Source organism: Rhinatrema bivittatum, chromosome 11 (assembly GCF_901001135.1).
Source record: "Rhinatrema bivittatum chromosome 11, aRhiBiv1.1, whole genome shotgun sequence".
Taxonomy (NCBI): Eukaryota; Metazoa; Chordata; class Amphibia; order Gymnophiona; family Rhinatrematidae; genus Rhinatrema; species Rhinatrema bivittatum.
The window spans coordinates 71,960,479-72,065,010 of NC_042625.1; the positions used below are offsets into that span (position 1 = coordinate 71,960,479).

A 104,532-nucleotide genomic window follows, 5' to 3' on the forward strand; every position below is an offset into this window, starting at 1 on the left:
GTAAGAGTGAACTGAATCACAGGAACTGACTGGAGCTGCTTGGAGGTAAGAGTGAAGTAGAACACAGGAATAGACTGGAGCTGGTTGGAGGTAAGAGTGAACTGGAACTCAGGAACAGACGAGCTGCTTGGAGGTACTTGTGAACTGGAACACTGAACAGACCGGAGCTGCTTGGAGGTAAGTGTGAACTGGAACTCAGGAACAGACTGGAGCTGCATGGAGGTAAGTATGAACTGGATCACAGGAACAGACTGGAGCTGGATGGAGGTAAGGGTCAACTGGATCACAGGAACAGAATGGAGCTGATCAGAGGTAAGAGTGAAGTGGAACACAGGAACAGACTGGAGCTGCTTGGAGGTAAGAGTGAACTGGAACAGATTAACAGACGGGAGCTGCTTGGAGGTAAGTGTACTGGAACACAGGAACAGACTGGAGCTGCATGGAGGTAAGAGTGATCTTGATCACAGGAACAGACTGGAGCTGCATAGAGGTAAGAGTGAACTGGATCACAGGAACAGAATGGAGCTGGATGGAGGTAAGGGTCAACTGGATCACAGGAACAGAATGGAGCTGATCAGAGGTAAGAGTGAAGTGGAACACAGGAACAGACTGGAGCTGCTTGGAGGTAAGAGTGAAGTAGAACACAGGAACAGACTGGAGCTGCTTGGAGGTAAGAGTGAACCTGAACACAGGAACAGACTGGAGCTGCTTGGAGGTATGAGTGAACTGGAACTCAGGAACAGATGGGAGCTGCATGGAGGTAAGGGTCAACTGGATCACAGGAACAGAATGGATCTGCATGGAGGTAAGAGTGAACTGGAACACAGGAACAGACTGGTGCTGCTTGGAGGTAAGAGTGAACTGGATCACAGGAACAGACTGGAGCTGATCAGAGGTAAGAGTGAACTGGAACTCAGGAACAGACTGGAGCTGCATAGAGGTAAGAGTGAAGTTGAAGACAGGAACAGACTGGGGCTGCATGGAGGTAAGAGTCAACTGGATCACAGGAACAGAATGGAGCTGCATGGAGGTAAGAGTGAACTGGTTGACAGGAACAGACGAGCTGCTTGGACGTAAGAGTGAACTGGATCACAGGAACAGACTGGAGCTGCTTTGAGGTAAGTGTGAAGTAGAACACAGGAATAGACTGGAGCTGGTTGGAGGTAAGAGTGAACTGGAACACAGCAACAGACTGGAGCTGCTTGGAGGTAAGAGTGAACTGGATCACAGGAACAGACTGGAGCTGCTTGGAGGTAAGAGTGAACTGGATCACAGGAACAGACTGGAGCTGCTTGGAGGTAAGAGTGAACTGGAACATAGACGGGAGCTGCTTGGAGGTAAGAGTGAACTGGATCACAGGAACAGACTGGAGCTGCTTTGAGGTAAGTGTGAAGTAGAACACAGGAACAGACTGGAGTTGCTTGGAGGTAAGAGTGAACTGGATCACAGGAACAGACTGGAGCTGCTTGGAAGTAAGAGTGAACTGGATCGCAGGAACAGACTGGAGCTGCTTTGAGGTAAGAGTGAACTGGATCACAGGAACAGACTGGAGCTGATCAGAGGTAATAGTGAACTGGAACTCAGGAATTGACTGGAGCTGCATAGAGGTAAGAGTGAAGTTGAACACAGGAACGGACTGGGGCTGCATGGAGGTAGGAGTCAACTGGATTCCAGGAACAGAATGGAGCTGCATGGAGGTAAGAGTCAACTGGATCACAGGAACAGACTGGAGCTGCTTGGATGTAAGAGGGAACTGGAACATAGGAACAGACGGGAGCTGCATGGAGGTAAGAGTGAACTGGATCTCAGGAACAGACTGGAGCTGCTTGGAGGTAAGAGTGAACTGGAACCCAGGAACAGACGGGAGCTGCTTGGAGGTAAGTGTGAACTGGATCACAGGAACAGACTGGAGCTGCTTGGAGGTAAGTGTGAACTAGAACACAGGAACAGAATGGAGCTGCATGGAGGTAAGGGTCAACTGGATCACAGGAACAGACTGGAGCTGATCAGAGGTAAGAGTGAACTGGAACTCAAGAACAGACTGGAGCTGCATAGAGGTAAGAGTGAAGTGGAACACAGGAACAGACTGGAGCTGCTTGGAGGTAAGAGTGAAGTAGAACACAGGAACAGACTGGAGCTGCTTGGAGGTAAGAGTGAACTGGATCACAGGAACAGACTGGAGCTGCTTGAAGGTAAGTGTGAACTAGAACACAGGAACAGAATGGAGCTGCATGGAGGTAAGGGTCAACTGGATCACAGGAACAGACTGGAGCTGATCAGAGGTAAGAGTGAACTGGAACTCAAGAACAGACTGGAGCTGCATAGAGGTAAGAGTGAAGTGGAACACAGGAACAGACTGGAGCTGCTTTGAGGTAAGTGTGAACTAGAAAACAGGAACAGACTAGAGCTGCATGGAGGTAAGGGTCAACTGGATCAGAGGAAGATACTGGAGCTGCATGGAGGTAAGAGTGAACTGGAACCCAGGAACAGAAGAGCCGAGAGAACAGATGAGCTGAGAGAACAATTATGTATAATTAGCACATCAAAAAGTACATTTATACATTTTTTATAAGATTCTTTATACATTCTTTAATCAGTGATACAAATAGCAAAGATACACAGGTGATAAATACAAATATATTGAAAGTTACTCAATAAGAAAATTATCACACAAATTATTGAGAAATAATGTCCAATGGATACACAACTCCACACAAAAATATATCAATAACCAAAACACATGCAATCCACATGCAATCCACACATTCAACCCCAACCCACTACAGCTCTCATACAAAGCACACTGCTCTTGTCACAGCTAATCAATATTATCAATAAGAGGCAGTCTAAAACAACGGTAGGATGCTCCTTGTCAGGTCTTCAACTGATGATATCGATGGCGGACTAATACAATCATCTTTTCTAAGGACAACTCTGTCGTCAGTGATGTGACAATCACCAATGCTCATAGGGGAAACGGAAATTCAGCTGCTTCATGTACTTGCCTTCATAACCCCAACAAGGTGACGGGCTTCTTCAGGGGGAAAATATTGATTTGATGTGCCCCTCATAGAACATCTATGTCCAAGGGTTCAAGGTCTGAAAAACCAGAGATGTGTGAACTAACCCGAAGGGAACACGATAAATCAAAATAACCTTAAGACACACACTGCGTCAACATTTTAAAGCGATATCACCCTTATACCTGTATAATTCACGTCAACGGATAATTCACGTCAACAGACAATGAAATCCAAAGACCTGAATTCCTGTATATAGAAGAGAACAGATATGCTTCTATATTTTACACACCTCGGGCAGTATTTAAGCTCTGTTGGCTCAAATAGTCCTCTAGGTGTGTGCATGCATGTGTGAGTATATGTGTTGTATGCTTGGGTGTGCATGTGTGTGCAAGTGAGAGTGCATGTGTGAGTGCAAGATTTGAAGGCACCTACTCCCCCGGCAGGGTGTCGCTACAGAGAAGGTGCATTCACTACCACTGTCCTCTACCTGAGTAAGGTGAAGGGAGGAGAAAGTGCCTTCAGGTGTGAATGGGTGTGAATGGCCAACAGACAGGGGAATGGACCTTGACGTGGTTCTGTTGCTCACATTTGAGGACAAATGTGCTAACGCATTCCCTATGGGTGTATAGGATGTTTGTGTGACCCGGAAATAGATGTTACCATGGCAGTAAGACTGTCAGAGCTGGAAACCTGGCCTCATCATTGGCATTGTCTTGACGCCTTCAAATGACGCATTCCTTACCCGGAAACTGGAGGAGTTTAAATAAAGCTGCATGCATCGGGGGCATGGCTAGGTCCTGGCATATGGGGCCTTTGTTCCGGTTCTATCTGACAGTGCCCTGAATCTATTTGGTGCCCGATCCAGGTCCATGCACATGACTGTCCAGCTGCTGAGACCTCCTCCCCCTCCTCTGCCTCTTTACCTGCTAATAGAAATCAGAGGTCTCCCTCCCCTAGCCCACTTCTCCTATCACCACTGACAAATCACCCAAGCTCAACTCCCACCCGGCCCAGACCTCCGATGTTTATCCTCACTCCCCTGCCCTATGGACCTCTGATGTCTGACCCCCCTTCCCCATGGATACCCTCAAAATGAGAGCTCCAGCCATGCTGTAAACAAATGGCACTTGGTAAGCAGAGAAAGTCAACCAGTGGCTGCATGTTCACTAGCCCAATCCGCACCAAGGACCTGTGAGCATGCAGCCATAGGCCAACTTGTTCTACCCAAAGGATGGCACTGGTCCATTTACAGTGCAGCCAGAGCCCTCATGTTCACAAGGTTGGTGGGGAGAGGGCCTGTCAGGGAATTGCTATTGGAGTGGGAATTGCTATTGGAGTTTCTATGGGCAGGGGGAATGGGGATGAACGGACTGAACTTGGGAGGCGGGGGGAATACAACCTGGCACCGATGGTAAATGCCTCCTCAAATTAAAGTACTTGGCGATCTTTTCGGTATGCGCACTTTCTAAGGGCTTTCCCAGCTGGGCATCTGACTTCTGCAATACTTTTATTAGAGATGTGCACAGAAACAGTTTTCGGTTAGGTTTGTTATGGTTCAATTACCATTTTTTAATTTGTTTCACCCATTTTGCTTCCTAAGTTCATTTGTTTACTTTGTTGTTGTTATTATTTATTAACTAACAGGATGGCTTTCCTGGGAACATAGAACAGAGATCATTTGTGTCATTCCAATCTTTTGTTACTCTTGTTTTGTATTTTGGTGGTGCTGGCGGAATTGTGGATGAACATTTTCTATCGCAAACATTTAACATAATGTTAACTGCTGTATTCTGCTAGGTGCATGGTCTCTCAGCTGTGGTAGGAGTATAAATCAGTGATTCTTAATTGGCGTGTTGTGTTGTGGGCCAGCTGCAATTCACTCCCTGCTGAGAATCTGAGCAGGACACAGTGGCTGACACAGTCCTTCCTCCTTCCCTTGACTGGCGGTGCATACCTTGTGCAACATGCTGGCGTAACCATGGGTGGATCAGGGTGGGCCTTGGCCCATTCAGTCAGTGCTGTCCAACACTGGAAAAAGGCCTGAAAATGACTGCTGTGGGATCCTATACCCGTGGCAGTTGAAGGAGGAGACGGCTGCTATGGACCAAATCCCTGCAGCTGCCAAAGGAAGAGAAGGCTGCCGTGGCGGATGAAGGAGTCTGGCAGTGACTGAAAAGGTTATGTGTGTGTGTGTGTGTGTGTGTATGAGAGCATATGAGAGTGAGAGAGCATGTGTGTGTATGGATGTGTGTGAGAGAGAGCCCGCATGTATGTGAGCCTTTGTGTGTGTGAGTCTGTTAGTGTATGAGAGTGACAGCCTGCATGTGTATGAGAGAGTGAGACAAAGAGCCTGTGTGTGTGTGTGTGTATGAGACAGAGGCTAAAATTTGTGCCATCTTCCTACCACCAATCCACAAAAATCTAACATGAATAATGTTTTATACTAATAAAAAGAATATCTCTTGATTTTATTGCTTGATGTTCTGTGAGAAATTATGATGTTTCTCTTTTTCCATTGTTTCACTGCAAAGTACAGTCAGGCTTGTTGTGGTTTCCAGTTCAATTTTTGTCAGCAGGTTTCTAGTTATTCTTTATGGTCTCTCTGTTCTGTATTTGGTGAGGGTCTGTCTGTATTTTAAAAGTCCAGCTCTTGTATTACTTTAATGTTTGCTGTGACAGAGACTGGTTTCAGGGGAGGAGGGGGACTGGTGTTTGTGTGTTTGTGAGAGAGAGAGACTGGTTGGGGGCTAACTGTGTGTGTTTGTGTGTGAGAGATACTGGTCGGGGGAGGTGACTGGTATGTGAGCGAGACTGGTTGGGGGCTAACTGCGTGTGTTTGTGTGTGAGAGATACTGGTCGGGGGAGGTGACTGGTATGTGAGAGAGACTGGTTGGGGGCTATCTGCGTGTGTTTGTGTGTGAGAGATACTGGTCGGGGGAGGTGACTGGTATGTGAGAGAGACTGGTTGGGGGCTATCTGCGTGTGTTTGTGTGTGAGAGATACTGGTCGGGGGAGGTGACTAGTATGTGAGAGAGACTGGTTGGGGGCTAACTGCGTGTGTTTGTGTGTGAGAGATACTGGTCGGGGGAGGTGACTGGTATGTGAGAGAGACTGGTTGGGGGCTAACTGCGTGTGTTTGTGTGTGAGAGATACTGGTCGGGGGAGGTGACTGGTATGTGAGAGAGACTGGTTGGGAATGTGATGTGTGTGTGTGTGTGTGTGCGCAGGAAGGGGGTACACGGGGTAAGGTAGGTGAGCAGGGAGGGGACAGAGGAGGAAAAGGCTAGGGAGAGTTGAGCAGGGGAAGGAAGGGGCACAGGGAAGAGGGTGCAAGGTGGGAGGGTTGGGAATGCTGGGCAGGGATGTGAGTGCAAGAGGATGACTGAAGAGGAGTAATTGGGAGACGTGAAGGATGATGGAGAAATGGAAGGGGAGTGAGGGTGCAAGATTCATATGTCAGTTTTGGCAACGTGCATTTCTTCTATCTTTGAATTGTGCTTGTTGCAGGAGAAAATGTATTTCTGTTTCTATTTCCCCAGTTATGCACTGCATGCAGAGTGGCTTTTTGGGGTTTTGTAATTTGTGGTCTTTTATTCTGTATGTGGTGAAGGTCGGTTCTGTGTTTGTGACTGAGGTGAGGTATTTTACTGGCATATAGGCATTTGTATCGGTCTTATTTGCTATCTTTTCATAAGTAGGGCTATTGCTATTGCTGTTTGAGTCTTTGAAATCAGTGCTGTTATGGTGTGGCAGGTTTGCTACACATGTGCTGAGTGGCTTTTCTTTTCCAGATTTGGTGATGGTGTTACTGAGATGACACCAGAATCAGAATCTCTTTTTGGTATGGTATGTTATGCAGAGAAATATCCTAGTTCTGCTCTGCACCCCATTTCTGCACCCCTATTCTGGCAAGCTTTCCCAGAATAAAAGGCCACCACTCCGTCTTAAAAAAAAAAAAAAAGACCACCTTTGCGTCTACTCTCTTCTCCTCATATTGAGGAACCATATTCTGTTATCCTCTCTTCTCACATTGAGGAACCATGTTATTGTTATTATTTCTACTCTTTATTTTTCTTGTTACCCCCCTCCCAGTTTTGATTTCCCTGTTAAATTGTAATTTCCAAGCTTAACCCGTTTACTGTAAACCGGCATGATGTCCACAACTAATGCCGGTATATAAAAATGTTTAAATAAATAAATAAAGTATTGGGGTTCAGGGGTTTCCTGTGGATGCAGAGCGTATGTTTACTTTTAACCCCGTGATGGTCATGTGTTCAGTGTGTCACACATGTGAGCATCATCTGTCAGGTGTGTCCTGACAGAAAAAAGGGTGAGAACCACTGGTATAAACTGTGATTTCTGCTGTGTCAACCTCTAACATATCGATGATTGTGTATTTAAAAGAAAAATCTATATTACTTTAATGAGAAACCTCATATTCTGATATCCTGCTGCTTCTATAGTTAGCTCCCACTAGGGGGCGAGATGCCCTAAGTTTGCAAGAAAAATGCTTAAAAAGCAGATCCTTCAAATATTACATTGTCCCAGTGTGTCAATGACACTGCTGCGCTGGAGAGTGGTACGTCGGCTGCATCGACAGTGCCGAGGCTTGGTGCTTTTTCAACGCATCCCATAGCTTTTCCTGTTTGCTCGACTCCTAGGACTCGGGGAGATATTTTGGAAGAGCTCCTACTCAACCCCTTAACCTGGTGAGATGGCAAGACTGCGCTCCAGGAAGAAGATTGATTGCGGCTTCTCAGAGACTTGCACATCCTCCATTTTCCAGTACCTCAATTTTTGGGAACGTGAGGACATTCGGCCACAGTGGTGACAGTTGGCCTGGCCGCGGTTCGGTCTGAGGCAGTGGTAACAAACGTCATATCCATCCATAATGGGCATTTTCTTACCGCATAGACAATCTTTAAAGCTGCTTACAGTGGGCTTTTTCTTGCTGGGTATCCTGAAGAAAACAATTTTTTTTTCAACATAAAAGGACTGAAAAGTGCTGTTTGGGGGCTACTGAGGCAGCAAAGCAATTTTGAAAAAATACTTTATAATTTTTTTCTTCATTACTTTAATTAAAATTCTGAGAGATAGGGTGCAGGTCCATACTAGTGCTTGGATGAAAAAAGACTGAAGGGGCTCATAAGATAATGCACGGACAGGATTTCCTGCACATGCTCAGTAGAGGAACAGCTCTGAGCTTGGAGAGAAGGGTAGATTCATGTGTCTCCCACATGTCATGCCTAACTCAGCCCTGCTTGTCAACGGAGAAAATACTTGTGCACTGAGAGAGTGAAAAGGGCTTCCAGCAGAGGGTATAGGAGGCAAAAACCATGAAAGAATTCAAGCTTGCATGGGATACACACAATGAAAATCTACCCCTTTGTTGCTGGAGGATGTGGCCCTTTGGGCCAGATTTTATAACATGCGCATGGGCAGAGATTTGTTCGCACAACCCGGTGCGAACAAATGCACACCCGATTTTATAACATGTGCGCGCATGTTATAAAATCCAGGATCGGCGCGCGCAGGGGGGGTGCACAATTGTGCAACTTGCGCGCGCTGAGCCACACAGCCTGCCTCCATTCCCGGAGGGAACTTTCCTTCCACCCCCCCCCCCCCCCGCACCTTCCCCTCCCTTCCCTTCTCCTATCTAACCCGCCCCCCCAGCCCTAACTATCCCCCCCCCCTGACCTTTATTGTGCGCGCCGGCTCTCCATCCCCCAGCCCGGTGGCTGTTCCGGAGGTCTCGGTCCCGCCCCCGGGCAAGCAAGATAGGCTCAGCGTGCGCAGGGGGAGGTTTTCGGGGGTTGCGCGTGTATCTTACGTAACGCCGGGTTGCGCGAACAAATCTCTGCCCATGCGCATATTATAAAATCTGGCCCAAAGGGTTCAATTTTAGAGTTAGATACCTAAATTGGCACCTTTGAAAACTGACTAGAGCTGAGCCCATTTTCACTAAGCATCAAAATTTCCTTTACAGAAAAAAAGTGCGTAACTCTGGAGGAAGTTAGCATGGAGGAAAATGTTAGGTGCTTAGTTAGCCCTGCTCTTCAGTTCTAGGAACCTAATTTCAGAGCACCTAAATCTAGACAAATGAACCGCAGGCCTTCATTTTGGTTTCTAAATGTAGAAAAACTTTCAGCTGAAAATGTGGGTACCTATATTCGGCCAAAAAGTCATCTAATTTAGGGACTGAGCATTTTTTAAAAATTGACCATTAAGGGATCCTAGTGTCAGAGGGAGAGAGGAGACCTGTGACAGCATAGCAGGAGGTACAAAAGGGCAATCTGGGGTCACCAAGTGGTCCTCTCCTGGCAACATCTTCTAACTTTCTATGTTCCTTAAAAGGCCACATTATACCAAAAAGGTTATTCAATAAACCACATAGATGCCGTCTTTTTCTTTCCTCCATGAACAGGTTAGAAGTACTTTGCTGGGACAGGCCAAGGGTTCATTGAGCATAGCATCCTGTAGCCAATCCGGATCTCTAGGAAGTAGCAGGATCCTAAAGACCAGATCCATTTCTTGTTCCTCACTCCTAGGGATGAGCAGCGGCTTCCCCAAGTCTACCTGGCTAATAATTGTTTATGGACTTTACTTCTTTGAAACCTAGATGCCTTCACCGCATCCTCCAGCAACAAATTCCTTAGCTTGATTAACATAGAAATGACGGCAGAAACGGACCAAACGGTCCAGCCAGTCTGCCCAGCAAGCTTATGGTAGAATCTGCCACCCATAAAGGTCACCCCCATACTTACCAGTTTCTCAGACCATAAAGGTCAGGGCCCTTGTTTATTGCTGTTTGGGCACTGAATGAAAAATTACTTTCTCCAAATTGTTTTAAACTTACTCCTGGAAACTAACAGGTAGCGTCTTCCCCTCCCCCAGTCCTTGTATTACCTGAAAGAGAAATAATCCATTTAGCCATTCTTCATCCCCTTTAAAAATTTTTGTGTTTCCATTCTGCCTTTCAAGAATGAATTTGATCTTAACTTCTGTACTAGTAGGGTTTTTTTTTTTTCCAGACAAAGGCATTTCAGAGTTACAATGTGCTAATTCTAATGGGTGGCATTGCAAGCCATTGCCACCAGTGATTCTTAAGACAGCCTTACGAGCAGAGGCTTACCCTGAGATAAGGAAGACCTCCTCATAGCCTGCAAATGTCCATCCTCCTCCCTTCTCTGTATTTTTATCCCCTGTACTTTCTGCATTGTGCCAGCCTCTCCTCTCTCTGCACTTTACCTCAGGTATTTTTAGACCTTGTGCTCTCTGCATTATGCTACTGTAATTAGCATTTTTAGCACCAAACGGTATTTGAGTCTGTAGCAAAATCAGCGAAAGTTCCTGAAAATCTCAGCAGAAGCTCTTGAAGCCCTCAGGGCTGTTTTTCTGCCTTGGCCGACGGCCACTCTAGATCTTCTGCTCCTGCATACTGTGACCCTGTGGCTCTGTTCATCTTGGCATCTTGTTGCCAGTTACCCAAGCTGATAAACGACAGCCGAGGAGCACCATGTTACAAAACCTGCTCCGAGCCTGGAAGTAACTTGAGTATTTCTTCTCACTGCAGAAGTCACCATGTAAGGTACTGTCTGAAGAAAAGTATTTCCCTGATATTGCTTGGGAAAAATCCTAGTTATGCTTGGAGAAACCTCATCCTTGTCACTTGATGGAAATGTCCCTTTTTAAAATGATGAGTACTTTGCTGGTGCTAACTATTAGTAGTGCTTCAGGATGAGTGCTATAATGCAGACTAGCTGAAAGGTGAAGCTTAGATCAGGCCTGTTGCATCTTTACTGGCCGTGGGCTATCAGCTGAGACATTAGCACAGAACAGAACTCATCAGGATTCTGGTCTTTTCCAGAGAAGGCCCTGCTGCCTTTCAGAAACATTTCCCAGGACTCTAGGATCTTCAGCCTCACTGGGCCATTGATAGCATGCATCCTTACAGCTTTAGGACCCTCCAGTCTTTGGCCCAATACCACATGGGGCCAGATCTGCCAGCATGAGAAATCCTGCCATGAATGCTTATAACTCAGAGCTATCTGGGGAAGATACTAGCCATCGGGGCAGATTGGCCTATCGAGGCTTCAGGCATGCCCCAGTAGGTGGGTTGGGTTCAGTCACATGGTTGTTGGTTGCAGTATCCCACACCAGGCCCTGCAGCAACTCTTCTTAATAGTGAAAGCCTCCCCTGAGGTTGACCGTGGCAGTATGTCCTGGGTCTGCTCTTTTCAAGCCCTACTTCCCCCTATTACAATCACTGTGCTAGCTCTTGGCCTCTCTGTTCCTTGGGCTGTTCCTCCCTCCCTACACCCACTACAATATCACTAGGCGGAGCATTTGCTGAACAGCTTGTATTCTGTCATTTGTAAGAGATCTTGTTCCCTTTGCTGTTTTAAAGCCCAAGTATGAAACTTTCAACTGAGAGCTTTACTTTGTGTGCCAAAATTTGCAAGAGACAGAGACAGTGAGTATGCGAGGCTCTCTGTGTCTGAGAGAATGCACATGCATAAGTGTGCCAATAAAGTTTCCTTAATCTGAAAATCTGTGTTAGTAAGCATTTGTGTCTATGTCTGACACTGGCTGGCAGTGTGATTGTCTCATTACCTGATTGGTTGGGAAGAAATTTCACCACTAGGTCAGGAATCCAGGAGATAGAGATCAATATATCTATATGTGAGAGATGTAACTAAACTGATTGCATGGATGGATGGAAGGGGGACTGCAGTTCTGAGCTAAGGTATGCTCTACTACTTAGTTATTTATGAAAATTGAAATTTATGTTGGAGATCTTTTAACTCATGTGTGCCAGGCTCCAAGACCCATGATGCACCTCTCAAGGATTTTGGGAGCTGTTGAAGAATATGCTGTATAGAAAGAACACGTGGAGTCACATACCATGTGGGCCGATTTTGAAAAATCCCTGGGCTGATATTTTCCTGCAATCTGCCTCTGCTAGCCATTGCCATTGGTTTTTTTTAGCATATTGTCACCCTATATCATTTTGTGATTGCTTGACTTACATTTTCTACAAGATACAAGTTTTCTCTATCTTGAGTGGCTATTGTTTAAATGTTTCTGAACTTCTTACTGGATCTGTTCCTGATTCCTTGCTCTCTCCTCTCTCTCTCTCCTCTTCCTTATTGGTCTCCTGACCAAAAGTGGTCTGGGACAGTTAGCTTGCCAAGAGCCTTGTTTCAACTGAAAGTCCTTCCAGTAAGTAAACAGCTCATGCTGTTCACATTGACGTCATTGAGTCCATGGATACTTCTAGCTTCATAAATGTCCTCCAAAGGTTCTTCTCTATCAAGAAACTTGCCAAACAGCTCAGTTCTGACTATGGAACCAACTTCTTTGGAGCCTGCAGAACATTGAGAATCAATTCAGAAGATTTGTTGATAATAGGTACCTGTCAGAACAAAAATGTACATGGATATTCAATTCTCCTCATTCTTTGTACATGGGTTGAGTCTGGGAATGTATGATTGGGGTCATTTGGCACATCTTGGACTCTGCTCTCCTAGATAGGATTTCATGGGTAAGGCACAGAGATCCAAACAGTGCTTCTGACTGAGGTCTCTACTATAATCAATGCAAGACCTTTAGTCCCAGTTTCCATTGATCCTGAGGCACCAATCTTCTTGAAACCACCTTGCTTCTCACTTAAAAAACTGGTCTGACTCCAGCACCACTTGGGGACTTTGACACCAAGGATCTTTGTACTTGTCTCTTGTAAAGTCTCGCCAATACTTTCTGGAACCTGCTGGCAGTGTATCTCACAACTCTGCCATTTGTAGCAGCTCTGCAATCTAGCAAACCAGATTTCCAGAAAGGTGACCTTGTTCTACTCAAAGATGGATAGGCTCAACAGAATGAATTGCTGATAGCTCTCATTGTGAAAACCTCTCAGTAGTGACGGAAAGGTCCACAAGATTGAAATTAAAACAGCAAAACAAGGAACGGAAAAGGCATTCATCAGCCCTGTTGCCGAGACAGTGCTCCTTATGTCGCATGAAAACACTTGAACATTATGGACCATTGCATATTTTTAATAGTTTTTTGATTTACATTAGGTTTAAAAATAGTGGTATCTGCAATATCAAATGGGGAGTGTTCTGTCTTCACAGTGTTTTTGTATGTTTTTTTAGTATATTGCCAACCTATGTCATCTTGTGAGATTGCTTGGCTTAGATAAAGATTGTACCCTGTAAAAAGGAAATCTATCTTTACTGAATATTGTTTGAATGTTTCTGAATTTATTGGCTCTGTTCCCACTTGCGCTCTCTCTCTCTCTCTCTCTCTCTGTGACCCTCTCCTCTTCCTCTTGGTCTTCTGACCAAAATCAGCCTGGAGCAGTTTTCTTCCACTGAAAATCCCTCCAGTAAGTAAGCTCTTGGCAAGCTGATAATTCATCTTCATCCACTTACAAGCTCTAAAAAGCATCATCTTTTCACCATCCACTATTAACCCATAGCTTCAGAGAAAACTTACTACTGCTGTATCAGTTTCTTCAATCTGTGCTGCTACTCTTGGTACCATCTTATCCACAGTGAGGATTGAATTGTTTCTCATTCAGATAAATTCAGTTCTCAGTTAGAACGTTCCTCAGCAAAAACATTTATCTGATATCTGAAGCTAACTCTCTAGGAGGCTCAAGCTAGAGATTGAATGCCAAGGGTAGGACAGCCATTGAGGGCCTTAGCTACTCTCTACTAGTCTTAATGTTGGGCATTTTAAATTATTTGGTATGTGGCACACCAGTCTTTACTACTGAGGGCTGATAGTATACATTAATATGCTATTATTCAAGGAATACATAAGGGATATATGCTAGCCACTTTTTCTAAATGTTTAGATCAGGAGTTCTCAACCTTTTTTCTATTGGGACACCCCTGGCAGATAATGCTTATAGGTATGACACATTGAACACTTGACCATCACAGGGTTAAATGTAAACACATATTCTGCATCTACAGGAACCCACCCCCGTCCCTGAACAATGGATGCAGAGCAGAACTAGGATATTTAAAATACAACTCGCTATATAAAAAAGATAACATCAGAATCAGAATATCTCAGTAACAGAAACACAAACTCCCTTACTACCAGGCACATTGTAAAATACAAAACCTGAAAAAAAAACCCCCACAGCACATGTGTGGGAAACCTTCCATACCATTGCAACACTAATTCCAAGAACTCAAACACCAATAGCCCTTCCTATGAAAAGTCAGCAGTGCAGCACCAATGCATGTCCTATTGAGAGTGAGAAAATGAAACAAAGATTGATATAAATCCCTTCCTACTAGTAAAATACCTCACCTCAGCCACACATACAGATCCGACCTTCACCAAATACAGAATAAAAGGCCACATATTACAAATGTGGAGACAAAAACTGGAATGGAAACCTCAAAAAGCCACTCTGCTTAGTGTGGGAGGATATGTATTTCTGTTAGCTCTGCATGCAAAGTACAAAGATAGTTTAGGGAATGTGCATTTCTTCTGACAACCCATCATCCTTCACTTTTCCCAATTACTCTCCTTCAATCATCCGTTCACACTCTCATCCCTGCCCAGCATTCCTGACCCTCTTCCCTGTGCTCCCTCTCCCCCTGCTTGACTCTCTCTCTACCCCCCTTCATCCCATCTCCCTGCCTGCCCAGCTACCCCCGACCCCTCTGTTCAGCAGCCTCCACACTCCATCTCCGTTTCACCTCTATCTTCCCAGCATCCCCAACCTCCTTTCCCCCCACCCTCCACAGAATGATGAGTTCAGCAGCAGCAGCATCACTCCCAGACAGGGGCGGATTCACGATGTCGGCCCGGCCCGGGGATTCGCCGCCCAGGCCAGCCCAGGAGATACCACGTGGTCTGCCGAGCGCGGCTCTGTCACGGCCATGCTCGGCAGACCACGTGACTGGAGCGACCGGCCCAACGGGGGATGCCCGATTCCCCCGATAGGCCAATCCGCCCCCTGCTCCCAGACTCAGCACAGGAAGATAAAGTTTGTGTCCCATCAGGCCCAGAGCAGCAGGAGCTGGCAATGTCTCGCTCTGATCTGGGTGAAGGAGGAAACAGACTTCCTTCTCTTCTTTCTGGCCCAGAGGAAGTGAGAGCAGCCTCCCATCAGGCCCAATGTAAGAGAAGTCAACCAACTCCCACCCAGGTTAATGAGGAGAGAGCAGCCTCCCTCTGGCCCTGCGACACACCTTCCAGGACCTCGCGACAGGGTTAAAGAAAAATAAGTGAACAACTCAATGGCACCAAATCTTACAGAGATGCCCAAGATAAATCAATAAAGCTTATGAATAGCAGTGTTGCGTCCGTTGGTCTCAGACGGCTTTGACCTCTGTGCCTCACCTTTCTTCCTTCTCTCTCTCCTCAAGCCTTGGGAAGATGGCTGCTGCCGCGTCTTCATGCCGCTCTCTCCGGCGTCCCCGGAACAGCAACGGCGACGGTGTTCGCCATGATTCTCCTGAGGGCCTCCTAGGGTGCGCACGTGCACGCCACCCCCGTCTTTATCCACAACATGGTGGGATCCTCAGGGGCGTCCCCTCCGAGTGACGTCACGACCTCCTGGTATTTAGCCTGCCCTTCGTTTGCTAACAAACCGAGTTAGCAAGGATTGGACTGCCTCCGGTCTAAGCTGCTCTGCCGCAGGAAGCTCTCTCTCTACCCTTCGGGGTAATTCATCGCTAACTTGGGTACTCGCTCCTTGAGGGCCTGCTCTTCCTACTCTGGTGCCTTACTGATCTACTTCTGCCTGCCAGGATCTTCATCAATACAGCTATCTACCTCAGTCATGGCCGGAGGAACCACTAGGCAAGCTAGTGCCCTTTCAAAATTCTGCCAGCCCTCGCCTCACCGTGCCATCCTCCCGATGCCCCCATGTGGTCCAGCGGAGGGCCCGGGAGCGATCTACCCCTCCCGGGGCCTCAGCTGCCACTAAGAAAAATGGCACCGGTGCCATTGGTTGGCCCCTGTCACATGGTAGGGGCTAAAGGCCACCGGCGCCATTTTGGTTAGTGGCAGCCAAGGCCCCGGGAGCGGCAGATTGTTCCCGGGCCCCCACCTGGACCACCAGGTATTTTGCAAGTTTTCTTTTAGGGGGGGGAGGAGGCTGTGGCTGGGGGCAGCACAAGGCTGAAGGTGCCTAGGGCGCCCAATCCCCTTGCACCGGCCCTGACTTCAGTGAGTAACTAACCTTGTCAGTCTGTCTCACCTTCAGGTTCAGCTCCTGGGATGTTCCTCTACTATCCTGCGCTGCCTACCATCTACTCGAGCGTGGGACTGGTCTCCTCTGCTGAGGACCCCTGGACTACTTCTACTGGGTTACCTCACTGCTGCCGCTCCCTGGGCAGTACCACCAAGCTGTATATACACGCAGACACAGAGAATATGTATTTATTAGAGTCTAGCCTAGTCCTGCGGTTCCTCATGGAGCTCCTCCCTGTGGGAGTGGCCATCACCACAGTACCCAAGAATCCACTCCAACACCTCAAAACCATAACAAGCAGATATGACAGGAATGCTTATTTGGAAGCTGCCATTTTGGGGAATGATAGTGTGAGCAGTTGGTGTGCGGAGAGGAAATAGTAAAACACCTACAATCAGTCTGTCTCCACTGAATGACTTTCAGCTTCCTCCTCACCACAGCAGCTACATCACATTTAATTTTAGTCATCTCCATCAATAACTTTTTTCTCCTTCTCCATTTGTTGTGGCTTCATTCTCAGAATGGTAGAACAACTGAAGCAGACTGGCAAAACTTCATATCCTTTGGTGGCAACTATTGGACTTGAGAAAAACATTGCTGAGAAAAGGCCCCAGGGCAAGGAATGCAGGTTTAATATCAGAGTGATGCCTGCTGTGGGGGTCTGCAAACCAGTCCCAGAGGTGACAAGACTCTGTATTTATGTGCTATTGTGTACCAAGGCTATAGTATCAAAAATGAATACAGTCCCTTAGTATTCTATATTCTGGTATTAAGATGGGGCTAGCGAGGGGCAAGAGGCAACTGAGGTAAATTAGTGGGAATAACTTCCCAAGCGCTTACAGTCTAAGTTTGAATGCAGGGAGGTTAAGTGATATTTCGGGCTCATTCAGTGATTAGAGAACTGTGAACCATTCCACTGCTATGTGAGGATTTGACCCCAGCTGATGGTTTGGGGTAGGCACAAGAAACCGGATTCCCACAATATCCTTGAAAGTGGTAAAAGCTGCAGCTTGGCCCTGGAGCCCACACTAGGGCCAGCCTTCGGCAGCACAGGGACTATAAATGGAGAAGACGCTGAGACTGGTCTTTGACAGGAAAACCTCAATTTATCTGGGAAAAAATTCCTTATACCAAACTGTGCAGCAAAGGTTCAGGCAGAATTCTGGGTTCTGTATCTAGGAAATCATATGCTCTAAGTCCAAAGAGTGAAAGCAAGCGAAAAGGAGAGAGAACACTGCTAGGACCAGAAATCATTTATTGAAGGGATGACTTTTCCCCTCAGCTGCTTATATGGCAGACTGACACCTGTAGCTTGTGTTTTGTGTTGCTGCTTTAGTTGTTCCAAAGTATTTAACTTAGAGTTAAGACACAAAGTCCTAGTTTTCTTCCCTTTTGTCCCTGAAACTAGTTTGTCGTCATTTTATGCATTTTTTTCCTCTCTTACCCTGTTTCACTCTTCAGCTCTCCATGCTGTATTCATGTTTTACATATAGGGAGCGTGATGTCTGAATGGAGCTCTCTCAGTTGTATATAAAGCAGGAATACAGCATAGACAACAGTGTGAAACTCATCAAAATCCCATGACAAGCAGCACAGTCGCAGGCCCCATTTTAGATCAATGGATTTTGAAAGCTCCTGCTCCCATTATAAAAGTTGACATATTCTGAATTTTATTTTACAACTGGGCATAATATTTAATATCCTATTTTTGCACTAGTATAAATCAGGGATGTAGATTTGCATATTCAGCTTCGTGGAGGGGGCCACTGTTTCTCCTTTCAACTCACCAACATAGTTCAGAATCCCCCACATAATGGCCTGGCTGATGGTTTTAGAGAAGCTGTCTCTGCCTTACACAAGAGGAACAAGCTTGCCTTTGTACCAGTGAAAAGCTGTGACAAAAGGACAAAAAGTCCTGAATGATTTAATGTGTTACTCGCTCGTGTCTCTGCACGGTACAGACAGCAGCAGCAAAGTACACTCCTCCCTTGAGGGAAGCAAGGAAAGAGTAGCTATTTACCAGAAATTCACCATTTATTATGTTTGGCACCTCTCATACAGAGAAGGGAGACAAGGTGGACCACTGCAATAACGTGTGCAATAGCACTAGGTGCAGAATGTGTCAAGTGCCTACCCCAATGAGCTTCCACACAAAACTCTTATGAAGCAGTCATGACGGGTAGTATTTTTTTAGTAAAAGGTAAAGAAGGAGTTTAGCATACCAGTGGAGGGGATGCGTGTAGGAGGGGCTGTTTCTGATGACAATCAGCACAGCAGCCCCACTTTTCTTAGCTAGAGGTGGTGTCAGTAGTAGATCAAAGTTTGAAAATTCCTAAATACTAATGAAAATTCAGCTTGAAAAATAGAGCTGCATGGTTATGTTTAGCTGGCTTTCAGTTGCCAGTTTAACATAACCATAAGCCATACTTATAAACAAGGCTTTTTATGCCAGAGCCCAGCTTGGGTTCTGACAAAGGAGATTAGAATTTTGATTGTTTGCTCAATAGTTCTTGACTTTTGAAAAGCGTTACTTTCCTGTGGTTTGTTGCTCATCCTTTAAAGTGTATGCGGCTCAGGCTCCAGCCCACTCTGCTTAGCCCTGGCGCAGACCTCCGTAAAGGAAACCCTTCCCACCACCCCTGTCCCTCCCCTTGTGAAGAGGTGGCAGGAGGCAGCACCCCACACTATACCATGAGAGATGCCTAACTTCCTTCCCCACCCTGAAAAAAAAATCAGATTCTTAAATGCTAAACACATCAGGGGAAAGGGGAAGCATAGCAAACAAAAGCATGAGAATTTATTACACAATTCCACGAAACAAAGCTAAAAATAACACTCCCACGCCTCCTAGTGAAACACAGCCATTATTCGTAACTGCGGCTGCCAGTGTGACACCATTGGTTGTGGTTTCTACTGTGCTCCCCTAAAGCTCATTGGAAAATGAATAACAATGAGGAGAGAGGGAAAAATTGCAAACTTCTGGAATTTACTGGGAAATAGCAGCCGACCCATATATCCAGGCAACATTAGTCAATGAGGAAAGTGAAATAAAACATCCTGTGAAAAAAATGATTGCCAGAAATTGCTGTAAATAATTTCTGCCAAACGTTCCCTATCTGAGGGCTCGTGGTAGAACATCAATTCTCCAGTTCCTCGCCCCTGCAGTTCTCAAACTGGCCATATCCAGGGAACCCCTACACAATAGTAAAAAGCTTAAAAAAAGAAAAAAAAATACATTGCTTTAAAAAAGGAAAAAACACGAGGACATTCCTGACCACCAAAAAAAAAAAACAAAACAGGCAGCTGAATTGTTTCAATGTGACTTCGTGTTAAAGATTCCACCCCAACACCCTTCTCAAAGCTTATGGCATCTTTATCCATTTTACTGACACAAATAAGGCTTGTTTACCAGGAGTACCTAAACAGGCTAAGAGAGAATTTGAAAAGAAGTTGGCTTCAGAGGCAAAAATTCAGAATAAAAACTTTAAAAAAAAAAATCTGAAGTTGTTTGGACGGTTAGATGATCGAGGGGTTAAAGGGTCACTAAGGGAAGATAAGGCCATTGCAGAGAGACTCGATGAAATCTTTGCTTCGGTGTTTACTGAATCAAAACACAGTGAACTTGGAAGATGTAGTAGGCCAGTTGGATGGACTGTCTATGGGCTTCTGTCTGCTCCAGACTGGATTGCATGAGAGCCTTAACCTTCAAACTGTGCAGTGCTCGTTTGCCTTGGTGCGACTGGGGCCTGGGGAAGAATGTTGGCAGGACAATTGACTGGTTAAGATTTATTTAATCTGAGTGCTTTATATACCATCATTGCATGTGAGAAATGGAAATATGTCACCATCTTAGGAAGGAACTTAGGGTGGTCTTGAATATGCACCCTTTCATAAAACTTGGTATAAGGTGGATAAGTCAGCCTGGAGCTTGCTGACCTTGCGTACTGAAGTGACTGCCGCCAAAAATATGACCTGAAGTACCTGACCTAGAAGTTCATATGTACGCAGCAGCTCAAAAGGAGCTTTCATCAGCTGAGCTAACACCATGTTGAGGTCAAGACACAGCAGGAGGCCTTAGGGGAGGCTTCAATTTAAGCAGGCCCCGCTTGAAGCATACAACTACAGGCTGTACAGAGATGGTACACCAATCTACACCTTGGTGGTATGTGCCAAATTACACTGAGATGAACTTTGCTTCATTAACAAAGCTGTTTTTAAGCCAGCCTCCAATAGGTGCAGAAGATAGTCTTTGAGTGGGTCAGAAGAATGGATCTAAGAGCCTTCTGCTCACACCACATGGGAAAACCTCCTCCACTTCAGTCCATAGAACTTTCTAGTGGAAGGCTTTCTAGAAACCACCAGGACCCGAGACACATCTTCCAAAAGATCAAGAGGCTGCAGAATCAGCCTCTCAACATCCAAGGTGTGAGCGAGAGGGCCTTGAGGTTGGGATGCCACAGTCGGCCTTGATCTTGCGTGATGAGATCTGGGGAAGTCACCAGACTGATTGGGAGTTGTCCTTCAGGAAACCAAAGGTGGTGAAACCAAATTTGTTTTGGCCAATGAGGATCATAGTCCCTTGTTCCTCGAAGCTTTAAGAAAGTCTTAGTCACTAGAGGAATCGGTGGATACAAATACAGAAGACCCTTGCCCCAATGGCGAGCAAAGGTATCTGAGGCTGGTTTGCTGTCTGACCTGTATAGGGAGCAAAACTGAGTCACCTTCCTGTTGCAGGGTCATTCCAGGCATTCATCACCCTCTCTGAGAAGAAATAGAAGCAATGTCAGGAAAGGCGTTATGTTCTTATCCTCCCTGGAGTTTCATTTCATGACCTCTAAGAACATAAGAAAATGCCATACTGGGTCAGACCAAGGGTCCATCAAGCCCAGCATCCTGTTTCCAACAGTAGCCAATCCAGGCCATAAGAACCTGGCAAGTACCCAAAAACTAAGTCTATTTCATGTTACCATTGCTAATGGCAGTGGCTATTCTCTAAGTGAACTTAATAGCAGGTAATGGACTTCTCCTCCAAGAACTTATCCAATCCTTTTTTAAACACAGCTATACTAACTGCACTAACCACATTCTCTGGCAACAAATTCTAGAGTTTAATTGTGCATTGAGTAAAAAAGAACTTTCTCTGATTAGTTTTAAATGTGCCCCATGCTAACTTCATGGAGTGCCCCCTAGTCTTTCTATTATCTGAAAGAGTAAATAACCGAGTCACATCTACCCGTTCTAGACCTCTCATGATTTTAAACATCTCTATCATATCCCCCCTCAGCCGTCTCTTCTCCAAGCTGAAAAGTCCTAACCTCTTTAGTCTTTCCTCATAGGGGAGCTGTTCCATTCCCCTTATCATTTTGGTAGCCCTTCTCTGTACCTTCTAGTTGTATTGATTTCTTTCCACTGGATAAGGTTTGAGGACTGTGCATCAATAAAAATCTTTCAGGTATCTGAGGGTCTGTATCATTTCTCCCCTGCACTTCCTCTCTTCCAGGGTATACAGATTCAGATCCTTCACTCTCTCCCCACAAGTCTACCAATGCCAACCCCTCACCATTTTGGTCACTCTGCTTTGGACTGCCTCTACTGGTTCTCTTATCTTCAAAAAGAATAAAGACAGGAGGTTAGGCCTCACCAAGGACCTGTACAAAGACATTATCACCTCTTTTTTCTTACTGGTTATACCTCTCTATGTGACAAGGTGATAGCTAAAGCCAGAAGAATGCTGTGCTGCATAGTGTCTGCTTCTCTGCCTTCAGCTCAATCACACAAAGATCCCGCTCCCAGTCCGTGCACATTAGTCTTTCACTGCCCATCACATATACGGTAGCTCTTTTGGATTGCCACATCCCAAATGCATGAGAGTGAAGATTTAGCTGTGATTCAATGCAAGAAGTACAATCACTCTTCAAGCTTCTTAAATCACTTTTCATTTTCTCTACTCCTTCAGGCATGTCTACTCTGTTGCACATCTTTTAGTATCATCTGCAAATAATCGAACTTTACCTTCCATCCCTTCCACCAGTTCACTCAAAGATATTGAACAGAACAGGTCCCAAAACCAATCCCTATGACACTCCACTTAACACTGAAGAAAGAACAGCTGAGCACTAGGTCAAGTATTACTTCCTCCCTCATGGGTTCCATTACCACTTAGTGGATGCCGTTCAAGGGGCTCTGTTCAAATATCTCTGTACTTCTGCCCGATTCCACCGAAGGAATTCTTCAGTCTACATCTGGCAGTTTAAAATCTTGAGAGAGCTGTCTGCTGTGGCCCCTGCCCAAGAACCATCACTACAATAAATGGACTGAGTGGAGGAACCTGAGTTAGTTGTAAATGAAGGTGCATGCTACTGTAGCCAAAATAGGAGGCTCACTGATTAAGTAGGACACCCAAAGGCAGAGCTGAATTCAGTGGATTCTTAATTCACTCAAGTGTGTTTTTTTTTAACACCAGGAAGCAGTCTCATGTTTGCCAGTGTTGAAATCTTTAACATCACTCTTTTCTACAGCACTGAACACACCTTGATTTTGAGCAACAGCTTTATTGGTGGTACAGAATACAGACAATCCAAAAACAAAATATTTCAAACAAAATTCACAACACCGTGCCTTAAACAGCTAATTCTGTTCCTTGCTCCCAATATTTAGAAACAGGTGGTCTTACCACTTTTTTTTTTCCTTGAAGCCTTTAAAAATTTGTATCCTTAAGCTTATGTTTGGCAGGCTGGTGAATAGCTACATGTTAAATTGCAAATTTGGGAAGGGGTTAGGTTCCATCTCCACTACCAAATTACAAAATGTAGTTAAGGCATTGATTTTTTTCATCAGATCTTGGTTAAGTCTTGAAGATTTACCAACTCAAACCAGACCAAAATCTGCCTTTATCCACCTTTGAATCCATTTCACAGCTAGTACCAACATGTATAAAAAGAAGCTAGCCACCATACATCTTTCTGAATTTCTGTAAGCAGCTGTTCTTGGCAAGTCTCCTGCAGTGCTAGCACACACGTGAAAGGCTTCACATACTCAGAGTGGTTCAGGACCACTGTAGTGGTAGTTTAGTAACACTCATTACCTTTGATAACATTCAGCCGGGACCAATTTCCCCCTCGCATGTAGGACTGTTCTCAGCAAGAGAGGGTAGCAGTTTAAAGGGTTAGCAGTAAAGATATGACAGAGGAAGGGGATTATTGTTCCATATGAAATGATCATGACTGACCCTCACTTATGCTCTGCAGAATAGATAACCACAGACCACTTAGTCCTGCCTACTGCACCAGGTACACAAAGCAACTAGAGGCTCAATGAGTCTGCTCTCATGTAGCAGTGCTACCATAGAAATATCTTGTTACTGAACAAAAAGTTCCACTCAAGTTTATTCACATATACATAAATAATATTTTAACACTATAGAAATAATGAAACTTTTGGATGGTGAATAGTGTAGTGTAGTTCTGTAATACAGATTTTAAGTCCTTTCTGTAACTTGCATGGATTATACATAACATAAAAAAAAGGGAACAGACTGTGTAAGTTGCTTGTATACCTCCTCTCAGTTCCATTTATCAGCTATACTTTCAGGGGTGCTGTTTCAAAGCAATTTATAGGTGAAAACACAAGGTTTTATGAAATGTAAGTGGCTTGCTATAAGATTGGTAGGCTTTGTGTACATAAAGAGGGTTGAGGGGTAGAGTTGACAAGGAATTTGGCTTTAAACCAACTTTTTCCATTTTCTAAATATGCATAAACTTGAATGTATTGCAAAGAGCCAATATAAAAAACTCTGGTTTGGAAATTCTGCAAAAACGTAGGTATATTTATTTAATCACCTAAATTGGCTTTGAAAGTATGTAGCTTATATGGCAGCTTCACACAAGCCACCTATACTCTTACAAAATTTTCCACCCTAATACTTAATACTGCTTGGAGAAAGTCATGTAGTTTGTGGCACATAGGGACCAGATGTGGAGTGATGCCATGAGCAACAGCATACACTGAATTTCAGAAGCAAACATCCTCTGACCAACAAGAGAATACATTTAATAAAAGCTACCTTCCAAAACAGAAAGCTAAAGAGCTGGCTTAAGCAAACAAAAAAGTTCCTAAGACAGAACCAGCAATGTCTTATAATGTATGTTCCTTAACTACACTCAGGAAAAGAAGACAGCGCACTGATCAATTTACAACTGAGAGTTTTAGTATGTACTATAGGGTTAAACTGCCCATTGTCTTCAGAAGATTCAGCAATGGGGCCCTTGCTAATTTTTTTTTGATCCACCATTTTAAGAGTGATCAGCTGCCTGCAGTATGTAATTGTGGCATAGTGTTACTCACCTTGAAGCTACAACAGTCTGTGTATCCTCAAAACATGTGCATTTACAATTTAAAAAAAAAAATTAAGCCCCACACCATCTTTTCATATCATAGACACTGCAGCACTATCTGGTAGAAGTAGATTTCCCCTCTCAGTCCTTCAGGTTCTGGCACAGCCTCATCCCTACACCTTGTCCTGTCAGGCATGCTTCTTAATCTCGCGGCTCCTCTGCTCCTGGTGCTCCAGTCCATTCCCTTTCAGCAGGGTCTGTTTTTGCAGTCCTTTTAATTTCAGAATGAGCTCCTTGACAAAATCCTTTATGGGGGTGAAAGGGGAAAAGAAATGAACGATATAAATAAGACATGGCAAAGCTTAAAGACTTTAAAGAGTGATTAATGCACCTAAACCATCACTCCCACGAAGGTTGCTTATGTCTTACTACCTAGCAAATTTCATATGTCACAGCATTTTTTTTTTTTTTGTGGAAAGTCAAGACATTCAAATTCCATTAAAGGGGCAATTTTGTAAATCACCCATATGAGTTCACAAATATATTTAAGTTACACCAATTTTCAAAGTGATCGGACCTGTGGCTGTTGGCTTTAAAAATGATTCCACCAATTATACTTGCTAATTTGTATGCAAGAAAAAATGTATACACTTATGAAAGACGCAGAAATCCAAACCCACTCTTCAACCCCACTCAGCCCAGGTAAATTTACATACATACACCTGTGTTAAGTTTACCCATCCATTATGGGTAACATTAGAATGAGGCATTTCTGTGTTGAAAGCACTCTTATGCACAGAAATACTTTTGAAAAAAATTTACCCCTCTCAATTTTCAAAATGGATTCTTCAGGTAAGATAGTGCTTTAGAAAATTCTGCATGACCAATACACAAGTAATTTTTACATATGTTCACAGGGGAAAGTACATTCTGGGGTGGTCTAGGCAAGCTGGGACTTGCACACAGGTTGTTTCAAATCTTTTTATTAATCTTACAATACTGTATATTTTGCCTATGCTAATATGTGACTGAGGATGGGGAATCTATGCACACTCTGTCACTGACTGAAACAAAGTGGCTACCTGGCCAACCTTAAACAAAATCCTTTCCCAATCCCCACAACCCTAGGTAAGATATCATAGGGTAAAACAAAAGGTGATCAAAATAATAGTGGGACGTCAATACTTCACTCAAAATTCAGAATTGCCTGAATCCACTGAGGCAGAGCTTGCAGATACACTTCCTAAGTTTTCAAAAAGAACTTTAGCTTATAGTCAAATATACTTTTAAAATCAATGGAGCATCATACTGAAAAAATGTGTGTGTGAATTCACTCAGCAAAATGAAGCGTGCCAAATAGATGTAGCTGTGTGTGTAATTTTGCCAGAATCATTTTCCAAAATGGACTTATGGACATAAGTTTAAACCACTTTTCAAAGTGAATTTATAAGCATATTTGCCCAAACATTTATTAAGTATTTTTTTTTTTTTTTTTTACTTATGACAACCAAACAGTACAAAATTAACTAACATTTTTGGTAGAATGTAAATGGAAAAACACTAGGCTTGACTCAACTGGACCTTATCTAAATTTAAGACTTACAGCTTGCCCTTTTAGTCCTGTAGACCCACCCAGAATGAAGTTGAAGTTTCAAACACAGATTACAAAATGCAACATATTAAAAATTCAGCAGAGTTGCTTAAACAGGTGTTCTGAGGACAGCAAAATACATCAGTCCTCATACACAGGCCGATGACGACAACATCCAATGAGTCTAGCCTGGAATTTTTATGTCAAACTTTCTAGAACTTTGCCAACATACTACAGGTCTACACAGGGGCACCTTCAGTCAGAGATTCTCTTCTATTCCTTTGTGGGTTGGGAAAAAAAGATGGATAATGAAGTGTCTTGATTAATGTGAAAAGCTGAAACCACTTAAGGTAGTTCTCAGAATGCTCTCTAAATTTCTACCTAATGATAAAACTGCAAGTAGGGAGAGAAGTAAACTAAAGCTTGTTACTCACTCACTCTTCAAGCAGAGGTGATTACAAGTTAGATATTTCAAAGTGATTTTTCTCATAGCAAATGTACAAAATGTAGTGGTTCGAAAGGTGGCTTCATTAGAGCTAAGACCACATTTAAATCAAGGAACTGGAGGTTTGTGGATTGGAGGATGAAGGTTAAAAAGAGTCCTCTCGTGAATTGTGAAACCAAAGGGTAAGAAACCACTGAAGAGTTATCTTCATGTGTTAAGCAGCAATAGCACTTAGGTGAACTCTAATTGATGATGTCGCTAACCAAGACTTGAAAAGATGTAATAAGTTAGGACGTCGCTGGGTGCAGAAGAGAAAGTATTAATGTTTCAAGTCTGACAGTCGGCATACCTTTCCATTTGAAGGAATAGTTACGTCTGAGGGTTCTCGCAGCTATAATAATAATTCTTTGAATATCTGCTGAAAGTTAATCCCTGCAAAATCTCACGTTCCAACATCCAAGCTGTCAGGTGGAGGGAGGAGTGCAGAGGATGAAGAAGAGAGAGAGTCCCCTTCCTGAGTCATGACATCTGGATCTTGACTGAGATCCAACGGGTCGCTTTCGGAGTACTATACTAGATTAGCAAGCCAGGGCTGTCTTGGCTATGTGGGTGCTATGAGTATCATGCAAGCCCTGTCCCGTATCATTTTCTGAACTGTTCTTGAGATGAGAGGTATCTGAGGAAATGCATATAGAAGACCTGTCTCCCACGACATTAGAAAGGTGACCTGTGTCTTTGAGATGGCTTGGGCATACGGAGCAAAAATCAGAGGTACGTTTTGCTACAGAGCAAAACCGAAAAGACCTATCGAAGGGGCAGCCCCACTGTAGAAAGATTAGATTTGCCATTGATGGGTTAAGCAACTTTTTGTGGAGATGATATAGTCTGCTGAGACAGTCGACTAACATGTTTGCTATTCCCAGAAAGTTTGTGGCTCATTCCCAGATCCATACTGCTTCTCTGCAGAGACTCCAGGATCCTGAACTGCCCTGCTTGTTCACGAAAATCATGGCAACCTGATTGTCTAGATGAAACATGAGGGTATGACCTTGTAGCAGATCTGTAAAGGTCATTAAGGCATATATCTCATGGCTCTAGAGTTCTAGAAGATTGGTTTGGTAAGCTAGTTCATCTCTTGTCTACTGACCCTGAGTTTTGTAATGGAGTAGATGCACTTCCCAACCTTAGTGGAAGTGTCTGGTGAGTATTAGGGTATGAGCCGGATCATGAGGAGGTGATCTGACAGGAATTCTGGGTTCAACCAACAAATGTTTTCCTTCATGGAGTCTTATCTTGGTAGACATTGGTTGGAGATATATTGGGTCCATTGTGATTTCAGTCCCCATTGGAGAATACACATCTGTAGGCGAGTGTGAGATACTACATAGATGGCTGCCACCATGTGACCCAATAATGCCAGAACTTGGTGGGCCAGGATCCTTGAGCTGAGGAGCAATTCTGTGCAGAGCTGATGAAGTCTATCGATTCTCTTGGGGCAAGAAGGCCCAAGATTGGACAGAGTCTATTCTGGCCCCTATAAATGTTACAGTTTGAATTGGTTCAAGTACAGACTTCTTGTAGTTTGAGGAATCCCAGAGACTCTGGGACAAGAGAGATAGTAACATAGTAATGACAGCAGAAAGACCAAAATGGTCCATCTAGTCTGCCCAGCAAGCTTCCCAAGGTAGTAACTGTCACTCCATGCAGGTTAAGCTTTTATTCCCATCCTCTAGCCTTTAGGGATCCATAGTCTTTATCCCATGCCCCTTTGAAATCCTTCACAATTTTAGTCTTCACCACTTCCTCCAGAAGGGCATTCCAGGCATCAGATCTATAAGTCATATCCCTAGGAAAGCTCAGAATCACACTTTCAGGACAGTAATGTGTCAGGAACTGCCTTCTCCTGGATACCCAGGGCCTGCGCCCTTATTCCTGCTCTCAGGGGACCTGTAATCTAGAATCATGTGCCTTCATTTGTTAAAATGGGGTAATGTTTGGGAAAACTTTCCAGCACTAAGAAAAGGTATGCCAGCAAAAGCCTTGGGGGTGGGTTAATAGCCAAGGCCATCATTGGCATTGGATTTGCACAAAAGGATGGTAATCTGTAGATACATTGTGCACAGAACTCCCTGCTGCATTAGCAGTAAAGTCTATGCACAACTGAGGGTTAAACTGTGCACCAGTCTCATAATATGAGTACGCCACATAGGAAATAAATATCTGAAAACCTATGAAGCTGGTTTCATTTAGCCAGCATGGTGTCCAGCAAATTCAAGTACATCCTAAAGTTAAACAAAAGAGCATTTTAACCAAATTTAACCAGTTTGATTGCACTGTTGAAAATAAGAGATCCTGTCAGTCTTAAAAAAATATATCATATGGCACTAGTTACACTCATTGACTTGAATAACCAACCAGGCCAGGAAATAGGTATAGGCAACTGCCTAGCGCATCAAATACCCAGGATGCCACTTCAAAGGGGCATTCTGTGCTTCCCTCCCCCGAGCTCTAATCTTACCTATAGGTACCAAAACCTTTAATCCAGCCTCAATTAAAATTGTTTTTTTTTTGTTAAACCCAAACAAAAAACCCACAACAACCACCACTATTAGACCAGTGGTTCTCAACCTTTTTTCAGTCATGGCACACCTGACAGATTATGCTCAAATGCGTGACATTGCACACCACATTTAACATCCTTACTAAAAAAGAAATCCTAAATATTTTATTGTTGAAAATGATGCAGGACAAAGACACCATATTCTCTCATTTCAATAACTGCTTATAAAATATTAAATATTTTTTTCATAAAAATGTTACTTTGCTTAGTGCATCAGTGAGAAATCTGGGACTGATATGCATATGCAGCACACAGTTTTTCTCAATACAGACAAACGGTCATCCTCAAAAAGTTCTGACATCTTCTGGAATTTATACAAAGAAGAGATAGGAAATTTCCCCTTTCAACTCACCATACAAAAAATATATTCAAATTCTGATACCCCCCCCCCCCCCCCCAGTAGTAGTACGTCAAAATCCCTTCCCTGCCAGACACTTTGTGAAATAACATGAAAAACTGCTAAAAAAACACATTTAGAAATTATATAGCATACTATCGGTACTAACACCCAGGATGTGAAAGGCAACAACCTTACCTATGAAAAAGTAAGACTGCAAATATAGAACATAGTACACTTACTATTGGAAAAACAAAGCAGCCCGACTGTTCTAGATTCCTGAAGAGGATGTTGGGGAGATACCCGTATCAGAGGAGGTTTTCATGGGTAATGATTCAGATGGACTGAACCAAATCACGATGAACCTAGATGTGGTAGGTCTGATTGACAAACTGAAGAATAGTAAATCACCTGGACCAGATGGTATACACCCCAGGGTTCTGAAGGAACTCAAAAATGAAATTTCAGACCTATTAGTAAAAACTTGTAACCTATCATTAAAATCATCCATTGTACCTGAAGACTGGAGGGTGGCTAATGTAAACCCCAATATTTAAGAAGGGTTCCAGGGGAGATCCGGGAAACTACAGACCAGTTAGCCTGACTTCAGTGCCAGGAAAAATAGTGGAAAGTGTTCTAAAGATCAAAATAACAGAACATATAGAAAGACATTGTTCCATTAAACCAAGTCAGCATAGCTTTACCCAAGCCAGGTCTTGCCTCACAAATCTGCTTCACTTTTTTGAAGGGGTTAGTAAACATGTAGATAAAGGTGAACTGGTAGATGTAGTATATTTGGATTTTCAGAAGGAGTTTGACAAAGTTCCTCATGAGAGGCTTCTAGGAAAAGTAAAAAGTCATGGATAGGTGGCGATGTCCTTTCGTGGATTACAAACTGGCTAAAAGACAGGAAACAAAGAGTAGGATTAAATAGACAATTTTCTCAGTGGAAGGGAGTGGGCAGTGGAGTACCTCAGGGATCTGTATTGGGACCCATACTTTAATATATTTATAAATGATCTGGAAAGAAATGAGACGAGAGAGGTAATCAAATTTGCAGATGATACAAAATTGTTCAGAGTAGTTAAATCACAAGCAGATGTGATAAACTGCAAGAAGTCCTTCTGAGACTGGAAGATTGGGCATCCAAATGGCAGATGAAATTTAATGTGGATAAGTGCAAGGTGATGCATATAGGGAAAAATAACCCATGCTATAATTACACAATGTTGGGTTTCATATTAGGTGCTACAACCCAAGAAAGAGATCTAGGCATCATAGTGGATAATATTGAAATCATCGGCTGAGTGTGCTGCGGCAGTTAAAAAAGCAAACAGAATGTTGGGAATTAGAAAGGGAATGGTGAATAAAACGGAAAAATGTCATAATGCCTCTGTATTGCTCCATGGTGAGACCGCACCTTGAATACTGTGTACAATTCTGTAAACAAGGCTTCCTATGTAGCCTAGCTGGCTCTAAAGCAGGGAGACGAGTGTTAGAGTCCCCTGCTGCTCCTTGTGAGCTCAGGAACATCGTTTTGGGAGGAGGAATAGTCTAGTGGTTAGAGCAGTGGGCTACGAACCAGGAGACTGGGGTTCGAGTCCCACTGTCGCTCCTTGTGACCTTGGGCAAGTCGCTTTACCCTCCATTGCCTCAGGTACAAACCTACAGGTCAATCCAGTAACGAGTGGTAGGAAGAGCTGCGTTAGTGCCCGGCGCACCCGCGGTTGCCGCACGCACAGTCCAGCTCACCTACCGCTCCATCCTGTATGTAAATAGCTTGCAAATGCAAGCTGCGTCTAAGAAACATCCATGAAGCGTTAGGCCCACGCAACCCATTTTACTGTATAGAGTGCTATACAGTAACCTGGGTGGGCAGGCCTAACGCTTCATGGACTCGCTGGTATCTGTCATTTCAAATGACAGGTACCAGGAAGTGGACAGTTCTCTGATGCTCGGGATTGTCAGCCCTCTCTCCCCTCCTCCCGAAGCAAGCAATGAAAGCGGAAAACAAACATCGAAAAAAAAAAGTGAAAAAGCGAAAAAAAAAAAAAGTAGCAAGAGAGAGGACGGGCAATCCTACGCTCGGGATTGCCAGTCCCCTCTCCCCTCCTCCCGAAGCAAGGTGCGAAAAGCAGCCTTGCTCCGGGAGGAGGGGAGAGAGGACTGGCAGTGTAAAGCGACGAAGCGACTTTTTTTTGCAGCCCCCCTCCGGAGACGGACATCGGCGAGGACGACCGCGGCTCCCCTGCCTCCAGCTGCCCGTGAAGATGGACGCATTGCACAGGCGAAAGCGGCCCCTGTGCGTGCAATTGGGCCACTCAAGACGTGACGTCACATGCCGTGATGCCTTGAGCGGCCCAATTGCACGCACAGGGGCTGCTTTCGCCCGTGCAGGCATCCATCTTCACGCAGGGGAGCCGCGGTCGTCCGTCTCCGGAGGGGGGCTGCAAAAAAAAGCAAGTCGCTTCGTCACTTTACACTGCCAGTCCTTTCTCCCCTCCTCCCGGAGCAAGGCTGCTTTTCGCGCCTTGCCTCGGGAGGAGGGGAGAGAGGACGGGCAATCCCGAGCGTAGGATTGCCCGTCCTCTCTCTCGCAACTTTTTTTTCACTTTTTTTCGCTTTTGTTGCTTCGGGAGGAGGAGAGAGGACTGGGGCTGCCCCGGATACCAGCACCCATGGATGCGGCCAGGGCAGGTGAGCGGGGGCTGGGGGAAAGTTTGCCGCCTACCCTTACCCCTGCCTCTAACGCAGGGGTAAGGGTAGGCGGTAGGTTAGCAGGTTAAACGCACGGCAAAACGGCAGGGTAAAAAAGTGATAGTCAGGGCGCGCATTACTGGATGGTAGGGAATAGCTAATTCGATCGTTTACATATAATATACATGTCGCATGCAGAAGGGGTTACCCGGGGATTTAAGGACGCAGTAAGAGTAGGTTAAAGGGGATTGTGGATGCTAACGTGGCCGGAAAGTGAGTAGAAAGCGGGTTAGGAGCAGGGTAAACGCAGCCGCACTTTACTGGATTGACCTGCTAGAGGGTAAGCCTCTGGGGATAGTGAAATACCTACTGTACCTGAATGTAAACTGATGTGATCTCAGATCGAATGTCTGTATATATATAAAAAAAAAATATTCTGGTCACTGCATCTCAAAAAAGATAGATGCAATGGAGAAGGTACAGAGAAGGGCGACCAAAATGATAAAGGGAATGGAACAGTTCCCCTATGAGGAAAGACTAAAGAGGTTAGGACTTTTCAGCTTGGAGAAGAGATGGCTGAGGGGGGATATGATAGAGGTGTTTAAAATCATGAGAGGTCTAGAACGGATTAATGTGATTCGGTTATTTACTCTTTTGGATAATAGAAAGACTAGGGGGCACTCCATGAAGTTAGCATGGGGCACATTTAAAACTAATCGGAGAAAGTTCTTTTTTACTCAACGCACAATTAAACTCTGGAATTTGTTGCCAGAGAATGTGGTTCGTGCAGTTAGTATAGCTGTGTTTAAAAAAGGATTGGATAAGTTCTTGGAGGAGAAGTCCATTACCTGCTATTAAGTTCACTTAGAGAATAGCCACTGCCATTAGCAATGGTTACATGGAATAGACTTAGTTTTTGGGTACTTGCCAGGTTCTTATGGCCTGGATTGGCCACTGTTGGAAACAGGATGCTGGGCTTGATGGACCCTTGGTCTGACCCAGTATGGCATGTTCTTATGTTCTACATAGCAGAATCCCTCAGGTATGTCAAACATGCAGAATGCAGACTGACCCTTATCTAATACAGAACAAAAGACTATAAATTATAAACAAAGATACAGGAAAAATAGGAACAAGGAGGGGTGATGAGGAATTTTAAATACCAGCTCCTTACTCTGCACTCTCTGCAAGCAGCAAGCACATGTGACTGTTATAGAAAGCATAGATTTGCTATGTCAAATTTTTGGTGACATACCAGTGTGTACCAACACACTGGTTGAGAACCACTGCACTAGACAGAAATGAAATGCCTTTAACCCACTGTGCAAGTCATGGTTAGATTGGAAGATTATATAATATCAACACAGATATTTAAAATGCTACACTGCAATAGCTCTGTCAACCAAATACCAGCAGCAAGATTTTCCCTTATAAAGGCTGGTTTTGCTCTGTGTTGGGTGAGGTGGATCATTTTTTGGATCAACAGGGTCCTCTGGGTCCAGACATTATGTTGAGGTGACCACACCCTGCCCTGGTTTCAAAAGTGTGTGGGGGGGGGGGGGGGGGGGTGGGGGGAGAAAAATCAGCAGCTAACCACAGCAGGCAGGACAAGGGACTAGTAATGTAGGGAAAAAGTACATGGGGAATAAAAATGGAAAACATGCTTTTAAGATATATTTAGGTTGTTTACCGTGAGAATGTCTTTCCTATTTAAACACTAATATTCTAGTATACCATTTAGTACATTTGATGCACATAGTGATGTGTTTGTATTTAAAGTTCACAGTTCTATTGGGAATATTGTTATCACGTTACCTTATGCTTTTCACACATTGTTAATTGTAAACCGGGTTGATGTGATGCCAGTCATGAAACTCGGTATAACAAAAACAATAAATAATAATAATAATGTGCTTCCTCTGGTGAGGAGTCACAGTGTACAGAGAGAACATGGTATACTTTTCTTTGGTCTGATGCAGTAATCTGTGACTGGATTTTAATGCACACTTAACGCCCAGATTAAACATTTTTAAACTCCCAATGTAATAAACTAATACTATGCAAGTGTATTGGGCATTAAAAAAAATTAAAAAAAAGGGACAAACCACTCACGTTGATTGTAGTATGTGCATTCAGCAAAGGCCTACTTTAGACTAGCTAACATTAGGATGCTGACAGCAGTCCAGCAGCAAGATGGGAGCTACACCTACAATTATCTACCTGTTGGTGAGAAGTTGCAAGTGTGCACCCGATGCATTATCCTCTCACACTTAGACATGCCTCCAGGAAGGAAGAATTAGGACGGATATTTTAGTTGGTAGATAGCCAAGTGACTGGTGGTGGGAGGATGACTTGGCAATGTGCCTGCCTGGTGTGAAGGCAGAAGACCTCATGCATCATCTAGACTGGAGTTCAGAGTGCTAGGGAGCAGGTAGGTACCAATGACATAGGAAGGTAGAGATGTTCTAGAAGCCAATTTAGGAAGGAAGTTGAATTCCTGAGCCCACAACTGTATTCTCAAATGTTCTACCCTGGACTGGCCATGGTCTGAGATAGGATGCTGAGCTTGGATTATTGGTCTAAACCAGCATGCATGTCTATTCTTAAGTCTATTGTATGGCACCAGTCTGTAGGCTAATCCAAGCATTTTAGAAAAGTTAAGTATTTCCTTGCTAGTGCAGTAAATTCCAGTCTGAATATACCTAAATTGACTTCAGAAGAAAATCTTGCTCTTTAACTATACACATATGCGGTACTATGGTGGGAGGGGGGCCTCAGTCTAAAAGGGTAAGGCAAGGTAGTTGTTGGCAAAAAAAAAAAGATCTTCTATAGAATAGATACCCCATAAAATACTCTACAGCATGGCAGCATATATGCAGCACAACTGACACTGGGAAGCTCTTGAGAAGTGATAGAGGCCTCTAGCAAAAGGAAGATGAAAACAAGAGAACAGGGGCCATAGCCATTTTTGTTTTGCTAAGCAGGAGATGCTTCCAGAATAGAAAGCCTGAAGGGATGTGAGTGTGTCTGTGTGGGGGGGGGGGGGGGGGGGGGGGGGGCGGCAGGGAAGTACTGAGGAGGGCAGTGTCTACCTATCAACTTTGAGGCAAGTACAATAACACGATTCCAGTTGATTGCTTCCCTGTATCAGAAGCTGACAGTACTAAGTGGGAGGAATGTTCAAGATATCCGGTGACAAGTCACTGTACAACTCATGGCGAAAAACATTAAAAGAACCCCCTAGTGCAAAGGCTTTTAGGGAGGATCTATAGTCTGAAAAGCCATTAAACTATAAATAATGGAAAAACCCTGGGGGTGAAAATTCAGACCTTTCCACTGAAACTAACATAGGGTAAGCCACTCTCTCATTCAATGTCCATTTACTCAAATATAAATTAGCACCTTCCCCATTTTATCATGAGAAATTTCTTTTCAAAACATGGAACACTGCATGTCCTAAAATACAACAGGATTTTTATTGAAAGAAGTCTAGAATCATAGGGGTAGATTTTAAAACCCCTGCGCGTGTAAATCCTCCCGGATTTATGTGAGCAGGGCCAGCGCGTCTATTTTGCATAGGCCGCCGGCGCACGCAAAGCCCAGGGACGCGCGTAAGTCCCGGGGCGGGCCGGGAGGGCGGTCCCGAGTCCCCCCGGCACTGCGGCCTGTGCCGGGGGGATGCCGGGGCGGTGCGCGCAAGTTAAGCCTGCTTCAAGCAGGCGTAACTTGCCCAACAAAAGTAGGGGGGGGGGGGGGATGGGGTAGGAAAGTTCCCTCCGAGGCCGCTCCGAAATCGGAGCGGCCTCGGAGGGAACCGAGGCAGGCTGCACGGCTCTGCGCAGCCTTGCGTGCGCCGACCCCGGATTTTATAAGATACGCGCGGCTACGCGAGTATATCATAAAATCTGGTGTACTTTTGTTCACGCCGGTGTAATCTCCAGGGCTGTTGATTTAAATGGTCTATTAGTTGCCTTATAAAGAACATGAAAAATCCGGCCTTCCCTCCCACAATTTATTGCTGCTGTGTGAAATGCCATTTCCCCCTTCCCATCCAGCTATGGCCTTCCATTTACTAAAGATGGAACAATTCACCAGAGAAGCCTTAACTTCTAATCAAGATAATACAATATGGGATTTTTTTTTTTTGTATGACTGCCTTAAGAACATGGCTTTTGCTTTTTTTTTTTTTTTAATGAAAAGACTAAAAAAGACTTCTCTTGTCATTAATCCTCCCCATTCCACATCCCAGGCCCAGTTACTTAGAAAAGGCTACAGAATAAGCTTAAAATTTCCTCACAATTATTCTCTCTGCAGTAAGACAAATAGGGATGTGCATGTTTTTCACTGGTTTTGATTTAGAGCATGCCAAAATCAAAATGGTGGCAAAATTTAGAAAGCAGCAAAAAAAACAAACAAACCACAAAACAAACACCCCCCCCCCCCCCCCTCCTCCCCATCTAAAGACATTCCTGCAGCGGGCGCCTCACCTTTCCACAGACATGACGCCCAAGTGCTGATAGCCTGAAGGGAAGCAAGGCTGCGGCACAGCCCATCCCACCAGGGCCCAAAGAGCAGCATGGCAGTAGCCTGTGAGTGTGGGTGGAATTGTAGGAGGCAGGTTGAAGGGCTGGTGTCTTCCTAGAAATATATCACTGACAGTCCACCACTCGTCTGAGCAAGATAGCCTGTATGCATGCAAAAGCGAAGAAAGTACAAGACACTGTGTAGCCTATGTCCTCCAAACTTCTAAGAACCCTCCACCCCAAATCTACAACAAATCGCAGGGTGTCTGGAAATCAAGTGTCCAGGTACAGCACACGCATGAGATTTTTAAATCTTCGTTTTTTATTATTGGGTTTTATTTGAAGAGTCTGCTTTTTTAAAATATTTTATTGGCGTTTGGGAAAAATTTAAGAATTTTGAGTTTTTAATTAGATATCCTTTTCATCAACAGTTTTGAAATATACCTCTTTTAGTATAGTTTTATTATGATTGATGTTTTATTTCTTGATTGTTTGATCTTTTGAGGAATGGTGATGTTTCTATTTTTGCAATCAGAGACTGGCTTGTTGCAGTTTCCAGTTCAGTTTTTCATCTTGTTTCTATTTATACTTTTATGGTCACTTTATGCTGTATTTGGTGAGGGTCTGTATGTTCAACATTTGTGATCTCAATGTAGGACTCTATAGCAGCCTGGCTCATGCTCTTTTAATAGGAGGTGTACTTGTGTTTTAGGGTCTGGTGTAATATTTGCAGTGCTGCCTTTTCATAGGTGGGTTGTTACTGTTTGAGTATTGGCAATTAGTAGGGATGTGCATCATTTTGACGGATGAAAATATCGTACGATATTTTCTAATCCTTCAAGTATCAGGGGGGTCCCCGAAAACGATAAGAAAACCACACAAATTTCATGGGGGGGGTTTCCTCATTTTGGGGAGGGGGAAGAAAGGGCACAGAAACCCCCCCAAACCCATCCTGACCCTTTAAATTTAATTTAGAATCCCCCACCCTCACAAAACTTTCCTAAAGTACCTGGTGGCCCAGCGGGGATCCCAGGAGCGATCTCCTGCTCTCAGACTGTCGGCTGCCACTAATCAAAATGGTGCTGATGGCCCTTACCATGTGACAAGGACTATTGGTGCCATTGGCTGGCCCCTATCACATGGTAGGAGAAATGACAGAGGCCAGACTTCCACGATCTGGGATACTGTTATGTAGACATAAGTGAAAAAGCATAGGACTGCTTCTACAACCAAGACCTAAAGGAAATGAAGAAAGCATGCATTGGGGGGGGGGGGGACTTGCTGGTGCGGCAGTTACTACCCTTAGCAGAAGGCATGGAGATTAATAATCTTAACCAATAAGCCTTGATGCTTTTTTTTTTTCCAAAATAGCTTTTAACAGCAAGAATATGCATCCATGCGCCAGAGAGCGGTATATTACAATCAGTTCCAACAAGGGCATGTCACAACGTAGCATGTCAAACAGTAACAAAGCCACACACCGATCCATGAAACACAAATAATGCAATCCCCACCTTTTTCTGTTTTAGCAACGCCCCACTCTCCCAACCAGGCACCCCAAGGACTAACACCTCATCCCCTACAAACATCCAACCATACTCACCACAGCACCCACATTCATCCCGGTTACCCTCCCCATACATTCAAACCAGCGGTCCCAAACAGATCAACAACCCCCCTCCCTCCCATCCAGAGACCGGGGAATTCAATCCCATAATATAGTGTAACCAGTTTCCAACAGTCCAATTTGTAATGCCTTGGGTAGCAATGCAAGACACGCCTGCCAGCACTCCTCATACATCTTGTCCCGCTTGCGACTTCCGGCAGAGCAATCCATGCACTCCATTTGCATAAACGTTGCCATCCTAAGTGCCATGCCGCTATGGAGGGTGATGTTGCCAGTTCCACCCACACCGATAAGACTGCGGGATGCTAGCAGGGTGGCCACGCACCCAAACTACCTTAGAATGATTACCTGGCGGTAGCATACGGAAAGGATGGGTCATCAGAATACATCCTAAGGCATGTGTGGCAATACCAGTACAATGGGTGATAAGTGTCCAGCACAATTCCCCAAAACCAGGTAAGCATCCGGCATTGCAGGAGACTGTAGCAAAGATCCCTCCTACAGGCCACATTTAATGCAGAGTGGAGAGTCGGTGAGGCCCATCCTGAACCAGCGGACATCATCATAAGCCAGGTGGAGAATCCAGAACTGTAGTTTGCGAAGCCCCACATCTGGGTTATTGGCATGCAGGATTTTAAAGCAGTTCAACATATAATCCGCCGTTATATCCCGGGTCAGAATGATAGACCACCGGCACACCAGTGGCTGCAGGAAATTGTGTGCTTTGAGAGCCTGGCCCAGGGTTTTCCATCCTGCAATAGTGTTATTGAGACAAGCTACATCGAAAACTTTAGTTGCATAGGCAGTTTCTGTGGCCATCATCTCCCTTGTCCACGAAAGGGATTGCAGGTAGTGGCAAGCTTGTAAATATGCAAAGAAATACTGTGGTGACAGATTATAGTCCTTAGACAGTGTTTTGAAAGTCCAAAATGTTATGGGACTCCAAGTCATAAGTGAAAGGTGAATACTACCCCATGGCTGGCCCAATGTTGGAAGATGCCGCTGCAGTCCCGGCCAGGCAGAAAGTCCAAGTTACCCAGCAGCGGCATCAATATTTAGATTTATATTCTGCTTTTTGTACTTTCAGCACTTCAAAGTGGATTAAATTCAGATACTGTAGATATTTCCCTATCCTCAGAGGGCTTACAATCTAAGTTTGTACCTGAGGGTAAAGTGACTTGCTCAAGGTTACAAGGAGCAACAGCAGGACTTGAACCCTGGTCTCTTGGTTCATAGCCCACTGCTCTAACCACTAGGCTACTCCTCCACTCCCAATAGGGAGGTGGTGCCCGCCAGATCCTGGAGTTTCCTCAGCCACCTCCAGGCACGAATACATGGGTTCAGCCGCCATGTGGGGAAATCCAAGGTGCATAGCTGCGAGGGCCGAAGATATAAACAAAGCGGTGACCACGGCACTGTCATTCTGCTCACCAACCCCTTCTCACAATAGCAATAATTATCTATCAGCCACTCTCCCACAAATCTCAGCTGACAGGCGACATTGTAGAGCTGAAAATCCGGCAACCTGCAGCCCCCCCCCGCCTGTCGAGGGTGTTCAAGAGTAGTACGTTTAATACGGATGGCCTTACCCTGCCACAGAAATTTGGAAATGTAAGATCGCAGGCACTTTAGATCGCTAACAGTAAGCCAACATGGGAGCACATGTAACAAAGAATCTTAAGAAGTTACCATTTTCACCAATGCGCATCTGCCAGAGTGCGGGAGACGTTGCCATGCTACCAATTGTGTCCGTACTTTACTAATGAGAGCAGAGAGATATAGTTCGTACAATAGGCCCAAATCTCTGGGGATCCAGACCCCTAAATGCATGGGCCCCTGGCAAGCTTTTGTAAACAGGAAGGGTCTTCCCCATGACTGTGGTAACACTGGGTCCAACGCGAGGGCCTCAGATTTTGAAAAATTAATCTTCAGCCCTGCAATACTCCAGAACCGCTCAAAAATATGGAAATCACTGGAATACTATGGTGAAGATGCCCCACAAACAGCAAAATATCATCAACGAAAAGTGCTATTTTTAAGGGGTGGCTGCCGATGCTAAGTCCCCTAAATGCCTTCTCCCCATGCAATCGGGCGGCTAAGGGTTCCACTGCCAGTACAAATAAGAGGGGAGATAGTGTGGCATACGGCAGGGATGCCCGCTACGTCAAAGGGATCTGTAAGGGTGCCATTCAGCAAAATACAGGCGCTAGGGTTGTGATATAGCGCTTCAAGCCATGTCAAACTGTCCCAAAAAGCCATACTGAAGCATGGCCCGGAACAGATATTCCCACATTACGGAATCAAAGGCTCTCGGCATCTAAACTCAATATCATGGCATCCATTGTGGGGTGGTAGCTAAGGGCTGCAATAAGGCACCTCACGTTTCGCACGCCCTGTCACCCTTTAATAAAGCCAGTCTGATCAGGGTCAATTAAGGTGGGTAAAATCCCATTTAAGCAAACTGCAAGTACAGCTGCTAAAATCTTAATATCAACATTAGTCACGGATATAGGCTGGTATGAGCTAACCTCCAGTGGATCCTTGTCCTTTTTTGGCAAAACCACAATGACTGAAAGATTGGCCTCGACAGGGAGCGCTATAGTAACAAGTAGCTCATTGTAATACCTGGACATCGGGGGCAAGAGTTAGAATTTCAAAATTTTGTAAAATTCAGACCCTAGCCTGTCCTGGCCCACCACCTTCAGTCCCTGTATCACCGCATACACTTCCCAGTCGCCAATAGGCTTATTAGCTCCACTAGCTGGTCCGCAGCCGGGCGTGGCCAAGTCAGCCCCTGAAAGAAACGCTCTTTGGCGGCCGGATCAGGACACTGTTTGGCATACAGTGTTTTATAGTAATCTAGAAACCGGGCTGAGATCTGCCGCTGTGGTCTTATGCGCTCCGGCCCCGATTGCCAGTAATGACAGATCTTTGATTTCGGGGCCGCACTAAATTGGCTAACATTCTGCTTGCCTTATTTCCATGCTTATATAATTTGTATTGGTAATGCTTTAACGATTTAGAAGTTCTTTGGTGTATAAGGGATTTAAGTATTTTGCGCGCTTGTCCACAAGGCCTTTATCGGCTAGTGACATGGTGGTCATATGTTGGTGCTGCACCTTCTTGAGCACCCCCTAAGGCGTAAGATTTCTGTATTGCGCTGACTGTTCAACATAGCAACATAGGCTATATGGCCGTGCATCACTGCCTTTTCAGCTTCCCAGAACAGTCCAGAGGACAATCTAGGGGAGGTGTTTAGCTCTAAATACTCCTTCCACTGAGCAATTTTTTTTTCTTCATCAAGAAGCAGCTCAGGCCGTATGCGCCATGAAAGAGGGCCCCAGGGTCCCAGCTTGCCCTTCAAAGTAAGGGTCACCGGAGCATGGTCTGAGAGTGAAACACCAATAGTAGCGTCCACTACCCCAGGAAACATATCACTAGAGACTAGCAAGTAATCCAAGCGGGAGTACGACTGATGCAGGTTGGAGTAAAAAAGTAAAGTCTAGCTCATTGGGATGTAAAACCCGCCACACATCAAGCAGTTGGAGTTCTTGGCATAGAAAATTGACGCCTAAATAAGGGTCGTTGGCAGCGATGGGCTAACAACCGTATTAAAATCCCCCCCCCCCACCACCAAGGTATGGCCTGGGAAACTTGTCAGTTCGCCCACCAACCCAGTAAAAAAAAAAACCAAACAAAAAAACCCCCCAACCCCCTCGAGGGAGTATACATTTGGGGCATAAATATTGCAAAAATGCCACCCGCTGTTTTCAGAGGACCCCGGCAGCTACCACATATCTTCCTTCTTTATCATGGCACACCCATGAATGGCAACACCCTGCTTACGAGCTGAAAGAGAGGAATATATGCACTGTCCCACCCAATCCCGTTTTAGTTTCCCATGTCTCTTGAAGAAACGCTACCCGTAAGTGTTGGCGTCGCAGCATGGAAAGCAATTTGGACCTCTTTATTGGAGTGGATACCATCCACATTGAGGGACGTGATTTTAACCGTTGCCATGATCAGTACACGTGCATTGCTGACACAAGGGGCCCTCAGCCCATGGTTTTAGACACAGTACAGAGTGGTCCTGGAGCTCCCCAGCCTGAACCCCTGGATCCGGCAAAACCGAAACCCAGGCAATTATTCCCTGGTCTCCTTCCCCTCCCCCGTCCAATACACACCCCCCATGCATGTTACATACATGCCCCAAGAGGCACGGGGACCTTCCCAATCCGGAACCATACTGACCAAACGTAGATAAGTACCCCACTCAGACCCCCCTCCTCGTTCCCCCAGCTAAGAGACTACCATATAACTTGTATAGCAACTATAGTGTTCAGTCTCGCCAGACCAAGATCATGTACTCTGCTATGCCGTAAGGTTCATCTGGTCTGGTACCGTGAAAGTCCAAAAACAGGGAACTGCGATTACCAACTATAACCATTCCAGCACGTGCAGTAACAGGAACACGTTATTATTTATTTATTTTTAATTTTTATATACCGACCTTCTTGCATAAAATGCAAATCAGGCCGGTTTACACTGAAAACTGAACAAGCAGGAAATATAATTCCTTAGTCGAATACATAGAACATCTAGAATTACGAATGTAAAAGCAAAATTATTAAACAGCTTATTAGAGGTTATTTAAATAACAAACATAACTAAACTTATTTTACACACAGCACGAAAGTTAGCTTTGAACTGTGGACTCCATCCACTCGGGGTAGCGGACCGCTTACCCCCCGTTCCCACACAGTATAAATTGCACGTGCTGTGGCCTTTCACCGAGTGGTCAGATGAAATTGTTTAAACCACTCTAGGATCATCTAGCTTCGCCAGGAAGGATGACGCTTCCTCCTTTGACATAAGGTACAGCACATGATTGTCGTGGTGCTTTGCTGGGTATAGGAGGACAAAACGTATTCCCCTTTTATGAAGCTCTGAACAGGCTGGCGACAACTGCTTCCTCTGTGCTGCCGTAGCTGCAGAGAAGCCATTGAAGAGGAGTATTTTGTGGCCATGATATTCCACAGAGGGTTGCTGGTGGAAGGCGCGGAGCAGCTGAGTTTTGTGCGCCCAGTTGAGGATGCGTGCCATCACCAGTCTGGGTCTGGCCGGTGCCTCGTGTGGTGGCCCCACCCAGTGAGCCCATTCACAGCACAGCTTATCTTGTAGCACCAGGCCCAGTTTGCCAGGGAGCCACACCTCCACGAAATTTATCAGTTCACCTTCCTGCACGGATTCTGGTAGCCCAATTATTTTAAGGTTATTGCGTCTGCCTCTTCTCCTGGTCCTCCAACTTATCCAGGAGTTCCGCCACGTGGCACTCCGAGTCAGCCAGCCCGTCCCAGTGATGAGAGCACTTGTTCTGCCTGATCCAGCCACTTTGCTTGTCCCTCAAGTCATCCATCGATGCCTGGATTTTAATTAGGCATGCATCCAGCGCTGTAGAGACTCATATCTGCTGTAGCACCTCCTCAGAGATTGCTGCCAACATTTTTGGGGCCTCTGTTGCGGCCGCCATTTTGTCCGTGCTTTGCCGCTGCATGCCACCCACGGCACTCGAGAAAAAGCTCCCCAGTGTGGGCACAGACCTTTTAAGAAGCCATCCGGAGCAGAAGTGCAAAGGAATCTCTGGTTTTTGAAAGTTTTGCTGGGGAAACTCTGAGGGGGGCCATGGAGCTCAGACACCACACTTCCGTCCCGCTTACGTCATCGCCAGAAGTCCCAGCCTTGATGCTTTTAACGCAACTGCAACATTGTTCTCCACTTTGACGGCAGGGGGGAAAAAGGAGAATTGGATTTAAACCACTAAGAGAACCCCCAGCTTCTATGGTCTGGGGTACAGATATGCAGACATAAGGGAAAAAGTACAGGCCCACTTCTACGGCCAAGTCCATAAGCATAGCAGTCAAGCAGCACTGTCTGAATTTTCAAAAAAGCTCACCACCCAGTAAAAAAAAAAAAAAAAAAAAAAAAAAAAGGTAGCTGCAATTTTTATGCATTATCATAAGGCTTGGGTAACATGGAACAGCAGTTACTACCTTAAGAAGCTTGTTGGGCAGACTGAATGGATCATTTGTCCTTTTCTGCCATCATTTATGTTTTTATATAAGTTTTCACACCCTTTTTCATAGCAAACCTTAATTACCTTAAGACCTATAAATTGAACAGAGCCCACCTATGCCCAATCACGTTAGTTGAGCCAAATTAGAAAGATCCTAGATGAAGAATTCAGCTGTTCATTGTATAAAGTTAATATGAAGCAAAACATGCTGAACAATGAGCTGCCAAAAGTATTCCAGGACAGCATTATTCAAAAGGCACAGATTGGGGAAGATTAAGAACATTTCCATGGGCTTGAATATTCCTTGAGGCAGGGGTGAGAAAGCTAGGGAGGGCAGGGGAGGCCTGATGGCTGCCCAGTCAGGGAAGAAGAATGGTTATGCTGTCAAGTCTCATTGCCATGGAGGGTGGGAGCTGCCAGAGCATACGGCCATCATTGTAAGCATCTTTTGGTGGGGAGCCACTGTAGAGATCCATAAACTAGGAAGAGCTGCTACCCACAGGCCTCAGCCCAGGAGAAAGGTCACAGCTGATGCCCATCTAGGGGAAAAGTGGCAGGGAGGTAGGGCAGGGGAATAGGTAAGAAGGCCAGAGAGACATAAAGGTGAAGGAAAAAAAAAAAAAAAGTTTCTTACCTCCGTATCGTTGCAGGAACTCAACATGCTCTGGAAGGGGAAGAAAGAGAAAAATCAAATATAGAAAAATCTCAAGAGGCATGAATAGTGTTATAAGGACTTTAGGTAGGTCTTGTGCCAAAAAAAAAAACAAAACAAAAAACCAACTTTGGAGTATGTTGAAGACCCATCCTTATACATGGTTCAAAGTACAATTACAGATTTAAGGCTTTTAGTTAGCGTGCTGCCAGAGTGGTAGAGACTCAAAAGCAGAAAATGCCAGACCCGGTGACAAAGCAGCGGTCCAACTGTACCAGCCACTTACAGAGGGTTACCTGTGTTAACTGGCTGTCTGAAGCCCACCCCCTCTCAATATGGCTGAAAGCTCACGCGTTCCACAATGTGCACACTTTTAGCCACATTGAGAGAAGTGTTCCTGGGAATATTTAGATCAGGTGGGGGGAAGGACATACAATCTGTGTGCATGTTCAGCTCCTCACCTGTGCTTTCCCAACAAAAATTCTACTTCGAGGAAAAGAAAGTCTTCAGTGTACCATGTGCTAGCAGCTAGTTTCAAAAGTGAAAGTGTATATACACACACACACAGTCTGTCACACTGCTGATATTCTGAGAATTGCCCCCACAGCATATGCTCCAAGAGATATTAAGACAAGACAGATGCTGTTTAGAGGTGAAGGCCCAAAACTTCAGCAGACTTAGCTAGGTCTTCATTCTTTGCTCAAACTCTCCTCACGTGATTATGCAATGCAAAGATCCTTCTGTCTTCTACATGCAAGAAGCTGCCTAGGTTTTCCCTTGAAGCATTTCCCCATGGGGGGGGGAGGAAATGGGAGTACAGCAGGCCAAGCTGTTACATACTTCATAGGAAGGGCTACCTGGGGGATCCACCCTTAAATTTCATTTCTTATATACTGCTACATGAGGATTTGTTAAAGAATACTAACCGAAGGATGAATTATTTCATTGATAAAAATAAAGTTTTTCTAACAAACATTTGTCAGGATTACATTAAAACAAAATTCTAACCAAAAAGCTTTTCTTTATACCATTTTGAAGTTTATATTGTTAGGGGTATTTTTCTTTTACACACTTTATGAACAATGGAAGGTGCACTGTGCAAAGATAAATTGCTCCTTCTGCAAAGCACAGTCACACACACACACACACACACACACACACACACACACACACAGTGTCACACACAACCCAACCAACACAGGATACTCTTTGCTCCTAGGCTTGGTCATGTTCCTACATACAGGGACAGGCAGGCGTAAGCAGACACACAGGTAGGGCTGGATTTAGGCATAGGCAACACAGGCAAGTGCTTAGGCTGCCAAACTCTGAAGGTGCCCAAAACCTTAGACTTCCCCCTCTGATTTCCAGGGTGAAAGCCCCCCTCCCCCAGTCTTGTCTATGGGAGCCATGATCTTAAATCCAGCCCTGCACACAAGACACACACAAGGCTGTTATAGACCGGACTGCCTTGTGGAGAGCTGCCACCATGACCTAGGAAAAGATCCCGAACGCGCTGCAGCTAGCCAGGAGAGGCAAGGCTTGAAACTGGTAAGGATAATCCAGAACAGCAAAAACGGACTGCTAAAGTTCCCAACAGATGGGAATATGCGACTTTTCTTGTGCATGATAAATTGCTTTAGGATAGTCGCAATCCTCCAGTAGTGTACTTCCCTCTACAGGATGGTGGTATGGTTCGTGACAGAACACAAAGGCATCCACCCTAGGGAAATGCAACCAGTCTCTGGTCTGTGGATTCAAGGGGCATAAACCCAAGATACATCCCTGGCACACTCCATTCCAAAAGTCAACTCCTGGAATGCAACCAAGAAGGGAAAGAAACAAGCCTTGCATGGGATGACCAAAATAGGAAAAGTTCTTCTGCCTTCCCAGCTGCTCAGAGGGTCTTCAATGCCCAAGAGACCAAACTCAGTAACTCATCTGTAAGAAAGAGGACTCCAAAGGTGGGGAAAAAGTTCCCCCATCACCATCGGTATGGTTTTGATTCACCTGCATTCGTGTATACTGTTAATAGCGGCAACCTCTGACTAATTAACTCAATGAATACCAGCTTCAGACAGTTATAAAGTAAGATTTATTAATGGAGGAAAGCGGGAATTCCTCCATGGGGCAAAAGCAAATACAAAGCAAACGGTGTATAATTCAGAATCTGCCCAGTGCTCTAGCGTGCGTACTCAGCCTTATAAGGGTTTGGGTCCGCCGATACCAGATATCTGCATAACCCACACCCATCACCTTACTAGCCAATCAATAAATTTTAGCACGCGTGTGCGTGCTCTTACTATAGGAGGCAGGAGCCTCTTGTTATCAGTAGCAGAGAAGAAGACCAAGTTAGTTCCGTTTTCCCAGGAATGATGTCATCTGTGCTGGCTGATTCTCTGGTAAGTTTAGTTATCATAGTGCTAGTGACACGTGTGCAGGATGTATGCAATTCACTATTCTACAATAGTCAGGCTGCATTGTGCTACGGCACTTGGCTGTGGAGCCAGGCGGAGGATCACTTGGAACGCACAGGTCAACCTTAGTAGGCACTGGCGATTCAAAAGACTGGCCCTGTAGGAAAGTCTACCAACCCTGGGGCCTGGAATGACCCAGGAAGAGAGAATGGGCCCATTCCAGGCCCCACAGGCTCAAACCTGACATCCTAAGAGCTAGCAGCTTGTGACTATCTGTGGATCAACCAAAGGAGGGATACCCTCGTATCACCCTCTGTCCCAGTACACACAGATAGACCATTGTCGGCAAAATCAGAAAGGTGATTAAAAAAAAAAAACCAAAAAAAAAAAACTTAAGTAAAACATTCACCTGAGCCCAGCCCTCTGTGGTTGAAAGCAGAACAGGTCCCAGCTACGAGGGGAGAGAGCTAAACCTTGACCACTGAGCCTTTCTTGGCAGACAACCTCTAATTGCACTTTAGGTCCAGGCCCTGCAAGGCTACTGGACTGAAGCACTCTGAGGAAGGGACTGCACAATATCCCTCAGGAGGCCAGCAGTGCTATAGCTGGCTTTTAAGGACAAAAAGGACAAAGTCTGGTGCACATCTGGGCATGCAGGAGTGCACAGATGTCTGCAGCAAAAAAAAGGCGCAAAGTCACCTTGTGGTCTATCACACACCGAAGGAAAAAACCTGGAAGCAGGTCCTAGCCAAAACGGCTACTCAACCCCGCTATGTCTACAGTATCTCCTCACTGAACTCCCCAGAGATGTAAGTAAGAAGGCAAATGCTGAGGTAACAAATTGCAGGAGAAAGGGTAATTTTTTTTTTTTTTTTTAAAGCCAAAAAAACACAAACCTTTTACCTAAGCTCAGCCTTCCCTGGCTGAGAGCAGAAACAGGTCCCAACTATGGGGGGAGAAGGCTAAAGCCTTCAGCCGAGCCTCTTTCGGCTTGCAACTGCTATTGGAATTTCTGCTCCACAACAGTTAAGGCTATCGAACTGAGGGCACTCTGATGAGGGCGGGACCACACATTATCACCTCAGGAGGTGAGTAGTGCTATATAGATATCTCTTCTTTCTATTATCTACTTTTGATTCTTTAAAATTTAAAAAAAACCCACACCCCCACCCAGGCAATCCCCTGAAGGGAAAATGCAAATCCACCATCTGCTGGAGCATACTGGCGGGCTGCCGTCACGTTGGGACTCCATGGCCATGTCATCAGGTTTTGCTCAGTCTCCATCTGCTGCCAGAAATGCATAACCCACTCATTAGGACTGACCTACCCAAACGCTAAGAAAATGTAAACTGGTCTATGTGTATATGCAGAAGAGAACCTGGAAAAGTTTCTTCCTGAATGGGACATATGCTCAACATTTGTAGATTTTATTTATTAAAAATGACTAATTATGTATTTTAAAGATGAATAAATGGACAAGGGTGTGCCATAAATAGATGACTTGAGATGAAATTGATGGCACAGGCAACAGGAAGCACCAGTTAGCTGCAGTAACCCCCCCCCCCCCCCCCAAAAAAAACAAAACAAAACAAAACCACACCACTCAACTATACAAATTGATATTGCTAAGTACCAAAAGAAAAACTTGGCATGGCAAAACCAAAGGAATTTTCTTAACAGATCATTTACGAGAACAATGAGTATTTTTCTTTAGAGTTTAGATAAATTATGGCCCACTACCCTAGTTTAAGAGCACAAAAAGTAAAAACCCCCATGAGATTTTGTTGCATAAACTAAATACCCTGATTCTTACAATATGTTGCTGATAGGAGATATGTAATGGGAAATGAGACATAGGTATTAGGTAGCTGTCTGTATAAAAATCTAGGCATTCTATATAGCAGTAAAGATAGCCCATCACTCAAACAAGTTGTTTTATTAGAACTTTTGATAACATTGTTGAAGCAAGCAATAACTATCATGCATTATACTTGTTTTGTCTTCATGTACATTAATAGCTGTAACAGCATAAAATGAAGGAATTTCCACATGGAACCCCTTTTTTATGATATTGCCCCTCTTTAAAGGAACCACCTTCAGGAACTGCTGGGTCCTTCCAATGCTAGCTAGAGTCTCAGGAGCTCAAGATAGGGAAGGCCCAATGGAATGTAAATTTCTGTCACTAGTGGTGTACAGTTTGTTTTCCTGGGTTTTTGGTTTGTTTTTTTTTTTTTTAGGGGGGGGCAGGGATTAATTTCATTTTGGTTTCAGTGCACACTAAAAAAAAAAAAAAACACAACCCCAAAAAAACTGAGTCACCTGGTGCCATTATAAATTAGGACACCAGTGGGACAGGAATAACTGGTGATCACCCCAATCCCTCTTTGGACCCTGGGCATCACAGGTAAATTAAAGGGAGTGGTTCATGGAGGGTTTAACCGGCAGCCTGGGAATTTGAGAAGACTGGCAAGTTTCTTCAGCTGAAGGGAGAGCCCCCCCGATAAAGAAATATTTTATTCTTTTCTTTAAAAAATGAGTATAACCCTTTCAGTCATTCAAATGAATGAGTCCTCATATGATGTGGGGAAAAAGATTCCACAAAATCAGCACAAACCAATTCAAAGCCCTTTCAAAGTTTCAGAGCCTCTAAGCCCCTAGTGGTCACCCTTATTCCTCAGTCTTTGAGAGCAAATTTCAAGCTCTTCTGCTTCATTTACAGATTCTCTCCCCCAACTATCCTGTTAGGGGGAAGAATCTGTCAAACTCAGATGGGTGCCCTCTTGTGGATACAGATTTCTCTACAATTCACCAGTACACCAGACTTCAGGAGAAGTAGATTTTTGTCCTGTTTCTCCAGTGTGGAGAGGGAGCTCCTTGGGGAGAAGGCAGGAGACAAGGTGCCTCAGACTCCTTCCACTGCCAAGAGTGAGTCACAAAATGCACTTTTCAGGAAAATGTCTCCTCTTAGGAGATGGACAATGTACACAACTCCACTCCTTCAGTTATACATAGAAGCATGACATCAGAAAGACCATTATGGCCTAGTCCACCCATCTAAACCCTTTTCAAGAGCATGCCACAATAGTAAGACCTGAGGCCTGACATCTTAAGAGTAAAACATGAACACAAAATTTGCAAGACTGTGCGTGTATTTTCTTCAGTTTATACACTACTCATCCAGTACAGGCTCCAGGCAGGATTACAAAACAAGATATTAAAAACACAGTACATAGAATCAAAGTTGCCTGGTATACTTACAATCCTATCAAAAACTAAAGTAAAGAACGGTTTTACTATGCTTGCAGAATGTCAAATGATATAGGATCTAATTTCTCTAGATATAGTCGCCAAATACCTGGAACACGGTACAAGAAAGCCTTCTTTCTAGTCTCCATCAATCTTGCTTCTAAGAGATGGAGTTGTAGACTTGTTTTAACATATGCTGAAAGCCAGTTCACTAAATATTTGGGAGCCAGACCAAAGGTAAGCATTTTAAAATCAATTTAAAAAAAATGATATACCGGTAGCCAATGAAAAGATCTTAATATAAGAGAAACATGATCTCACAGCTTCAGACCCTGAAGGATACTTGTGGCTTTATTTTGAATAAATTGCAGCCTATGCACTTGCCTCTTATTTAGACCAGCATGCAAAGTATTTCCATCTGCTAGTAACTGTCACATGAATAAGAGTAGCCAGATTGTCACATGACCAGTGAAAACAATCCTTGGTGGAAAGTGGATCGGGTGGGGTGCTCCAACATAGTTCCCAGAGGTCTGAGAAAGAAGATCCTTAAAAGTATTCAATGTTCCAAGAAAAAAAAACGTTAATCCATGCAACATTCCTTCTATATCCACTGCTGTTAAACGCTTCAGTACAATCTGATAATCTAAAATATCAAAGGCGGCCATCGGATCTAAATAGCACCACCACTGAACCCACTATCTAAACTTCTCCTGAGATCTAAAGCTACTAAAGTCATTTTGGTATTAAAATATTTCTTGAACCCCAACTGCTTATTTAGAATATCTGATTATTACAGCAAGCTGAGAAGCAACCACTCTCAATAATTTTACCTAGATAAGGTAAGTTTGAAACTGGGCAGTAATTTGCAACTCAGGAAGCAGCGGCCCCTGGTTTCTTAATCAGGACAAATGGTACTCTCCTAATTAGAATTAGCCCTGATTGGTTAAAGACTACATTTTCTGAATGAGCTAGGCCAATAAAGTGCTACTTCCATTAATGAAAGGGGATGGATATGAGTAACGCAAAAAACTGGATTTAAAAAAAAAAAACCAAAACAAACATTAGCTGCCCTTCCTACATTCAGAGTGGGGTACAAACATACAGTCAAATGAACAGGAGAGAACGAGACATCACATAGTTCTTCAGAACGGGGGAGCAACATAAGCACCAAGGGAGCTCATTCTATTGAGGTAAGGGGCCAGTAGAGTGGACAGTAGTCTAAGAAGCATCCTCTGAGGAGGGACATGTTGGGGTAATCCATTGTCATTTAGGATTGGGAATGATTTTAAGAGGAGTGTTTAGGGCTTTTAAAAAATATATTCAGTATTTCTGTAAGCTTAGCAATCTCATTAAAAGTAATCAAATCAAAAAAATATATATATCAAAGTGGAAAGAGATGGAACATAAGATCTCAGGATAATTACGTCAACACTTCTTGAAGTGGGTTTTGTTTTTATTTATTTACACTCTGCTTTTCAGGCACTTAAAAAGCAGATTATGTTCAGGTACTGTTATAATCTCACTGCAGCTTCGTATACACCCACTATATTCTCCCCTAATTGAAGCTTTCTCAGTTTACTAATCAGTGTAAATACCATCTGACTGTTTCTCAGTACGAGTAATCTGATTTTTGCAACATGATTTATCTTCCTTAATATTTTAGGAAGGAGGCTGAGTTCTAATTATTTCTATATCTTAAAGGCCACCAAGTCTTCTCCAGTTTCCTTCCTCTTTTCAGGGTATGAAGCTAAGCTATATACCAGGAAGCTGATCTATAAATGGCACCCAACCTCGGTCTGTCTCATTGAAGCAGTTTCATTCAGTGCCAAAGGCAAAGCTTTCCAGTAATTAACCAATTCATCTAATCTCATCAGGAACTAATAGATGCTGATATTACACTCTAAAATCTTTCCACCATAGTCTCTCTACTTCTCTAGTGAAAGACTGACTGTAGTTTAACAGGAACAAAAGATTCCACTTTCATTGTAAAGCAAAGTAAATAAGGATCAGACCATATCAATGGTGTAATGGCAGGGTCATCAATCTCAGAGAATTTCAAATCTGGAACAAATATCACATCTAAGACATGACTTTAAATGTGGTACTGTGAGTCTGTTCAATAGTCAGATGTCTAACTCTTCCTTGCTTGATCCCCCTATCAACATGTCAACCAACCATCCATCTTCAGCAGCTCCTTTCCCTCCATGAATTAATCCCAAACCCCCTGGCTCTGGTAGTGCTGTTATCAGAAGATAGCAAGTGTGGGAGCCTGTGCCCCAATGCTCAGACATTGTAGTGTCCCTACCCCCTCCAGGCTTCCATGCAGGAGGCAGAGGCCCGTAAGTGCAGGGCCACAAGCTAACAGTTTCTGTGCTCGCTCCTTCTGTTATTTGTATAATTGGAGTCAGAAAGATCAGGAGGTCTGTGGGAGTGAATGGGTAAAGACTGGAGATCAGGCCAGGTCAGAGGGAGAGGCTGGAAGGAAATTGCCGGTCTTTCAGTTGGTGGAGCCAGCTGTTTGCAGTTTCCTCCTATTGATCTTTGGCTGGCAAGGCCTGGAGAGCCCTGCCAGCTCCAATGCTGGCTCTCCTGCTATGTTTTCATATGCCATATTGGGGGGGGGCCTTACATGTGCAATGTTTGATGCCTGTGCAAGTTTCTATACATAAAGAATGTCTGTCCTGTGCTTGCATAGATTAAAAATTACAGCAAGACAACTGGACAGGCACATGAAGTGTTTGCACAAGTGCTTACAATAAAGGTGGTCTAAAGAGACCCAAATACAGTTGTATTATAGTGTATAGGTGCCAATTAAAGGCCCAGTTCTACAATGTTCTCCCCAAAGATTCATAATTGGTAAAATCCCTCCAAAAATATTTATCACAATGGACCTTCAGATTATTCTCTGCAGGGAAGAGGAACAGCACTGAAGACAGGCAAAACCAGCAAAGAATACACCAGGGATTCATTCTGAAATCTGTGGTGAATTCACAATTTTATTCTGAAATCCACCTGCCAGCTTTGAGGGTTATTTAAAATTTGGCCTCTAAGATTTTCAGTAAGAAGTTCTAGACAAATAAAAACACACATTATATTGTTCATTTAAAATGGAGGTCATCACCAGACTCTGGTGCTTATGTCCTGCAGGATATACTGAGATAGGACTGTGTTTAAATCTCATTACCGAGGAATTAGATGGGCAACAATGCTAAACCAAATCTGTTAATGTCTCTACCTGCAGACAAAATAAAAGGTAGCCAAATCTTGCAAGGAGCCAACATGTGCCTGCTCTGGTGGGAGTGAGAATAAAGGATCCACATCTCAGTCTGCACCTTACCTGGAGTTTTCTGGTTCTCTCCTCATCACTTTCAAGATCCAAAAGGTCGTCGATATCGATTTCATCAGGCATCTCATGCTCCTGTAACAGTATTGTTAAATTAATATGAGTGATAAGTTGATAAACTACAATTCTGGAGAAGCCATGGGGTGCAAATTCTAATCCTAGTACTGCCACAAACCAGGGTATTCACTCCCACCCCAGACTGCAAACAAAAAGTGTTTGGGGTTTTTTTCACACTAGATCATTTTCAACTCTACTACTGTATATAGTTCATTCCTCTCCCCGTCTTCTAGCTCCTTCTCTTTTTTTTTTGAGATCACAATGGAGGAAACTGCCCATCTTTCCTCTTCAGAGCCCATTCCCACCCAGCTCCTCAGCTCTATTTCTTTTGCAGTCATCCTTTCCATTGCAACTGACTTCACTACCTTCAAAGCAACAGTCCTTCAAAAACCCTCACTGGATCCTATCTGTCCTACTCATTAATTGCCCCATCTCCCTCCTTTTGCATCCAAACTAGTTCCAACATACTGCTCACCTTTGCCGTTTTGATTTTTCATCTTTAGCCATTCTGTATCCACTGCAGTTTCATACTCTACATGCCACAGAAGATAACCTTTCACTTGGATTTTGGGACTCCATCCTGCCTTTATTCTCTTGCTTCTCCCATCCCACTTTTAGTGGATCCTACTATCAGTTGGTGTGCCTTAGGGCTCTATCCTCAACCTGCTCTTCTTTATCTATACTAATTCCCTTGATATTTTAATCTCCTCTTATGGCTTTCAATACCACTATCTTCATGCTAATTCACAGATTTACCCCTCTGCACCAGAAACTTCATCAGGAATCTATTCCCAGATCTCAGCCTGCTTGTCCAACATTGCTGTCTCGATTTCCCACTGCTGCCTTAAATTCAACATGATCGAGACAGAATTCATCTTTCCCAGTCCCTCTCTCTCTGTGGATAAGAGTCATCCTCCCAAACCCCCCCCCCCCCCCCCCGAGGCTGTAATCTTGGAGGTAGTCTCTCTCCTCTACACATCCACACTGCTAAAAGGTCTTCTTTCTATAAGATCAGCAAACTCCATTCCTTCCCTTTTTCACACACTAGAACATGTTTGCACTTGATAACCTCCTGCTTAGAGTACTGCAGTCTTCTCTTCACAGGTCTCCCAGTGGACCACCTCCATTGCAATCTACCCAAAATTTAGCTGTGTGAATCATCTTTCAGAGCTGATCTAGTCACAACCCCCCTCTTCTCAAGTTGCTACATTGCCTCCCTATCCGTTCCTATATACAATTCAAGCTCCTGTCACTTAGAGAGAGCCTTCACTTTGAGCTCAAGCTACACCCTCAGGCAAGTCACTATCTATGCCCTTCTCTATTGCCAAGTCTGGACTCAGTGCTTTCTACCCTGCTGCACAGTATGCTTGGGAAAAGAAAAAAAAAAAAAAAAAAAGGTCTTCCTGAGTTGTGTTATTCAAATCCAGTCTAAAAACTAAGATTTTCAAGGCTGTTTTTAAAAGTTATACCCTGATTATCCGTCTTACAGCCCTACTGAATGCAATCTTTTTAATAAATGAAGTTCCCAAAAAGTCTCTTGCCCTGTACATTTGATTGGATTGTAAATCTCTTGCATTTTTGTGCAGTTCTGCATACGTTGAATAGTGCTATAGAAGTGCTAAGTAGTAGTAGCAGACCTAAATCCAGGCACTAGGTATCATTGCAAGACCATTCCTTTCCTCCTCCTCCTCCTGTCCTGCAGTAATCCCAATCCTGGACCAGGACCCTCCACTTGGCAGCCCTAATACGTCTCTTTTAAGGATACTCCACAGAGCAGCCTCTGTCAGGATGCAGAATAAAGCACAGGATCACAGGTCAGCACACATGCAGGGAGGGGACTTGGCCTCTGGATGGTAAAAAAGTCAGAAGTTATATGGACAATGAGGGAGATGAGTAAGCAAGACCGCTGTGAGGAAAAGCTGTATCAGCAGCAGAGCTAAGAACATTTTGTTCAAACACTTCATGTGTTTTTGTTGGGTTTTTTTTTTTTTTAACACATGTATAACTGCAGCACCAAGCTGTGTAACTAGTCTACAGACGTTTGCCAAATTTTGAATTACATTTGACAAGTGTTTGCAGTGATTCACAGGATAAACGAGAACCCAAACCATTGAGTAGCAGTCAATTATGTTTAACAGCTCAAATACACTTCCTTCCTGGCTTCAAAGTGGTCAGCATGAGTTATTTTTGTGTGTGTAAATATTTTTATTTGTTAAGCATGAATTCTTAAAAACCCAGAGTCAGGGCCAGCTTTAGAGGTTGGGTGACCACACAAGGAACCATGCGATGTACAAGGTTTCTGCTTGCAGACACCTTGTACAAGAGAAATGAGGCTTCTGTTTTGTGGTAGGTAAAAAAGGATTAGCCTGCAGGGAGAATGCGGGAAGAGAGAGATGGGTCACCTGTGCTGGAGCCACTGCAGTCTTCCAGAAATCCTGCCCATTGTTTCTATTTTTTGTCTTGGGAAGAGGAGTTGGAATGGCCTAGAATCAATTCAAATATAAGGCATTGGTCCTGAAGTAACCCTCTGCTTCTGAAAAGTCAGCTAGTCAAATCCCAGGCAGGCTTTCTAAACACTCACTAGTTCTTCTTGCCTGGTTACCAACTTGCTGATCTATACTTAAGCCAAACATGTCTTCAAGAAACTCCTTCCTGCCAAATCACTTCAGTATAATGAAGGCTCAGGTTTAGCGTTACATTATGAGAGAGACCGACCTCAATTAATCCAGCAGAACTGGATCAGTCTTTTACTTAGCATAAGTTTGGAACACTTGCTATAGAATTATTTAAGAAAGTATTTTGTATCCAGTCATCCAAGAACCTGGCAAGTACCCAAAAACTAAGTCTATTCCATGTAACCATTGCTAATGGCAGTGGCTATTCTCTAAGTGAACTTAATAGCAGGTAATGGACTTCTCCTCCAAGAACTTATCCAATCCTTTTTTAAGCACAGCTATACTAACTGCACTAACCACATCCTCTGGCAACAAATTCCAGAGTTTAATTGTGCGTTGAGTAAAAAAGAACTTTCTCCGATTAGACCAGGAGACTACTGAAAGTTTGTGATGATCAGCAGGACTTCTGTGGAAGTCTAACACTTGGCTTTTTGAGCCCACATTTAGTCCATGTGAAAAGTCATGGATCAAGTTCCAAGTCAATGTTAAAAAATAAAAATAAATAAGTTTACAGATTCTCACAAACCAGTGGAGATGCCAAGATGCCCAGCTTGCAAACATACAACCAACCAGGTTAAACCTGGACTAACATTTCTTTAAAAGCCAAAAAGATATTTAAACACAGTTCTCAGGTTCTGAAGACCCTACGCCTTTTGGATGTCACTTTATAGTTTACACAAGATGGGTGGCAACGTTTTCTTCACACACTCGCTTTTAGCTTTATGCCCTGCTCTTAAGTTAGAACACACAGATACAGCAAACCAACTCCACTTAAGCAGATGTAATACAGGATATAAAATACTTCACAAAATCATTCAGTCTTGGTTTACTTTTTATTAGATTTTGAAGGCTTCTTCAAACCTTGAGTATGCCACATAAATCCAGGTGCTACAATGCATCAAGTCCAAAAAATATGCAGTGCCATATGCACATGAAGTGCGAAGATAGAACAGCAGACAAGTGAAGTACAGGGTTTTTTTTAATGTTTTAAGTCTCTGCCTGAACATCTGACTAAACAGATGTTTAGTTGTGATGGCAAGTGCCTTCCCCAAAAATGCCTTGCCGTCCCAACTTCAGCTGGCACCTCTAAACCACTCGGGCTCCACGTGGTTCAAGCAGTTGAATGTTTTGACCCACGCAGAGATTTGTTGACATGGAGCCCCGTGCTTGACCATGGGATGTTTCAATTGTACGTGCCTAGGAGGGAGGAGGCTGGATTTGCCCACAGCAGCAGCCAGACTGGCTTAATAGTTCCTGACCTGATGGCCTGGTGAGAGGTAGTGCGAAGGATGGAAATGGGGCCTAGAGAAAAGGAGAAAGACAGGGTATGGCAGATGGAAAGCTGGAAAAATGGGGGGAGAAGAAGAGGGGTAAAATTTAGCTCTAAGTGGGTAGAGAAGCAAGAAGAAACAAAAAATTTGAAGATCAATGTACTCAACAAATGCAGGGAAGATGACTGAAGAAAAGAAAATCCTGGGAGGTGGAGGTAACAAGACACTTCAGACTGAAAAAGGGAGACCAGGACCAAACAATTACAAAAACATGCCCCAACCAAAGAAAAAAAAAATCTTCCCCCCCCATTTCATTTCTAGTTTTGAGAGCAGGTCCTTGTTACAGATCACTTCCTGCTACGCCAGGGTGATGCTCTCCTACCAGGAGACTTTTCTGATCCAAGGCAGCACCAGGGCTGCCAGACTGGATTTGGGACTTGGCTACTATCTAGATACTACCTGGATATTGATCTAGATCAATGCGGCAGCGAGCAGCAGCAAGTGCTTGCGCCATGGGGTGCATGCCCTTGGTGCACACGAAGGAGCTGCCCCTTTGTGCACGTGCAAAGTGCATTCATTCATTGATCCCTGGATTCTATACTATAATCATGGACCAGATGTGTTTCATTGAGCCCACACTAGTACGGGGCCTGTAATGAGATGTAAGGAGTGCCCCAAGTAAGAAGCAAAGAAGGATAGCAAACTTTGTCTTCCCAACTATGAGTACTAATGCTTCTACTATTTATTTATTTATTTAACACTTTTATACAGACCTTCATAGTGATAACCATATCGGATCGGTTTACATATAACAAGGAAAACTGAAGCAATAAATAAAGTGATTAACAATAGAGGAGAAAAAAGGTAAAGTTACATTCAACAGGGTGTAGAACTTGGAAGATAAATAGCTGGAAAAAAATAAAGGCAGGAAGTATTGTAACATAATAGTATAGGATGTGGGTTAAAGCTTAAGGTGCTTTAACCTGGAAGTCCATCTTTCGAGAGGATAGCAAACCATTCGTCTGGGAGGGGATAAATTTGTCCAGGAGAGAATAATGGTGACTAGAGATTGTCTGGAGGGTCAGCAAAGGCTTGATGAAATAGCCACGTTTTGAGTTTTTTTCTGAACGTTAAGAGGCAGGGTTCTAATCTGAGGCCTGAGGGAATGTTATTCCAGATAGAAGGTCCTGCTATTGAAAACGCTCGGACTTTGGTCGAGGAAAGGCGTATGGCTTTAGTTGGGGGAAAAATCAGAGTACCTTGGAGAATATCTCTAATTGGTCTGTTGGAGGAGTGTAATTTGAAAGGGATTTCGAGGTCGAGTTGGAGTTGATGATGAATGAATTTGTGAATTAGGGTGATTGATTTATAAAGTATTCTAAAATTCACTGGTAGCCAATGTAAAGATTTAAGGATGGGAGAAATGTGATCTCCACGGCTGGTGTTGGTCAATAATCTCGCCGCAGCATTTTGAATCATCTGCAGTGGTTTGGTAGTAGATTTGGGGAGGCCAAGGAAAAGGGCACTGCAGTAGTCTATCTTGGCAAATAGCAACGCTTGGAGAACTGGAGAACTCTCTCTTCCTCTTTAATGTTTAGTCTAATCAAAGGCATCTCTGAAACCTGGCTGACTGACAAAGATAATGTCCTCCTAAACCAAATATTTTCCACCCTATGGAGGAGGTATTTCACTTTTAGACCTAAACGAAAAGGTGGGGGGGTTTATTAATAATTTGTAAAAAAAAAAAACCAAACCAAAACAAAAAACCTATTCTCTGTTTTGCAAGGTACTAGCTTAACCCACCCTAAGAAGTGGCACTTCTAAAATCTCATCAACTGAACATAGGACTGGTCTACTGTTCTCTAGGTTTACTTCAAAAAGACATCTCACACTGATTTGAACAATGCAAACGGGCCGATAACCGTACAGTGTGCTCCAACTGAGCGCACTGTTAACTCTTGATTAGACGCGCGTTTGATGTGCTAGCATTACCCCTTATTCAGTAAGGGGCCAAAAAACACGCAAATGCATGTTGATGGCCCTATTAGGTATTCCAGCACGATTCAGAAAGGAAAATGTGCAGCCAAGCCACACATTTTACTTTCAGAAATTAGTGCCTACCCAGAGGTAGGTGCTAATTTCTTTGGGCATCGGGAAAGTGCACAGAAAAGCAGTAAAAACTGCTTTTCTGTGCACCTTCCAACTTAATATCATGGCAATATTAAGTCTGAGGTCCCAAAAGTAAAAAAAATTTGAAGTCTGCCCGCAGCTCGAAAACCGGATGCTCAATTTTGCCGGCATCCGGTTTCCGAACCCATGGCTGTCAGCGGGCTCGAGAGCAGACACCGGCAAAATTGAGCATCAGCTGTCAAACCTGACAGCCGCCGCGGTCCAAAAGGAGGCGCTAGGGACGCGCTAGTGTCCCTAGCGGCTCCTTTTACCTGTTTTTACCACTGGGCCTAATTTGCATACTGAATCGCATGTACAGGAGAGTGGCCTGTGCGCACGCCGGGAGAGCGGGCGTTCACCCGCTCACCCATGGACTTTACTGTATCGGCCCATAAGTGTTTCCATCACCAGATTCTACATTAATTGTAAGACTTTAATCTCCAGTTAGATAAAAACACCGAGAACTTTAGCTTGTGAAACATTTAGAAACAATGGAAGCCCTGGGATGGTCACAATTTGTCTCAAAAGCCACTCAAAGTGGGCCACACTCTAGACCTAATATTTGCTAAATACAAGTAATTGCCTAATCAATACCTCACACAAGATATTGCCCTGGTCTGATCACCAATTAATACAAGCAGAAATAGGACAGATAAGCTTTACTTTTACCTTCAGGGGAAAAAAAAAAAAAAAAAAAAGATGGAAGCACTTGCTGAAGCAATAGAAAAGATCCATGAACTAAATCAAACCAAACGCCACAACGGTATTTGATTCCTGGATAAGATAGTCAATGGACATAGCTGAAAACTTTAATCCTGTCCAGACGAAAATCAAGGAAAGGAATAAACTTCAAACATAAGAAGCCCTGATACAATGATGAATTAAGAAGCACTAAACAGAACCTTGGAAAATTAGAGAAACAATAGCAGACATTTACCTAGGAATTCAGCAGATGGGCATAAGTCTTTCCTTACAAAATACCATAGGAATCTTTTTTGCTTAACAGATTCCTAGGGTTATATTTAATTCTAAACTAGATTGTTTAAGACCCAACATCTTCCATCTTGAGAAACTACAACTTCACAAAGGCCTCTTGCAATGAATATGCCACCACACTCAAAATCAGTAAGTTGAAAAAAAAGAATTCACTGTCTGTTCTCCAACAAAAGCGCCTGAAGACTCAAATGACATGGTTAAGTGGTCCACATTCAGAAGTACCAAAGCTAGAAATTAATCATATCATTGCTAAAATCAAACCTGTTACTCACCCACGACTCAGTACCAGCTAGTTCCTTAAAAGAAGGACACCAAGTTATCACTCTGAATCACAATCCTAATTAAAAATTCACTATCAGAAGGCATTATACCACATGGATTAAGACAAGCAATGATAAAGTTAATCCTAAAAAATTAAGACTGGTCGAATTGACGATTGGGACAACTATTGTCCAATATCCAACTTATCATGTCTAACAAAAGTTCTTGAGAAAGCGGTGTTATTCCAATTTGTAAATCTGGAAGATCAAAATATTCTCTTCCCAAATCAAATTTGGATTTAGGAAACGTCACTCAATTGAAACATTACTCCTCTCATTAATGAACTCTGTTTTAATAGGACTTGACGCATATGAATCTTGTCTTCTGCTAATTGACTTAACTACCTTTGACATAGTGGACCATAACCTGTTATGCCATCAGATGAGAAATACTGGGACTGACAGCATGGTTCTCAGATAGAAATGAAGAAAACCATCTAACAGCATTCCAAGTCAAACTTTGCAATCATATCTGACACTTTCCAGTGGAATACAAATGTCCCTCAAGGATCAACCCTCTCAGCAGCACTATTCAATATATACATTTTCCCTCTAGGTAAATTACTGACTAATTTATGAATAACTTTCTTCTTGTGTACTGACGACATACACAGTTTTACATCCCACTCTCCAGATCATTTGAAAATACAGCTTTGATACTAGAGATGTGAATCGGAACCGGAATCGGTTCGGTTCCGATTCAAATCTTATAAATTTTATCATCCGGCCCGATTGGTTTTTTGTTTATTGGCTGCGCCCGATCCGATAAACAAAAACCCCACCCCAACCCTTTAAAACTGACCCATTAGCCTCCCCCACCCTCCTGACACCCCCCAAAAACGTTTTAAAATTTACCTGGTGGTCCAGTGGGGGCACGGGGAGCGATATCACGCTCTCGGGCCGTCGGCTGCCACTAATAAAAATGGTGCCGATGGCCCTTTGCCCTTATGTGACAGGGTATCCGTGCCATTGGCCGGCCCCTGTCACATGGTAGGAGCACTGGATGGCCGGTGCCATCTTTATTAGTGGCAGCCGACGGCCCGAGAGCAGGAGATCACTCCCCGCGCCCCCCACTGGACCACCATCCAGTGTGGGACCGTCCATCCAGTGCTCCTACCATGTGACAGGGGCCGGCCAATGGCATGGATACCCTGTCATATGGTAAGGGCAAAGGGCCTTCGGCGCCATTTTTATTAGCACAGCTGAAGGCCCGAGAGCGGGAGATCGCTCCCGGTGCCCCCACTGGACCACCAGGTAATTTTAAAACATTTTTTTTGGGGGGGGGGGGGTTGTTTTGGTGTGCCGGTTTTCCCGCCTCCCCCCCAATAACTCCCGTTAGTGGACACAAACCAGATTAATGATTTTTCATGATAAATCGGGGGAATTTCTATTGTATCGCACTCTAACAATTTAAAAAATATCGGACAATATTTTAAATAGTCAAAAAACGATTCACATCCCTATTTGATACTCATCTATATAAGAAACTCACAATGAAAATGCACATCAGTAAATTAAGACCTGTTATGCCAAGTTGCCTCCATTAACTTTTGAGGACTTCCATACTGTATTGCAAACACTAATCTTCTCAAACCTTGATTACTCTAACTCCTTACTTCTAAGTCTTCCAGCAAGTCTCTTAAAACCACTACAACTATTACAAAATGCTGCATTTGTTACCAGTACAATCCAGAATCTACTATAAAATATTGATAATATTCAACATCATTCACTCCAACACTGGCTTGTTAGGAGGGACACTACGATCTCAAAATAAAAGACTATTCCCACAATACAGAGCATACATTTGACGCAAATAATGAAAATGAAATGAGTTTCCACATCTTATCTGTACTCTTTACCTTATGTACCAGATCATTTTAATTTGTACTAGAAAGTTTCACTTGATGGATATTAATGCCTGCCTATGAATACCACCGCTGTAACCAATCTTTGAGTTATAACTATGAATGTCACTTAGTATTTAGACACTTTCTGTACATGGAACCATGTTACATATCACAACGGTTTAGTATCCCTGAAGGTTTCATCAGTGTACTTCAGTCTGCCTCAGCTCCTCCAGGTCTGCCACTCAGCCACCAGAGATCCAAGAATAAGCAGTGAATTTCTGCAACTACCTTAATAATAGTTAATGGACTTTTCTTCCAGGAACTTGTCCAAATTGTTTTTAAATGCAGCTACAAAGACAGCTTTCACCACGTCCTTTGGCAACAAATTCCAGAGCTTAATCATGCAACCAGTAAAATATTTTCCATTAGTTTTAAATGCATTACCTAGTAACTTCATTGTGTATCTCCTTGTCTTTGTACTTTGACAGAGTAAACCGATTTAACGTTTACTCGTTCTACTCCACTCATTTTATAGAGCTCTCTCTCTCCTTCAGGCCTCTTCTCCAAGCTGAAGAGTCCTATCCTCATAGGGGAATTGTTCCATCCCCTTTATCATTTTGGCCACCCTTTTCAAATTCCGCTACATCTTTGAGATGCAGTGACCAGAACTGCACACAGTATTCAAGGTGCAGAAGCACCATGGAATAAAAAGGCATGATATTCTGTTTTATTCTCCATTCCTTTCCTAATAATCCCTAGCATTCTATTTGCTTTCTTGGCTGCTGCACACCGAGCAGAAGATTTCGATATAACAATGACACTTGGATCCTTTTCCTGAGAGGTGGTGACTCCTAATATGGAACCTTGCATTGTGATGTTTAACTTGGGTTACTCTTCCCTAACGGCAACAAATTTAATTTGCCATTTTCATGCCCAGCCTCCAGTTTTGCAAGGTGGGTCTTGTGATTTAACACCTTTGAATAAATTGTGTGTCATTGGCAAATTTGATCACCTCACTACTTGTTCCCATTTCAAGGTCATGTATAAATATATTAAAAAGCAGCAATTCCAGAACAGATCCCTGGGGCACGCCACTATTCACCTTTCTCCATTAGGAAACTTGACCATTTAGCCCAACTCTTGTTTTCTCTCTTAACCAGTTGGCTTTCTATAATAGAACCTTGCCCCTTATCCCATGACTTTTTAATTGCCGTCTCTCATGAAGGACTTTGTGAAATGTTTTCTGGAAATCCAGATACGGTATTAACTAGCTCACGTTTATTCACACCCTTAAAAAAAAAAACGTGCAAATTGGTGAGGCAAGACTTCCCTTGGCTAAATCCATGTTGGCTTTGTCCCATTAAACTATGCCTATCCATAATGTTCAATTTTGTTCTTTATTATAGTTTCTACCATTTTTGCCTGGCATAGACATCAAACTTACTGGCCTGTAGTTTCCTGGATCACCCCTTGATCCCTTTGTAAAAATTGCGTTACATTAGCAACCTTCCAGTCTTCAGGTACTACAGACGATATTAATGAGTTCACAAAATTCCCAAAAGCAGGTCCACAATTTAATTTTTCAGCTCTTTCAGCACATTTGGGATCTTTGCAAGATCTAGGGTTTTACACCTTAAGGATTATTGCAACATTTGAGATCTTTCATCTGAAAGATCTTAACTGTTTTAGTTTGCATATAGTCCATGATGGAACAGTATTGGTATGGATACCAATGTTTTTTAAACCGGCAACAGTTACAAAATAAGAACTGTTAATAAATACCACTCATGAAAACTATTTGAACTTTTTTTTTTTAAATTTACTATTTATTAATTTTTTCAATGCTAACATACATTGATGGAAAAAAAAAAAGGCATAATACAGAAATCTATAAATTCCCTCATAACTATAATTATAAACACACATTTAATATGCCTTCATTACAAGCCCTCAATACTGGGAGATCCATCACAAGGGGGCGACTTTCTTACACAAAGAAATAATTAAATTTAAATGTAATCGCTATCAAGAGGGGCAATATTACTACCTAGGGTGGTCTAGTTCCTAATACAAGGTCAAACAATTGCCGGTTTAAAAAACTTTTAACATCTGCCATTTCTGCTTCTTTATCATTAAGAAATTGTTTTAATTGGGAGGGCAAAAAGAAAGTGTATGTGACATCTCTAAATTTTAACAATACATTTACAAGGAAGTTTAATAAAAACTTGTGCTCCCATTTTCAGAACCCTGGGCTTTAATTCCAGAAACTCCTCTCTTTTAAATTGCGTCTCCCTAGCCAAGTCTGGAAAAACCTGAACTCTAAGTCCAAGAAAAAGTTCCCGCTGGCTTTGGAAATATGCTTTTAAAACCCCGTCTCTATCCGAATCGAGAAGAAAAGTTATTATCAATGTTGCAGGTTGTGGTGTTTCTTCCGCAGAGGTTTCAAGAATCTCAGTCAAGTTTAAATGGACAGGAGAAAGCTGTTGTATTTCAGTATTTCCCCTGGATATTTTTTTCCTTACAGGTAGATAGCATATCCTTGAAATAGGTGGCAGAATTTCTTTTATCTTCAAGTTATCCACCGCATATTGTTTCCATAATTCAGTTTGTGGTGGTGTCAGTTTCTTGGGAAAATTAATTAATCTCAGATTTTTCCCTCTTTGCTGGTTTTCTAAATTTTCTTAGCAGAAACAGATTATCTTTTGCCATTTCATGATATTGATCTACATCAGTTCTGACAACATTCATTTCTTTTAGTTTCCAATTGTTTTTCTTTGATTTTCTTTGAGTATTCATTTAACCCATTTTATTGGTAACAATTTCTAGCTGTGTGGTCAGATTTTTATTAACAGTTTCTATAGCAAACCAAATAGATTGAAGGGTAAACTGTTCTGGTCTTACCAGCTGCTGTGATTCATATGACTTCTCCTGATTAGATGCATCTTCTTCAAGTTGCCATTCCAATAGTTCTTCCAGCGATTGTTTTTCTCCTTGTAGGACTCCTTCCCCTTCCACCCCGACAGTTACCGGCTGCTGCAGTTCCTCCGGAGCTCCCTTCGTATACTGTGCAGATTCCTCCCTGGTGCCTTCCGAGGTCCTTTCCGTCAGGACCCGGGTAGCTGTCCTACCGACTGCTGGGTTTTCGGGTGCCGTCCGTTCTGCCGGGGACAAAGATGTTAATGAGTCTGGGAAGCTGTCTGCTGTTGCTGCGCCTCCACGATCAGCTTCCAGCGACTCTTCTCCCGGTTCTTCTGTCCTTCTTAATACATGGGTGTCCATTGGCCCTCGGTATGGTCCCGGCGTAGAGGCTTCTAAATTCAGCCTCTCGCGGGCCTTCCGCTTCCTGCCAGAGTGCGGCATCGAACAAGGAAAATCTGAGGTAAGAGGAGAGTCGGAGTGCGTCCTGCCTCTAGCGCTCCCATTTTGGATCTGCTTTTTTTTAAAAATATTAACTTGCCTTATGGGTAGTTTCTGCTGGTTTAGAATATATTTAAAATGCTTTTGTAAGAAATTTGTACAATGTTTTGTCTATAATAGTGATTTATATATTTAACTTTTGCTAAATAAGTAATAGAATTGTACAGTTTCCATAGCTGCTCAATTAGTTGGTTGTGAACAGTACAGCAGTCTCTTGTTTGTGGTAGTATTTTGGTTAATATATATTTATTCTTAACTAGTCATCTCAGTGCACAAGGATAGCTTAGAAGTCCTTCCTTTGACTTAACCCTACTCTCAGGATCATCTAGGACTTGAGCAACTAAATATAGTTGCTCAGTAGGGTTAGATTCTTATTATGTCAAGTCTTCTCCTAACTTCAGAAGGTTGAAAGCTCTATTAAAGGTCAGTTGTGTCTTTATAGAAAAGTATTTCTGTTTTTCGGGGGGGGGGGGGGGGGGGCAGGAGAGAAAACCAAGGCAATAATTCCAAAAACATCTCACTTACCCTCACAGCACAGCCCTCTACCTTGAAATTGGCCTTTTTTTTTTTTTTTTTTTTTAAATAAAGTCCCAAGGCCAAGGCCTTTCTATGCAACTATTAAAAAAGGCCGATTTCAAGACACCCAGTAAAATTATAGATTTAAAGCTGATCTGCTCTTCTTCCCTTTGGCATACCAGTAAAGAAGAGACTTTATTGGAGGGTCTTAAAGTGGTTCAGGGAATCTTCCATCAATTTGAGCCAGTGCAGCCACTCTATTATCCCATCTATGCCTGACCCAGTCACAGATAGATCAATTATAATCTATATTCCTTCCTCTGAAATGATTGCAAGATATTTAAAGGAAGTAGGATGCTCCCATGTCCCTCGTGCTTACCCTATCTCCTTCCCATCAATCAACCTTCCCAGAGGGCCTGTATCAGGGAACAGCCATCTCTGCTGATAATGGAACAGATGTTTCTGAATTCTCTCCCCATCTGCTACTGGGCGGCAGAGAGGAGACAGAAGAGGGCAGGTGTACTCCGAGGAAGGACATTTCAATTTTAAAGTAGCACTATGGTCTGCACATTATTTTTTCTATTTAAATAATTTAGTAGGCTGTTAGGAACACACTCAGGGTGTTCTATTTATCTCAGAGAATATACTAACAGGCTTATTTACTAAGCTGCCTTAAAATGTTTAGAATACTATTCTCTAATGCCTTTTAGTGAATAGCATATTAGAATGCTGCAATTGCACACTTTAAATGCAAAAAAAACAAACCAAAAAAACAACCCTTGATATCTCTAGAGGTGTAGTTAAGAGTCACTTCATTTTTCATAAGAACTCTTAACAAGTATGCTGAACATGAAATATTAAGTCAATAAATTTAGGTTTTTCTTATGCAATTTGTTTTACTGCTTATCAAGGCAGTTTACATTAAACATGTTACAAAATGTTTCCTATTAGAAAAGCCACTGAAAAATAAATCAGAACAAGATATCAAAATGGTTAATGGTGGCATAAGTGCACATTTATGCCATCATGGATATCTGAGCTCTTGTAGGACATCGATGGCGCCAGTGTCAGCGTTACATGGATGGCGTCAGATAGCTACTAATCAAAGCACACATCCAGTTTAAGTTACTGGTATTAACATTTCATGCTCTTTGAGAGTTGGGCCCAGAATATTTGAGCAGGAAGCTGTCATGATATACATAAAATCAGCAGTTGAGATCTCAAACAAGCAGCATTGTTAGCTTTACCTACTTTTAGAGATGTGAGATTATGATCTAGGACATTTTCATCAGCAGCCCTTATACTATGCAACTCCTTGCTGGTAGATATTAGACCGAACGAGACTACTTAATCTTTCAGCAAAAAGGTTAAGACTCGCATTTTCCTTAATGTATAGGGCTAGGTGTTTGCTTTCAGGTGAGTAAGAAATGTGTATAGCAAATGTACTATATGTTATTGATAGGCAGGATAAGTGTTAAGGTTGGGATGTAAGAAGTTGGACACTGAATTGGGTTTATGAAGTGTAGATAAATATAGCTGACAAAATGGTTATTGTTTTATAATTGTGCAATTTTTCTGTACACCGCCTTGGGGAGGTAATTAAGAAATTTTAAATAAACTCCAAGATGAGTAGAGAAGGGAAATTCCCCCACCGCCTATGGTTAAAGCTAGCCTTGCTAAAAAGGAGTAGAGAAACAATTTCAGCATGCTGCGCCTGGTCTCAGAATAGACACAGAGCCATCATTACTGAATAATTTACCCACGAGTATCGGAGCAGCACAACCCACCCCCTCACTAAAGTTCATAATGATAGCTTGCCAAAAGAGGGAGCAAATGTAGAGCTGTTCTTGGAAAAATCTAATTCAGACTTTTAACAATTACTTGCAGTTTAGAACAATTGCAGCTTGTCCTGTTTGTGCTCAGGAGCTATGAAGAATAAAAATTATAGCAGGCGCAAAATCCCTAGAGTGAATTGTCCTGAAAGCTTTTAATTGTGTGCTTCCCCCAAGAGACTAACAATTCTCCTCTAGTAATTGGAGGAAAGAGCTTCTACTGCCAGATGAGTAGGGAGATGTCTAGACCTGCAGGCTGTATCAAAATAAGATCCACAGAGTTGACTGTGTGTCCTGCCCTGTGACTAACAGCTCATTGATTAAGGAATATATATTTTTAATACATACATTTAGTTACTGCATAGGAAATACAACATGGGATGATTCTCTGAGCAGCTGCCATCATTGGATAAATGCCTTTCTATTGTACAATGATGGCTCCTGGGGGAAATAAAAGGTTTATTCATTTTAGTCTAGTGACTTACCACAGGAACCTGAAAGCCTGACCTTTCATCTCACCAAGGCCCTGTTATAATAAGGTGAGCTCATGTTTGTGTGAAGTTTACTCTACATTTAACAAGGAGCCCGTGCAATACAGTGCACGCGGCACTGTAGAATAAGGGGATTAGCACGTCCAAAACATGCATCCACCCCCCTCCGCAAAACTAATAGCCTCAACATGCATTTGCATGTGATGAGCGTTAACTATTCTTTACAGATAAAAAAAGGGGCACCCGACCCGCACATTTTTACATTCAAAAATTAACACCTACCTAGATCAGGCATTAATTTCTGAGCAGCCCAATAAAAGTGTACAGAAAAGCAGAAAATACTGCTTTTCTATATTTCCTCCAACTTAATATCATGGCAATATTAAGTCAGAGGAACCAAAAAAGGTTTAAAAAAATAAAAAAGTTAAGAGTGTGCCACAGTCAGGTTAGGAAAATGGGATGCTCATTAAATTGAGCACAACCCCTCATTTAAAAATCTGATTGTGTGCCCAGGAGAGCAGTTACTCACCAAGTGCTCGTTTTCCGGGCTGATTTGTTACATTGGCCCCAAAAGGTATATACACAAATTATGCTCCTTTATGCAAATCCCATGTTAAATCAGAGCATTAACTATTACTCCAACATAAAAGGTGTTTAGGATTAACTCATGTTTAACACTGGAAATTAAACTTCTGTTCAGAGGCTGAACCTAGAGTTCATAGGCATTTATGAGCCTATCATGCTTTCTGCACACTGGGTGCAGAACTTGATTTATACATATAAATCATGTTTTTATACTAAGTATGTGGGCGCACATTTTTTGATTAACAGCATACTATTACTTACTGCATTAGGAGTTACGTTTAGCACTGAACTTCTGTTTTGCTTGCGTATTACTTCGTTGAGGCCCTAAACTTAACTTTTGAAGTTAAAATGATCAGACACTTGGGAATGTACAAAAAACCCAACACAAAATCCTAAGGGCCAGATTTTGTAATCTACGTGCGGGCAACCTGGCGCGCACAAATCTACGCCTGATTTTATAACATGCGCGCGCAGCCGCACACGTTATAAAATCCAGGGTCTGCACACGCAGCCGCGCACACGTTATAAAATCCAGGGTCTGCACGCACAAGAGGGTGCACGCACTGAGCCCTAGGGGAGCCCAGATGGCTTTCCCCATTCCCTCCAAGGCCGTTCCGAAATCGGAGTGGCCTCTGAGGGAACTTTCATTCCGCCCTCCCCCCTTTGTTGGATTATTTACATCTGCCTCCGGGCAGGCGTAGGTTGCGCGCGGCGGCCGAGTGCCGGCTCGCGATCCCCGGGCCCAGCACCCCCTCCCCACCCATTTTTGAGCTCCGAGACATACGCGCGTCCTGGGGCTTGCGCATGCCACCGAGCCTAAGCAAAATAGGCTCAGCGCGCGCAGGAGGGTTTTAAAAGGGTTACGTGCGTATATTACATGCGTAACCCTTTTAAAATCCGCCCCTAAGTTTATACTGTGTCACCTTCTGATCACCTATTAGCAACCCCTCAGGCCCACCTTCACGCTCATTGGAAAGTCACATGTATTTTCTGGTAATGCCACCTTTTGTTCATTCTGTTCTGACTTAAGGGAGACAGTTCTGGAAAGCTCTTAGAAACCAAATGTAAACTGACAAAGTACTACTACAAATTACATCAGCTAGGATGCCCTCCCTCTGTCCACTTTGCTTTTCATTTCTTCGTAAGACCGACTTCCTGATAAGATGCTTCTTATTGATCCATAGTGAGTCTCACACATGGGATGAAGCCCTAGAGACAAACATGGAAACCCCTCCCTCCAGATGATTGCAATGAGCCCACATGAACTGCGAGTACAACCTTTCAAATGCAGACTTGGGGAATTTTGCCCTCTTGCATCTCCAGTGCCATTGTTTTTATATAAAAAAAATGCACATCATACATTCATATCTATACTGTCACATTACACAAACACATGGCTCTTATAAAATCTGCAGCGTTCTACTCCACTTAGTTACTCATGAGATGACAAGAGGATGCCTTGATCTTTTTCCTGAATTTCAGATAATTTGCTTCACACCTGGATTCATTTGGAATAGAATGGGCCAGCGACAGAGCTCTTTCTATTTTGCATTTCTTGCAACACAGGCATCTGGAGAAGAAGCCAGCAGCAGTTTGAGACTGGGAGTGGTAATGGCTGTGTTGGGTAAAGCACGTTCCCATGCTGGTGGAAGCAAACTCCTTCAGCATCTTCTCCTGCCAGGAGATGCCATCTCTACAGCTGTTCTTATGTTACAAAAGCAGACAGATACTCTCAACACAGTAATGCTAATCCCAAAGAATTGGCTGTAAAGGCTGCAGCTTTATTGGTTTAACAATAAAACAAACACATACAAACATGTACCTGAGCTGTGGTTATGGACACTGGGGCTATGCCCCCAAGTCTTCACCACCTGCCGTGACAGCCAACCAAGGCAGCAATCTTCACACCGGCCACCTGCCTTAGTATCAAGCAAGGGGGCCACCTGTCCAGGTATAACCATACCCCCTCCAATTCTGCCATAGAGGCATTCCCTTGGCAGCTGACAACTGGCCTGTTATTGTGATGCAACACTTACACCACTCATTGGAGCTTGCCATCAGCTCAGGTACCTGTCTTTGAGACAATATCTGCTAACATTGTATACTGCTTGTCAGGCACAGCTGAATGTGTACATGATGAAGCAGATGTGGAATCTTAACATCTACTAACTGGCTAAACACAAGTACTTAAACCCATATGCAAAATGTAAAAGCACAATATTATAGAAAACGTACATGTCATGAATCCTTTTTGAACAGGGTAGGAGAGTGGGAAGAGAAGGAGCAGGCAAGAGAGAAAGCATGGTGCATCCAACCCTGCATTTAAAGATCCATGCCACCATCTGAGGCTGTGAAAGAGAGCCTAGTCAGCCTCGGGCCTGCCGTGGGAGAAGGGGGTCCCAGGTTAGTCATGGGCTTCCGTGCACAAGCCTGTGTATTTCTTGGTTTAAAGAGACTGTGGCATGTTTGTTTAAAATGGAGAAGACAGCTACAAGGAATAAGTGTTGAAAAGTTTAAATGGATTTGGTTAGCTGTTGGAACTTATATGGCAAGTTAAGACTTAAAAAAAAAACAAAAACACACAAATTCTTTGAAAAGTTAATGTTCCATTTCCAACAAATTTAACATATGCAATACAGTTTGGATTTTCCAACATCTATTGTGCAAGTTTCATCTGTTTTTGATTACTTTTCAAGTGTAATACTTTCCGTGTGAGCTCAAACAGGCACAGAAAACCACACTCGGTTCAGGGATTTTTGATAAATATGAAGCCAAAGAAGCCATTCCATTCTCCTCACTGCAGTGATGCAGAAATACTGCTGCTGGGGCCGATCATTGGGAACAGAAAAAACCCAGAACATAAGGGAGCCAACACTGACCAATGATCACCCACAGCTTTGCACTGGCTAGCAGGGGGTGGGAAAAGGAGAATTTATAGGAGTAAAGTGAGCAGAATTAGGAGTCACATAGCTACTTAGGGTGTGTGTAAAAAAAAAAAAAAAAAAAAAAAGGCTGGTTACTAGCATGTATGAGAGCATGCCAGAAACCAGGAGCAAAACAAAACATCCTCAATAAACTTAAAATCTGGATGAGATAAAAATGTTTAACAGTGTACTGAATGAAAAGAGATCAGTGGATATTAGGATCGGTGCAGATAACCATCACAGGACTCTTCCCTTATTTGGTTGGTTTCTTTTGCAAAGCCAGGAAGCCGTGATCATGCCCAGTTAGCATGATTTGGGAGAGTCCTAAAATCAGGGACATGTCTCCTTTTATGGAGACATCTTTCAGTTCCTTTAGTGTACAGGAACCTGGGGCGACAAATCCCTAATGGAATTTGCTTTAAAGAAGGCCAACCAGAAGATAAGAATGCAGTTTGTAAATATTTGCTGTTTGAGGCTAGCTTACACAGAAAAGCTGAAAAAGGAGCAAGGGGGAGAATGCTGTTAATGCAGATAGGAATTTATAAACCAAACTGAAAGATTGCCTGACCTAGGACCAGCTGCAGACACCGCAGGATTCTGACCTAGCCAATATTACAATCTGTTCACATCTCCTCTAGCGATGTCACCAAATAAAACACAAAATGCCTAGTCTGACCAATTCTTCCACAACTTCCAGCTCAGATGACAAAACTTTAAAACTATTTTGCAGATAAGGTAGGAAACCCAGATTGTGTATTTTATTAAATTATTTCAATTATCCAAGGATACCAGTTAAAAGAACACATCCTAAGCTTTGAAGTCCATTTTCTCTGTGCAGAAATTCAAGGTAATGAAGAGGCAGATTTTAACCTGATAAGTAAATGTGGCTACAGCAGTCATACCTAGAAGGTCTGCTTATACCAGTTGTAATTTGTAAAAAGGAGACTGTTCTATTGCTCAGGTCTTTGGGTGACAGACACACACTGTGCTACATATATGCTACTAGGCCTTTTCCCCCCCAGAGCTTTATGGTTTTAAACTAGTCAACTTATAAAATGCATAGAGATAAGGGATTCATGTCACCCATTTCTGTAGCTCAGGAGCCCATTCACAATGGAACCCCAGCTGTCAAACTTGCATAGGTCAATTACTACATCTGAAACACACATGCATTTTTATATCCTGCTTAAAAGGGGAAAAAAGTGGTATCTAAAAACACCAAATTTGAGCAAATATATATTCTTTGCTCAAAATGGGAATACAAATGATCCTACAGTTAAATATTAAAAAGCCAAACACATTATAAAACATACAAGTTATAAACAAGTAAATGTTTATGCTTGTTAGTGTATCAGATATGTTAAACTTGCACACAAGATTAAAAAAAAAAAAAATCCCCAAATATGTACCAGTAAGAACTATTATAAATAAATCAGCCAAAACCATCTGGGGAGGGGAAAAAAAAAAAAAAAAAAAAAAAAGAAGTCAAGGACCATGGAATGTGTAGAAACCATTTGCAGATTTCTCTGCAGTAGAAAGGCATTGCAAGCCTCCTTGATTTCCTGCAGTTCAAATTCCAAGAACCCTTATTCTGTAAGCACATCCTTTTGTTAAGAGCTACTATTTTATAAAACACTATCAACCTATAGACAATACTATGCAGCAGAAGATAAAGGTGTGCAGGTTGAGGGGGAGAGAGGAAGAAATCAAAAAGGAAAAACTATTTCCATGACGTGCTCACATCTCTGTTCTCTAAGCACTAGCCTATCCAGTTAACTCTTCCGGTATTGCACCTACAGCAAGAGTCACTGGGGTGGTCAGCCACAAAAGATTAAGAATGATCCATCCCAAGGAGTGGGAGTTTTCAGGTGGTTCTCCAGGGTATAAGACTGCTTTGCAAAGGAAAGGCGTAACAAAATCTCTTTAAAAAAAAAAAAAAAAAAAACCAAAACAAAAACAAAAACTAATTCTTTAATCCAATATGGAAAAAAAATTGATAAGAAATATCAACACTAACAGTCAAGACTCAAAAATAGTTACAACTCTAATTTATGAAAAAAGGCAGCAATGCAAATATTGCAGCCTGCCCTACAGCACTAACACACTTTCAGACTACTATACACTCCTAACAAAATACCTCATCTATCATACACAGAACCTCAAAATACAGACTAAGAGCATGATTGGCAACAGTGATCATAACATGATCAAATTTGAACTAATGACTGGAAGGGGGACAATATATAAACCTACAGCTCTAGCACTACATTTTCAAAAGGGAAACTTTAATAAAATGAGGAAAATAAGTTAGAAAAGACTGAAAGATGCAGCTGCAAAGGTTAAAAAGTGTACAATAGGTGTGAACATTTAGTTTTAAACAATCTTAGAAGTGCAGTCGAGATGTATTCCATGCATTAAAAGTTTTGCCTACCTTCCACCTATTACTGGCATGATTAAAAGGTGAGGTGAAAGAGGCTATTTTAGCCAAAAAAACATCCTTCAAAAGTTGGAAGAAGGATTCTTCTGAAGATAGGAAAAAGCATAAGCATTGTCAAGTTAAAGGTAAACCTTGATAAGACAGGCTAAGAAAATTTGAAATGAAGTTGGCCGAAGATGCAAAAGCTCATAAAACTTTAAAAAAAATATCCAAAGCAAGAAACCTGCTATTTATTTATTTATAGATTCTTTTATACCGCGGTACGTATAGACATACATCACCTCGGTTTACAGAGAAACAATAAATTTGCAACAGGCTTTACATGTAACAGTTTAAAAAACAGTAAAACATTTAACAGCAACAGGCTTTACAGAAACAAGGGTTTTAAAGATAAATATGCATATGCTAAGGAGTCTGTTGGACCATTAGATGACTGAGGGGTTAAAGGGGCTCTTAGGAAGATAAGGCCATTGCAGAAAGACTAAAATGAATTCTTTGCTTCTGTGTTTACTAAAGAGGATGTTGGGGAGATACCTGTTTCAGAGATGATTTTCAAGGGTGAGGAGTCAGATGAACTGAACCAAATCACTGTGAACCTGGAAGACGTAGTAGGCCAGATTGACAAACTAAAGAGTAGCAAATCACCTGGACAGGATGGTATGCATCCTAGGGTACTGAAAGAGCTCAAAAATGAAATTTCTGATCTATTAGTTCAAATTTGTAACCTATCATTAAAATCATCCATCGTACCTGAAGACTGGAGGGTGGCCAATGTAACCCCAATATTTAAAAAAAGGCTCCAGGGCGATTCGGGTAATTATAGACCAGTGAGCCTGACTTCAGTGCCGGGAAAAATAGTGGAAACTATTCTCAAGATCAAAATCTTAGAGCATATAGAAAGACATGGATTTACCCAAGGGAAGTCTTGCCTAACAAATCTGCTTCATTTTTTTGAAGGGGTTAATAAACATATGGATAAAGGTGAACCAGTAGATGTAGTGTATTTGGATTTTCAGAAGGCGTTTGACAAAGTCCCTCATGAGAGGCTTCTAAGAAAACTAAAAAGTAATGGGATAGGAGGCGATGACCTTTTGTGGATAACAAACTGGTTAAAAGACAGGAAACAGAGTAGGATTAAATGGTCAATTTTCTCAGTGGAAAAGGGTAAACAGTAGAGTGCCTCAGGGATCTGTACTTGGACCAGTGCTTTTCAATATAAATAATCTGGAAAGGAATACAAAGAGTGAGGTTATCAAATTTGCGGATGATACAACATTATTCAGAGTAGTTAAATCACAAGTGGATTGTGATACATTACAGTAGGACCTTGTGAGACTGGAAGATTGGGCATCCAAATGGCAGATGAAATTTAATGTTGACAAGTGCAGGGTGTTGCATATAGGGAAAAATAACCCTTGCTGTAGTTACACGATGTTAGGTTCCATATTAGGAACTACCACCCAGGAAAAAGATCTAGGCATCATAGTGGATAATACTTTAAAATAGTCGGCTCAGTGTGCTGCAGCAGTCAAAAAAAGCAAACAGAATGTTAGGAATTATTAGGAAGGGAATAGTTAATAAAATGGAAAATGTCATAATGCTTCTATATCGCTCCATGGTGAGACCGCACCTGGAATACTGTGTACAATTCTGGTTGCCACAACTCAAAAAAAATAGTTGCAATGGAGAAGGTACAGAGAAGGGCAACCAAAATGATAAAAAAGGGGATGGAACAGCTCCCCTATGAGGAAAGGCTGAAGAGGTTAGGGCTGTTCAGCTTGGAGACGAGACGGCTGAGGGGGGGGGATATGATAGAGGTCTTTAACGAGTAGATGTGACTTATTTACACTTTTGAATAATAGAAGGTCTAGGGGGCATTCCATGAAGTTAGCAAGTAGCACATTTATTATTATTATTATTATTTATTTCTTTTATATACCGACATTCAATCGAGATATCACATCGGTTTCCAGATAACCAAGAGAATAGGGCGTAGTCCGCCCTATTTTACATTATAACATGGTAACCAAAAAAAAAAAATAAAAATTATAACATATTATAACAGTGGTACATGGAACAAATGGTTATAGGATATAACAAAAGGTTATAGAAAATAACATATGTACATGAATGTGTTGTTGATAAAATAAATTTAGGATTAGGGACTTGTTGGTTAGGTAATTTAGGAATAGAGGTGGGGGGGATGAGGGAAGGGAGGGGGGAAGGTGGGGTGGGAGGAAGTAGCGGAGTGAGGGATTCAGGGGGGTGAGAAGACTTGAGTATGGGATGAGGTGTGTTGCGTTCGGGCAGGTTAAGGGTCGGGTGGGAAGGCTTTTAAAAACAGCCATGTTTTTAGGTGTTTTTTGAAGGTTTGCAGTGATGGTTCATTTCTGAGACACAATAAACACAATAACAACGCACAATAAAGCTCTGGAATTTGTTGCCAGAGGATGTGGTTAGTGCAGTTAGTATAGGTTTGGATAAGTTCTTGGAGGAGAAGTCCATTAACTGCTATTAAATCAAAGTTGACTTAGAGAATAGCCACTATTACTGGAATCAGTAGCATGGAATCTACTTAGGGTTTGGGTACTTGTTGCCTGGATTGGCCACTGTTGGAGATAGGATGCTGGGCTTGATGGACCCTTGGTCTGACCCAGTATGGAAATTTCTTATGTCCTTATGATTTACTAAGGTCCTAAGCAACCATAACATTGAAATTAAACATGCAGACAAAATAGAAATCCCAAGAAGCCAGACTACATGTAGTGCAATGGTGAAAAACTTGTAATGCATGTCCACTGGTACTGTAAAAAGAAAAAACAAAAAAAAACGACAGACATAGAAAGGCACTTTTCCTAAAGCAGACATATTCCAGTCATTAAGCTGAAAATAAAATTTCCAGATAAAAGCACTTTATTTCTCTCATGTGGGTGCCAGCCTTTTTTTCCCCACTTTTTTTCTGGTTAGAAAATTAATTCCTATTTAGTTTATTCTTTCTTGCTGTCTTCACTTCCTCCCCTATATCTTCCTCAGACATTGATCTCTCTTTACCTTTCATTTATCTTCTCTGCCTCTAGACACTTATAAGCTAGAGTTCACCCATCTTTATCCCCCTATCAACATTCCTCCTTTCACCTCACATGTTATCTATCATCTTTTTACTTCCCCACCACCCTAGTCTCACTTTCCCCAGCCCTGAGCTTACATCCCAGCCCCCAGTCTTCCATTCCATCTCATTTCTACCCCCTTCCTCTCTCCTGACAGCCCTCCAGATCAGCAATTCTCAACCGCTGTGTGGCAACATACCAGCGTGTCGCGACTCCTGGCGTCTCACTGCCCCAGTTATGCTTCCTTCCTCCCTTTTTCCTGCCAGTGGGAGTAGGAAGAAGGGAGGAAGCAGGGGATGGAGGCAGATCCAGGCAAACTGCTCAGTGAGAATGAAGCTAACTATCTTTCCTAGTCACAGGGTTGCCAGAAGCTTATTGAGGTTGATCGAGTGGAAACCACAAACTTTTTATGAAAAGCACATGGCCATTGAGGTCCTTGTTGATCTCTTGGGGGAAGAATGGAAAGGATATGTTGTGTGGATCAGTGGTGGAAGTGACAAGCAGGGCGTGCTGATCCCCGGGGGAGGCCGGCTGCTCCTCAGCAAGGTCATTCCCATTACTATCCCAGGAGAACACAAGCGCAAGTCTGTTCATAGCTGCATTGTTGATACCAACCTAAGGGTTCTCAACTTGGTTATCAGGAAACATGGTAAGGATATTCCTGGGCTGACTGACAGCATTGTCCCTCATCATCTCGGTCCCAAGAGGGCCAGCAGAATCCACAAGCTGTTCAACCTGTCCAAAGAGGACAATGTCCGGCAGTCTGTCGGGAGGAAGCCCCTGAACAAAGAAGGCAAGAAACCCAGATCCAAGGCTCTAAGATCTAGCACCTGGTGACTCCACGTGTCCCGCAGCACAAGTGTAGGTGCATCGCTCTGAAGAAGCAGCACACACAGAAGAACAAGGAGGCAACAGAGTATGCAAAACTTTTGGCCAAGTCAATGAAGGAAGCCAAAGAGAAATGCCAGGAGCATATTGTGAAAAGAAACAGATTATCCACATTCAGAGCCTCTACTTCCAAATCGGAGTCCAGCCAGAAATAAAATCTTATGGTATAGCACGATTAAATGAAATTTTTGTGATTAAAAAAAAAAGTTCTCATAGCCCACAGCAGAAGTAAAAAGACTAAGAGGGCATGGCCTGAAGAAGATGGAGGAGGAATTTCATGGCTGCCGGGGTGCCCAAAGGAGGAGATTGTTGCCACTAGTAGGGAAAGGAGTCTGTGTGTGAGAGAATGTGAGGAATGTGAGCAAGCAGGGCTGAAAATGAGCACAAAAGTGAACGCATGAGAGGAAAAAGCGTGTGCACATACCTCGCAGCCTGTCCCCACCCCAACTAATTGTCGAAATCTCAGGATGTCTGTAAATCAAAAGTTCCCAAGTATGTGCATAAAGTACTGGCAGCAGTGCGGGCCCAGACCAAAATGAAGCGCATCCGGCGATCAGGATGGAAAAAGCCAGAGTTAGCCCCCAGAGCTGATTGGATTCTTTGTTCTTGGGCTGCAGGGGATGGAGGAGGCTACTGCAGCTGCCTTTTATGCTGGGAAGGAGAAGGGGGTCGTGAGTGAGAGCGAGAGACTGGTTAGGGAGGTGATGTTTCTCTGTTAGAGAGAGGACTGGAGTGTATGAGAGACTGGTTGTGGGGTCTAAGGAAGAGGACCGTGAGGACAGAGCTCAAGAAGCCTCTGCTGCTTACTTTTGGTCTGCAAGGGAAAGGAGCAGCTGGAGAGGATAAGTAAAAGGTGGCTTTTTAAGTTAATTAAAATTGCAGTCAATAAAGAAAAATAATTTGTTTTATGTGATGTCTGCTGTTTTGAAATATGTTATTTGGACAATTTTTATTAATGAGTTTAATTGTTGGATGTTATTTTGTAAAGTTTGTTAGTATAGCTTTACAATTATTTCTGTGTGGGGGATCTATAGCAGCTTGACTTATTCTGTTTTCCTAATAGGAGGTGTATTAATATTTAGAGCCTGGTTTAATATTTGTAGTGTTGCCACTGTTAAGTGTGTTCCATAATGCAGGTGAAACTTTGTGTGGATTAGTTTATGTGCATTATTGCAAATCCTGGGAGTGTGTTAGGTGCTATATTTCTCTAGGTTTCTCTCTCCTTATTTATAATTTGTGGTCTTTCTGTACTTGAAGTTTGGTTTTGCATGTGTGATATTTTACTAGCATGTAGGCATTTATATTAGTCTTATTTGTTGTGTTTTCTCAATAGGACATGCATTAGTGTTAAATTGTTTTTTCATAAGAAGGGATATTGCACCTGGTAGTAGAGGGAGTTTGTTTTGCTTTTACTGAGATGTCACCAGACTATCATTTTTGTATGGTGAGTTGTGTGCACCCACTGTTGGAGGTCGAGACAGTTCCTGTGGATGCAGAATGTATGTTTACGTTTAGCTCCGTGACTGTCACATATTAAAACTTGTCATGCATGTGAGAACCATCTGTCAGGTGTCCCAGCCAAAAAAAAAAAAAAAAAAAAAAAAAAAAAGAGGTTGAGAACCACTGTTCCAGATGCTTCACACCACCTGTCAAGTTTTCATCTCCAGCCATCTAACATCTCCCATCCCTACCCCCATACTCCCTCCCAGATAGCCAAGTCCCCAAATGTCCACTCTTCCTCTATTCCTGCTCTTCTATTTTCTACTTCAAAGCTTCAAACCAGTTCTTCCTGCCTGCCAGAGACTCTACCTCACCTCCCTACTTCCATGGCCCAGCAACGGTGCCAGGTGCTTTTAATATGCTCTTCTTGCTCAGAGCCAGAGGAGTTATACACATCTGGATGAAGGCAGAAACTAAGGAGGGGGACCCAGCTAGTGCCAGGCAACCTGAAGTTCTGCTTCAATAGCATCATTCAGCTTCACTAAGGGGGGGCCCTTGGCAATTGCCCTGCTTACCCACTAACAAAAGCAGCCTGATGCTGAGGCCAGCACCTCTCTACCCGGCATGGTTCAAGCTACAACATTGTGGTGCTCCCTATAGATCCACAGTGTTATGCTGCTGGGCCATAGAAGTAAGGAGATGAGTCAGAGGCAGCCTCCGAGTCATAGGTGCCAACTCCGTAGGGTGCTCGAGTACTCCCAACATTGAGCAAACTACTTCACTATATCCAGAGAGGAGTAATTTGTGTTGAGTGTACCACCACTAGGGATCACTGTTTTCAGTTTTTATTTTTTACTGGAAAATTTATCAAGGTTTATTACAAGAGCAAAAGTTATATTTACCCAGAAAGTCATTTCCCCCCCCATTAATTTTATCACTGTTTCAACAAAAACAAATAAAGTATCAGGAAAAATAAGAAGGTCCTTAAGCACCAATCCTTTTGAAAAGTGGACAATTCACAGCTCGATGCTGGTGTGAGAGAGAAAGTGGTTCAGGATACACAAGAGGGGCTCAGTATCTGAGAATAAGAGGCCCTCCAATTGGAGAGATATCATGCTTAAGAATAGGAACAATTTATTAAAGAGCATTAACACTATCCTCCAAGGCAGATCTGTGGGAACATTCTGCTTCCACTCTTTTCAGACCTTGCACACAGCTGCCACTGAAGTAATCCTTGAGGACACTTAGGTTTAGGCTCCAGAAGATGCGCCTAATGAGTGTAAGAATCATCATGTCACCAAGAAATTCCTAAGCTTGCTCACCATGCAGCACATGTGTGGGAAAGGTACTTTATGACCCCTATTATAGATGGCTGCTCTCAGGAGCAATTGAATGCTTAATTTTTTTTTTTTTTTTTTACACATTATAATTTTGGTTATGGCTCCCCTTGAACAAAAAAAAATTCTGCAAGCACTTATGACGATAGGGCCTACAAGGGAGCAGTTTAATTTTAAACACCCCTGCCAGAAGTGTGGGACCTCTCATTTGTATGACTGTCTGCCATATGACTTTTTACACTTCTGCATTTTACACTGTGAAACGTCTGCTGTAACCTAGCCCCCCACCCTCATCTACATAGGATGCTACAATGAGCATATCAAGCTCTTGTACTTTAGAAGTTGTCAGAAAATTACTACCCCAAGCAACTGTCTAACAAAAGGGTTCTCCCCCCCCCCCTTTAGTTAGGCCGTTTGCGGGATATTTCCCTCTGTCCGGTGTTTACATTGCACACTTCTGATTTTTGGAACAGGCAGACATGATTACCACCCACTGGCATAAGTGACATCCTATAAAATATTTGGTTTTTGTTGCAGTCTGCAACACTGTTGTGCACATGGCAGTTTGTCTGGATATAAGAAGCATTTTAACAACAAAAGTTAAAAAAAAAGGAGAACTCTTGATAGTGATTTAACTGATAAAAGGCACATATGACTACATCTGGTACAGCCTAGTACCTTTGCACAAAGGTATGGCTTTTTTTTTTTTTATGTGCACATCTGCATGCCACTTTCCTAACTCTAGGTGCACTCATTACCCAGTAGCCGTAAGAACCTGGCTGGGCCAGCACAGTGGCTCAATGTACTGCCAGGCAGAGGGATCTTGAGTTAAACATCAAAGTACAGGCTCATTGCTTCAATGACTGGATGAAAAGTTGGGAGGGGATATAGAACAGAGCGAAAAATTCAGCTCATGGCATTAAAGAAGTTGTTTCTAACTAAGCTGGAATCCAAAAGAATAGAAGGGAAACTAGTGGGTCCAAAAAAAAAAAAATGGAGAGCACTCCTTCCTCAAGGAAAAGTCAGGGTTCAGTCATTTTATTTCAGTTTCACTCCTAAAGACAGCTCACTCCAATAGAAAGAACTGAACATAAACCAGCGTTATAATTTAAAAACTTTAAGCTAACATTTAAAAAAAAAAAAAAAAAGTATATTAGCATGAATTTTTCTCTTTAGATTTTTTTTTTTTTAAGGATTTGACAATGCATGTAACAAAGTCACAGCATATAGACAAGAATTTTAGACGTCACCCAAATCGCTTAACAGGTCAGCTCAGTTTAGTTGGCTATTAAGGTCCCTTTCTTTACACCCTCAATTGCTGCATGGTGTACACACAATCCAAAACTCAGGATGCACTCTTTCTATACCCGATGTGATTAGCTGACATTAGACAATAGCCGCGTTATAGGCTACAGTGTTAACTATGGGGAAGTGGGGGGAAAACACATCCTGGATTTCCTATTTCATTTTTTCTGTGTAGAAACTGCTGTGCAAAGTAGTGAACAACCCAATAAACTGAACACCGAAGCCCCATGCAGGCAAACCAAAGAGCTTCTTACACAGTTTATATATTGACTTTAATCAGAAAAGCAGATACTCTTGAGACCTCAAGCCATGTAAATTGAAATTAAAAAAAAAAAAGTCTGTGATGAAATGCCCCAGAATTTGGGCACATTGCCTTTTGTTGGGCTGTTATATGTGAAAATCGCAGGCAGAATGCCTGGAGCAGTCTAAGATACACATTTATCATCATTGGTTTTAAACATACAAAACTTTGTGCAAACTGGTCTCAAAAGACTGGAAGAAAGGAAAGAGCTAGTTCATCGCTGTAATTTCTAAGGCTTCTCAGTACTGCATAGAGGCAATTTGGATAATCAGAATGGGATCGCAAACAGTACATATACAGAGAATCCAACAAGCCTGGGGCAGCTACAAATGCACCCTGAAAAAGTGTGGAGACTAAAAACATGTGCGCGTTAGAAAATGCGGTGTTGGAAAGTAGAGGCAGAAGCTACCTGATCCCATAAAAGAGCAATAGCAGGGTAGCTACATCCCCCTTCCAAGTTCACACTCACCTTGCCTTTGTACAGCTCCTCCAGCCTCTCATCTATCCACTTCTCCACGTCCAGCCTCTTCTGGAGCTCCTTGCGGTCATACTTGACTGTCACCCGGGCCTGCCTCTTCTGAATGCCCTGGTTAGAGGAATCGTTGCCTCTAGAAGGGGAATGGAATTTGTTTAGCACCTTCCTGCCGAGCTTGTTTGCAGCCATCTCCCCACAATGACACGAAGCAGAAAGAGCCGCATGGCAATTCTTTTATATCAGGCTGGAGGCAGCCGGCGCTCGAAGGGTCCTAGCGCCGGCTGCCACAGAAAGCCCCAGCCCGCTCCATTCCCAGGAGGGAAGCAACCGCTAGAACTCGCTTTCTGGTTGAGCTTGCCCAGCTTTAGACTTTGCTTGAGACACGACCTTAAACTTCTGGCAGGCCGACAAATAGCTGAAGAATATATGGTACGTAGTGCATTAGGGACTGAAAAGTGAAAGGACAGACGAGCGGTTGTCAAAGAGGGAATAAGGGCGGCGGCACCTAGCCTTGCACGAACAGCAATCGTGGAGCTAATCAAAATCCTGCCAGCTGATCCGGTCCTGCGGTTTTGCTATTGCACGCACGAATTTGTGCTTCTGATTTTCTTAGGAACGTCAGTGGCAAAATGTGAACTATAAATTCATTCATGCGAGGGAGCAAAAACAGTTTGGATTAGCATGTTCAACTGCAATCCTAATTGGGGCAAGGACTTGAAAAATACCACATCCCTTTTTTTTTTTTTTTTTTTTTTAAGATGAACAACTTTCTAGTTTTTTTCCTAAATAGCTCAACAAGTTTTTTTTTCCCTAAATAGCTCAACAAGTTTTATGTAGCAGTAATTTAAAAATTATATAGCAAATTGAAATAAGCAACCTCAGGGAAGCTGTAGGGGCCAGCCATAAGCCTCCTTTGGCATGAAGGCAGTGATTGAGCTGGCTTATATTCACAAGTCCCTTAGTGACCCCCAACCCTTCCTGGCTTCTGTACAGAAAACAGGGCCTGTGAGGAGAGGCCAGCTCAGACGCTGCTGTGCTCATTCCAGAGCCTTCAGCCCCTGCAGTTTCCTCTGAGCTTCACTAGAGATGAATGGGGAGGCTGGCTTGAAGAGTTCAGGTCCATCGGCGTGGGGACAGGTAGAAAGCCCTGCTGCCCATTGACACCTCTTTCTTATGGTTGCAAGCACTGGGGTGAGAAGAGGGGGAAAAGGGATCCCATTGTGGTGGCTGGGATTGGAGGTCAATGAGGGAGAGAAGCCCTGCCTTCTAGGCTCCTTCTTTAACGCGCCAGCTATGTCACACCATTCTTTTATCTGCACCGCCTCTTAAGGCTTTGCGTCCTGAGTAGCTGCCCCCTCTCTCGTTCCACCTTAGTTATGTGCCATATAGTATGCCTTGGTGCCAAGTCTGAAACATGTGAAGGAGGCTAAGGTTTGGGCTGGATTAAAGGAAGGAAGGAAGGGCTGGGGCAGAATTAAACTAGGAATACAAAGTTGGAGGGAGCTAAGCTTGTTGAGAAAGAATGGGAAAACTGGGACATAAACACCTGGAGATATAGAAAAATTCCAATGGAAAAAGATCCAGCACAAAATGAAGAGAAAGGTAATTTCCATGAAGTTTCAACCACAACAATAAAAACGTCCTGTTTGTGTTTACGCTAGAATGTCAGATCTTGGATCAGTTTTCTTAGCATTGTTACCTTCAGAAGAAATGTCAGTTGGTATTCTTTTCAAAGCTAAATATTCTATTCTGTATTTTTTGTCTCCTTTCCAAAGATTAGCTGAATCCACTGCATTTCAACAGACAACAAAGAAACTGCTCACTCCTGTCCTCATTGCTTTCAAATGTTGGCATATAAGCTAATGGGCAGATAATAGGAACAAGCATGCTCAAAGCTCATCACGCGATTATACCAAGATCTACCAGAATCAGCCTCACAACAATGTCAGACACTTGATGATTAAACTTGCTGGAGAAAAATTCAAGGACACTTGAGAAGTATACAAAACATGATTAGAAAACAGGACCTGGCAGGAAGCCAAGGACATGTAACATATAAAATCACTTTGCAAAACAGGAGGCATCTACATCCAATGAGTGTAGTCTAAAACAACCCCCATATGTCACTACTGCCTATGGAGACTGAAGGAAACAACATAAGAAACTTCTGAATGGATATTTAACAAGTGAAAACAGAATTGGGTGCATAAAACAGGAGTGGATCTGAGGGTGATCATATCTGATGATCTTAAGGAGGCCAAACAGATAAATAAGGTGATTGCAAAAAGCCAGAATGATGCTTGGGTGCATACTTACAGTACTTGAATGTAATCCGCTTTGAAGTGCTGAAAAAAGTGTGAAACGCGAAATATAAAATCTAAATAAAAAAATAAAAACATAAAATAGGAAGAGGAATAGCCAGCAGGAAAAAGAAAGTAATATTAACTCTATTTGTCTTTGGTGAGACTTCATTTGAGGCTGATGTAATAAAACCCACATCAAGACTGGAGCAACATTTTAGCACCAATTTTTCATATTGCATGCATTAAAAACGCACGGCCCCTGAAAGAGTGGAATGGGTGTTCATGGCTATGGAGAGAATAGAGTGAGACAGAGGGGGTGCAAGTGGGGGAGAGAATAAGCGTGATAGGTGGGCAAGTGGTGAATGCATGAGGAAGGAAATGTGTTGGCTGCAGAGAAAGTCCAAACTGTCTGAGAGGGAGAGCACAGCTGCAGTTAGAGCTTTGTCCAATTACAATGGCCGTGTCCTATGAGAACTTGACTTGTCTACACGGGAAATAAACAGGACCCTTACCTGTGTGATTGGGCTCATGGTCCCCCCAGGAGGCAAACTCATCATCCAACTCTGAAACCGCAGAAGGCAGCAGCCCCCCTCCCCCTTGTAATGTGCATCTGATGCCAGTTTCAGAGCTGAGCCCTTTGGTATGGCCACTTTTGTTTTTAGGCCCATGCTGGACCACCACTGACTATCTAGCAGTCAACTGCCATGCCAGACCACACTAGTAACAGTCTCTGAATCTTTCCCTGCCCATGTTGAACCACCAATGACAGCCTCAGAAACTTCTCATGGGAACAGCAACACAACCACTGTCAACTGCCTTGCTGAACCATCAACGAAAGTCTGAACCCCATAAGAACATAAGAAATTGCCCTGCTGGGTCAGACCAAGGGTCCATCAAGCCCAGCATCCTGTTTCCAACAGAGGCCAAAACCAGGCCACAAGAACCTGGCAAGTACCCAAACACTAAGAAGATCCCATGCTACTGATGCAATTAATAGCAGTGGCTATTCCCTAAGTAAACTTGATTAATAGCCATTAATGGACTGCTCCTGGCCCAAGTTGGCCCACCAATGACTATGCCGGACTAACAGGGGGCACTTCCTCAGGAACCACCTCCCATGGAGAGCAGCAAAATATCTGCAATCATGTGCCACACTGACAGTCTCTGAACTCCACCCAGCCCACGCCTGACCACCTCCCATGGAAACAGCAAAACAATCCAACTTGCGGATCTTAACTGTCAACTGCCAATGGTAGACTGGAGTAGTGGCACTGATGTCACGGAAACTGGTGTCCAGGTGTCTTGTTACAATTAGATGTTATTCATGCTGTGGTCTGCACAATTGCCAGGAAGGGTTTCCCCACTGCACTGTTTTCTTAGGGCTGCATGGTGGAAGAGACTCTATTCTGCAATACTGTGATTCCAGGAAACCCCACTCGGATGCCTCGTTTGAGCCATTGGTGGCTGCATCACCAGTGCTAATATTCTCTCTTCCTGTGAGTATTTGCCCCAGTGGGTGCTGGATGGTCATTCTGTGGGCTTCAGACTTGCATTTTTCACTTTTTGCTTTTCTTTACTTTCTTTTGATTTTTTTTTTTTTTTTTTTGCTAATGGGTGCATCATCGGCACTCATCACTGCTGATTGAAGAAATGATATTCTGCTCCTGCTCTTCCTTCTGGCGCAGATGCTTTTTCCACTTGGATGCCTTATCTCTATACAGTTGCTTATATGCTATTATATTATTCTCCTCTCAGTTGTCTCTTCTACAAGCTGAAGAGCCCTAACCTCTTTCATCTTTCCTCATAGGAGTATTGTTCCATCCCCTTTATCATTTTGGTTGCCCTTCTCTGTACCTTTTCTAATTCCGCTATATCTTTTTTGAGATGCAGTGACCAGAACTGCACACAGTATTCAAGGTGCAGATGCACCATGGAGTGACATACAGGCATTATGATATTCTCTGTTTTATTCTTCTTTCCTTTCTTAATAATTCCTTTCATTCTATTTGCTTTCTTGGCTGCTGCTGCACACTGGGCAGAGGATTTCAACATATCCACGATAACACCTACATCTTTTCCTGGGTGGCGACTGCCAATATGGAACCTTGCATCGTGTAGCTATAATTTGGGTTCCTCTTCCCTATGTGCATCACTTTGCACTTGTCCACATTAAATGCCATCTGCATTTAATGTGGACAAGTCTTGCAAGGTCCTCTTGTAATTTCTCACAGTCCTCTTGTGATTTAACAACTTTGAATAATTTTGTATATTCAGTAAATTTGACCATCTCACTCATTATTCCCATCTCATTTATAAATATGTCAAACAGCAGCGGTTCCAGTACAAATCCAAGGGGCACTCCACTAGTCACCTTTCTCCAATGAGAAAATTAACTATTTAGCCCTACTTTATTTTGTCTCTGTTTAACCAGTTCTCAGACCACAATAGAACATTGCCTCCTATCCCAATGACTTTTTAATTTCCTCAAGAGCCTTTTGTGAAGTACTTTGTCAAATGATTTCTGAAAGTCCAGATACATTATAGCAATTGGCTCATCTTAATCCACATGTTTATTCATGCTTTCAAAAAAATGTAGCAGATTAATGAGGAAAGACTTTCCTTGGCTAAACCCTTAGGCTTGTCCCATTAAACTATGACTATCTATATGTTCAGCAATTTTGTTCTTTATAATAGTTTCAATAATTTTTCCCCAGCACTGACGTCAGGCTCACTAGTCTGTAGTTTCCTGTGTCACCTCTAGAACCCTTTTTAAAAACTGGCATTAAATTGGACACCCTCCAATCTTCAAGTACCATAGCTGATTTTAATGATGGATTACAAATTAATAATAGGTGTTATGCTCGTCAGTCGCAGATGGCTGTGACCACTCATGCTCACCTCTTTTTTCCCTGCACCGTCAATCCTGGGAAGAATGGCGGCCTCTGCCAACCACCGCCGACTTCCCTAGCATTCCTGGGACAGCGTGGGTGCTGCCAACCGCCATCTTGTCTCCAGAATCGCCTAAGACGCGCGCGCAAGGGCCTCCTTTGTACACGTCATGGCGGGAACCTCGGGGGTGTCCATTCCTGATGATGTCAACTTGCTGCTGTACTTAAGCTGATCGGCTCTTTGCTTCAACGAGTTAGCAAGGAATTCCCTCGTTGCTGAATCCACTCCATTCTTGGACTTCCAGTTCCAGATTCTCTCTTGGCATGTGAACGCTCTAGGTATCCGCTTCTCTGGGGCTCTTCCACATTCCTGGCTACCTGCTTCTCGGAGGGCCTTCCTGCCTTGAACTACTACCTGACCCACTTTCTCAGGACATTGTCCTGAAACTACCTCTTGTGAGTACCTTACTACAGACTTCAACGATACCAGCTTCACTGAAGGTTCTCTGCTGTGTACCCCATGCCTCGGGCAACTACCATTTCTCTTTAGTAGAAGTTGTTCCAATATACCCTGTGCCGCAGGGTACTGTTGCACCAGCTACAGGATTCACTTCCGGGTTCATGCACCTCAGACCATCTCTTCATCATCTACAGTACAAACATCCTCGGCATACCCCGCTCTGCAGGCCACTACCGGATCTGCACTTCTGAGGTAATCTATACTCGTCTGAAAGGACTTCCTGGCGTACCCCGATCTGCGAGCCACTACCGGATCTTCACATCAGTGGTATCACCTTGGGTATACCCCACTGCTCAGAACTGTACTTATTTACATCCCCCGCTCTGCGGGCTCTGCTTTTCCTTCCTTCATAATAAAGTCTCTATCATACAGCTGTGACCTACCGACATCTCTCATCTCGGCCCAGGGTTCACATTCTTACAAAAACATAACAAATAGGCCTGCAATTTCATTTTTCAGTTCTTTCAGTACTCTGGGATGTATACCATCTGGCCAGGTGATTTGCTCCTCTTTAGTTTGTCAATTTGCCCTATTAAATCTTCCAGGTTCACTGAGATTTGTTTAATTTCCTCGGAATTATCACCTTTAAATATCACTTCTGGCATGGGTATCTGCCTTACATTCTCCTCAGTAAAAACTGAAGCAAAGAAATTATTTAATCTATCTGCTATGACCTTGTCCTCTGTTAGTACACATTTTACCCCTTGATTATCTAATGGTCCAACTGACTCCCTTGCAGGCTTTTTGCTTCCAATGTACCTGAAAAAGATATTATTAGGAATTGTTGCTTCTTCAGCAAGCTTCTTTTCAAATTCTGTCATAGCCTTCCTCATTAATGCTTTGCATCTATCTTGCCAGTGCTTATGCTGTTTCCTGTTTTCTACATTTGGATCCCTTTTCAAATTTTTGAAAGATGCTATTTTCCCTATAATAAACTCTCTCACCTCACTTTTAATGTCCTCCCTCCAGTTATCAAGTCAAATTTGATCATGTATGATAGCTATTGCCAAATGGCCCTAACTTATGGGCCGATTCAGTAAAGTCCGCGGGAGAGCAGGCGAGCGTGATTCTGTATTTAAATGAGGCCCGGCGGTAAAAACGGGCAAAAGGAGCGGCGGCTGTCAGCGGGTTTGACAGCCGATGCTCAATTTTGCCGGCATCAGTTCTCGAGCCTGCTGACAGCCACGGGCTCGGAAACCGGATGCCGGCAAAACTGAGCATCCGGTTTTCGACTCGACAGCCGCCTGCCGACTTCAAATTTTTTTTTTTCTTTTTTTTTTTTACTTTTGGAAAGTTTCGGGACCTCCGACTTAATATTGCCATGATATTAAGTCGGAAGGTGCACAGAAAAGCAGTTTTTACTGCTTTTCTGTGCACTTTCCCGGTGCCCGAAGAAATTAGCGCCTACCTTTGGGTAGGCGCTAATTTCTGAAAGTAAAATGTGCGGCTTGGCTGCACATTTTACTTTCTGTATCGCGCAGGAATACCTAATAGGGCCATCAACATGCATTTGCATGTTACGGGCGCTATTAGGTTCGGTGGATTGGATGCACGTTTCGGCCCCTTACTGAATAAGGGGTAAGGGAAAACGCGCGTCCAGTGGCGGGTTAACAGTGCGCTCCGTTGGAGCGCACTGTACTGTATCGGCCTGATTATTACAACTCACACTAAATCATGTGTTCCACAAAGGATTAGATCTAAAATAGCCCCCCCTCCCTTTTTTGGTTCTTATACCAGCTGCTTCATAAAGCAGTCATTTATTTCATCTAGAAACTTTGCTTCCTTGGCATGTCTTGATGTTACATTTACCCAGTCAATGCCAAGGTAATTGAAATCACATATTATTACTATGTTGCTAATTTTGTTAGCTTCCCTAACAGGGTGGGTGCCTCCTATTAGGTGAACTAGGCAGTTGCCTCGGGTGCTGACCCTTAGGGGGCATCAAAGAGCAGCCATGTGGGGCTGCGAGCTGAGCCTATCCCACATGCGGCCCAGAGAAGCACACACTTGGCGGTGTGAATGCGGTAGGAGCCAGGACCGAGATCGGGGGGGGGGGGGGATGGGGGCAAGGCAAAAAGCTTGCCTAGGGCACCTAATACCCTTGAACCGGCCCTGTTTCCTAAATTCTGTAAACATTTCATCGTCTGTCTATTCATTCTGCTCAGGTGAATGATAGTACACCCCCACTGCTATTTTATTCCCCCTCTCATATGGAATTTCAGTCCATAATGATTCCACATTACATTTTGGCTCTTACAGAACTTTTTACCCTATTTGACTCTATGTAGTATGTTTATTTACTTTTATGTGACTAGTGGATCAGCGGGCTATAAATGATGTAAATAAATAAATATGCCCTCTTTAAAATATAAACCACATCTCCCCCAATTTGAACCATCTTATCATTGCAATATTATTTGTATCCTGGTATCACAGTGTCCCAATGGTTATCTTTCTTTCACAAGTCTCTGAGATGTCAAACTATACCTCTTTATTCAGCTTTATATATTCTAATTCTCCCATATTATTTTTCATACTTTAAGCATGTGCATACAGGCATTTCAAAGTATGATTTTTGTTTGTATTAATGACCTGCTCATCAGTTGACAAGGGTAATTTGGGATCTTTCTGCTCTTTACTTAAAGACCCTGGGTTATTTTAGCATTTATTGTAACCTCGCCTTCAGGATGCCCTAACTTCCCTGTTTTATTCATATTCTTTGAAGATACATCATTTCAAACCATGCACTTCTGAGCGACTGTCGTCAGCTAATTTAAAAGCTGCTCTATTTCCTTTTTGAAGGTTAGGGCCAGCAGCCTGGTTCCACTCAGGTTAAGGTGGAGCCCATCCTGTCAGAATGTTCTCCAGTTCCTAACAAATCTAAAAGCCTCTTCTCTGCACCATCATCTCATCCATGCATTAAAACTCTGGAGCTCAGCCTGCTTCTGGGGTCCTGCGTGTGGAACAGGGAGCATTTTTGAGAATGCAACCCTGAAGGTTCTGAATTTTAGTTTTCTACCTAAGAGCTTAAATTTAGCCTCCAGAACCTCCTTCCTACACTTCCTATGTCACTGGTACCCACATGTACAATAATAGTTAGCTCCTCCCCAGCACCCTCTAAAATCTTATTTAAGAGGCACATGAGGTCTGCTACCGTAGCATCAGGCAGGCAAAATACCAAATAAATCTCATGCCTACCAGCCACTAAGCTATCTACATTTCTAATGATCGAATCACCCACTATATCAGCTATCCTAACCCTTTCCTCCTGGGCACATGGCCCTGAGACAGATCCTCAGTGCGAGAGGATAAGGCTTCACCTGGAGGGCAGGTTCTAACTACAGGATCACTTCCTGCCTCACCAAGGTGATGGTCTCTTGTCAGGTGACCTTGTTTCTCCAAAACAGCACAAGTGCTGCTTGATTGAAGTTGGGACCGCTCTACTATGTCCCTGAAGGTCTCCTTTATATCCCTTTCTATCTGGCTCAGCTTCTCCAGGTGCCAATCTGGTCTCCAGAGATCAGACTTGTTCTCTGAGAGCCAGAGGCTCTTTGCACCGGGTACACACATACAACACCTCACCAACCGGTAGATAATCATACATGTGACATTTGGTGCAAAAGACTGGATAACTTCTGATTTGCTGCTGGACTTCTGTCTGCATCTTAGTTTTATTAAATTGTTATGAGCTGATTATGGAGTAGGTATGTCTCTCAATTTAAGGGATTTTAAATTATTTAGTGTACTTTCAGGGGTGGATTGGCCTATTGGGGCTTCGGGCATACCCGGTGGACTGGTCACCCCAATCCCGGGATAAGTGTTGGTCGCCACGATTCTGTACTAGGCATGTGGCCACGGCGACCAACATCTATCACGTGGTCGCCATGGCCACATGCCTAGTACAGAATCGCGGCGACCAACAACAGCCATGTGACATTTCTCAGAGAGCGGGAGCCTCCCCCGAGGCCCTCTGCTTAGTGCTGCTTTTGTATTTTCCCTGCGGCAGCAGCCCCAGTTCCATGGGCCTACTCGCCACACTTGTCCCGTCCCCCATTATCACCGCGGCCGCGGGAAACACTCCCGCCGCCTCCATTCGCGCCTGCCCTGCTTCTGTTTTTGCCGGCGGGAGGCAGCCAGCACACTTCCTGCCGCTGCCTCACCGCGGGCTGAATGCCTGCCTCCCAGCTCCTACAGTTTTCCTCTGTGGCAGGCTCCTTTCATTCTCATTCCACAGCAAAAGTACATATAAAACCAAACAGCTTCAGGGCTTAAGGGGCTTAACAGACCTCAGGCCTTCCCACACCAAACGGCCACCCCCTCCCTCAAAAGCCCATTCAGACTCTCCTCTCTTGGTCCTGCCTGGATTTTTCCTGACCTCCAATGTAAGTAAAAATGTTTGTTTTACTTATTTACAGACAGACGGGGAGAAAAGCGAACAAAAGTGAGCATGACTTAATGTGTGTGAGCATTAGAGTACAAGTGTGTCAGTGAGCATGTGTGCAAGAGAGAGAATGACAGCATGTGTGAGTGTGCATAAGTCTGAGCATGTGTATGAGCGTGACTGGATGGATGAGTCAGAGTTTGTGTGCCAGTGAACATGTGGGAGTGACACTGCGAGTGTATCACCATATTTGTGAGCGTGACTCAGAATGTGAGTCAGTGCAAGTGTGTCAGTGAGCATGTTGAAATGTGTGGCTGTTTGCCCACCTGTCCACAGAGAACACCTGTTACAGATAAGCAACTTTACTGATTATTTGTGCAAAACTATCATGGGTAAAAACTACCACGGTGCTTGCTTGCACCAATATGGATAGTTTAATTTTTGTCCCTAAATAAATCTTAAGGCCTGATTTTCAAAAGCATTTATATGCTTAAAACTGGGTTTTACATGTGTATGCACTTTACCTGTGTAAGTGGGCTTTTGAAAATTGCTATGATAGTAGGTTCCATTTACATCCGTAACACCTTTGAAAATTCACCTGTAGGTGTCAGAGTGTGGGAGAAGATCAGAAATCGAACTAAAACATATGACTGCACAGTAGATAGGCACAAACGGACATTCTGAATGGACCTAAACATAGAAATGACGGCAGAAGACCAAATGGCCCATCGAGTCTGCCCAGCAAGCTACACACTTTATCCATTTTTTTCCCTTTTTCTCTCTCCCACCTGTTACTATTGGCTTCCAGTACCCTCCAGCCCATCTTCTGTTTCTATGCCGTAGGTCTTATAGACAGTATCTTTTGACAACAAAAGTGTAGAATCCAGTGGAGAGGCAGAGGAGGAATGTTGTGGAACTAGCTAATTCCAGTCTTCCTACAAGTCAAATCCCAGACATTTCCTGACATGCTAATACAACTGAAAGGCAATAAACTGGACTGGATCATAGGAGTTCAGCTGATTTACAATTCTTTTGTTTGACATCATCCCTTAGCGGAGATGGCACAATGAAAGACTTTTGAACAGGAGCAAGAAGCTGATTAATAAGGAGATAGTGACACTGTGAGGCCTACTGGGGACATAGCAATTCTCCACAATTTCTCGTCAGCTGATTGCACTGTCTTTCTAGAGCAAATGGTATTAATTTGTCTGATATAGGAAACAATTTATTTAATCAAGGGGCTAATAAGTAAGCATTGAGTTGTAGTTTATCAATGTTGTGGGCAAGGGGCTATTACCCCTTGCCTATGGAGGGGGAGTGACATCTAAATCAGTAAAAGCCACTGTTAAGTGGCAGGAGTTATGTCTAACCTTGACCAGAGGGAAGAAACCAGACCAATTTGGACTCAACAGATATGCAACTGGCTACATATCAACTATTGGAATGCAAGGTGATCACCAGGTACTACTGAGAAGACTTGCAGCCCCTGGTACTCTGAACCAGACATTTGCTAGTTCATAGTACCAGGGGCTGCAAGTTGATCTTCAGGTACCACTGGGAAAATGAACAGTGGTGGGGTTCACAGTGATCACTGATGCGGAAAAGTGGCTCTGAGTAGCAGGGACTACAAAGTGATTCCTGAGTGCTGCTAGGCCAATACAAAATTGAACTTGTAAATGGACTTGAGAGGATTCTCTAGGCTAGTTTGGAGTCCTTCCTTGAAGAATACCTACAGTACCTGATTGTAATCCACTTTGAAGTGCTCAGAATTGGAATATAAAAATAAATGTATAAATAAATAAAATACTTTATTGTAATGTTTTATACTTGAATATAGTTGCGGACCTAATTTTATATCAGTATTAGTAACAGTACTTGTGAACAATTTCAGTTTAAGAAATGTTTTAGCTCAATACAACACCAAATTTAGAGGCTCCCTCCTTAATCCCTTCTCTCCCCACAAACACATGGCAAAGAAATGTATAATTACATTCTACACCTGGCTACAAAAAAGGTTCCCTTCTCCCCTTTTTGCCAAACAAATAGAAAATCTCCTTCTTCTCTTTGCAATGCACTTCAGCTCTTCTCCTTGAGGGACTGGACAATTTTGGTACCCTGCCGGTCTGTTCCTTTTGTGGGGGCTGCAAAACAAGCAGCATTTATTTTAAGCACCATAGAGCGAAAGTAGCAGCTCAGCAGTGAGGTAGGCAGAAGAGACATAGACAGTGTTAGCAGCTACATCTTGCCATTGCTCCCAGTTGGCCTGCTTTGGGGCCCCAGGCACAGCTGGGCTCAGTGCAGTCACATAAATTGCTACAGCCTTAAATCAGTCCTGCCTGCGCATACGAGGGAACGTCCCAGATCTGACCATGAGACTCCAGAATTCTAAAGGAATTACCAGGTCTCTGGGTGAACCCAGGCAAGTTCCAGGTGCATAGTTAAAGTGCCCGCATGGGCCTTGGAAGAGAAAGCCAGCAACAGGGCCCGCACAGGCTGGCAGAAGGAATGTCTGGGTCAGGACTTACCGTAATTTGTAAAACAAAAAGGAAGTGGAACTGTTTAGTAGGGGGGGGGGGGGCAAGGCTGGATGTTACATCTCTTTCTCCTAAACACATATATATGCTCACAAACATGTGAACATATTCAGTGGCAACAGAAGCAGTGGGGCAGACAGGCATTCACCTCCTGTCATTTCGACCTTGGCCTTTCTCCCTCATGGCATCCTCCAATGTGCTAGCAAATTACACAAAAATCAAGATCATGTGATTGCTCCCATCTCAGGATAAGCAACTCTAACACACTCTACTCTGCTTCTTCTGAGGCCTGAGTGGGCAGAAATGAGCCATGCCACTACCAGCTCTACGCTTTTCTCCAGGGGCGCTGGAACTGATTTCCACTGCTGTCTCTGTCTCCTCGGGTCCCAGAAAAAAAACAGTAGCAGAAGGCCATTCTGAGTTTGCTCTGAGTTGTTCTGCTCTGGGTAACACAGATAAAAAGAGGTTGAATTAACACAAGTTTGAAACTTGTGAGCTGTAGCGCTAATCATCAAGGCCATGGTTGAAGCCTTGACAAGTGGCACTGCTGCTTATAAGTTTCAAATGTGTGCTAATTTAACCCCCTTTTGTACTCAATCTTTGCTCTGTAGTCTCCACTTCAGAATTCTCCCTTCCTCCTCCTGTTCCCTATAGAACAAGAAGGAAGAGGCTGGTTTAGGGTGCAGCTATTCTTTGTTCTGTCTGCTCCAGGCTAATAAACTTCTTTTCATTTCCCTACGGGCTGCCTGAAAGGGAGAGGCTGGAGAACACCCCTGCTGCTCTGCCTCTTAAGTCTGAAAAGAAGTGGCAGAACTGCATTCCAAGCCATTCCCCCTCAAATTAAGCCCTGGTCGGCATGTGGCTGAAAGGAGAGATGGAATGCTGCTGGTCACAAGCAGCATACACTAACAGCTTTGGCCTGCGTGACCAGTGTCGGCCAGGGAGGTCTGTAGAAGGAGCAGGGGGAAACATCCACCTAAGAGAAGCAGGGGAAATGTTGGCTCGCACACCTGCAGAAAGAGGAAGCAGGTGCCACTGGTGGGATCGGATCTGGGATACAGAGAGCACGAATGAACATGTGCGTGTGAATGGGAATGTGTATCACAGAGTGTGCGTGCGTGCGTGTGAGTGAGAGAGTATGTGGGAGAATAAGAGACGTGTGAATATATGTGTGGGAGAATGAGAGAAGTGAAAGTTGAGCATGTGTGTGGAAGAGTGTGAGAGTGAACTTGTGAGTGTGTTACATGTGTGTTTATGACCCAGGAGAAGGTTAGTGTTCCTGCCCCTCCGCCCCATGATATTTTCAGGGTGACTGGAGATCAAACGTTCCCAGGTATGCGAATAGGACCAAGAGGAGATGTGCCTGGTGAGGAAGAGGGTTTGTAATACCCATCCTCTAAATACCTGATACTTGCCATTGTTGGAGACAGGAGTCTAAACTTAGATTAAGGTGAACTGAGAGTGGCTCTCAAGTACCCAAGTTTGCCCTCCCCTTTCTTATTCTCTGGATGGACCCAAGATAGCTCTTCTTTCCCTTGCATAGTGTTGCCAACACTATGCCTGGTTTTCTGAATGACTGTAAATAGATAAGAATACTTTTATAAAAATCAAATTACAGGACAATTTCTTATAATAAGAACATGCTTGCAGCATCGCCAAAGAGTCAGATGGTTTAAGTATTTAAAACTATCAATACAAAATGGGAAAAAATAACCCTCTTCTGTACATCTGGTCCTAAAGACTCCCAAGCAATGAAAATAAAACTTGTTTCCTCAGGAAGCTGCTCAGCCGGTTTGGTTTTCCTAATTTAAAACCTGTCAGGCAACCAAAGAGAATGAGGAAAGGAGAGTGCTCACCTATAGGCCATAAAAGTCATTGTTGTTATCCTTATCCCACTTTTAGTCTACAGGGCCTTGATTATTCCCTCTTTCTTCCTCTCCCCATTGCACTATCATCCCTCTCACTTTTCCCCTCTCCCCATGACACAATCATCTCCTCTCCCTCCCACCCCAGGGTGCAAATGTCTCCTCTCTCTGCTACAGCATAGTCATCTCCTTCACCAGCCTCTCCCTCCACCCCCCCCCCCCCCCCAGGAACAATCATCCCCTATGCTGCTTCCTCTGCACTACCTGCACAATCATCCCCTTCAGCTCACAGGGGAGGCTGATGCATCTGCCTCCTTTACCGACTCCATCTGAAATTTGAACTGCTTAAGGCTAGCAAATCCCAAAAGATTATGGGGACCTGTGCAGGCCAGACTTCTGTTGAGAGTGGCAGAAAGGAGGCAGCAGCAGCAAGGAAGAAGCACTGCTCTCCTCTTGTTGACCAAAGGGGATCGTGCTGGGTCAGGATGGGAGGAGATGGAAGAGGCTGTTGGTGTAACCCATGGATGTGAGGGCACAGGGTAGGTGCCTTGATTCCTTCCCCTCTGGCTCTGTCTGTGCAGTGTGGCTGCAGGGGTTTGCACTAGGTCACAGCCCTTCCATGTGGGCCAGCAGTTGCCCCACTTGGTGAAGCCTGAGCTACCACAGACTTCTCCTCTCAAGCCTGGACTAGCACTAGACCCCATGTGTCAAATTTTAGTTGCTTGGCTGCAAAGGTGACCAATTTATTTCCAGCCCTGTTCATAAAGAAGCTGTTCCATCCCCTTTATAATTTTTATTGCCTATCTCTGTACCTTTTCTAGTTCTGCTATAACCGTTTTGAGATGGTGTGACCAGAAGTTCACACAATACTCATGATACGGTCATACCACAGATCCATACAGAGGAATGTTTATAGTTTTGGTTTCTATTCCTTTCCAAATAATTCCTAACGTTCTGTTTTAATTTGTAAATGCTGCTTCATATTGAGCTGAGGATTTTAATGTATGTCCACAATGATTCCAAGATCCTTTTACTGAGTGGTAACTCCTAAATTGGAACCCAGCATCGTGTACATAAAGTACATAAAATGTCCCCATTACATTTCATATGCCATTTAGATACCTAGGTATTCCTGCAATTTCTTATGATCTGTTCATCTTTTTACTACTTTGAATACCTTTATGACATCTGCAAGTTTGATCACCTCACTACTTATTGTTGCACCCGTCTGTCGCAGGCAGCTGCGACCTCTCATGCTCACCTCTTTTTTCCCTGCACTGTCAATGATTGGGAGAATGGCGGCCTCCGCTAACCAACGCTGACCTCCCCGGCATTCCCGGGACAACGTGGGCGCTGCTGACCGCCATCTTACTTCCAGAATCACCTAGGTGCACGCGCAGGGCCTCCTTTTGTATATGTTCGATATGAATGCGTTTTTATGTATGATGTTGGTTACATTGTAAACCGAAGTGAAGGCAGCCTGCTATACTTCGGTATATAAAAGAATCTAAATAAATAAATAAATAAATAAATAAATGTCATGGCGGGAACCTCGGGGGCGTCCCCTCCCAATGACATCAACCCGCTGGTGTACTTAAGCTGACCGGCCCATTGCTAAGACAAGTTAGCAAGGAGTTCTCTCGTTGTTAAATCTGCTCCACATCGGGATCCTTTGTTCCAGTATCTCCTCGTGGCATTGGATGCTCTGGGTACCCGCTCTTCGGGGGCCCTTCTGCATTTTGGCTATCCACTCCTCGGAGGACCTTCTGCCTTGGACTTCTCCTTTATTTATTTATTTATTTAACATTTTTATATACCGGCATTCGTAGGACACATCATGTCGGTTCACAATTAACTGAGAAAGGAAATTACATTGAACAGGGGGGTTTAACTGGGAGATATTGGATAATAATTGGATAATAAAGAACAAGGTAAAAAGCGAAGTACGAGAGAAAAGAGAAAGCAAGCATGGATAACTTAATTGGAAAGATATGGGTTCAAAATTACATATTACATATGTGAACTTATTTACAGCGTTGGGGGGAGGGGTGAGGGGAGAGGGAAAGGGGGGGAGAATATATGCGAAAGGGGAGGTAGAGGTAAGGGAGGGAATGATATGGTAAAGAAGGCGGGGGGGGGGGGAGGCTGAAGAGGCTAAAAGGCGGGGGGGGGGGTGGGGAGTGGAGGGGGGGAGTTGGGGGGAGCATGGGGTGTGCTGGAAGGGTTACCAGGGTGGGAAAGGTGGGAAGGGCTGTATGGAGAATGCAGGTTCCTGCATGCGTGGGAGGCCTAGGGTTGGGAGGAGTTGGGGTAGGCCTGTTTAAACAGCCATGTTTTTATTCCTTTTTTGAAGTGGCTCAGGGATGGTTCTAGTCGGAGTTTGGCCGGGAGGGAGTTCCAGAGGGAGGGGCCCGCGATAGAGAAGGCTCTTTCCCTGGTGGCGGTGAGGTGCCCAATTTTGAGTGAGGGGGTTTGGAGGGTGCCGGCGAGGGCGTTTCTGGTGGGGCGGTTCGATTGCCGGAATTGAGGCATATCTTCAAGCCAGGGGGAGCTGTTTTTGTATAGGGTGTTATGTAGGATGGTGAGTGTTTTGTATTGGGAACGGAAAGCAATGGGGAGCCAGTGGAGATTTTGTAGTATGGGAGTGATATGATCGAATTTTCTTGTGTTTGTTAGGATACGTGCCATAGCGTTTTGGAGGATTTGCAGAGGTTTAGTAGTAGAGGCTGGGAGGCCTAAGAAAAGGGCGTTGCAATAATCGAGTTTGGATAACATGGTGGTTTGCATGACGGTGCGGAAATCATGGGCGTGAAGGAGGGGCTTCAGTTTTTTGAGGGTTTGGAGTTTGAAGAAGCCTCCTTTTAGCAGTGATTTAATGTGGGATTTCAAGTTTAGTTGGTTGTCTAGGTAAACTCCTAAGTCTCTGACGCTATGACCCGATCCTTGGGTTTCCTCTCCTGGAACCTCCTTGTGTGAGCACCTTCTTCAACTTCCTACGATACCAACATTGCTGGACTCTCCACGGTGTACCACGGGCCACTACCGTTCTTCAGCATAACTCTTCTGCCTATCCTGAGCTACAGGATATTGCTGCTACTGCTCAAGATCCTTGGCATACCCCGCGCTGCGGGCCACTACCGGATCTGCACTCAGAGGTATCTCCATCAACCTACAGGATTCTCCTGGTGTACCCCGCGCTGTGGGCCACTACCGTACCTGCTCATCTACAGCATCACCCTGAGTTTATTCTGCTCAAGAACTGTGTTTATTGCATTCCCCACTCCTTCGGTTATGCATTATTCTTTTCACCCTAATAAAGTCTCTCTCATAGCTGTGTCCTATGTCGCTGAGACCATGCCTATCAACGGTGAGGCTCACGGGGCTCCTCCCTGTGGGCGGAGACATCTCTCACCTCGGCCCGGGGTTCACAGTTTCCTTCAAAACCATAACACTTATTTTTCCAGATCATCAATGACCATGTAAAATAGCACTAGTTCCAAAACAGATTCCTGTGGCCAGGGCCATCAGAAGAGGGGGTAAGATGGGCAGGCACACAGGGTATTACAGGGGCATGACTGCAAGGTAAGCGTTGCGCTGGAGGTGACCCTGGGCCTTGTGCAGGATTGGTCTGGCCCTCTCGTCGGATCCAGAGAACGCCTGCCACCAGGAGGCAGAGCACATGAGGAGACAGAGGCTAGCTGGAGCTTCGCCAATAACAGTCCGGGGTTTCTGCAGGTTGAGCCCTTGGGTACCTGGACCGCCCGGACTTAGGTAGGCCCCAGATGGTCTCCTGGAGAAGTAGCGGAGGGGTGTGCCCACCACAAGCAAGGGTGCGCGGCTGATGCCAAAAGGAGGGACTAGTCCCGAACTGGAAGCTCCGGAGACCTCAGGGAGGAAACAGTTCAGGAAGGTTCTCCGGGCGAGACAGGCAGCATCTGCGAGTCTAGTCTGGTGAAGACCGCGGGTTGAATCCAAGCAGGTTGGTCTGGTAGTCACGGTAGGCCAGAAGAGTGTGTCCAAATGAAGTGCAAGGGTCAAAGCCAGAGTATCCATCCAGAAGTGGTCAGCCAAAGCAGGGTTCAATACCAAGGTTAGTCCGAGCGTAGTCAAGGCAAGCGAGGGTCAGTTCCAGGCAGCAGATGAAGAGAGTGGTCAGGCAGGCCAAGGTCAGAACCAGAGATCAGTCCGAGAAGGTACTACCTGAGTAAGGACACAGGAAGGACACAGGAACACTGGAGACGCTGGAACAAGGAGACACTGGAACAAGGATCAGATACATGGAACAGGCAAACTAGTACACCGAGGTGTCGACCCGATTGCCAAGGCGAGGTCCTGGGGACAGGACCTTGGTATATATAGGGCTTTCAAGAGATGTCATCAATCTGCGCCCACATTGGTTTTCTTGCGCTTGGCCCTTTAAATCTAAGGACGTCGGCCGTGTGCGCACCTAGGGGCGGGGCCCCGACGGGAGCTCCGCTGCGAGGCCTGCGAAGTGGAGGAAGCTGGAGAGGGCCATGGTGAGCGGCGGGAACTGGCAGCAGCTGCGAGACCAGAGCTAGTGGAGGGTAGCTCGAGGTGAGCAGACCCGGTTGCGGCACCCACGCGGTCAGGACGCGCAACAGTAAGCTGGCTGTAATGCTTGGAGAGGGACTTTCCCCCTTGGGCTGCAATAATCGGAAGGGAGAACACCAGCCCCAGGCCAGCAACAATATCAGAGGGGGAACTCTCTCCATTAAGAAAACTGAACATTTAGTCCTATTCTTTCTTTTATCTGGTTATAAATCCACAATAAAATAATTCCTTCTTTCCCATGATATTTTTATTTTCTCAGTAGTCTCTCATGAGGATCTCAAATGCTTCTGAAAATCCAGATTCAATATATTGACTAGCACACCCTTATCTACAAACATATTTATACTTTTAAATAATTGTAACAGATTGTTTTTATTTATCTGATTTTTATATTCTGCTTTTCGGAGGTATTACTTTGCTTTGCTAAATCCTTGCTGGTTTTCCCATTAAGCCATGTTTTTCTATATTTATTAATTCTGTTACTAACAATCATTTCCATCATTTTCCCGGGCACTGGGAAACTGATGGAACTTTAGGCTCACTGATCTGTAGTTTGAAGGATCACACCTGAAGTTCTTTATAAAAGTTAAAATTACATTGGCTACCTTCCAGTCCTCGGGTTACATCAGAAGATTTTACTGAGAAGTTGCAAATGACCAGTAGCATGTCTGAAATTTTACACTGAAGTTTCTTCAGAAATCTGGGGGTGATTTGCTACTATTTAGCTGGTCAGTTTGCTCTAGCACCTCTTCTGGAGTCACAGATTTGTTTCAGTTTCTCAGAGTCTGAGTCATCACTAACAAACAATGGTTCTGGCATGGATCTTCAAACATCATCCCTATGACAACAGCAGTAATGAATGTATTTAGTTTTTCTCCAATGGGGTATGCACCTGAGTGCACACTTTATTTTATGTATTTATTTAAA

The 104,532-nt window shown here is 43.6% G+C and overlaps 1 protein-coding gene and 1 pseudogene across 2 annotated transcripts; one reads left to right on the top strand and one right to left on the bottom strand.

Annotated features, from left to right (window-relative positions):
* Positions 1 to 22,779: 22,779 nt before the first annotated feature.
* PPP1R14A (protein phosphatase 1 regulatory inhibitor subunit 14A) lies at positions 22,780 to 84,989 on the bottom strand. Of its 2 annotated transcripts, XM_029571377.1 has the most exons (4): positions 84,537 to 84,916; positions 54,144 to 54,224; positions 45,129 to 45,158; positions 22,780 to 24,886 (listed from the first exon to the last, which is right to left on the bottom strand). In XM_029571377.1, exons 1-4 carry the CDS (start codon positions 84,729 to 84,731, stop codon positions 24,770 to 24,772), a joined length of 423 nt encoding a protein of 140 aa, XP_029427237.1. In that variant the 5' UTR covers positions 84,732 to 84,916; the 3' UTR covers positions 22,780 to 24,769. The 2 variants fall into 2 exon arrangements, with proteins under 2 accessions (XP_029427237.1, XP_029427238.1); XM_029571378.1 differs by lacking the exon at positions 54,144 to 54,224 and having other exon boundaries at positions 84,537 to 84,989.
* LOC115073063 lies at positions 71,847 to 79,839 on the top strand (annotated as a pseudogene).
* Positions 84,990 to 104,532: the final 19,543 nt, after the last annotated feature.

What these genes read in the sequence shown, in the direction of transcription:
- PPP1R14A (XM_029571377.1), bottom strand. Translation starts at nt 84,731, where the DNA reads ATGGCTGCAAACAAGCTCGGCAGGAAGGTGCTAAACAAATTCCATTCC. An exon ending in AGGAGCTGTACAAAGGCAAG is followed by an intron (nt 54,225 to 84,536) that starts GTGAGTGTGAAC and finishes ATACTGTTACAG; the next exon opens with GAGCATGAGATGCCTGATGA. An exon ending in GTTCCTGCAACGATACGGAG is followed by an intron (nt 24,887 to 45,128) that starts GTAAGAAACTTT and finishes ACCCCCATAAAG; the next exon opens with GATTTTGTCAAGGAGCTCAT.